Source organism: Ursus maritimus, unplaced genomic scaffold (assembly GCF_017311325.1).
Source record: "Ursus maritimus isolate PB19 unplaced genomic scaffold, ASM1731132v1 scaffold_23, whole genome shotgun sequence".
NCBI lineage: Eukaryota > Metazoa > Chordata > Mammalia > Carnivora > Ursidae > Ursus > Ursus maritimus.
The window spans coordinates 35,183,915-35,287,955 of record NW_024424786.1 but is presented as its reverse complement, the minus strand read 5'-3'; the positions used below and the strand labels follow the sequence as shown (position 1 = coordinate 35,287,955).

At 41.5% G+C, this 104,041-nt stretch overlaps 3 protein-coding genes and 1 long non-coding RNA gene across 4 annotated transcripts; 2 read left to right on the top strand and 2 right to left on the bottom strand.

Moving 5' to 3' along the window:
• Nucleotides 1-13,023: 13,023 nt before the first annotated feature.
• FAM111B (FAM111 trypsin like peptidase B) lies at nt 13,024-21,082 on the bottom strand. Its single transcript, XM_008694170.2, has 3 exons — nt 20,967-21,082; nt 19,062-19,228; nt 13,024-15,427 (listed from the first exon to the last, which is right to left on the bottom strand). The coding sequence occupies exons 2-3, from the start codon at nt 19,140-19,142 to the stop codon at nt 13,301-13,303; spliced, it is 2,208 nt and encodes a 735-aa protein (XP_008692392.1). The 5' UTR covers nt 19,143-19,228; nt 20,967-21,082; the 3' UTR covers nt 13,024-13,300.
• Nucleotides 21,083-26,047: 4,965 nt separating this feature from the next.
• On the bottom strand, nt 26,048-102,491 carry LOC103666141. The gene is made up of 7 exons (XR_569447.2): nt 102,391-102,491; nt 101,775-101,913; nt 83,692-83,806; nt 81,629-81,833; nt 73,207-73,382; nt 69,778-69,892; nt 26,048-26,250 (listed from the first exon to the last, which is right to left on the bottom strand). It is a non-coding gene; the product is annotated as an uncharacterized LOC103666141 (long non-coding RNA).
• Nucleotides 51,696-61,372, top strand: LOC103666138 (glycine N-phenylacetyltransferase-like). Its single transcript, XM_008694168.2, has 5 exons — nt 51,696-51,853; nt 54,437-54,544; nt 57,441-57,567; nt 58,661-58,832; nt 60,710-61,372. Exons 1-5 carry the CDS (start codon nt 51,776-51,778, stop codon nt 61,110-61,112), a joined length of 888 nt encoding a protein of 295 aa, XP_008692390.1. The 5' UTR covers nt 51,696-51,775; the 3' UTR covers nt 61,113-61,372.
• Nucleotides 81,695-98,950, top strand: LOC103666140 (glycine N-acyltransferase). Its single transcript, XM_008694169.2, has 5 exons — nt 81,695-81,790; nt 85,412-85,519; nt 96,277-96,403; nt 97,760-97,931; nt 98,366-98,950. The coding sequence occupies exons 1-5, from the start codon at nt 81,713-81,715 to the stop codon at nt 98,766-98,768; spliced, it is 888 nt and encodes a 295-aa protein (XP_008692391.1). The 5' UTR covers nt 81,695-81,712; the 3' UTR covers nt 98,769-98,950.
• Nucleotides 102,492-104,041: the final 1,550 nt, after the last annotated feature.

Sequence of the window (104,041 nt, the reverse complement as noted above, 5' to 3'; positions counted from 1 at the left end):
GGGGGGGGGGGGGGCGGAGCGGGAGGCGGGACACAGGCCGCGAGCCACCGAGGCTGCTTCTGGCCTGCGCGGGAACCCGCCGAGGAAGTGGGTGGATGGAAACGCGGCTTCCGGGTGCCAGGCTGTCCCCTCCTGGAGATCGTGTTGAAGGTGAAGGGGGACCGCTAGCCAGGCGTCTGCAGCCTGTCACCAGCTCCCGAGCCCTGGAGGCGCTGCGGGTGGGTGGGGAGGGGGGACTTGCGCGACTCTGGCGTTCCCAGCAGATGGGACAGGTCCCATGACAATGAAGATCGGAAAGAAGCCGAGAATGGAGGTGGAGTGAACGACGTTGTCATGAATCGATTCTCCAAACGTCCACCAATACAGGCAGAAGTTTACAATCCTGACGAAGAAAACAGTAGGGACTCCAGGAATAAGAATCTCGGAGCTGACACTCGAGTAGGATCGGGCTTGCAGACAGCCTGCTGTTTAAGGATCTGCAACAAGGGCAGATGTGCACGCATTCGATACTGTATTGAAAAGAGCCACGGTTACAACCGTGACCCAGTTTCTGCAATTGACAGAGGAATATATGATGTGTGTAGAGTGACAGTGTGTTGGTAACTACAATATATGTGATAATTTGGGGGGAACCGGACTTAACGTGCATACAATACTCCCAAAGTAACTACAGTTACTGCTTCCTCTTCTGTGAATTCTCTGGGGTTTGGGAAGAGTAAACTTTAAAAAGGCAAAAAACAAACAGAAAACCCCAAATTGTATGAAAATTTCACCACTCACTATCATTTTCTGAATTATTAGAAGTTTGTATGCTCCTGAGAGTAGTGCGTGCAGAGATCACCAAAGAATTAACTTTGGCTGACCCTTTCTTTCTTTCTTTCTTTCTTTCTTTCTTTCTTTCTTTCTTTCTTTCTTTCTTCATTGTAGATTCTGAAGCAGTAAAAAATTTCAGTGACAAGCAAGAGGTGGTAAAAATACTGGGGTTGAAACTGCCCAGCCATCTGAGCTATCTGGTTTGGAAGAGCTATCCTGGTGATTTCCCAACATTGACCAGCAACCTCCTTGTCCATTATTCCAGCTGACTTGTTAGCATTTGATAGACTTTTGAAGATATTGTCTGGAAATTAGGAACCGATCTCAACTATGAAGAAGAGTGAAGTTGTCCTTTTTTGGTGTTGTTGAAGCCTCTGCCTGTGCAAATACCGTGGAGTCAGAAGACCTATGACAGACTAAATCTAAATGTCTGGTCCACTGAGAATGTATTTATGCAGGTGTGAAGCATTTTCTGTGTCTTTTTCTCTTTCCCTCCCCTCTTTCTTTCCTACCCTCCCCCCCTTTTTTTTTGGTCTTTTGTGCATTTCAGTGTATAAACAAAATAGTGACTTAGTAGACAATAGACTTAACACTTCCCAAAGATGAATGTTAAGAATTCAACATTTTGGGGGCGCCTGGGTGGCTCAGTCATTAAGCGTCTGCCTTCTGCTCAGGGCGTGATCCCAGCGTTCTGGGATCGAGCCCCATATCAGGCTCCTCTGCTGGGAGCCTGCTTATTCCTCTCCCACTCCCCCTGCTTGTGTTCCCTCTCTCGCTGGATGTCTCTAATCCAACATTTTGTTTCTATGAAATATTTGTGCACAAGAAGATAGTGAAAAGTTAAAATATGTTCTTATCTATGCATCTATGAGACATCTGTGCAACTACACCTAGTACGTAGCAAGATATCTATCACTTTTTTTTACATCTTTCTATAATTTTGAATAATTTTAATAATCCTTATTTTTAAAATATTTTTGGCTTTGGTAAGTTATGTGTTGGCTTCTTGGGGAAAGGGAATAAAATGACAAATATTTCCTAAACCTTAAATATATTCACAATAAAATATATTTTGCCTTAAGGTAATAGGAAAATAAACTTTTTAAAAGGTTTTTATTTATTTATTTGACAGAGAGAGAGCATGAGCACAAGCAGGGGAGCAGCTGGCAGAAGGAAAGGGAGAAAAAGGCCTCCTGCAGAGCAAGGAGCCCTACAGGGGTGGGGGGTGGGGGGTGGGGGGCTCAATCCTAGGACCCTGGGATCATGACCTGAGCCTAAGGCAGATGCTTAACCCCCTGAGCCACCCAGGTGCCCCGAAAACAAACTTTTTTGGATGAAAGATTACTGTCACACTTTTCCCTTCATAACCCCTACATCTTTTGTTATTGTTTTTTCCTCCAAATTTCAGACAAAATGAAGTTGTAATTTCAAAGTTACAATATAGAGCTAGTGAGAGCTAAACCAAATACAATCACATTCTCAAGGCTAGAAACCAGAAAGTTTTTAAAAGCAATTCGACCATTAAACTTATTTGTGAAATCTTCCTCTTTTTTTCTTTTGTCTGCTAAAGACCAGAGTTCTTATAATTACCAGGAAACTCCTAAAAAAAAAAAAAATAGATACATTCCTTATAAATGCTTAATCAAACAGGCTATTTCCTCACTCCCAGATTAGGTCTACAGAGGACAATTCTTTCCCATAATTAGCTGCCAAAAGTGTTTTCTTCCATACTTAATTTGTAGCTAGTAGTAGTTGAGGAAGGGGCAGTTGGGGGGGGTTCCTTGATGGGAAGAGATGAATTTTTACATGCAAGGTCAAATATAAAGGTAACAGTATGGAATGAGTTTTCTTCTGTATTCATATACCCCATTTTATTTCTTGCCTCTTGCTTTTATGTGTTTTTTGGCGGGGGGGGGGCTTTTATGTTGTGAAACAGTTAAGACCAAATGGACTTAACCCAGTTATCATTGTCATAAATAATTCCTGTGTTTGTTATTCTGCTACAGAAATTCGCCCTGTTATATTCAAAGCTTAAACTACTTTCTGACATTTAGGAAAACATAAAAATAACTCTATCATGACTTTTCATAGGTTTATATGACACTGTGGTCTATAAACACTAACTTTAATAAATTGCTCATATATTCTATGACTAATTTTCTTATGGGAAACAGATATCAACAATAATATGCGTGGGTATAATTATGCTGTGGTAACTGGTCTATTTGGAGAATGTTTACTGCGACTCCTGAATGTGAAATCCTTGCTAGAAAATCTTAATTAGATAATGTTCCTATAAGACACCACATAAGGGGCGCCTGGGTGGTTCAGTCGTTAAGCGGCTGCCTTCAGCTCGGGGAGTGATTCCAGGGTCCTGGGATCCCTACTGGGCTCCCTACTGGAAGCCTGCTTCTTCCTCTCCCACTCCCCATGATTGTGTTCCCTCTCTCGCTGGCTGTCTCTGTCTCTGTCAAATAAATAATAAATAATAAATAAATAAAATCTTTTTAAAAAATCACATAAAACATGTAAAAGTATAACCTCATCTGCAGGGGTTTTTTGGTTTTGTTTGTTTTTTTTTAGAGAGAGAATACAAGAGATTGTGGGGGAAGGGCAGGAGAGGGAGATACAGAATCTTAAGCAGGCTCCAAGCCCAGCACGGAGCCAAGAGGGGCTTGACCTCTGACCCTGAGATCATGACCTGAGCAGAATCCAAAAGTTTGATGCCTAATGGACTGAGTCACCCAGGCGCCCCCTTAGTTTTTGCTGTTAATTTTTTTTGCAAGGCCTTCTTGTAGGAAAAGATTATATCAAACGTGAAGATGCCTTGTTTTCCATTTTTACTACAGAATTTTAAAAGCCATGCCTCCTCTGTAAAACACAAACAAAACCCAAAAAAGTAAATAAAAATTCCAGGTTCATCATACTTGATATAAGTTTCCTTTTTGGCTGCCTGTTATAATTAATTCTTAATTGTCAAAAGCACTGTAAATAAATACCTGTTTTATAAACCAAGATATGTGATCAAATTAAAATAAATTGGTGGTGGTGTACATAGTAATTTATAAATAGAGAGAGGGGTGTGGGATTCCTTGGCAAAGGCCAGCCAGGCTTTTTGCTTTTTTTATCTGTGGGTGGAAGGAGTCAAGAGGCATAGAGGCAAATAAGATCTGCTGGGGGACTGCTCTGAGAGCCTTCTCTCTGCTTGACACATGCACGTGCCTGCTTCAGTCAATACTCTCAATAACCCTGTGGGAAGGTGTGTGGTCATCTGCCCTGATGGACTAATCAAAGGTTTAGCAAGTTCTTGCCCAGAAACATTTTTGCCAGGATTTGAACTCCCATCTGAAACTCAGGCTAAACTCTATTGAAAGAGTTCTATGGTTGCCTTTAATATTTAACAGCGAAAGGCACAGCAGCTCACCTCTTCCTACATATTTTTTTTCATTTATGCAATCCTTTCTTCAACATATAAATGCGCAGTTAAAATTTACAAGAGCCAGTGCTGGATTCTACAAAGCATAAATTTATTCTATAAAGGGTAAAGACAAGTCCTGCCCTTAGGAAGGAGGAAGAGGTACACACATAATAGGATTTCCACCATGGTTTCATTCATTTAAAACACATGTTGGTTCCTGATTCCAGATAATGTCCTGGACATTTGGGATACAGAATTGAATGAATATGTTGCTCACATTCATGGACCCTGAGCAGTTTAATTCAATCTAGTTCTAAGCACAGTACTTTTCCAGGACACACTATACACGTTCGCTGTTTACAGTTTAATAAAGCTTTATGTAATGTGGACTTAGAACACATTTATTTTGATTTTCTGGGAAGGAGGGAAACCCTAATTCTGTTTCTCCGATTTGGGAAAGTCTGGAGAACTGGAAGAACCAGATGACGAGCGTGAGAAATTGTTCTGAAATCTCCACCCTTCTCTACATACACACCTTTAGCCCTGTGACTTGGCAGTTCCTCCCACCTCATTAATGTCAGCCTTGGCCGCCCGATTTTGCTTTAGACAGTGGAATGTGCACAGAGGGAAAACTTGCTGAGCTTGGCCTTGGGTGCCACTGGTTCTTTCTGTTTGCCCCGTGTTGGCTTCCACCATCACCAGGTAAAGAACACGCTGCTGCTAGTAGTACCTCGTAATACGGCGAGCTGCAGGGAGGCAGTGCATGGAATGAGTGTCCAAATATACCAGGCACAAATATTCCATAAATGACAGGCGCTGTCATTGTTACTTCTTTTATGACTATCATATTATTCTGTCCGGTGCGTACCTTTCTACAAGGCTGTGCACTAGGTCAAAAGTTGCACATGATTTCTAGGTTTGGGGAAATATTGCCAAATTACTAATACGGAAAGGACGTACCAAATTACTCTTCCACCAGCAGGACGAGGTGATGTTCATTTCATCTTGAGGTCAAAAGTGTTGAGCGACCTGGATTTCTAAATTCAGAGTCAGATCGTAAGACTCCCGATCCGCCCGAGATCGGGAGGGCAAAACACCCCTGGAGATAACGCCCTCACGGGGGTGGGGTGGGGGTGGGGGGTTGTGCTTAGACTCTCAGGAGGGTGCCTGCACCGCCCTGAAGGCAGAGACTCCAAGGAGGAGGCTGCCTGCAGGCGGGGCTCATCCTCTCTCGGGGAAGAGCTGGATCCGCCGCGGCCTGCGCAGTCGTGGCCAGAGGCCAGAGCGCCTCGCCTTCTGTCCTTCCTCCTACCGAGCCTCGCGGAACCCGCCGCGGGTCATTCCAGGTGCACCAGCAGCTCCCGACCTGGCTGGGCAGGGCTGAGCCCCAAGGATGGACGTTCCCTAACCACCTTCCCCAGTCCCCCCTCCTGAGACTCGCACTTTCAAGGCGCGCTTCCTGGCGGGGACCTTCCTTTGCACCTTGCAAAACTGGACGGGTAGGGTGGCAACCTTCATTCACCGCTTACCGCCCGTTGGGGTTGTGCTTGACACACTGGAGTCTTACTTAATCCTCACATCCACCGCTTCGGCAGTGGGTGTGACTTTGTCTCCATTTCACAGTTTAGGAACCGGGTAAATTTGCTAGGGGCCACCTAAGCAGTTGGAGGGAAAGAGGCATGTACGGTAGGATTTTAGTCTTAGAGCCTTAAAGCCTTTTAAGGACCCTGCAGAGAGACTTTGGGCCCCTCTCAGTTCCTTCATTTGCAAATCAAAGAGGTTGGCCTAGATGAGTGATTCCCCAACGTTAGTGTCTGTAAGAAATATTTAGGGCGGTCTTTTAAAAATGCGGATTATCGGGGCGCCTGGGTGGCTCAGTCGGTGAAGCGTCTGCCTTTAGCTCAGGTCAAGATCTCCCGGTCCTGGGATCGAGCCCAGAATCAGGCTTCCTGCTCAGCAGGGAGTGTTTCTCTCTCTCTCTCTCTCTCTCCCCCTCCCTCCTCCTCCCACCGCTCCTTCTCTCTCTCTCTCTCAAATAAATAAAATCTTTAAAAAATAATAAAAATGCAGATTCTTGAAGCCAACCCAACATGTTATAGTTCAACAGATCCGGGGTGAGGCTCCGTAAGCTGCATCTTTAAAAAATCACCCTGGTGAGAGACTCGGCTTAGAAGATCCTTAAAGTCAATTGTTCATTAACAGGCACCGCACACTCTGGCGGTGTGGTCCGCACATCACATATTTTCAATCACAACACCTCTGCGAAATGGGCATCATTTTTATTCCCCCATTTTGCGGGGGAGAAAGCTGGCCCCACGGCGTCAGGCTTTAGGATCTGCTTCCCTTCCATTGCTCAATGGGTTTCCGAGACCCCACCCCAACTCCGCACGTCCCCACCTCAGTTCTTCCCTGCCCCACTGTCCCCTCGTCCCGCCGCCCCCACCTGTCCCTCCAGGATCCTCTCGCGGCTCCCGCGGGGGCCCGAGACCCGCGCGAGCAGCCCTCTTCTTGGAAAGTCCCTGCGGAGGAAGCCAAGTCCCTCAGAATCCCGCCCAGCGAGGGCATTTCTTCACCGCGAGCGGACTCCGGGCGCCGCCTGTAGGTGGCGCAAGAGGATGAGCCTGAAAGCAAGGAGGAGGGGCGGAGCCAGGGCGAGGATTGACATCCTTCCTGCTCAATAGCAGCACAGTAGGGAAGCTTGCCCCGCCCTCCGTTCCCTGGGGCTGAAGTCTGCTTTTCCTTCGCTGTGGGCTGGACAAGCCGGAGGTGTTAGCAGAGGGCTGAGAAGCTGCGGAGCTGGGCGTGTTCTCTCTCAAGCGCTCCTCCTAGATCCAGCTGTTGGCCTAAAGGTGCCAGAGCCGAGGTTGGCTTGGCCTTCGGGGGCTGCCTCGCTGCCTCTTCAGTTGAGCATTGATCGACTTCACCTTGAGGGGAGTCAAGTGCCCTTTTCTCCATCATTCATGATGCCCTGGATTTATTGTAAACATGTAAACGGATTCTTGGCGTAGGGCTAAGTAGTCTATTTTTTATTAACTGAGCCGCCAGGTATTTCCGGCCCTGAAAAGGAGAGAGCAGGCAGGATTTTAAAACATATTTTGTTATATATTTTTCTTTTGCTAATCAAGATACAACATGTTAGGAAGTTTAATTCCTCAACCTTGGGTTTCTTCCCTGGCCTTTTTATAGCAGCAACAACAGCAATTCCCCAACATACGGTATTCCCCGGATCGCAACCGCTTTATGTCTCCAGAAGCCTACCAGTTAATTTATGTATCCATCCTTTCCTCCCTCACTGGCAGCTGGGGAAGTGGTTGGACAATATGTTGAGACTGACCGGAAGAATCACTAGTCAGATTTCATTTTGAGGCTTTGGAGGTTTTTTTTTTAGTTCGACTTTAACTGTATAACTGACCTTCACAATCAAGAAGGAAAAAAAAAAAAAAAAAGGCCAAAGCCAATGTTCCATGAAGGTGGGATTCTCAAGTCATCTCAGCATGGAGGTGTGGACCAGCCACCGATTTTCTCTTCTTGGCTGCCCTTTGCAGGGTTGGATGAAGCCTGTGAGGACCCAGCAGCAGAGACAGAAGGGCTGGAGGAACCAACCCTTGGGGCCTCATCTTTAGCTGATTTGTGTTGTTCCAGGACAAGTATCTATTGGGGTAGAAGTCCCATGAATACACTACAGGATAGCCTTTACTCACCTCTCATTGATTTGCAGTTCTTCTAAGAACTATAAAAGAATTATAAATAGATATAAAAGAATTCTTTTAAAAAATATATTCGCTCTTTTTGGAGTTACTAGAACTTTATGTGTGTGTTAAAGAATAGTGTTAAGTACTGGGGATTCAAAAAAGAATGTAACATTGTCCTAATCATCAGATAAGTTACAATCTAGTAGGTGAAAAAGGTAAAAAGAGTGTTACAACTCGTGTGCTGTGATCCAGAAATGAGGAAAGGGAGTGGTGGCATGGAGAGGGCTTCAGGGATGCCAGCACGGGGGTGGCGACCCTTGAGCTCTAGATCCCAAAGTCAGATGTGCTTGTTGTGGCAAAGTCCCAGGGTCTATGCATCTGACTCCTGCACGTCCCAGTGATAAGCTTTACCGAAAATTTCGGTGGAAAACACATCTTATCATAAGTACTTAGAACCACCTCTTATCTGGGCAACTCGTTGGACCCATTTTGGTTCAAAGGGATGAGGCAGGATCATAGCCTCCCAGGATTGGCCCTGAGAGAGGCAGGCTTCCTCTGCATGCTATTTAAAAACATAAGTTTGAGGATCTGAGTCTCCCAATTAGGAGCTTTGGGGAAAATTTTCCGGTGAACATTTAATTGCAGCCACAGGAGCAGATGATCTGAAATCCTTACGTGTGTGATGCAGCAGGAGGAGTCCCGGGCTCCCGGGATTTGACAAGAGGGTGCACAGCTTTGTGGACACGTCTAAAGGTATCCTTCTGGTTACAGTTATACCTGGCCTTTTGTTGCATAATTCCTTCTTTCAATTTCAGTAAATACCAAACAGGAAACGTCAGCCCCCTTGGTGGTCTGGTAGAGAAAGGATGAGTCAAATGCTGAGAGTAGAACTTAACTCCCCATTATTTAGATAATAATTAAGAAAGAAGGCCTGTTGCTCAAATAAACATGTTGGGCCCTTCAACGGCGTGTAAGTAAATACTCATAATACATTTCTCATGTTAGTACTGGATAGAAGAATATGGCCTTCTTCTCATCAAGTCACATCTTGGCCATCTTTCTTAATCTATGTCACCAATACAAGTCCCTTTCCTTCTCTTTAAAAGTCTAAGATTTCATTTTTACATAGTAAATTTTGTCTTGTGGAAAAAATATGAGACTAAAGCACGATACAACCTTCCTTCAAAGAGCCTTTGCAATTCGTTCTAGGAGGTGGCTGGGCAGGCGTCACTAGTAATCCCCGATCACCTTAACCGAATTTGGACTGAGGTGATTTCAAACTGACTTGTATCTCCGTGAAGGCTGAACTATTTCTGGAACATTCTTATTTATGGGTGCAACACTTTGCATTCAAAATCCCGTGTTTACCAGAACCCCTACTACTTGATAGGCCTTAAGCTCTAACTCTTGTGCTTTCTCGGCTTCATGATTCTCTTCAAATGTCTGGTCAGCTACTCAGCCTCTCAGTCATCTCCTCCAGAATTGGCAGGTGCCCCTAAGGTAAGATCAGCACTAACTACAGAGCTGACCCCTCTGGGCTTCCCCCCCCACTGGGATACCGGCTCTGTACTTCTAGCTGCTTTGGTAGACCCTTGATGACTTCACATAGGGGTTTCCTATTTTAAGTCTAGACCTTCTGGTTGTTCAGTGTGCCTGTGTGTGTGTGTGTGTGTGTGTGTGTGTAGGGTGGGAGAGCTGGTCTGAAATATCTATCTCATCATTACCAGAACTCTGAGATAGATTTTATGTTACTAAATTCCGATGGCAGTTGCATTCACAAATTTCCCTGTCCTGTTTGTGAAATTTAAGACATTCATTTACAAAGGGTATGTTTCTCAGGATTGGAGTTATGGTATTTGGGAGGCTTCTAAGATATGGAAAATATCAACCCCTAAACTTGAATGACACATTCTCTTCGCTGCTTCTCTTTTGCCTTCTGGTAGGAGGAAGAGGACATTTCCCTCATGCTCTATGCCTCACTGGAGAGGTCCTGCTACCATATGTATTAGGGTTCTTCAGAGACACAGAATCCATAAACACATATAAAACAATATAATTTAACTTATTAAAGGTAATTGATTCATGTGATTATGGATGCTGGAAAGTTCCAAGATCTGCAGGGTGAGTCAGCAAACTGGACTCCCAGCAGAGCCGGTGGTGAAGTTCTAGTTTGAGTCTGAAGGTCTGAGAACCAAGCAGGCGTGAGACCCAAAAAGAGCCAATGTTTCAGTTTTAAGTACAAAGGCAGGAAAAAGTCAATGTCCCAGTTCAAAGACAGCCATACAGGAAGCATACCTTGTTACTTGGGGGTCTTTCAAATAAATCTGTTCTATTCGGGCTTTCAACTGATTGGATGAGGCCCACGCACATCAGGGAGAACAAACTGCTTTATTCAGTCTATCAATTTAAATGTTAATCACATCCAAAAACACCCTCACAGAAACACCTAGAATAATATTTGACCGAGTATCTGGTCACCTTGTGGCTGAGTCAAGCTGACACATAACATTCTGATTTGAATGTTCCAGAAGATAAACGAAAACCAACAGCCAATCTATCAGCTCACCGTGGAAGATGCTTCGGATTGCTCCTAGAGGTTAGGGAAAGCTACAGCCTGACTGAAATTATCATTAAACTTCCGTAAGCATGTAGACTGCACTGTATATTTTCTTAAAAATGCTGCTTAACTTTTTGATTGCAGTAGTAGAGACTCCAGTGTATGTACTTGTCAGAATTCATCGGCTTGTATACCAAAAAGGATGTATTTTACTAGACATAAATCCTAAATTAATACAACTAGACTTTACGAAGCAAAAGAAACAGCCACAAAAAACAATGGGCAGAAAAGAACGCAAAGTCTGAGGTTTTGAAGGACAAAGGTCAAGGCAATTCCAGCTGCCAGGGGCAGTGACCCACAGCGGCGGTGAGCAAACCTAGAACCGTGCTCCGTGCCTGAGTGGGGCATCCTGGCACTTCCTCCACACCAGAATCTGATCACTGCTACGGGACAGTAACAGTTGTATTTTCCATTCTCTTTTCTGAATTGAAATTTTACTTTACGTGGTTGGGTTTGGGCCCTACTCCACTACGGTCTGTTGGGTGTGTGAGCAGGGTGAAGGGGAACCGGCAGATCCGTCTCTGCGTGACAAGGAGCTGCCCCCAGACGTGATGGAGAGACACGCCCGTCACCCGGAATTCTGGACTATCTTCGGGAGTGGGTAAGTATGCTGCGTAAGTGGGAAGAGTGTATACAGGTACCAGAGGGGCTAGATGAGTGGGTTGACAGAACCGGTTCATCCAAAATCCGTTTTCCCTTTATTCCAAAGCAACAGAACTTAGGCTGGGCATTTGGTCATCCAGAATAAACACTCCACTCCACAGCCTGATTGCCAGTTAAGTGAGCCACGTAACCAAGTGGAGACGATGGGTACCAGCAGCTGGGATATATGCAGTTTCTAGATGGTGTTCTTAAGACGAAGAGGTATACGCCCCTTTTGCATATTTTCCTTTCACTCCTGGCTGTGGGGTCGGTGTTGGCTGGAGGGTCAGTAGTCATCTTGGACCTGATAGAAAACCTAACACCATGACAGCTGGAACTCCCACAACGGGAGAGCTGTATCTTTAGACTACTACGTGAGAAATAACTTCACGCTATTTTCTTTTGAAATTCAGTAGTTGTTCCTGTATCTTTCTAATACACATACAGATCTAGAGTTTCTGAACCAACAATTTCTGAGTGAGATTTATGGCTTTTGCACAACTGAGAGGCTATTCCACATTTGGACAATCCAATCCACCACCGGTTGGTAAGGAGGGTGTATCAGAGATCTGTGCAGGTAAAAGAGATTGAAGTGAAGGGATTAATTGCTAGAACATTTTTTAAAAGATTTATTTACTTATTTGTGTGGGTGGGGTGGGACAGAGGGAGAGTCTTTCAAACAGACTCCACGCTGAGTGCAGAGCCTGACGTGGGCTCAATCCCCCCGACCCATGAGATCATGACCCAAGCCTTGGAAGCCAAGAGTCCGATGCTTAACCCAATGAGCCACCCAGGCGTCCCTAGAACAGCTTGAGAATAACAAAAGCAGTGGGAGGGATTCAAACGGCCAACACTGGAATGGAGTCGAGAACACATCTTCTCGGTTGCAAACCAGGAATCAGGCAGGCGGATGAGGGAGCTGTTAGAAATGCCTCTCCACATATCACAGTAAATGAGCAGACACTGCAATATGGATTTTGGCTGCTGCTACTGCTTGCAACCACTCCTCGATGCACAAGAAGCTGAGGTCTAGACACACTTACCGGGGCCAACACTACTCTCTCTAGACACTCATTCTTCTACGACATTGTTGGCCAGAAGAAAAGACGATGATCTCCATCTAATTTCTATCTTCCAATAAGAGGCAAGCGCATCTGGGGCGCCTGGGTGGCACAGCGGTTAAGCGTCTGCCTTCGGCTCAGGGCGTGATCCCGGCGTTATGGGATCGAGCCCCACGTCAGGCTCTTCCGCTATGAGCCTGCTTCTTCCTCTCCCACTCCCCCTGCTTGTGTTCCCTCTCTCGCTGGCTGTCTCTATCTATGTCGAATAAATAAATCAAAAATCTTTAAAAAAAAAAAAAAAGAGGCAAGCGCATCTATTTTAAGGAATCTGATTTACAATCCTAGTTGCAAATTAGAGATGTTATTTATTTTCTTCAATTTTTATTTAAATTCTAGCTAACATGTAGTATAATATCGTTTTCAGGAGTAGTCTAGTGATCCATCACATACATGCAACACCCCGTGCTCAACAAGACAAGTGCCCTCCTCCATAGTCATTGCCCATCGAGCCCACCCCCCCACCCACTTCCAGTTTATTCTCTATCCTGAAAGTCTCTTATGGTTTGTTTCCCTCTCTCTTCTTCCCACTCCCTTTCCCATATGTCCATCTGCTTTGTTTCTTAAATTCCACATGAACAAAATCATGGTATTTGTCTTTCTCTGACTTAGTCTGCTTAGCATAATACACTTTAGCTCCATCCACATTGTTGCAAAGGGCGAGAGTTCATTCCTTTTGATGGCTGAGTAATATTCCATTGTGTATATATACCACATCTTCTTTATCCATTCATCAGCTGATGGACATTTGGGCTTTTTCCATAGTCTGGCTGTTGTTGATAATGCTGCTATAAACGTCAGGGTATATGTGACACTTGCTTCGTAGGGAGCCTGCTTCTCCCTCTGCCCCCCCGCTCCCCCTGCTAGCACTCTCTCTCTCTCTGACAAATAATTACATAAAATATTTTCAACAAATAAAAAGAATATTCATTATACGTTAAGGAAACAGCCCCAAATACTCTAAATTATTGGCATATTTTCTAGAATAAAACATTTTTTTCTATTGTTCCATGGGTAAAATCTGATGAGATTGAAATGACAACTCCTGTTTGTTATTGTCTTTGTTATGGTTCTCGTTTGTCTCTTCCATTAAGAATTTACACAACCTCTCATTTTTCTGTTCAACATCACGAAGAATTGAATACATAGAATAGCCATATTCAATAAGGGCATGGACTGTATCTCCACGTTTATAAAAATGCCCAATGGTGTGCACAGCAACCAATTCGCCAGATGTATTAAACACTGGGGAGCCCGAGGACCCACTGGAAAAGCAGGTATCATAGCTAAGTGTATCAGTGCTCCAAACTTCTGGTAGGAAACTTCTTTGGGTGAACATGGAGAAAGCATTATAAGGGGCAGCTTGGGGTCCTACCATCGCATCTTGGTGTTGTTCTGGGTACCTCTCTAACCGCTGATTTAGAGGAATCACAGCACAGCCATCTATCTTCTTGACCTGGCCTTCTGGGTGACCAATTATATAAATCAAACCACTAGACGGTTGAGAGGAAACTCGTCCAAACAGGCCCGGAGGAAATCCATCTCCATTTTTGCTTAGCTTTAAAATGGCATAATCTAGAGGTCCATCAGACACTTCAAACCATGGCTCAATGTCATACCAATCAACACTGATAGGGCAGAACCTTTTATAAGCAAAAGATACCTTTGCACATTTGCTTATTATACCTGGCCACAAACTTGGATCTGTGCCTTCCCCCACCATAAGTTGTATTACATGTAGACAGGTGAAAATATAACCATGATTGAAGACAAAGCAAGTACCAGTCCCTGTGTTTCCATTATTGTCCCATACCAAGAACCCAACGGACTTACTAAGATGAATAAGATCTTCACAGGTTGCAACTGAAGTAGAATTTTCCGTCACTTTTCCAAAATACTTTTTATATACGTTGAATTGTTGAAACGGCGTCAGTTTGGTTCTCTTCTGTTCATCCTGAAAATACTTTCTCATCCAAAGTGCCTCCTGATTAAAATTTGGATATTGATCCATTATGCCTTTGTCCAACATTCGGCAATTCTTTAGCCAGAGGTTAACTGCCGTCCTCGGGATAGCCTGATTCATAACATGCTGCATAGCCACATGGGGCCTTTGCCTACGTCTTGAGTTGTTCCCCCAGTGTTTTCTGTTGAGTCTATTACGGTAATAACTCTTAATTCTGGAAATTGTACGTCGTTTTTTACCTGCAATATCATGCCCCAGACTCTGAGGTGGGACCGTTTTTTCTCTGTTGGACTCTGCCTCTTCAGTCTCCCCATCGGTCTCTGGTTCGTGTTCTTTGATCTCAGACTGTGTCTGATCCCTGGGATTGATTTCATCAGGGGCATTTTCACTCTCCTGTTTACTTTTTTTAGGGCCATCTTTCCTGACCCGTTTCTTAAAAATGTCCATTTCTAAGGTTTTTCCAGATACTTCGTCCACCAGGGACTGTTTTCCATGAATTTTCTGATGATCTTCCATTACTCTCCATTCAAATTCGTCAAGGTCAGAACGAAATCGGCCATCCTTGCTTAGAGCTTCTTTGATAGTCTCACCCTTTAAGGCATAGATACAAAGTGTACTTCCTCTTTCATGAAGTTCCTTCATCTTGAGAATCTTCTTCACATTCTTTCCAACAGAAACAACGTGAAAAAGAACACATTCCATGTTTGGGTTTTCACACTGCCGAAACATCGGATCGGTTTCCTGGTTACTCTTTTTTTGACCAAGTGTTATTTTAAAATGGGAATGTTTAGGTAGGCACTTGAGAGGCATTCCTAAATTTACATATCCGCCTATTGTTTTTTCTTCATAAACAAGGATGTTCTTATTAAAATGATTCTCCATCCTTTCCCTGAAGTTGTCATTAGCTCTCAGGGCTGAGTCGATACTCTCGGTGAGTTTACCATGTGCTGTAAACACACTGCGGTCTGATTTCTTGGAGCTTTCACTCAAGCTAAAAGTAAAAGAACATTTTTTACCGGTGCTCAAGTCTGGGTTCTGAATTTCCACAGATGCTTCATGCTTGACTTCACTTTTAAGCTTAAGGGGCCTGTTCCACTCTTTACTGTCAGACAGAGAATGAGCAGCAGGACACGTGCCAGGACACGTCTGCCTCATGACAGTATCCTTAAAAAAGGAAAGATTAAAAACTTCATAAGAATCACCTTTAATAATAATGTTTCATGTTTTTCTAATGATAAAACTAATAGATACTGTGAAGAAGCACTGGATAATAACATGGATAATGAATAATGGAGAAAAAAATACCAATCATTATTTCATCAGCAGAGAGAACCATTCTACATGCTGTTTTATTTGTTTCTATGATTTTACCTGTGGATACAAATCTCATGTTCTTTAAATTGTGCTCTGCAGCGTGAATTTACTCTTCACTAAGCAATCTGCCATTGACTGACATGTCATGACATACTTTTATTTAATGCCATACATGCCATTAAATAACCTCTGAAAACACAATTTGAGGGGCCTCAGGATACGTCACTGTACAATTATTTCTAATTCATTCTTCTGTTACTGGATACTTAGACTGTTTCCAACTTCTTACCACTCTGAATACGACAAACACTTCTATACGCACGGCATTTTGTCTCAACACCTGAATACTTCCCTAGGCCAGATTCTAAGCTGTAGAAATACTGAGCTGTGTTTCACAACATCTATGCTGCCCAACTGCTTTCCAGAGAAACTGCACCAATTCCTCCCACTCCTTCTCCCCTTGCTGCCCAAAGAGGCCAACCATACGGCTGACTCCTCCAAAGGATTTCAATACTACTATTTTAAATGTCTGCCAATTGATAGCTGAAATGCCATTTAATTTGACTGTTTAAAAAATCTGCATTACTTACTAGCAAAGCTGGAGTTATGTAATGCACCTCTCGGACAGTTGAAACGTCACCTTTCAAAAAATTCCCATTAAGTTTAATTTCTGTTTAATTTCTATTTAATTTCTGTTCTCTACATGTTTCAACAGCACCAAGGAAGTACATGATATGCTAAAATGATGGATAAATCCCAGGATCAGATAGATAGATATACACGTAAATACATATGGTCATATACCCATAAATATACATACTCAAAAACATATACACATAGAACCATTTGGCAATAGCCCGGGGAAAAGTATGGATAATCTGAAGGCAACAGGAATGCAAATCAAGGACACATGTGAAAACCATGACACCACAGGATTCGGCAACACTTGGGCGGGAATTCTTGTGGAGTCTCCAGTCTTGGACCTGGTCTATAGGAACAGAGGAATAAAGCTGGGGACAGGGGGCCTTGGTTTATTTCGGAGGCCAGCGCAATTGAAGGAGCTCTGGTTTTAGGCACAGTGAGCTTCTTCCTCCCACGGTGCTTTCCTTCTCCTTTGCATTTGCAGCTACGACTCATTGTCCAAATCGCAGCAATGTCCTCTCATTCGAGTTCCAGATATTAATGCTGTGTTGGCTCTTTGACATCTCCCCCTGGATACATCAGAGGCATTTCACCCTCAACTCTTTCCAAACTGAAGCCGTAAAGCTTACTCCCAATCTCTCCCTTCTTCCTGGGTTTCCTGAGTCTGTTAACGGCGTCACCATCCACTCAACCCCCCACGCTAGCACTCCGTGGGTCACACTCAGCTTCTTCCTGTATTTTCACTCTTACATCCCATTTAGAAAAACTGGAAATTTATGTTACATGCAAATGCAGTATATGACATCCCCCCATAAGCATCTCTGTATCTACCTCCCAGGTTAAGAAATGGCATATTACAATTTATAAGAAGCTCCTCTTTTATATATCTCTCTCATTTCCATAGACAAACACTCATCCTGAATTTGTTTTAAACCAATTCTGACTTTACAGTTCTTTAGGGACATACACATATGTTGTTGAAATAGAAGTACCACACCGTATGGTTGTGCCTCGTTTTGATTTTATGGAAAGGCATCTGATTAAGTATGTTCTGTGATTTCTTTCACTACATCTCTGAGATTGATTCTAACTGATGGAGTCCTACATTCACTTCCACAGTTAAAGAGAATCCATTGAAACAATTAACTGTTTATGCACATCTTAGTCGTTTCCAAGTTTTTTTCTACAAAACACAGTGGTTCCGTCCTGCTGTGAATATCCTTGAATGTTTCCTGGTGCACGTGTGCAAGAATGTGACTCAGCAGGAGGAGTGGGACTGCTCCAATTTGGAGATCTCTGAATACTTCCCTTTATTACATACGGCCATATTATTTACAGAATGGTTGTACCACCTTGCATTTCCACCAGTGGGACATCTACATCCTCATCCGATGTTAGTACTGCCCAACTGTCGATGTTTGCCAGTCTTGTGGGTGTGAAATGGCATCTTAATTAACTAGTTTAATTACTAATGGGGGTTGAACCCCTTTTCGTGCTTCTGCCTGTTCATGTCTCTTGCCCATTTTTCTATGTGACTATTTTCCTTTTGATTATTGAAAATCCTTTCTATATTCCAGACACAAGTTGTTTATTTATTATATGTGTTAAACATATTCTCGGAGTCTGTGGCTTGCTTTTTCATTCTCCTCAGGCAACATTCAACATAAGAAATCCTTAGTTTTCTGTTGTCACGTTTATTAATCATTCTATGTCATAAGATTAACTTTCATAGAATTATTCTATTTTTTTCTAAAAAGTGTAAAGTCTTGCTTTTCCTATTTTATTTTTATTGAAATAAAACCTACTGTAATCTTCTCTCAAACTATCTTCCCAGCATTATTAGCCTTCCACATTCTTGAATTCTTCCATACCATCAAGTCTAGCTATACTGCTCCCAGATATGTTTTCATGTGTATACGACTTGACTCACACTATTTCCTCATGCTGGACACACTTCCCTGGTGAAATTCTATTCATCCTGTAAGATCTTTCTCAGATGATACTGCCTAAATTTTCTTGAGTGTGAATGAAGCATTCTCCTCTCTGCACTCCAAAACACTTGTTTGTATCTTGAGTCAGTAGTATCATTTTGCATATTTTGTGTTGGTCAAAAACCGACTCTGAAGTCTGACTGCTTGGATTCAAATTCTCACCCTCAAGTTCATCATTTTTGCAACTTGCAGAAAGGTGGGTTCAGTTTCTTCATTTTTATTTTATTTAATTAATTAATTAATTAATTTATTTTTTAAAGATTTTATTTATTTGAGAGAGAGAGAGAAAGCCAGCGAGAGAGGGAACACAAGCAGGCGGAGTGGGAGAGGAAGAAGCAGGCTCCCAGTGGAGCAGGGAGCCCAATGCGGGGCTCGATCCAGAACGCCAGGATCACGCCCTGAGTCGAAGGCAGACACTTAACGACGGAGCCACCCAGGCGCCCCAGTTTCTTCATTTTTAAAACAGGGATGATAGCAATATCTTTTGTTTTATTAAATGTTGAATGAGCTGATACACAGGAAGTTGCAAGAAGAAATTCAGGTCCACACTAATTTCTCAATAAGCAGTAACTGTATTATTTTGGCCTCTCTGTCCTTCTGATATCAAGCGTCTACAGTGTTTGTTAGTCACCTTGTTGTCTAACAAGGCACGCTGTGCACTGCTAATTCATACACTATCATTTGGTTTTGCACAAGCACTTACAGATGTGATCTCCCAAATATACTTTTCACAACACAGAGGAAGGGTTTATAGCTGCCACTGTTTATGAGCTTATCCCCTTCCAGGATCCTAATGCCACTACGGTTAGAGTATGCCGCTCTAGCCAAGAGTTGCTAAAAAGGAGACATACCTTCGAATCTTCAGGTCTGCTACTCTGGCCATTTTCTGTATCAGCGAATGACTTGTTCTCTTCAGGTTTCATGGGATTCATGATGACTTCTAAGAAACTATGACTCACTTCTGCTAGTGGCCAAGTCAGAGAAACAAGGATTGGATTTGCTCTCCCACTTGCAATGACTAAAGACAAAGGAAAGACAAGGTACATGAAACAACTTTCAAACCCCAGGCCCCAGGGACTGCAGAACAGTGATCTCCCATCCCTCAGAGACAGAAATCTAATGAGGTAATCCCTATGAACCTCTAGCTTTCCGCCTGGGGAGTGTTTCCAGGCCATATCTCAGGGAAGGGAAACAGCAGAGCCTGGCAGTTTCCTTGAGTTGAGAAGACAAGCTCAGGGTCATGGGGGCCTAAGTGGCTGGAGTTTGTGGGGCAGACTACTAGAGAGAAGAGAGCTACAGCTACACACAGAATCGGAGATCTGCAGTGGGTACCCCTTGAAATCTCAGCCAAATAGTGGTCAGTCCGTACATGTGAGGAAGATACTGGAAGCCCTCGGAAGAACCACCTAAAGGAAAAAGTGGAACAATTCTGAGGCTCACACAGGCCTGAGAATAGTTTCTGCTCCCAAAAGTCAAACTAGGTTTTCCTCACCACCTATGAGGTATCAGGAAGAGTATTCAGCAAGGTATTGTCTCCATAGTGGGGCAAAAGTAGCCCCAGACTGAAGACTGCTCTTGTCCACCTTAGGAAGTTGAATGGCGACACTTTGCCAGGATCAAACTGTTTCCAACTCATGTCACCGGGCACTAGAGCAAAGCTTAAGAATATCAATGAGCATTTAAACATCTCTGGCACCCCAAAATGTGGAATTAACAAAGCTGGATGTCCAGTACAAAATCACCAGGCATGAAAAGCAGAGGAAAACAGGACCGCTAATGAAGAAAGAAACTGAGGAATAGAAACAGATCCAGAAGGGACACAGCTGACAGAACTAGTAACAAACAAAACCAGTTATTACCTTGGCTCTCTGGCCAAATATAACAGGGACCAGATTGAGCCTCCACACTGAAAACAAAACAAGACAAAATGGGCAAAAGGTATGTAACAGTGATTTGCAAGGAGCTGGCTAGCCATCATGCACATAAGGACAGTGACCAATAAGGCCCCCCCTGTGATGACTGCAGCTGACTGCTTGAGAGATCCCAGGCCAGGCTGCAAGCGGGGCAGCAAAGCAGAGCCAGCAGGAATCCCTGAGTTGAAGAGACAGACAGATGGAAGTGGCAGTGGTCCCAGGACACAGAAGGGAATGACCTCCCTAGACAGACAACTCCGGATACATGAGGAGGGATCCACTCAGGAATTCAGGGGAGAATTTAGCAGAGCAGCAATGGAAGAAAGTACCTAAGGCCAGGAAAGAACCACCCCAAAACGTTAAATCCTCTCCCTACACCCTCCTAGGGATGTGGGGTTCCTCATTTGCAAATGAAGGTGTTTGGTGTGGACCAAACTTTTATTGTTCCTGTGAGTTACCCCCTCTGGGCATGTTAAAAAAGAAGATACCGGATCCCATACTCAAAGATCATGATTCAGTGACTCTGGGCTGCAGTTATGATATTTGACCCCCCCTCCCCCGAACACGCCCGCCCTCCGCACCCCCCAATACCGCCCCCTCCTGATGCCCAGGAACACAACAGGGTAGCTGAAACAGCTTCCCAGCTGATCTCCAAGCGTCTTTCTAGGAGTTAAAGTGTTGATCTTTGAAGCTGCGGGGCGGGAAGGGGGTTCCCACAATGGGAGGCTGTTTATCCCTTACCCCCAAAACTTCTTGGCTCAGGACCAAGGTCCTTTGCCTAGTGCTCTCGACGACCACCCCCCAAGAGCTCCACGTCCGACTGAGGACCAGAGCACCACTCACAGATGCGTCGACTGTGTCCACGGCGCCGGTGACCGCTGCCCCGGGATTCGCAAGAGCTCAGAACACGGTGCTCGCCAAGCTCTCCGCGGGAATGCTTCCCTCGCGAAAGTGGAAGTGAGCGCTTCCCGGGCTCTTCGCCGCGTCACCGGGCGGCGAGGGGGCGGTGTCTGCCCTCATTGGCCAGGAACACAGCCACTTCAGGAACCGATTGGCCGAGTCCGGCCACCGACGGGGCGGGCGGTAGAGGCTGGGCGTGGACCCCGTCGCGCGAGTTGGCAGGTCCCGAGGCGGGGGGAGGATTCCCGGAATTGGCGCCCGCGCGCGCGAGCCGCCTTACGATGCGGTTGGGTGCCTCCCGCGCACGCACTCCCCACCCTGTCCCGGGGCCAGCATCTCGTCCGGGACAATCTCCTCTCGCTCTCCCGCCTCAGTGCAGCTGCCGTCGGGCGGGGAGCTGAGCGAGCGCAGGCGGGAGTGGGAGGAGCAGGTGATTTCCGCTCTCGCCCCGCGGACTCCGCTGGGTGGGCGTTGCGCACCTGCGTCTGGAGCTGCGGGGCTAACATTCGGCCTGCGGGTGGGCGGTGGTTCGAGGAGCGTCCCCGGCGGGACCGGACGGCCGCTGCAGGGCTGGCTCGCACTGGGCAGAAGCCCCGCCAGAACCTTCCAGTGTTCAGACGGCGTCTCACCGGCTTCCAGCGGACAAAAGGGCCCAAAGGGGGCATCGAGGTTCTTAGGGTCCGGTCGGTCTCCTGGCACTCGGCGCCCCCGGCAAATGAACCAGCCACACCGAGAGGCTAATGCACACACTTAGGCCAAAGCAAGAAGCCCAGAGATCCGAACGTCTCCCAAAATCCGCCCTACCCCCTGGACTCGCGCGGGGAGCCTTATTTTATCAAGGACCTCTTAGAAGGAAATCCGCCCAGCGGGGGCCTAGGGGCCTGCGGGCATTTCGGGCTCTGGAGCCAGGGGTGGTTGATTACTTTAGCTCAGCCCCTATTCGCAGCAGGGCGGTGTTTCCTAGTTGACTTTTTGGGTCTCGTTATTTTCGTCACCCCTGGAGTTTGTTTGGCTCTTGCACCCATTTTACAGATTAGGAAACAAGATAGTTTGCCTAAGACCATGGGACTAGTTGGGGGTGCACTGGAGTTTAACCTTAGATTGTCATAGCTTCTTGCAGGGAGACCTTGGGCAAGTTCACTCCCTTCTTGGAGGTCTTGATTCCCTTTTTGTAACTTCAACCGCTCTGCCCCTTTGTGATTCCCCTTCCATTCCTGTCCCAATTTATCACTTGGGTAGCTTTAAAAACCGCGGAAGCTCAGAACAGTTCTTCGCAAAGTTTATATGATGCATCCGAATCCTCTGGTCAGCTTCTGAAAACAGATTTCTGCACTCCCTCTGTGGAGATGCTGACTCACTAACTTGCATTTCTCAAGAGACGACGCCAGCACCGCTGGGGCCATAAAGCCAACTGTTAATTTCACTGACCAAAATGTCCTCTGAGTATTTGCAAATAGTAACTAGTTTCATCCTCTAACAACCATAGGAGGCAGCTACCATTATCCCCATTTCAAAGGAAATTGTGGCCGTAGCTGTTAGCAAAGCCAGGATTAAGACCCAAGCAGGCACGCGGGGTGTTCTTAGCCCCCTACCATTGCTTGTCTGTTTTCTTCGCATCAGCTTCCAGGACCCGAGCACACCCCAGCACTCTTTGGCCCCGTGCTCCCCTCCAGGCCTGCTCCCCGCAGCCCTCCCTTTTCCCTGTGTGACCCTCCCTATGCGCCCGCGGGCTCTCGTACAGGCAGCTCCTGGGGAGGGGGTCAGCGCAGGAAGTCCCCATGCAGGCGAACGGAGACCCCAAGAATGGAGCCCAATTGCCAACACCAGCGGATGGATACTCGCTCTCGGTAAGTGTTCTCCACCAAAGCTGGAGTTCCGAGCACGGCCTGCAGAGGGCGCCAGAGAACGAGCCTGATGGGAAGGGGAGGGAAAAGGAGTTGGGGAAGCGGGTGAGGATTGACACTCATTGGCGCCAAAGGCAGCGTGCTGTTGGTTTGCCCACTCTTTCATTCTCTACCGTCCAAGAGCCTTCCACCTCTTTAGGGGGCTGCACTTGTGGCACGAAATGGAGAGGTGGGAGGGGCCTATGCCGCGTCAGATGCTCCCTGAAAGTAATGTGTCTGTCCAAGGTTGCTTTAGCTCAGGCTGGCTCAACCCTCCTTTTCCAACTTGCCTTAGTCTTAGTTAACTAAGGCCCACTTCACCGGTCTCTGGGTCCATCACTCTGGGTCCTTGGAGGTTTTGTGAAAGGCTTCGAGGGGGCAAAGCCAGCATGATACCTGTCATTGCCTTAGCAGCTAAGTATTTCTTTTTCTTTAATATTTTTTATTATGTTATGTTAGTTACCATACAGTACATCCTTAGTTTTTGATGTAAAGTTCCATGATTCATTATTTGCGTATAACACCCCGTGCACCATGCAATACGTGCCCTCCTTAATACCCATCACAGGCCTATCCCAATCCCCCACCCCTCTCCCCTCTGAAGCCCCTCAGTTTGTTTCCCAGAGTCCACAGTCTCTCATGGTTCATTCCCCCTTCTGTTTACCCCCGCTTCATTCTTCCCTTCCTTCTCCTACCAATCTTCCCGCTATTTCTTATGTTCCATAAATGAGTGAAACCATATGATAATTGTCTTTCTCTGCTTGACTTATTTCACTTAGCATTATCTCCTCCAGTCCAGTCCATGTTCCTGCAAATGTTGGGTAGGGTAATCGTTCTTTCTGATGGCTGTAATATTCCATTGTATATATGGACCACATCTTCTTAATCCATTCGTCTGTTGGAGGGCATCTCGGCTCCTTCCACAATTTAGCTATTGTGGACAATGCTGCTATGAACATTGGGGTGCATATGGCCCTTCTCTTCAGTACGTCAGTATCTTTGGGGTAAATACCCAATAGTGCAATTGCTGGGTCATAGGGTAGCTCTATTTTTAACTTTTTTAGGGACCTCCACACTGTTTTCCAAAGTGGCTGTACCAACTAGCAGTTGAGTCTTTCTGGGTGCTGACCATGGGGAGCAGAGTGGAAAGTGTCCACTAAACATTGGGCAGTGTAATTTGAAATTGTCCAGAGCATTGCCTCATTTCATCTTTCTACTTAATTCATTTCCTATTTCACAGATTAGGAAACAAGGTAAGTAAATCGCCTAAGGGTGGTCCTTGAAATGATATTCACTCCTGTCAGATGCCAAAGCCAAAGTCCTTTATTGTGCCAAGGCTGCCTGTGTAGCGTTTCAGTGCATGCGGGTTGGGTGAAACATGTCTCCGCACGGATTCATCCGTCTGTCTGTCCATTCACCTATTCCTTTATTAGGGACTCATCTGCAAGGCATGGGTCTAGTTGCTATTGAAAATACAGAAGCATAGGGACTCTGCTCTAAAGTAAAGGAGAAAAAGATGGACGCAGGAGATCAAAAAGATAGACACAGCGTATAGATAGATACCTTTTGTTCCAGATAATATGATGGAAAAAAAAATCTACCCTGGACTTTAAGATTTTTGCCTTAGGCTGTAGTAATGTCTGAACTTTCAATTTCCCACTGGTGTCATTGTTAGCAAGTTGAGCCCTCACCCCATATATACTTATTTACATTATATATTTTAATAATTAATAGATTAAATGTTAGGCACATGTAACTTTTCATGTTTAGATAAAAATATAAATGGAGGTTCAAATAGTTTCTTCATTCACCCCAGTGGACCATCTTGGGCACTTCCTGCAGGGCTTCCTCGGTCCAGATCTGTGCCCGGCTCTCTTCCTTCCTTCTTCAGAACAACCCCAGGTTTTCAGGGTGGCCTTCCCTGACCACTTCCTACTGAATATGCCCCCCTCTCCTGGTCGTCTTCCTTCTCCTCATCCTGCTTTATTGTTCATATTCTGTATCTCACGCTATAATAAAAATGGTCATTTTCCATTGGCTTGGTTTTGCCTCCTCACATCAGTATCTAGCTCAGAGAGGGGCAAAGGGGAGTCCCACTGTGGGAGGAAAGCAACAGAGCCGAAGGGCGGGAAGAGGAAGGGGAAAGCCCCGGGCTGAAGTGGGAGAACCGAGAATATGGGGGACAGCTTTTTTGTGCCTCCCTTGTCTCCTCCATTCTTGCAATCCTCAGGGCCAGGGCACCCAACCCTTTCCTCTGGCCCACTTAGCTTCAGTCTCTTCCTCTTCTCTCCCACTTTTCAGCCCCTATCCCTCAGGAAAGAAAGGTAAATGTCCCATACCCAGATCCGTCCAGGAACTCAGCTACAGTTCAGAGAAAGACTCTGCTCTGGTCTCTCACAGCATCTTCTCTCTGAAGGTGCTTGTGGGGTTGTACCAGCTTTCTGGGCCAGGAGCCAGGAGATCTAATCTCGGAGCCTGGATTTGCCCCGGAAAGAAAGGTTGAACAGAATGGTTGAACAGCCTGTCCTCACTCTAGCTGACCCACTTCCTATACTGGCGCCAAGGACACCCGAGAGTTGACCTTGATTGACTTCTTACCCAAACGATGGTCTGAACAAACGATACATGAATCTTGTGAGTTTACCACTTCCGGCATAATTTAAGGAGAACATCGCGAGAAACCTACACGGGGTGTAGAGGTTATTATATGATTCATAATCAGTGGGAATGCGTCATACATCCAGAAAGAGCTAGCATAACACGCTGGGTAAAAGGAGATTGCAGAATACATACGAGCGCTCTGTGACATCAGCAGCCCTTGCTGGGACTGGGCCTGCGATCTGCACCAGGGTCACGGCAGCACTCCCGAGGAGGACGGATGTGCTCTGCGGCTCTGGCCAGTCCTACATCATTTTATAAACACAACGCTGGCTTCAGCCCTGTGTTATCTTGTGCTGTTGCTTGTTCATCAGTCTGAAACCCCCCATGGCTAGGCATCCACTTCTTTTTTTTTTTTTTTTAAAGATTTTATTTATTTATTTGACAGAGATAGAGACAGCCAGCGAGAGAGGGAACACAAGCAGGGGGAGTGGGAGAGGAAGAAGCAGGCCCACAGCGGAGAAGCCTGATGTGGGGCTCCATCCCATAACGCCGGGATCACGCCCTGAGCCGAAGGCAGACGCTTAACCGCTGTGCCACCCAGGCGCCCCTAGGCATCCACTTCTTACTGGCTGCGTTTCCTTGAACTAGTCACCCGCTTTCTCTGAGCCTCAGGTTCATCAAGTGTTAGATGGAGGACACAGAATGTCATCAGCCTCAAACGTGGGGTCGCAGGGTGTCAGTCCCTTGAGGATTAGAGAAAGATATTTGTGGCTTTGGAAGACTTCAGAAATCACATCCCTAACATACTCACCTGTAGAAAATACTGGACGAAGAACGCTAATCACAGGGCAAGTAAATAGGAACACCGACCTCAGACAGGAGCAGATAACAAGGAGAGGAAACAGCAATGAGCAAAAAGGTCTGGCCAATTTTATGTATCTGGTTATATCTCAATGACCACGGTAGACTCTCTGGAAATGACTGACAGCAAGGGAGAGCCTGCCACACCTGGTCTGAACCACCGGGGTTGTGCTCCCGGCCCGCAGGGCTGGAGGAGGGCGGGTCTGATCTAGGCCATCTACTCACTCCTCTCGATGTGAGGAGGGAGAAGGACAGGGAATGAATCTTTAGAAAGACATCGTCTTGTTGGGGTGCATGGGGAAGCAGAGGGAGAAGAGCTGGCGCTTTGTCTCCTATAGTAGGAGAGAAATTTGTGTTCATTTATGAATACTAGGAAAAGTATTACCGACCAATGCAAAGTTAATCAGGAAATATGATGGAGAAGTGAATTAAGTTTCCTGAGTGGATTTTTCACCTTTGAAAAACGTTATCTTTTCAATAGCTGTAGGGTATACTTTGTAAAAGTTAAAAAAAAATATAGAAGGGAAATCAATTAATTTTCACCCCATTCTCTAAACACTGTAACTTCCCAGATATAACCCACACCAACACAAGCAGAAGAACCCATTTTCAACATATTTCCTCAGTCATGAAGCCGTTCGGTGTTCGTGCGTAAGAAGATTGTCTGATCAGGCCTGAAATGAAAAGTTTATCTGGGACACGCTTCTCACGGATCGCTCGTAGGAGGTCTGTGAGGTTGCTCGAAAAGGGGTTCACAAGAGTCCTACAGCAGGACTTTGGGGCACAGGGAGATAAAGATCTGGACTAAACACAGAAGAGATCAGGAAGAAAGGACATAGCCAAAGTGTGTGTGTGCTTGTGTCAGGGAGCAGGGACCCATGGGGAGCCTGTAGGCTGCTGGTGCAGTGCCACAGTCCCCAGAGGCGGTGCAGGCCCTTGGAAAGACAAACTGTTCCCAAGGGTTGGTGCCCTTACTGGTTTTTAAATATTTTTATTCTCACACTGGGTATCACTGTTAAATTTTTATCATCTCACCCCTGGGCATACTGGCTACTCTTCCCATGGTTGACAAGGCCAGGCTTGGTGGCCAAGGGCTTTTGCTGGCCTGTCCCTAAGTGTTCCCTGTGAGAAGAGGAGCGCCTTCAGGTAAGGAAGGGAGGGAGATATGGTCCCTCCTCACTTACTGCCTCTCCTCTGTACCCGAAGATGGCACAGCAAGTTTCCCTGCAGAGACAGACCACTGGGATCAACTGTCGGGCTGCCCCGACTCCTGAATTCAGGCCTCATTGAAGGTAGAAGAAAATACTGCTTGCTGTGTCAAGGGAGGATTCATACGCAAACCCAAGATTTCCCAGGGTCTGCGTCCCCGGGAAAGTAGGGTCGGCCCAGGTTCATGGGATGCCAAGGGCAACTGTGGGCGGCCGGTATGAAGGCGCTGATACAACGTGAGCCCTGGGTCTGCCTTGAGAAGGAGTGAAGAGAGTCCCAGGTGGAGCGGGGATCAAGGCGGTAAGCCAAGCTGCAGGTGTCTGTCTCCTTCACACCAATAACTATATGAAATAATGGGGAAAATAAAAGAAACGAAATCAGAATATATCTGCAACAGGAAAGCAAAAGGAAAGGAAAAAGCACTATCAGTTGGCCTGAAATTTTGAGCAGAGAGATGAACCTGGAGGAAACCCCAGGTCCTCACACGTGAGGGGGCAGACCGCTGCGGAGACAGGAACTGTATAAAACCTTCACGTTTGGGGATGGGGAACAAAGAAGCGGGTGGGCGGTGGCCTAGGATATGCCTTCACTGGGCCCATCCCATCAAGCCCTGTCTCTCCTCCATCCTCAAGCCCCTGCTGGTCCCCAGCAGCAGGGCGGTGGTGACGTTTACCCACAGGCTGACGTGGTGAGTGCGGGCGCTCAGGCTAGAGATGCAGACTGGCCTGGTAGGGAGCTGAGGCTCACAAGGAGGGAGCAGGTGCCTCTAGACACAGAACAAGTAACCAGCACTGCCCTGCGGAAGCACACCTCTCCCCTGCATCGTCCCTGCTAGAGGGGAGATAGGTGGGAGGAATGGGGTAGTTGGGTGATGGGCATTAAGGAGGGCACGTAATGTGATGAGCTCTGTTATACACAACTGATGAATTACTGAACTTTATATCTGAAACTGATGATGTACTGTATGTTGGCTAATTGAATTTAAATTAAGAAAAAGAAAGAAAGAAAAAAAGAGATTCCCCCTCTGCTCTCTCTCTAAAATAAATAAATTCTTCAAAAAATTAAAAAATTAAAAATCAGTCATAATTTCATGCCAATTGGATTAACTTTTAATATTGAGAAGAACATGGGAATCCGGCTAGGTGGGTGTGTTTCAAAATAAACTGTATTGTCTCACAGTCTTACCAATTTTTGTCAGGTGGGTGTACCACAGCACTTTTTTTTTTTTAAGATTTTATTTATTTATTTGACAGAGAGAGAGAGACAGCCAGCGAGAGGGGGGACACAAGCAGGGGGAGCAGAGAGGAAGAAGCAGGCTCCCAGCAGGGAGCCCAATGTGGGGCTCGATCCCAGGACTCTGGGATCACGCCCTGAGCCGAAGGCAGATGCCTAACTACTGAGCCACCCAGGCGCCCCAACTGAGCCACCCAGGCGCCCCTACCACGGCACTTTTATACATTCACTTCTTTATCTCTTGACTCACTTGTTGAAAACTGGCCTTGTTCAAAGCAATGGAGATGTGAAATCATGGGTCTGATGCCCTCGTTCCATTGCTCCGATACACACCATAAATACAAAATTATCAAAATGAAAACAAATACGTAACCATGGGCCATCCGTAGTTATTTAGCACACCACGCACTGAAGAAACTGGGCCACGGAATTTACTAAGCTGGGTGTTAGTCCTCAAAGCCAGCCTGTCAGGAAGCCAGGAGACCAAAAGCACATCCCTAGGGAAAGAGCCAAGAAAGATGTGGGGAGTGCCGGGCCCAGCCTGCCTCCCTGGTCCCCTCAAGCTGGGGTTGGTTCATTGCCGTCTGCATTCCAGGCCCAACCTGGTGTGCAAGGGCAGCTTGACCTGGATTAAATTATTATTATTTGGGGACCCACGTTCTGTACCTACAATAAAGCCGGCTGACCGTGAAGCATCAGTTCATGGACTAGAAGTCCAGAGAAGTTCAGAGGCTTTAGGCCAAAAACAGATGTCGGTTTGCCCATGAGCTTAGTCACTTTCTCCTTGTGCGACCTCAGCCAGTACCAGTGGTGATATTTACAAGCATGTGGTATAGACGAAGTTTTTGATATACGGTATCTCATTTAAACTTTGTCATTCTATGAAGAAGTTACTTGTATTATCTTCCTTTTACAGAAGATGAAATGGAGGCTCAGAAAAATCCATGCCGGTGGTCGCAGACCTAGTAAAATCGGCAGTCCTTCAAACTTGAATTCGGGTCACGCTAGCCAAAGCCAAAGAGCGTGCTTTAACACATGGTCTCCTGCAGCCACACGATTTCCTCTCCCTCCCTCAGCATAGCTTTCTCCTCTCGAAACTGGAGATATTAAGGCTCACTTGACAAGGTTATCCTGAGGATGTCATCCACGATCAGGGCTAGTGCCTCCACAGAGTGGACACGAGTCATTACGACTGTCCCTGTTTCCTGAGAGGCAGATTTTAGGAGTGGACTTCTGCCCAGTATTTGTTTCTAAGTCACTTGTCTCACAAGGCAGGAAACAACAAATGTTGGAGACGATGTGGAGAAAGGGGATCCCTCTTACATTGTTGGTGGGAATGCAAGTTGGTACAGTTCATGGTGCTAGGAATACAGGATTGCACTCTGTGGACAACCACTTATGTCTGCCCCCCTCAGCTCCTAGGAATCTGCAGATTTACCCCTTTCTTGATGCACTCAGTACTTCTACAGAGTCCTGGACAGGATCTTAGATGAAACTCAGACCAGCACACTATCTCTCTTCCCCTCTCCTCTGCCACATCTTGAGTCAAGATGAAGTGGTGATCACTGGTGAGGACTTCAAAAGCAAATCAAAGAACAAGGGCTATGATCAGAAAGAACGATTACCCAACATTTGCAGCAACATGGACGGAACTGGAGGAGATTATGCTAAGTGAAAGAAGTTAAGCAGAGAAAGACAATTATCATATGGTTTCACTCATTTATGGAACATAAGAAGTAGGAAGATCGGTAGGAGAAGGAAGGGAAGAATGAAGGGGGGGGTAAACAGAAGGGGGAATGAACCATGAGAGACTATGGACGCTGGGAAACAAACTGAGGGCTTCAGAGGGGAGGCAGGTGGGGGATTGGGATAGGCCAGTGATGGGTATTAAGGAGGGCACATATTGCATGGTGCACGGGGTGTTATGCACAAGTAATGAATCATCGAACATTGCATCAAAAACTGGGGATGTACTGTATGGTGACTAATACAACGAAATAAAAAAAAAAAAAAAAGAGACTGGCCTTGTCTCAGCCCCTGTCACTGACTCCTGCCACCTCAGTCAGTGCTGAATTTGCATCAGGTCAGAGGTGTCCTCCCAGTACTGGTCTTCTCCTCCTCCTCCTCACATCCTTCCCTTGGCCTGATGAGTGCTATGCTGTGACAGACAGGGTGGGGATGTGGCGCTCATCCAAGGTACCAGGCACTGAGAGAGTGCCTTTAACGCACCTCAACTTCTCTCTGACCCTGCAAGCAACCATGGTGAGTCTGAACCGGATTGGCTGCTCAGGCCCTTTGAAGCTGACCAGTCCCACCCATCCTGCTCTGTGTGCTTAACCTGTTTCTAAGGCCGGATAATGACCATCTGACACTCAGGGCAGGCGTTCACCCGAACCTCCAAGTCGAAGGGGTTTCCACGGCTGATGTGATCAACAGAGCCATACAGCTAGAGGAGCAGAAGGGACTAGGAGAGGTTGGGAAGGTTGCACTGGCCTCCTCAGACATAGGGGCCTGGATGTGATGAGCAAGGGAGACACAGAGGCCAGGAGAGGGGACTGGGATCAAGTCAGTGACAGGAGAGATGAGCCGTGTCTCTAGGACCATAGCGATGGAAGTGAAGTTACCAGCAAGCAGTGGAAAAATTCACAGGCATCCTCATGATAATGAATAGCCAGTGTGCACCAACTGGACATCGGCGAGGCTGTTAGCACTTACGTCCTAGGGACCGTAGTGCTCATTACAACCAAAGACGAAGGTGCTGATTTTATTGCCATGTCACAGATGAAGAGAGCAAGGTGCAGGAAGGGAAGGGAGCACACCCAAAGCCACACAGCTAGAAAGTGGCCAACTTAGAATGCATAGCCATTCGATCTGGCCCCAAAACCTATGCCCTTAGCCGTCACCCTCCACTGCCTCCCCATGTGAATGGTAAAACCTGCAGAATGAGCCACGTGGCCTCCCTCCGAGAAGCCGTGGCCGTTCTAGACGTGCCTCTCCCTCCGTCTTCTTTGCAGCTCCAAACCTCTGCAGAAAGGCAGGGGGTAGGACCAGAATCAGGAGCCTGCTCCTGTCGTATCCTCAATGCTCCACTTCAACGCCCGGACCGCCCGCTACTCCCTCCCTTTCAGGGTTCAGGGATGCTTCCGGCAAGGATTTGTATGAGGTCAGCAGCTTCTGGGAATCATGCAGCAGAAGCACTTTGCAGGGTGCTTCAGTCCGAGCTCTTCAAGGAGAAACTCCGACAAGGTAAGTGAGGGAGAGTGTTCCAGGTAGTGAAGGGATTGCAAACTGCGCTTCACACACACTCACCACGTAATTTGCACGAGGCTGTGATCTTCCTCATTCTGAAGACACCAAAGCTCAGAGGTACCGAGTAACTTCCTTACGTTCATCCAGAAATGAGAGGAAGAGGCGAATTCTGAGACTATGTATGAATGACTCTGAAACCCATACTCTTCCCCCCAGAATGGAATGAACATTAAAAGTGATCATTAAACATTCTGGGAGGTTCCCAAATACCCACAATGGAACTCTCCAGCACTCCCATAACCCCTTTCCTATAGCTTGCTTGCCAGATGTCTAACAAGTTTTCTTTTATCGGGAACAGAAAATGTCAGCCCTCCAAGGGCAGTTAAGAAAGGAAAACTTAGAGCAGGGTTAGCAAACATTTTCTGAAAGGTCCATCTCATAAATATTTTATTCCTACTGACCATTTCAGTACTTGCCTGCTTCTTCACAATATTTGAAATACAGGGAGAAATGTTAACCCATATCCATGAGGTTCAGTTGAAATGACATTCACAATTGCCGAAAATGTGCCAAGAATTTAACAGTTCCTTGGAGAAGGCCATCAGCAGAACTGACGGTGGTTCACGGCTCAGGATGGGTTCAAACTTTGCCTCCTACTTCGTTGCCCAATTGTTTAACCAATTAGAGTCTCAAAATGCTTTCTAATCAGTAAGCTGGAAATTAGCGTGCAGATTTTTCAGAGGCATGGAATTACACAAGGCCATGCACGTAAAATGCTTAGCATTATGCCTGACACAAAGGAACTAACGATCATAGGTTAGGATGTTATACTAATTATATCATCAACACACCAGGTTATAGAGTTAGCAGCTATGTTCAGGGATGTGAAGAATAATGAAAAAATGTGAGAAACTTGAGTTAATTAACATTAAGAGAAAGAAGCCTGATCAGATATGTAAAGCAGTCATTAGCCAATTAGCTAATACAGACGTTTAAAATTTTTTTATATCCAGTTTCAGTCTTGGTAGTTTATAGGTTTCCAGGAAGGCATCCATTTCTTCCAGGTTGTCTAATTTATTGGCATAAAGCTGTTGATAAAAGTTTCTAATGATCCTTCCTATTTCATTGGTGTTGGTTGTAACCTCTCCCTTTTCATTCATAATTTTGTTAATTTGGGTCCTTTCTCTATTCTTTTGAATGTCTTGCCACTGGCTTATCGATCTTATTTATTCTTTCAAAAAACCAGCTTCTACTTCTGTTGATCGGCTCTACTGTGCTCCTGGTTTCTAATTCATTGATCTCTGCTCTAATCTTGATCAACTGCTTTCTCGTGCATGGATTAGGCCTATTCTTCTGTTCCTGTTTCAGCTTCTTGAGGTGAGAGTATAAAAATTGCAGTTTAGATTTTTCTATTCTTTTGATTGAGGCTGGATGGCTATGTATTTTCCCCGTAGGACTGCCTTTGCAGTGTCCCATAGATTTGGACCATTGTGTTTTCATTCTCATTGGTCTCCATAAATTGTTTAAATTGATTTTTGATTTCCTGGTTTATCAAATCATTCTTGAGCAGGATGGTTCTTAGTTTCCAAGTGTTTGAGTTTCTTCCAAATTTTTCCTTGTGATTGAGTTCCAGTTTCAAAGAATCGTGGTCTGAGAATATGCAGGGAATAATCGCAGTCTTTTGGAATTGGTTGAGACCTGTTTTGTGACGCAGCATATGGTCTATTCTGAAGAACGTTCCATGTGCATTCGAAAGGAATGAGTATTCTTTTGTTCTGCTGTAGTGTTCTATATATATCTATGAGGTCCATCTGGTCTAGTATATCATTCAAAGCTCTTGTTTCTTTGTAGATTTTCTGCTTAGGCGATCTGTCTATTTCTGATAGTGGGATGTTGAGGTCCCCTACTGTTAACGTATTTTTATCTATATGTCTCTTTATTCTGGTTAAGAGTTGGCTTGTGTATCTTGCTGCTCCCCTGTTGGGGGCATAGATATTTATACTTGTCATATCCACCTGTTGGATACATCCTTTAAGAATAATATAGTGCCTTCTGTATCTCTAACTACAGTCTTTAGTTTAAAATTCAATCTGTCTGATATGAGAATTGCTACCCCAGCTTTCTTTTGAGATCCATTGGCATGAAAAATGGTTTTACATCCCTTCACTTTCAGTCTGGATGTATCTTTAGGCTCAAAATGAGTCTCTTGTAGACAGCAAATGGATGGGTCATGTCTTTTTATCCAATCTGCAACCCTGTGGCGTTTATGGGAGCATTTAGGCCATTCACATTGAGAGTGATTATTGAGAGATATGATTTTAATGATGTCATGTTGCCTGTAAAATCTTTGTTTCTATAGACTGTAAATTTCTGTTCTGTATCACTCTTGGGGCCTTTTTACTTTTATAGAACCGCCCTTAATATCTCCTGTAGGGCTGGTTTCGTGGTTATGAAGTTGGTCAGTGACTGGCAATTCTGGAAGTTCCTTATCTCTCCATCAATTCTGAATGACAGCCTTGCTGGATAAAGAATCCTTGGCTGCATGTTGTTCTCTGAAAGAGCTTTAAAAATGCCCCCCCAACCCTTTTTCTCATTCCAGGTCTGTGTAGACAGGTCTGACGTAATCCTAATATTTTTGCCTTTGTATGTGAGAAATTTCTTTGCCCTGGCCGCTTTCAATACCGTATCCTTGGATCTAATATTTGCAAATTGCACTATGACATGACGTGGTGTATAGTTTGTCGTGGTTGAACTTGGGAGGGGTCCTCTCTGCCTCTTGGACACGAATGCTTGTTTCCTTTGCTAGATTAGGGAAGTTTTCAGCTACAATTTGTTCAAATATCTCTTCTAGACCTCTCTCTTTCTCCACCCCCTCAGGGATGCCGATGATTCTGACATTGGAACGTTTCATTGAGTCAGTAATCTCCTGTAACCTACATTCTTGAGATTGGATGTTTTTGAGCCAAGTTTCTGTTTTAGCTTTCTCTTCTACCATCCCATCCTCCCATTCACTAATTTGTTCTTCTGCCGCATTTACCCTGGCTGTCAGAGCATCTAGTTTTGACTGCATTTGATTCACAGCATTTTTAATTTCTGCCAGATTTGCTCTCATTTCCACCCTTAGAGATTGTATATTCTCGTTAATATTTTCGTTAATATTTTTTTTCAAGCCTACACATCATCTTGACCATTGTTACTATGAACTCCATTTCTGATAACTACCAAGACTGAAACAGGAAGAAACTGATTTTTAAACAGACCAATTAATTATGAAGAGATTGAAGCAGTGATCAAAAACCTCCCGAAAAACAAGACTCCAGGGCCTGACAGACTCCCCGGGGAATTCTACCAAACATTCAAAGAAGAAATAATACATATTCTCCTGAAGCTGTTTCAAAAAATAGAAACAGAGGGAAAACTACCAAACTCATTCTATGAGGCCAGTATTACCTTGATCCCCAAACCAGGCAAAGACCCCACCAAAAAGGAGAATTATAGACCGATATTCCTGATGAATATGGACGCCAAAATTCTCAACAAGATTCTAGCTAATAGGATCCAACAGTACATTAAAAGGATTATCCATCACAACCAAGTGGGATTCATCCCTGGGATGCAAGGGTGGTTTAACATTCGTAAATCTATCAGTGTGATACATCATATCAACAAGAAAAGAGTCAAGAACCATATGATCCTCTCAATAGATGCAGAAAAAGCATTTGACAAAACACAGCATCCTTTCCTGATTAAAACACTTCAGAGTATAGGGATAGAGGGCACATTCCTCAATTTCATAAAAACTATCTATGAAAAGCCTACAGCAAATATCATTCTCAATGGGGAAAAGCTGGAAGCCTTTCCCTTAAGATCAGGAACATGACAAGGATGCCCACTCTCACCATTATTATTCAACATAGTACTAGAAGTCCTTGCAACAGCAATCAGACAACAAAAAGGGATAAAAGGTATCCAAATCGGCAAAGAAGAAGTCAAACTGTCTCTCTTCGCAGATGACATGATACTCTATATGGAAAGCCCAAAAGAATCCACCCCCAAACTACTAGAAGTTATAGAGCAATTCAGTAATGTGGCGGGATACAAAATCAATGCTCAGAGATCAGTTGCATTTCTATACACGAATGATGAGACTGAAGAAAGAGAAATTAGGGAATCCATTCCATTTACAATAGCACCAAAAATCATACGTTATCTTGAATAAACTTAATCAGAGACGTAAAGGGTCTATATTCTAGAAATTACAAATCACTCTTGAAAGACATTGAAGAAGACACAAAAAGATGGAAAAATATTCCATGCTCATGGATCGGAAGAATTAACATAGTTAAAATGTCTATGCTACCCAGAGCAACCTACACTTTCAATGCCATCCCGATCAAAATACCAATGACATTTTTCATAGAACTGGAACAAACAGCCCTTAAATTTGTGTGGAACCAGAAAAGGCCCCAATGCCAAGGAATTGTTGAAAAGGAGAAACAAAGCTGGGGCATCACGCTTGCGGATTTCAAGCTATACTACAAAGCTGTGATCACAAAGACAGCATGGTACTGGCACAAAAACAGACACATGACCAATGGAACAGAATAGAGAACCCAGAAATGGACCTCGGCTCTTTGGGCAACTAATCTTTGACAAAGAGGGAAAACATCCAGTGGAAAAAAAGACAATTTCTTTCAATAAATGGTGATGGGAAAGTGGACAGCTACATGCAAAAGAATGAAACGACCACTCTCACACCATACACAAAATAAACTCCAAATGGATGAAAGACCTCGATGTGAGACAGGAGTCCATCAAAATCCTGAGGAGAACATAGGCAGCAACCTCTATGACATCCAGCCACAGACAACTTTTTTCATGACACACATCTCCAAAGGCAATGAAACAAAAAGAAAAAATGAACTTGTGGACTTCATCCAAGATAAAAGCTTCTGCACAGCCAAGGAAACAGTCAAAAAACTAAGAGGCAGCCACGGAATGGGAGAAGATACGTTTGAATGACACTACAGATAAAAGACTGGTATCCAACATCTACAAAACTCTCAAACCTGCATAGACAAGAAACTAATAAACAAATCATAAAATGGGCAGAAGATATGAACAGACACTTTTCCAATGAAGACATACAAATGCAACAGCACATGAAAAAATGTTCAAAATCATTAGCCATCAGGAAATTCAAATCAAAACCACACTGAGATACCACTACACCTGTTAGAATGGCAAAAATTGACAAGGCAGGAAACATCAATTGTTGAAGAGGATGTGGAGAAAGGGGATCCCTCTTACATTGTTGGTGGGAATGCAAGTTGGTACAGCCACTCTGGAAAACAGTGTGGAGGTTCCTTATAAAGTTAAAAATTCAGCTACCCTATGATCCAACAATTGCACTGCTGGGTATTTACCCCAAAGCTACAGATTTCAGCTACCCTATGATCCAACAATTGCACTGCTGGGTATTTACCCCAAAGCTACAGATGTAGTGAAAAGAAGGGACAGATGCACTCCAATGTCCACAGTAACCAAACTGTGGAAGGACCTGAGATGCCCTTCAACAGACGAATGAATAAAGAAGATGTTGTTCATATATACAATGGACTATTACTCAGCCATCAGAAAGGATGAATACCGATCATTTGCATCAACATGAATGGAACTGGTGGGGAATATGCTAAGTGAAATAAGTCAAGCAGAGAACGACAATTATCATATGGTTTCACTTTTATGGAACATAAAAATAGGAAGATTGTAGGAGAAGAAAGGGAAGAAGAAGGGGTTAATCAGAAGGGAATGAAGCATGAGAGACTTGGACTCTGAGAGAAACCACTAGGGAGGCTTCAGAGGGAGGGGGTGGGGGAATGGGATAGGCTGGTGATGGGTATTAAGGAGGGCACAAAATCCATGGTGCACTGGGTGTTATACGCAAGTAATGAATCATGGAACTTTACATAAAAAACTAGGGATGTACTGTATGGTTACTAACATAATATAATAAAAAAATATTATTAAAAAATATATTTGAGTCTCTGCTTTCAATCCTTTGGGGTATATACCTAGGAGTAGAATTGCTGGATAATGCGGTAATTCTATGTTAAAGTTTTTAAGGAGCCACCATACTGTTTTGCACAGTGGCTATGCCATTTGAGACTCCTACCAGCAATGGCCAGGGTTGCAGGCTTGCCCATTCTCCCCAACATCTTCTTTCCGTAGTTTGATTTCAGCCATCCCAACAGGTGGAAAGTGGGATCTCATAGTGGTTTTGATTTGCAGTTCCCTAACGACAGTGATGTGGAGCAGCTTCTCATGTGCTTATTGGCCTTTTGCATATCTTTTGGAGAAACGTCTATTCCAATCATTCGCCCATTTTAAAATTGTTGTTGTTGCTGCTGTTATTGAAATAGGAAAAATTCTTTATATAGTCTGAATACTAATCCCTCAGCTGATATATGATTTGAAAATATTTTCTCCCATTTTGGGGTTGTGTTTTTCACTCTCTTGATAGTGCCCTTTAATGCACAAATGCTTTAAATTTTGATGAAGTCCATTTTTTTCTAGTTTTTCTTTTGTTGTCCATGCTTTTGCTGTCAAATCTAAAAAAACATCACCAAACCATGTCACACAGATTTCCTCCTATGTTTTCTTCTACGAGCTTTATAGTTGTAGGTCTTACATTTACATCTTTGATCTATTTTTTAAGCTACATTTTTTGTGTGAGTGGTCTTGGCACTGTTGTTGAAAATCAATTGACCATGGGGCACCTGAATGGTGTAGTCAGTTAAGCATCTGACTTTTGGTTTCGGCTCAGGTCATGATCTCAGGGTTGTGAGATCGAGCCCTGCATCGGGTTCTGATCTCAGTGTGGAGTCTGCTTGAGATTCTCTCTCCCTCTCCCTCTGCCCCTGCCACTTATTATCTCTCTCTCCCTTTCAAATAAATAAATAAACCTTGAAAAAGAAAGAAAGAAAATCAATTGACCATATATGTGGAGGGTTCATTCTGGGCCCTCTATTCCATTCCATTCCATTGGTCTATATGTCTGTCCTGATGCCAGTATGACACTGTTTTGATTATTTTGTAACTTTGTGGTAAATTCTGAAATCAGGAAGTATGAGTCTACCTACTTTGTTCTTTTTCAAGAACATCTTTGTTCTGTTTTAGCTATTTGGGGTTCCTTGAGGTTCCCATGAATATTCCCATGGGTTTTTCTCTTTCTGCAAAAGCATCTTCGGGATTTTGATAGGAGTTGCATTGTATCTATATATTGTTGTAGGTAATATTGCAATCTCAGCAAATTTCTCGTCCAGTCTGTGAACATGGGGTGTCTTCTCATTTATTTAGATTTCCTTTAATTTCTTTCAGCAATGTTTTGTAATTTTCATTGCACAAGTCTTTCACTTGCTTGGTTAACTTTATTCCTGTTATTCTTTTTGATGCTATTCTTAATGGATCTGAGCTTTGTCCCACACTCTTCATGTGTCAAGAGTGAATCTGAGCTTATGATTTTATATTCTAGACCATGACAATTAGACCGCAACTGACCTTCCTGGTTTTATTTTGTACCATGTCCTTTATCCACTTGGTGCACCAAGGCAACTCTTCTTACTATACACCGTATGTCTTACAAACCCAGGAAACCAAAGAGCACGAAGGAGCAAGAGTCTTCCCACCCCTTTTAACTGGTAAAATCTTATTCACCATTCCAGGTCACCATTCTCCTACTGTCAGAATTCAGGTCCCAAGGTGTGAATATTTCTAGATGACACATGACTACAATGAAGATCCCCCAGACTATACTCTGAGTTAGTGTAATTTGTTGAAAGAGCAGTTTACCCCATATACTAAGATATCAGGAGATAAACTTTCAATGACAAAACCCAAAGTTAACAAGAAAAGTGAAAATAAGAAACGATCGAAGGTTTCTCAATATATAGTTAACCAAACAACGTTTATAGATTTAAGCATGTCCTAAAGATAGAAAATAGCTTGTAAACTAAACCAGCCATCTAAAGCACTAGTGTTTGTGATACAGAGATAAAGTTGTGCATAGTTTCCTTAAGAATTTATAGTCCACTGAGGAACAAAAATAAATTTGAAAAAGGCATTAGTAAACATGACTCTCACACAGTAATCACTGAGAAGACTATACATAAGAGCAGTTGTAATAACTATATAGGTAAAAAGCTAAATATATAATAACTTGTACCTGGTATCTAAGCAAAATATGCATGCATATAGACAAGGACTTGGAAGGAATAAATGAACACGAAAATTGTCTTGGGGTGACGGTAACATGGCTTTCAGAATTTCCTTTAATAAAATTGGTATAATCTTATTTTTGTACAAGGTGGAAAAAGCATGTAAGATGCTGTAACTATATTTAAAAATCAGGATTACCAAAACAGAAAAAAATCTGATTTTCCTTTTCGTCATTATAACTTTATCCAATTGAGTCTCTTTCCTGCTACAAAATTATCAAAATTCTAGACCAGATAACAGTTGACAATTCAGCAAACTGGAGCCACTCTCAAAAGCCAGCCGCTTTCCTGACCTTCTACATTCAGCATAACGAGTACAAGTGGAAACTCAGGAGTCCAAATGCCTGGGTCAGATTCCAGGTCCCCCAGTTACTAGCCACCATTCACTTCTTGAGTGTCAAGTTCTTCATACATGGGAATTGTGGTATGTATACATAACCTGCAGCCCCACTATCTAGAGATAGCTACTGCTGACACTGTAATGTATGTATCTCCAATGTTACTTTCTATGATTGACACCTTAGTTATAACGGTATACTTATCAAGATAGAAGAGAGATACACTTTATTTACACGTTTCAGTTTTTTTTTTTTTTTGTAGCCTTGTTTTGTGTTGGTGTCAGCCTATCAATCACCAATATTGTGGTCGGAATGGCCCTCGTAGTTCCTATTATGATTGCAAAACGCCCTCACAGTAACCATTAGGGTACTTTTAAAAAAATAGAGTTTTATTACTCACAAGACCTGGGAATTACACAGCACACTGGATGCCCTCACAGTAACCATTAGGGTACTTTTAAAAAAATAGAGTTTTATTACTCACAAGACCTGGGAATTACACAGCACACTGGGGGCTACACAGTGAGGTCAAGGTGAGAGAGCACACAGGGGCCTAGGGTTCTGTTTTCATTGAGTTTAAGGGTTGGGGGCTTGAGATTTCATGGGCTCACTCTTCACTGGTGAATTTATAATGGAAGAGCAGGAATTGGCACAGGCAGAGAAAAGGCAAATGACACAAATGGTCAGTTATCAAAATCAACCAAGATCTCTAAAACAAAGGAAACTTGGTGAGGGGGAATGGCTTGGCTTTTAATCCAGTTGTGTGGTTGACAGTGTGTTTATTCACAGTAGCCTTCTTTCAAGGGGATGCCTCCTTGAAAGGGGTGCCTCAGCACTCAAAACTTAGGTCAGCCACTTGCACTACAAAAAAAAAAAAAAAGAAAAGAAAAAAAACCCGAACACACATACACACACACACACACACACAGACACACACACACACACACACACACACACAACCAAAAAAATAGAAGGGGGAATGAACCATGAGAGACTATGGACTCTGGGAAACAAACTGAGGGCTTCAGAGGGGAGGGGGGTGGGGGACAGGGATAGGCTGGTGATGGGTATTAAGGAGGGCACGAATTGCATGGTGCACTGGGTGTTATACGCAAGTAATGAATCATGGAACATTACATCGAAAACTAGGGATGTACTGTATGGTGACTAACATAATATAATAAAAAATTATTATAAAAAATAAAAGTGGCTCTTCAGAAATAAAATAAAATAAAATAAATTTGAAATAATAAAACAAAACAAACAAACAAACAAAAAACAACTGTCAGGGCTTATAACACAGGCCTGAATATTCAGAGTACGGTATATGGGAATTCTAGTTTTAATTTTTTGAGGAACTTCCATACTGTTTTCCATAGAGACTGCACCAATATGCATCCTCACCAACAGCAAATGAGGGTTTCACTCTCTCCACATCCTCGCCAACACTTATTTCTTGCCTTTTTGACACTAGCCATTCTGACTGGTGTGAGGTCAGATCTCATTCTGGTTGTGCTTTGCATGTCGCTGATGATTAGAGATGTTGACTATCTTTCATGTTTTGTTGGCCCTTTAACAATATTAGTTCTTCTAGTCCATGAGCATGGAATTACTTTTTATTTGTTTGTGTTGGCTTCAGTTTGTTTCATCAATGTTTTATCGTTTTCAGAAGACAGGTCTTTCACTTCCTTGGTTAAGTTTATTCCTACATATTTTATTCTTTTTGACGTTTATCAACAATTTAGAGGTATTTTGATGTCCTGACATTTGCTAAGACTATTCAAAGTATTAGGGAATATAGTGTGAAAACAAGGCTGTGAGGCATAGGAAAGGTGAGCAGAATGGTGCTTTTTTTTTTTTTAACCTGCTGTCCTCTTACCAAACTAACTCTGCAGACTCCGTTTCCACCACCCCACCACTCCTGCCCCATTGCACCCCAGGCTCACACCTGCAGATATTCACTCGTGGCTCTGCCTCTAGACGCAACCACCAGGATGCCTTGTGCCTATGGGCAATCATCCCAGTGACTTTCTTCAGGAAGAAAGGAAGAAGTTGGTAATACCACTAAGCTCTTGGTTTGGATGGGAAGAAAGAGATAAGGTGAGTGAATGTTGCTGACCACTGGGCCATCTTTAGCCTTATATATGAGCCAAAAACTCCTGGTTTTAACTATTGCTTTGTATTGCGACTCTACCAAGGCTGGGTGGAGGAGACTCACAGGGAAAGGGGGATGAAGCAGCCTCTGGTCCAAGTTCCTTTTGGTTTACTTACTCATCTCCCAGAAATACTGAACCCTGAACACTGTGGACCTCAATGCATTTATTCTAAACTAGCTTGATCTGAAAAATATTATTTTAAAAAAAAGATTTTATTCATTCATTTATTTATTTGAGAGACAGAGAAAGAGCCCACAAGCAGTGGGAAGGACAGAGGGAATCTTAAGCAGAATCTCAGGCAGACTCCGTGTTGAGCTCAGAACCCTACCCCAGGCTTAATCTCACAACCCTGAAATCATGACCTGAGGCAAAATCATGAGTTGGACAATTAACCGACTGAGCCCCCCAAGCGCCCCAAAAATATTCTTGAATATCAGGGCTGTCTTAAAGTTTTGGCAATTCACTTTCAATAGTTGAACAAACAAAATCTCTCAATATTTACCTCTTTTTACCTTTTTGTTGTCTTTCTGGGAATTCTGGCTTCCACATCAGTGAGGAAGCTGGCAGTTAATGTGGTCTCAAACAGCTGGTGGCAATCAGACCGCACAAAAACGATGTTTATTTCCATTTCATTGGAGGCCTTGGCAAAGGTTTTGGGGCCTGAGGCTCTGGAACCAGACTATCTAGATCTGAGGTGTGGCTCAGCGATTTCCATCATGTGCGATCTTGAGTAAGCTTCTTAATCTCTCTGTATATTTATGTAGTCCTCTATAAAATGTGGAGATTAGTGATGCTTCACCTCATAGGTGAGGTCAATAAAACAGTATGTTCATTAGTTAGAGTATGCCTAGTAGGGTCGCCGGGGTGGCTCAGCTGGTGAAGTGTCTGACTCTTGATTATAGTTCAGGGCATTTCTCAGGGTTGTGGGATCGAGCCCCGCATCGGGTTCTGCACTGAGCATGGAGTCTGCTTGAGATTCTCTCTCTCCCCCTCTACCTCTTGTCCTTTTTTTGTTTTGTTTTTACAACATACGCACATACTTTACTGCAACTCTTTTCATTCAGCAATAGGTTATGTAAACCTTTCATGCAAGCTCATACAGGCACCTTTCATTCATTTTGGCCGTTGCATAGATTTCTATAAGAGGGAGATGCAGTTCTGTATTGCCATTTTAGCACACTTTCAATTTATCTCCAGTACTTCCTAATAATTGCAAGCAATGTCTTCATAAACAGATCATCGCACAAGCTGTATAAATATTTCTGAAAGAGGAGTCCTGTAATTGAAATAGTTAGGTAATAGAATATGTATGTTATGGAAGATAATCCCAAATTGGATTTTAAGACTTTGATGAATTTAATATGTGAGGGAATAACGTATGAAATAACAAACATGGGGCGCCTGGGTGGCGCAGTCGTTAAAGCGTCTGCCTTCAGCTCAGGGCGTGATCCTGGCGTTCCGGGATCGAGTCCCACATCGGGCTCCTCCGCTGGGAGCCTGCTTCTTCCTCTCCCACTCCCCCTGCTGTGTTCCCTCTCTCGCTAGCTGTCTCTCTGTCACATAAATAAATAAAAAATCTTTAAAAAAAAAAAAAGAAATAACAAACATGTCCATCAGTAGGAACACAGGTGGATTCGTTATTGTATAATCCACACATTGGAATAATATGCAGCCGTTAACAAGAAAGAAGCAGCTCTGTAGGAACTAATATGGAAGGAATTCCAAAATGTATTGCTAGGTGAAAAAGAACAACAAATAAAATAGAATAACACATACATATATATATATATGTGTGTGTGTGTATAACATATATATATGTTATTATATATGTTAGATATATGTCATATATATATTTTAGATTATACATATATATTTATTTATTTATTTATTCTAAATTTACCAAGTACCTCTGGCAGGTTATATAAATAAGTTGCATCGTAGGTTTCCATGTGCCTATAGAGAAGGTTATAACTGGAAAATAGGGGAGCAAAGAAAAAATAAAGAATTATTTTCCATTAATATCCGGTGACCTTGAAACTGACCAATTCTGGAAAACTCCTCCTCCCTGGGGAGAAGTGAAACTTCTTTGGGTTCTTTCACCTGTCCCAACCTCCTCTACCCACAGAGGATGTGATGCTGATTTTGCACATGAGAAGACTCAGTCACAGGTAACTTATCAAGAGACAGAATCAGGATTAAGCCCTAATTGTTACCACCAAAAAATCCAATACTCTTTTGCCTATATTGGTGCTTCTTAAATTGCATTTTTGGCACTTCCTTAGAGGCCTGTGGTGATGGGCTTTAGGTGGTGATGGGCTTTAGGACACACGAAGATCAACATGGCTCTCATCTTCCTGTGACACACATTGTATTGAAATATCTATTAAAAGAAATATTATCTTATGTATTTAGATATTTTGTGGAGTAGAATTCAAAATCCACATGTTTCATACATGCATTCTCAAACAAAATTCAGGCAAACAAAATCCAGGACTACTCTGGTCTATCTATATCCTTGCTCTCTTAAGACACATGCTTATTTTCTTCCTCAGGATATATGACTAGACTTTTTTGAGATGTACTATATTGTATGATGCTCACTTTCTGCTACGAAATGTGTCATAAAGCACATAGAGTTATCGCCCTCTTAATTATGTGGGAACATTTTGAAGCAGACAAAGAACTAGTAGTTTTTTGTCCATTGATTTCTTCTTCTAGGCTGTGGGATCCTCAAGGAAAGGGTTAGTGTCTTATTTTCTGCAATCCTGGTGTTTTGTAAATGTTGGCTGAAGAAATGCACTATTCTTTTGTTGACAGGAAAGGAAGCTTTCAGAACATCTTCTTGGATCTCCCATGCGGGGCTTGTGAATGAGCAGTGGGACTTTGGAAATAATGGAAGGAGCTTGAAATATGTTGAATGCTGCCTCCAGAATTTTCCAGGATTTGGTGTGCTGGGTCCAGAGGGGGACCCTATCTCTTGGATTGTGAAGGAACAGTCTTGTGAGATGAGAATGGGTTACACTGTCCCCAAATACCGAGACCACGGCTACATGAAGAAAATAGGTTTTCACATTATAAAGTATTTCATTCAGAAAAAAATGCCATTTTATTTCCATGCGTCAAAAGATAAAACCTTCAGGCACTGAGAAGTGTGGGGTTTAAGGCTGCTCCTTGTGGCTGGCATCAGTGGAAATGCACTCCTAGAAAATACTGTTGATTAGCGCCATTGTCCATTTCAAGCCTTTCTTATCAGTGAAAAAAGTACCATTCAAACACAAACTTATAATTTATATTAGCACAAAAACATCCAATTATTTGGGGTCCATGCATTACTTAACCCACACTTGTATAATAGTTTTGTCCTCCTCCATATTACAGAAAAATGGAAGCTTTTGGTGTTATGTTTTGCCTTTATGATGACAGACCCTCAGAATTAAAATCGTCCAATGTCAATCATTAGTGCCAGGACAAACCTTTCAAAGCAACATTTTCCTCTTTGAAGTCTTCTTTCATGAAAGAATCCTGCTTTTCCATGCTTCTGTGCTTGAAAATAAAAAGACTGATTTGAAGAGTGTCTTCTCCCCTTCCTCGGACAAAATTTTCCAAAGGACCTCTCAAAAGCCCTCTGCCTTTGATCCTGGGTGCCGTCTCAAGAGTTTTGAGATACGCTACTGAATTAAATTATGTGGCCATCAGTGAAAGTTTGGTTTTCTGATTAGCTTTTTTCCCCTAAGATTTATTTATTTATTTGAGAGAGACAGAGGGAGCATGAGCCGAGGGGGAGGGGCAGGGGCAGAGGGAGAGGGAGAGAGAAAGACGATACTGCGCTGAGTGTGGAGCCCAACACGGGGCTCCATTTCATGACCCTGGGATCAGGACCTTCGCTGAAACTAAGAGTTGGCTGCTCAACCAACTGCGCCACCTAGGGGCCCCCAAATAAGTAATTTCTTTATTTACAGTTAAAAACTCTGATTCTAATAAAAAATTATTATAAAAAAAACCCCACTCTGATTCTAAAAGTCAAACCTTAACAAGAGCTGGCTGTCTCTTCTTGTTGGTGCTTGTGAAGGAGGAAGGAAGGAAAAGAGGTATTTTTTGTAGAGGTCCACCTGCATTCCTGTGCTCAGCCAGCTGATTTCACAGTCCAGACTGAGGTGCTGAATAATGGAAGGACCTTTAAGACCAGAAAACAGCTGAGCCTTCTGGAAAAAGAGCCTCAGAGGGCATGCTGCCAACATACCAGTATTTCGGAGCCGCCCCTCTGAACGTGGGATCCTGAGGGAGGGACTGAATTTCATACAGTGCTGCCAGAAGTGTGTGCGGGTGGTGTATTTCATCTTCTAGAACAGCCTGCAGCCTCTGGTCTTTACTTGGGGATCTCTGCAGAGACTGAGTAAGATTGACAGCTTTGCAGGTGAGAACAAAGGAGAATCGTTGCTCTGGGACCCCTCGTCTCCTATTGCTTTCCCCACTGAAGTAGAATGAATCAAAATGCTACTGTTGGGTGTGGATAAGAGTTTCTGAACTCATTTGGGTTGAGAATTATGCCAGGAAAAAAGAAGCTCTTCCATTTCAGAAGCCTGTATCCGTTCACCTACTGTGTATAGGGCAATACCCTAGTTCTGTGAGAAATTCTTGACAGGATAAAGCCAGGCTCTTGTTCTGAACCGATGAAGAGATGTGAGGAGATTTGAGAGCCAGGGTTTGGTAGAGGGGAGACAATCCAACAGCCTCTAGAAGGAATATGCTGGTTTCGGTGACATATAACACAATTTACAGACGTACTATGTAAACATTATCTTATTTCTTCCTCTAGTAACATTCTGAGGTAGTCAGATTTTTTTCCTTGGATAAATGATGACCAGGGAAATTAAGTGCACTGCTTAAGACTGCAAAGGTAGATTCTAGTAAGAGGACTACAATACAGACAAGATTAATTGTAAATGTAAAACCATAAAAAATGTAACTTAAAGAAGTCTTAGCTGTAACACTCTTATGATATTTGGTATTTCCTTCTATATTTTCATATTTTTAAAATTTTACTTAAATTAAATTAACATACAGTATATTATTAGTTTCAGAGGTAGAGTTTCGTGATTCATCAGTTGCATATAACACCCAGTGCTCATTATATCATGTGCTCTCCTTAGCGCCCATCACCCAGTTACCCCACCCCCACTCACCTCCCCTCTATATTTAAGAGTCTCTTATGGTTGTCTCCCTCTCCGATTTAGGCTTATTTTACTTTTCCCTCCCTTCCCCTAGGATCCTCTGTTTTGTTTCTTAAATTCCACATATGAGTGAAATCATATAACTGTCTTTCTGATTGACTTATTTGCTTAGCATAATACCGTCTAGTTCCATCCACGCCATTGCAAGTAGTAAGACTTCATTCTTTTTGATGGTGGAGTATATATACATATATATACCTCATCTTCTTTATCCATTCATCTGTGAATGGACGTCTGGGCTCTTTCCATAGTTTGGCTATTGTGGACATTGCTGCTATCATATTTATGTGATTCATATAAATATGTACACAAAAAGACTTTACATATCTGATTAGAATTTATGTATTGTCATTTTCTGCCTTTTTTGTGTTCATCTTAAGACTCCATATAGCAGCTATATATCATAGCTTTCATGTTAAGGGGTTTTAGAGCTGTAAAATAATAATAGTTCATTATTTATGTAAATTGAGATTGTGCCTCGTACTTCTCTGTAAGTTAGTATTGCTTTACAAAATTGTTCGTAGAGCATTTTTCATTTGAATTTTCTTTGGATAAATTCCAAGTATTGGAATGGTTTCATCAAAGGTTTCAAAGTGTCCTTATAGGGCTTTGTCCATTATCAATGCAGGCAACCACCAAAATGTGCCGGCTCCCTTGAATCCTCTATCTCAGTCAAATGCATTTACTGAACATCATATTTGTGTTTTTAGTGTGTGTGTGTGTGTGTGCATGTGTGTGCGTGTGTGTGCGTGTGCGTGTGTGTGTTGAAGGTTGTCCCAGATGTACTGGGCAGTACATCAATATTACATCCCCGGTAATCTAGCATCAGATTCAACTCGGCTTCTTATTGTCATGTGGCCTTTTTGTGAGATGCTCCTAGATGATGTCAGATTAATCTTCAGAAATATTATACTTCTACTGTCTTGATGCTGCCCAAGATACGGCCTCTGGTCTGAGGCCTTTTTCAAGTTCCATGCCCAGCACACAGTAGGCTTTCTAGAGGTACCTGTTGAATGAATGAGTCTTTGCCCTTGGTAAGTGGAGTGCCTAAATAGACAGTTATGTTGATGTAAATACTTCATAAACTCAATCATTCAACAGACATTTATTGAGTCTTTACGGTGTGTCAGATGGTATAAAAACACCATGGAAAACAGTATGTGGGTTCCTCAAAAAATTCAAACTAGAACTACCATACGATCCAGCAAACCCACTTCCGGATGTGTGTGTATATATACATATGAAGGTGATGATGTCACAATCTCAGAGATATCTGGGGGCGCCTGCGTGGCTCAGTCAGCTAAGCCTCTGCCTTACACTCAGGTCATGATCCCAGCGTCCTGGGCTTGAGTCCCACAAGGGGCTCCCTGCTCAGCGGGGAGCCTGCTTCTCCCTCTGTCTGCCGCCCCCCACCCCCGCCACTTGTGCTCTCTCTGACAAATAAAAAAATCTTTAAAAAAGAAAGAGATCTCTGTACCTACATGTTTACTGCAGCATTATAGACAATAACTAAGACATGGAAACAGCCTAAGTGTCCACAAATGGATGAATGGATACAGAAGTTGTGGTATATATACACAATGGACTATTATCCAGGCATGAGAAAGAAGGAAATCTTGCCATTTGTAACAACATGGATGGACCGTGAGGGCATTATGCCAAGTGAAATAGGTCAGAGAAAGACAAATACTGTATGATCTCACTTATGTACAGAATCTTAAAAAGCCAAACTGTAAGGAATAGAGAGTAAAATACTGGTTGCCAGGGACTGGGAGTTTGAGGTAATGGGGAAATGGTGGTCAACATACAAACTTCCAGTTACAAGATAAACAAGTTCCAGGGATCTAATGTACAGCATGGTGATGATAATTAATAATATAATACTTGAAAGCTGCTAAGAGAATAGATCTTAAATGTTCTCACAACAACAAAAAAAAGAGGTAACTATGTGACGTGATGGAGATGTTAACTAACATTACTGCGCCAACCATTTCACAACAGATCTGTGTATCAATCACATTGCACGCATTAAACTTACACAATGTTCGTTTCAATTACATCTCAGTAAAGCTGGGGGCGAAAAAGAAAAAAAAATACAACCACTGCCTTAAGTGGGTCTGGTCAAGATTCTCCCCTCAAATCATGAAGAGAATTCCAGGTTAAGTGAAGGGACTGGTTCACTGGCAAGGATCCAAATAACTGATAAGAACCTGGGGAAAAGGGAGCACATATGAAAAAATCGAAACATTAATCTATCCAAGAATTTCCCACCATGTTAAAACTGAAGCTCACAGGGATGGAAATCTTGTCAGTTCTTGCTGACTCTGACCTTGGTAGATCGGGTGCCCTGTAGAGGACAGGCTCCTTCATTAGGGGGCTAAACACCCTGGTTCAGATGACAGAGAAGCTGAAGGCAAACCCAGGGGACAGTGAAGCACTTGCCTGCCCAGCCATGGCCTCATATCATGAAGTTAGCAACTAAATGTCCGCTGCTTCAACTCTGTCCCCCAAATCTCCCCTAGGAACCTCTCATATGGCCCAATCTAGCTGCAACCATGCAAGGAAGGGAATTCCAGGAAAGGTAGCTCAGCCTAGCTGGGGTGATGCCTTACAGAGCCACGCCAGTGAGCTCTCAATCAAGATTTATCGAGTGATCGAATAAGTGACTGGATGAATAGATCAATTTCAACAGGAAGAACCCTAAGGCCATATGATCTCAAACAACTGAGAGGTCAGCCAGAGAAGAGTCTGTTTTTTAGAGAGGAGTAAGCAAAGCTCATGGAGTGTTTTTCTGCATGCCAATGATGGCTCAGGCTGCGGGAGGCTCAAAGTCCAGAGTCCTGTGTGGAGGAGAGAAGATTAATTAAAGTTTAGACAACTGTTCTGATGGAACAGTGAGGATAAAAAGTCAAGCTAATCATTTATGAACAGTAAACAGGGCTGGAAAATCCAATGTGGGGAAGTGCGCTGTAGAAGGGGCAGGACCAATACAGCTCAGAGAATGTTTTACCCAAGTTTAGCCTATTCTTAGTGGGGGGTGTTAAGAAGGGGTTATATGTTGACTCAGTCTAGAGAAAGAAGAGAAACTTATTTATTTATTATTTTTTTAATGTTTTTTTATTATGTTAGTCACCATACAGTACATCCCTGGTTTTTGATGTAAAGTTCGATGATTCATTAATTTAACCAACATTTGGTTAACAAGCAGTTTGTTTGATATATCAGTGGGTGACTCACAGCTCAGCTAATCATTTCTAAGGCAGAGATTGGGAATTTGGAGGGTTGGTGCCTGGCCTTGTCATAGGTAAGCAAGCGGGGCATCCATGAGTCTTATTAAGGCAGGTGGGAGGAAGGAAGTTTCCTTGCAGTAAGCCCTTCCAGGAACACAAAGTAGATGGAAGGATTTCTTAGTACAACCTTAATTATTGGTATGCTGGGTGTTATAAAAATTAAAATAAAAATTTCATAAAGATTTTTAAAAGTTTAGAAAATACTAAAAAGTAGTTTTGGAAGGATGCACCTGTGGTTTCTGCCAGTCTTATTCTTCCTAGGAGTTAGTGAGGAGTTCGGTGAATGGGGCACCAATAAAACAGCAAGAATGAAGGCCTGACCATTACCTAGAACCGTCTGTTGTGTCTGTTTTGTGTCTTTGTATGTTTTCCATCGCATCTCATTCCTTGATATTTCTTGATCCTCTCTTTAGGTGAAAACCAAGATGTTCCACCTACAAGGCCCACAAGTGCTGCAGATGCTAGAGAAATCCTTGAGGAAGAGCCTCCCAGAGTCCTTAAAGGTGACAGAACATTCTTAGGGGAGCACAAAAGGACTAGCAACTGCTATGAAAGAAGTAGGAAGGAGAACAAGGTTTCTCTGAGCACCTACTCTGTGCCAGGCACTCACGGGTCTTACATCTCATTTAGCTTACATCACCTTACTGGAAGGCAAGTCTGTTATGTCCATGTAACCAAAGAGGAGATTCAAGCTCAGTTTTAAGACTTGACCAAGATCACACCACTAGTGAGTGTGTGAATTAATGTGTGAATTAAATCCACTATGATCTTTGCTGTGTGATGATCCAAAAACACCTCTTTGTGCCATTCCAAGAATTATATTATGTAACACTGGAGGCTTTCCCAGAACTGCACAGTTGACTGAACTAACATTAATGTTTAACTTATTCTTTCTTAACAATTGAGTGCCTGACAAAAGTTAACCATTATGATTCTTGTTTGAAATTAATGATAGGCCAGTTTCTATTTTGTCAAACCCCAAAGCTTATGTGGGGTTTGGGATGAGATATAGGATGAGATAGAAATTTTGTTTTAGAAACAGATCAATGATCTTGCATATAAAGAGGAGGTTTTTTTTTTTTTTTTTGATGGGGCAATAATATATGTTGCAAAGGGACTAGAATACTACTAGGGATAAAGAGTGCCATTGCATTTTAATAAAAGTATCAATTCACCACAAAGACATTAAAAATGCTGAAATGTATACACCTAACAACAGAGGTTCAAAGGACATGGGACAAAAATCAATAGAACTGAAAGAACAAATAAATAAACCCATGCGTGTAATTAAAGATTTTTAACACTCCTCTCTGAGTAATTTATAGAATAGACAGAAAACCTATAACATATATAGAAGACCTGAAAAATACTATGAACCAACTTAATTGACATTTACAGAGTACATCCCTCAACAGTAGCAGAATACACATTCTTTCCAAATGCACATGGAATGTGTACAAAGATAGACCACATTTTTAAGACTTTTTAAAGAACTGAAATCCTAACAAGTGTGTCCTTCAACAATATATTAAACTTTAAAAAACCCTGAAAGGTATCTAGAAAAACACCCAAATTTTAGAAATATATGACTCATTTCTAAATAAACCACACTTCAAAATCATAAGGAAAATTAGAAAATATTTGAGTTGAGTAAAGACAAAAGCACAACATATCAAAAGTTTTGGGATACAGCTAAAGCAGTGATAAATGGGAAATATATAGCAGTAAGTGCTTTACTGAAAAAAAATAGTGGTTTCAATCAGTGCTTTAAGTTTCCATCTGAAAAATTAGAAAAAGAAGAATAAATTAACTCCAAAGCAAATAGAATTAAGAGAATGTTAAATGATAAGAGCAGAAACCAATGAATTTGAGAGGAGAAAACCAATTAAGAAAATGATCAATCTGGCTCATTGAAAAGATCAATAATGTTGATAAACTTCTGATTCAGAAATGCATAGAGAAGACACAAATAAAACTAGGAATGAATCAGGGGACATTAATACCAACCCCATAAACATTATAAAGATAATAAAGACATACCATTATCAACACTGTGCCCATAGATCTCACAATTTATGTTCTGTGAAAAATACAAATTACCTGTCAACAGTCACTGAAGAAGAAAAATAGAACCGAAATCATCCTGTATCCATTGCAGAAACTGATTTCATAATTTAAAACTTTCCAACAAAGAAAATACCATTGCTCAGATGGCTTTCATGACGATTTCTACCACACGTGTAAGGAAGAAATAATATCAATTCTCTGCAAACTCTTGCAGAATAGATCAGAGGAGGAAACACTAGCCAACGCATTTCATGAGTCCAGAATTACCCTAATATGAAAACCAGAAGTGGATTTTATTTAAAAAAAAAAAGAGAAAGAACTAGAGAACAATATTCCTCACGAACATAGATGCAAAAATCCTCAACAAAATACTATCAAGTGAAATCCATCAATATATCAATAGGATAATACATTATAACCAAGGGGAATTTATCTTGAGAATGAAGGCAGGTTCAACATTCAAAGATCAATCAGTGTATTTCACTGTATCAACAGATTAAAGAAAAAAGCCAGATGATCTCTTAATAGATGCAGAAGAAAAATCAAACTGGAGTTCTTTCCTATGATGGATATTATGCAGTCATTAAAAATGATTATATTTGTGTTTGTTGACATGGAAATATACCCTTGGTATTGTGTGTGTGTGTGTGTGTGTGTGTGTGTGTGCGCGCTAAACTAATATATATTAGGTAATTTCATTGCTTAAAAATTGTATGTGTATTTGTCAATAAATGAAATAAAATGGAAAGATATAACCTAAGCTCGACGAAGTGATAGTGGATGATTTTTAACTAATTAATTTATCTGGATGTTTAACTGTATTCATAAATGTTCTTATGGTTTGACCCCCAAATCTATTCTATTTGGAGTAATAAAGTGGAATCTGAAGGTGATTTGAACCACATGCCCTATCACTTACTGACTTGATTTTATAGAAATAATCCTTGTCCTGATCAAACAAGGCACTTTACCATCCTTTTCTAATAAGCTGACCCCCTATCTTTCTTGGGATGCCACAGGTGTATGGAACCATCTTCCACATGAACCAGGGAAACCCATTTAAGTTAAAGGCCCTGGTGGACAAGTGGCCTGACTTTACAACAGTGGTTATCCGCCCTCAGGAGGAGGTAAGGTGCCAGATGTGGAATGAGTACACTTTTGTGTTCTTATTTGCTCTGTGCCTACCATGCACCTGGCAATGTGGTAGACCTAGGGGATATAGAAATGAATTGTATGATGGTGAGCAAGGCGCTGTCCTCAAGAAGTCCACAGCCTGGAGGAAAAGATAGATAAGTGAATAAATTACAACATGGAGTGAAAACATATACATACAACATATAAGCACATACAACATACAAGATACAAGCAGTACTGTCCAAGAGATGATGAAAACGAAAGATGTCAGGGCATGCAAATAGAGGACCAGAGGGCCTTCTAGGTAGGCATTTCACCAAGACTGGATTTTGAAGATAAATAGGATTTTAGCACACTGACAAGAATAGAGAGTACATTCTAAACAGAAAAAAATAAAAATATGTAGAGGTAAATATGAAGAATGTTAAGAAAATATAAAGAACAAGTTGCAATGCCTGTATTTGGGAATATATTTTCAGTTCCAAATTTAAAGATCACTCAAACTAAGTGCTTAATACATTTCAAATACAAATATGTTACAAGCATATTGGAAAACATAAAGTAAAAATTTATGCATGCAAAATATATGTATATATAAAAATATATATGTATATATTATATACATATATATAATATATATACATATATTTTACTATTATGTTATGTTAGTCACCATACAGTACATCATTAGTTTTTGATGTAGTGTTCCATGATTCATTGTTTGCTTATAACACCCAGTGTTCCATGCAGTATGTGCCCTCCTTACTACCCATCACCGGGCTAGCCCATACCCCACCTCTCCCCTCTAAAACCCTCAGTTTGTTTCCGGTGTCCATAGTCTCTCATGGTTCATCTCCCCCTCTGTTTCCCCCCTTCATTTTTCCCTTCTTTCTCCTAATGATCTCCCTGCTATCTTTTGGAATAAATTTTGTGTTTCAATTTTTTGAGGAATGCAAATAACTTTTTAAAATAATAGTGAATTGTGGTTTACATTTTAAAGACATCATGTGTCTAATAAGGGGTTAATATCCAAAATATATGAAGAACTTATACAACTCAACACCAAAAAAACAAATAACCCAATTAAAAAATAGGCAGAGGACCTGAAAAGACATTTATCCAAAGAAGACATACAGATGGCCAACAGACACATGAAAAGATGCTCAATATCACTAATTATCAGGGAAATGCAAATCAAAACCACATGAGATATCACTTTATATCTATCAGAATGGCTCAAATGAAAGACACAAGAAGTAAATGTTCGTGAGGATGTGGAACAAAAGGAACCCTTGTACATGGTTGGGAATGTATATTAGTGCAGTCTTTATGGAAAACAGTATGGAAGTTCCTCAAAAACTTAAAAATTAAATGACCATATGATCCAATAATTTCACTATTGGGTATTTACCCAAAGTAAGTGAAAATACTAATTTGAAAAGATATATGCACCCCTATGTTTATTGCAGGAATATTACAATAACCGAGATATGGAAGCAATCCAAGTGTCCATCGATACATGAATGGATAAAGAATATGATTTATATATGTATAAACATAACTTTATATATAAAATATATAAGTATAATTATTTATATATTATATATAATGGAAAATTACTCAGCCATAAAAAAGAATGAAATCTTGTCATTTACAACAATGTGGATGGACTTAGAGGGTATAATGTTAAATGAAATCAGTCAGAGAAAGACAAAATATGATTTCACTCATATGTGGAATTTAAGAAACAAAACAAATGAACAAAGAAAAAAGAGACAAACAAAAACCAGACTCTTAAATACAGAAAAAAAACTGGTGGTTGCCAGAGGGGAGGGAGGTGGGGGGATGGGTGAAGTAGGTGAAGGGGTTTAAGGGTACTTTTATCGTGATGAACACTGAGTAATGTATAGAATTGTTGAATCATTTTATTGCATACCTGAAACTAATATAACGCTGTATATTCATTATACTTAAAAAAAATTTAAAAATTTTTAAAAAGGAAAAATAAAAATATCATGTGTCTTTATTTCATCAGCTATATCATATATAAGTGAAAAATTCTAATACAAGGTTACCTGTGTCAATTTCAACATCGTTATGTTTATAATTCATTTGTTCTGAGACTCTTTTTTTTGAGACTCTTTTAAATAGAGTAAGATTTACTCTTGCAATGGAAGCTTGCCTTTGATAGAAATACTTTCTTTCTCCTGAGGATTACAGAATTACAGAAGAATGTTTTCTTTTTTTTTCTTTTTTTATAATAATATTTTTTTTATTATGTTATGTTAGTCACCATACAGTACATCCCTGGTTTTTGATGTAAAGTTCGATGATTCATTAGTTGCGTATAACACCCAGTGCACCATGCAATACGTGCCCTCCTTACTACCCATCACCGGTCTATCCCATTCCCCCACACCCCCCTCCCCTCTGAAGCCCTCAGTTTGTTTCTCAGAGTCCACAGTCTCTAATGCTAAGTGAAATAAGTCAAGCAGAGAAAGACAACTATCATATGGTTTCCCTCATCTATGGAACATAAGAACTAGGAGGATCGGTAGGAGAAGAAAGGGATAAAGAAAGGGGGATAACCAGAGGGGGGAGTGAAGCAGAAGAATGTTTTCTAAACCAGTGCGTATTTGGTTGATTTGAAATTGTAACACAGCACATAAATACCTAGTTCAGCAAGTTTTTCTTAACCATAAATTGAGTGATTAAATCCCTGACTTGCTTTCATGATGTAAATGATTCAGGAATAATGATAGTACATCAAGAAAAATATCAGTATTTATAAGTTTATAAAAAAGCACAGTATAATGAAATACTAAAGACAAGTATTCCAATCACTGGGTATAATCATTTTGATTTATTCCACATTACCTAACCAAACAGGAAATGACCGATGATTTTGATCACTATACCAACACCTACCAAATCTATTCTAAGAATCCCCCAAACTGTCAAGAATTCCTTGGTTCATCAGGTGTCATCAACTGGAAACAACATCTGCAGATCCAAAGTAAGTAAGGGATCTGGGAAGTGTGCTGGCTTCTGTGACTGTTCATGGCTACTCCTGCAGGGTCCCTTTTCACCCTGAGAACATTCCCCTACAGCCTTTGTAGGGGTAGGAAGCTCCACCAAACCCCACTCAGCTAGATGCTCTTTTTTTGCATCACCGGCTACCACCTCCGCAGTGGAACAGAATTCAAACATTGCAAACTAGGGACTTGACACAGGGAACTGTGAATAATGGAATTTCTTGTTAGCTGAGGATTCATGACATATTTTTGCAGACATATTCAGGGTCCCTTGGGTGATTAGGTGTGAGAGTAGAGCTCCCTCCCCCTCAGGCCTTCCATTCCTAGGATAAGAATGACAGTTCCTTGTGCCAGAGAGCGCCTCCAGGTCACAAGAACAACTACCATCGTTGTGAGCATGCCCTCCAGAGTCAGATTCTCTAGGGTGGCATACTTGCTCTGCCTGTTACTTGCTCTGTGATTTGAGCAAGTGATGTAACTTATCTATTATTCAGTTTCCTCATATCTAAAAAATGAGGGTAGGAAAAGTACCTAAAACATAGGGTCAGTGGAAGAATTAAATGTGGTATTAGACCAATACCTGGGCATGAAGTATGTGCACATTCAAGGTTGGCTACTATTTTTATTTTTATTTTTTTATTTTATTTTATTTTATTTTTAAAGACTTTATTTATTTATTCGACAGAGATAGAGACAGCCAGCGAGAGAGGGAACACAAGCAGGGGGAGTGGGAGAGGAAGAAGCAGGCTCATAGCGGAGGAGCCTGATGTGGGGCTCGATCCCACAACGCCGGGATCACGCCCTGAGCCGAAGGCAGACGCTCAACCGCTGTGCCACCCAGGTGCCCCATGGCTACTATTTTTAAAATACCATTTCTCCATTGATTTCACAGTGATATAGTCAGGATTTCTAGTATTATCTGCTTGCATAAGAGAATGACTTGGGCATGGTCACATGGTTAATGGCAACACCAGAAGCAACACTGCCTGACTTTAAATTCTGCATATTTCCACTAGGAAGCGTCTGTCGCCTCTATATGGGCAATTATTTCTCACCTTACTTTACCCTCTCTAGGTTCACAGTCCAGCCTGAACGAAGTGATACAAAACCTTGCAGCTGCTGAATTGGTCAAGGTCAAGCAAGAACAAGGCATTCTGTATATGTTGCCCAAGACAGCAAGTAAACTGCTCCCTTCCTTGCCGGAGGCAAATAACTTGCCTCTGAAATCTGGCAGACGCAAAGTCATGTAAGTTTGAAAAAAGATGCTCTGAATTTGTCTTATCTTTCTGTGTGGAAGAGGCCTCCCAACTTCTTTCCCTATGTTCCCTCTCGCCTCCCTACAAACCATTTCCTGGGTGATCCTTCTGGACGTGGATTATGTCAATTCATCCACTTAAAAGCCATCCGTGTTTCTCAGCTCCCATGCCCATTACAGACATTTGGGGTCCTACGAGACCTGCAATCCACCACCTCTTGGACTTCGTCTTGTCCCTCTTGCTTACTCTCACCAGCCACTTTGGCTTTTTTTCTGTGACTTGATTTCATACACTCACACATGCCTTTGGACCACTGCATTTGTTCTTTACCTAAAACGTCCTTCCCTCTGATCTTTGCATTTCTGCTGCTTTCTTGCCATTCATTTTCTCAAATGTCATTTCCTTCGACAGCTCTCCTCAGAGTAACCTAAAACCACCCCTTCCCGTAATTCTTCATCACAAAATCCAATTTTTGTTTTCCTCAGTGCACTTATCACTATCCAAAATCAGCTTATTTGTGTATTTATTGACCTACTTTTTGTTTGATTCTTCCTTGTAACAATTCAAACTCTACAAGAGCGGGAGATAGTCTTTATGTTGTTCACCAAGTTTTCAGTAGCCAGAACAGAACACAAAGTAGATATTTCATAAATATGCAATGAATTTACTTCTCAGAGCAAAACTTCTCCAGTAAAAAGAATTTAAGCATATTATATATTTCCCTCCACTGATGCCTGAATAGAATTAAAACTGATACAGGGCTGTGATATGGAGATGTCCAATCCTGCGGCCCTGTGGTGTAAAAATGCCTGGAAAAGCCGTATTCACACTGTACTGCCCCTTACCTCTGAAAGACACCTCCAAATCTATAATCTTGTTTGATTTCTTTTTCTTTTCTTTTTTTCCCAATTTTTATTTCTTTTATTCTGAAAAGAGTAAAATGAGTTAAATAATTTACTGTTTATCTGTCTAGGCTTGGACAGTCAACAACAGCACACACTTCAATTTTTGGTATATTTGCATAACTGTAAATATTTTAGGAATTTTTTTCTTAAGCTCTCTCTTTTTTTTAAATAATAATTTTTATTATGTTATGTTAGTTTGATTTCTTGCCCATCCCACAAGATAGACAAGGTAGGAGACATTATCCCCATTTTCCTGATGGAAAACAGGTCCAGCTGATGAAACAGCTTGTTCGGGTAACCTGGATGGTTAAGGGCACAACTGGGGCTCATGTCTACATCTCCTGCTTCCCCATTGTGGGCTCTTCCCAGGACACCTCCCGAAGCCCTTGTACAGCACTGCAGCAGCCTTCAGACAAGCGTTCTGTAAGGCGGGGGCTGCCTGCACTCCACACCACGGTCTCTCCCTGGACTTCAGCTCTCCCACAGTGGCCAAGGAGCCTCTGACACCAACATACAGAGCTTCCAGGATGACAGGATTCCAAGTTCTGGCTTTATAGCTTGCTAGCATATGCTTTGAGGCACTTGCTTATTTTCTGCTTACCTGTTCTTATGTGTAGAACAGGGATGTTATCAATCCTCCCATCTTAAGTGCAGAATCACAGCAATGTTGACAAAAATAATGCTTCATTTTAGTGTAATTCTTATTTTGTGTGTGGCACAAGTCCTACGTACTTATCATGTGATAGCTCTGATATTATTTAACAGAGGTGCTACTAATATCACCACTGTGTTAATATCTCCATTTTATAAGAACATTATGAATTCGGGCAGTCTGGCTGCAGAATCTATGCCTTTACCGTGCTCCAATTTGCATTGTCTGAAGACAATTTTGGGGAAAACAAATATAATACTCCACAGTATGTGTGATATTATGGGGTGTTCTTTTCCTTTGTTCTCAACAGCAACGAAGAGATGTTTAAACTCTCCTCCATGGATGTGACCCACGCTGCCTTGGTGAATAAATTCTGGCATTTCGGCGGCAATGAGAGGAGCCAGAGATTCATCGAGCGCTGTATCCGGACCTTCCCCACCTTCTGCCTGCTGGGGCCCGAGGGGACCCTTGTGTCCTGGAGCCTGATGGACCAGACAGGCGAGATTCGGATGGGGGGTACTCTGCCTGAGTACCGGGCCAAGGGTCTCATCTCCTATCTCATGGATGTTCACAGCCATGCTCTGGTCAAACTTGACTACCCTACCTATTACCATACATTGGAAACCAACAAAATCATACAGAAAATGAGTCACAGTCTGAATCATATCACCATGCCCTGTAACTGGAACCAGTGGCACTGTGTGCCTCTGTGAAGCAGTCCTGAACACAAGACAGTGTTGGGTGGGCTGACGTGGCAGGCGGAGTGGATGGGTGGGCAGAGAGAGAAAGAATAAATTGTAATCAGCAGTAAAGTGCTGTGTGTTGTCTGGGCTCTGGGAAGCAGTACAAATGGTCAACAGAACCACCATGGTCCCTGCTCTCAAACTACTCATGGACTCCCCTTTGAGTCCAGCAGACCTGGCATGGCCAGACCTTCCTGTAGCGGACCCTGGTCTTGTTCAGTTTCCTACACTTCTGGATCTCAGTGACACACTATTCAGCTGCATTCTGCCCTAATGCTTCTCCTGGAACACCTATCTTACACGTAGAGTATCGCTAATACACATATCCTGACACTTTTGCCAAGATGTGGCATTATCTTAAAGGTAGTAAAATTTTCCTCTCTCTTTCCTTTACCTTCCATCTCCCCGCCCCCACCCTCAACTAGTTTCACTGAGGTATAATTGACAAATAAAATTATAATACATAAAGTATAAAATGTGGTGATATCTATCATCTATCTATCTATCTATCTATCTATCTATCTATCTATCTATCATCTATCTATCTATCTATCTATACATATACACACACATTGTGAAAGGCCTCCCACAACCAAGTTGATTAATACTTTCATTATTTCATATACTTACTTTTGTGTGTGGGAGACAGAACACTTAAGATCTAATCTCTTAGCAAATTTCAATGACACATTACAGAATTATCAACAATAATCACCATGCTATACATTAGGCCCTTAGCACTTAACTCAAGACTGAAAGTTTGAACCCTTTTTTTATTATAATAATATTTTTTTATTAATTATGTTAGTCACCATACAGTACATCCCTGGTTTTTGATGTAAAGTTCCGTGATTCATTACTTGCACATAACACCCAGTGCACCATGCAATACGTGCCCTCCTTACTACCCATCACCAGCCTATCCCATTTCCCCACCCCCCCTCCCCTCTGAAGCCCTCAGTTTGTTTCCCAGAGTCCATAGTCTCTCATGGTTCATTCACCAGCCTCTCCCTATGCTGTCCACATCCCAGCCCCTGGCAACCACCATTCTACTCTTTCTATGAGTTTGACTTTTTTTTTTTAAATTTTATTTTAAAGCTTCCACATGTGATACCATGTAGTATTGGTCTGTATCTGTCTGGCCCAATTTATTCTTTCTCTCTCTGCCCTCCAGACTCAACCATGTTGTCAAAAATGGCAGGATTTCCTTGCTATTTTATGGCTGAATAATAGTCCATTGTGTGTGTGTGTGTGTGTACACCACATCATCTCTATCCATTCATCTGTCCACGAGTTGGCTGTTGTGAACAATGCAGTGAAGATGGGAATGTAGAAATCTCTCCTAGACACTGATTTCATTTCCTTAAGATACATATACCCAGAGGTAGGATTGCTGAATAATATGGAAGTTCTATTTTTAATTTCTTGAAGAACCTCCACACTGTTTTCTACAGTGGCTGTCATGATTTACATTCCCACCAACAGTGCACAGGGTTCCCTTTCCTCCACATCCTTGCCGGCCTCGTTCTCTCCTGTCTTTTTGATAACACAAACTCTGACAGACGAGGGTAATATCTCACTGTGGTCTCGATTTGCCTATCCCGATGATAGTGATAAGCATCTTTTCATGCCCCTGTTGGCCATTTGTGTGTCTTCTTCAGAGAAATGTCTTTTCAGGTCCTCTGCTCATTTTTTGGTTGGATGGGGTTTTGTTTGGTTTTGCTCTTGAGCTATTGGAGTTCCTTATATATTTTGGAGATTCATCTCTCATTAGATATATAGTTTTCAAATATTTTCTCCCATTTCATACTATGCCTTTTTATTTCGTTGATAGTTTCCTTTGCTGTGCAGCAACTTTTTGGTTTGATGTAGTCCCACTTGTTAATTTTTGTTTTTATTGTGTTTGGTTTTAATCCAAAAAATTGTTACCAACACCAATGTCAAGGAGTTTTTCCCCTGAGTCTTCTTTTGGGAGTTTTATGGTTTCAGGTCTTATATGTATGTCTTTAATTCATTTTGAGTTGATTTTTGTGTATAGTGTAAGGTAGTTGTCCAGTTTCATTCTTTTTTGCGTGTGGATATCCAGTTTTCCCAACATCATATATTGAAAAGACTGTCTTTTATCTATTATATATTTCTGGAATTTTTCTTGAAAATTACCTGACCATATATACATGGGTTTATATCTGGGCTCTCTATTCTGTTCCAGTAATCTACGTGTCTGCTTTTATGCCAATATTATAATGTTTTGATTATTATAGTTTTGATTATTTGATTATTATAATGTTTTGATTATTTGTAACGTAGTAAGAAGTCAGGAAGTATAATGTCTCCTACTTTGTTCTTCTTTTCCAGCATCTTTTTGACTGTTTGGGGTCTTCTGTGGTTCCATACAAATTTTAGGATTGTTTTTTCTATTTCTATTGGAATTTTGATAAGGATTGCGTTGATAAAGATTGCTTTTGGTAGAATATACCTCTGCACAATATTAATTTCTTCAGTCCATGAACACAGAATCCTTTTCCATTTATGTGTGTCTTCTTAAATTTCTTTCATTAATGTTTTATAGTTTTCAGGGTACAGATCAGTGACCTCCTTGTTTAAAACTATTCCTAAGCATTTTACTCTTTTGGTTGTTATTATAAATGGGACTTTCTTAATTTCTCTTTCTGATAATCCTTTGTTAGAGTCTAGAAATGCAACTCATTTTTTTATCCTGATTTTGTATTCTGGAACTCCACTGACTTGTTTCTTAGTTTTTGTAGGTTTTTTTGTTTTGTTTTGTTTTGTTTTTTTGGTGGAATCTTCAGGGTTTTCTATACATAAGATAATGTCACCAGTAGACACAATTTCACTTCTTCCTTTCTTACCTGGATGTCTTTTATCTCTTTTCCCAACCTGCAGTGCTACATTGAAGATAAGTAGCAAGAGGAGACATCTCTGTCTTTTTCCTAATCTTAGAGGAAAAGTGTTCAGCTTTTCACCATTTAGTATGAAGTTAGCTGTGGGCTAATATACAGAGATAAAATCCACTTCCTCATGGTGTATGATTCTTCTAATGTGTTGTTGAATGTGGCTTGCTAGTATTTTGTTGAGAATTCTTGCCTCTATGTTCATTAGAGACACTGATCTTTCGTTTTCTTGTTGTGTCCTTGTCTAACTTTGGTATCAGGGTAATGCCGGCCATATAAAATGAGTTTGGAAGTGTACCCTCCTCTTTAATTTTTTCAAAGCGTTTGAGAAAGGTTTGCATTAATTCTTTTTTAAATGTTTGGTAGAATTTCCCCATGAAGTCCTCTGGTTCTGAGCTTTTCTTTGTTGGGTGTTTTTGATTATTCAGCTTTCTTACTAGTAATTGGTTTAATCAGATTTTATACTTCTTTATAATTTAGTTTTTATAGGTTGCATGTTTCTAAGAATTTATCAATCTCTTCTGGGTTATCCAATTTTTGGTTAATAATTGTTAATAGTGGTCTCTTATGATTCTTCTCATTTTTGTGTCATCATTCGTAATCTCTCTTCTTTCATGTCTGGTCTTATTCATTTGAGTCTTTTCTCTTTTTTTCTTAGTTGGTCTAACTAAAGGTTAATCAATTTTGTTTATCCTTTAAAAAAACTCTGAGTCTCATTTATCTTTTCTATTATTTTTCTAGTCTCTATTTTACTTATTTATGCTCTGGTAGTTATTTTCTTCTTTTTACTACTTTTGTGCTTATTTCTTCTTTTTTTAGTTTTTTGAGGTGTGAGATTAGATTGTTTGAGATCTTTCTTTTCTCTTAAGAATTCATCATCATAGACTTTTCTCTTTGAATTGCTTTTGCTGCATTGTATATGTTTTAGTATATAGTGTCCTTTTTCACGATTCTGAAAATTTTTTTAATTAAAAAATTTTTTTGAATCACTGTTGTTCAGGAACATATTGTTTAATCTCTACATATTTGTGTATTTTCCAGTTTTTGTCTTTGTTATTGATTTTTAGTTGTATGCCACTGTGGTCACAAAAGATGCTGGGTATGATTCCAATCTTTTAAAATTTGTTAAGACTTGTTTTGTGGTCTAATATATAACCTATCCTGGAGAATGTTCCATGTGCCCTTAAGAAAAAAAAGTGTATTCAACTGCTGTATGATGGAATATGTGTATGTTATCTGTTAGGTCCATTTGGTCTAATATGTAGCTCCAATCCAATGTTTCTTTACTGATTATCTGCCTGGGTGATCTATTCATTGTAGAAAGTGGAATATTGAAGTCCCTTTCTATTATTTTTATTGTTTTCTATCTCTCCCTTCAGCTCTGTCAATATCTGCTTTATATATTTAGGCATTCCATTGTTTGGTACATATATATTTTTAAGTATCATATTCTTTGAATAAATTGACATGTTAATCATTATATAATGACCTTCTTTCTTTCTTACTATAGTTTTGACTTAAAGTCTATTTGGTCTGATATAAGTATAGCTACTCCTACTCTTTTTGTTTCCATTTGTACTGAATATCTTTCAACTTGAAGAAATTCCTTTCAACATTTGTTATAAGGCTGCTCTGGTAGTAATGAAATCCTTCGGCTTTTGTTTGTCTGGGAAAATCTATCTCCCTTCCAGGTCTGAAGGACACTTTCATGGGTAAAGCATTTCTCGGCTGACAGTTGTTTTTCTTTCAGCACTTTGACTATATCATTCCATTCCCTTCAAGCGTTCAAGGTTTCTGCTTAAAAAAATCTGCTTATACTCTTATGAGGGTTTTCTTGTATGTAAAAAGTCACTTGTCTTTTGCTGTGTTTAAAATTTTTTGTCTTTTTTTTTTAAGATTTTTTTTATTTATTAATTTCACAGAGAGAGAAAGAACACGAGCAGGAGGAGCAGGAGAGAGAGGAGCAGGAGAGAGAGGAGCAGGCTCCCCGCTGAGCAGGGAGGCTGATGTGGGACTCGATCCCAGGTCCCCGGGATCATGACCTGAGCGAAGGCAGGTACTTCACCGCTGAGCCACCCAGGCGCTCTTGTCTTTACTTTTTAACAATTAAATTATAATGTGCCTTGGTGTGGGTCTCTTTGGATTATTATTATTATTATTATTATTATTATTGTTATTATTATGGTTCTCTTTGGGTTTCCTGGATTTTAGTGTCTGTTTCTTTCCCTAGGTTTGGGTCTTTAGCCATTTTTTAAAACACATTTCTGCACTATTCTCTCTCTTTCCCCTTCTGTGACACCTATAATAGGTATATTGGTCCACTTACTTGAGTTCCATAAATTGGTTAAGCTATTTTCACTCTTTTTAGTTATTTTTTTAAATTTTTGCCTCTGATTAGATGATTTCTATTGACCTATCTTTGAGTTTTCTGATCCTTTTCTCCATCTGATCTTGTCTGCTGTTGATCTGCTTTATTGCATTTTTCTGTTTAGTTATTGTGAATTGTTTGGGACTTTCAAAATATATTCTGTCTTTTTGTTGAAATGCTCACTTTGTTCATGCACTGCTCTCCTCAGCTTGGTGAGCATCTTCATGACCATTATTTGGAACTCTCTGTCAGGTAAATTACCTATCTATGTTTCATTAAGACTGGTTTCTAAAGATTTATGTTGGTTGTTTGTTTGTTTGGAACATATTCCTCTGTTCTTTATTTTCCTTGACTCTCTGTGCTGGTTTTGGCACATTAGATAAAACAGCCACGTCTCCCAGTCTTGCCAGACTTGCCTCATGTAGGTAATAATCTTTGTCAATAAACTTGACCTGAACCTTTATTTTCCTCAAGGCTCTGTTTTTGCACTGTCTTTGGTCTTTGTGGTTCCCAGGAGATTAGGGTGTGTCAAGATCTGCTAGTGTCCCAACAGCATGGAAATTTCCCACATGTCTGTTTAGGCTCCCAGAGAGCTATTATTTGCCAGCCCCTTCAGCTTCCAATGCAAGCTAATTAGAAGCCCAACCTCCAGGCAGCACCTGGGAAAGTCAAGATATTCGATATACAATCTAGCCCTATCAGGGAGAAACTGGGAGCTGGGTGTTTTTGCCTACTTACTCTGTGCTAAGTCAGAGGGGAGAGTCTCTGGGAATGCTTTTGTGCCTATTTAGAGCGAACTCTTTATTTTGTGTGTTCCTGGGGGATTCATGAATGCTGAACCTCACTGGCTCCCGAAACTAGGTAATTTAGAAATCAGTCCCCCAAATGGCAGCCTTAGAAGATGAGCTGCTAAAAAAAAAAAAAAAAAAAAAAAAAAAAAAAAAAAAAAAAAGGTAGAGAGAAGATAATGAGGTGCTAGATTTGTAGACAAACTCCTTTCAGGAAGAAACTGGAGACTGTTTTATTACTGCAGTTATATGAGGAGAGAAAGCAGAAGATGTACCACTAGCTCTTTTAGGTTCTGGGAATATCCCAGTGAGTTCCCACATGTGGGCTGATTGGAAGCCAGAACCTAAGGCAGCAGCTGAGAAAGTATACAGTCAAATCCTTTCCAGGGACAAACTGGGAGGTGGCATTTTGCCTGCTCCTTCTGTGCTGAGCCCTGAAGGAATTGCTGGGGGAAAAAAATGCTCATGAACCCATTTAAAAACTGCTTCTTTGTTTGATGTGGCCCTGTGAGATTCATGTATGCCAAGCCACAATGGCTCTCAGAGCAAGGTGATTTGGGGGCCCATCCCTTGGGTGGCAACCTTAAAAACTAGGCACTAGATGTGTGGTCCAACCCTTTGCTTCTCAGGAAGAAACTGGGAGTTGGGGGTTCCCTCCTGTTGTAAGGTGCTGTGCTGGGGTGGGGTTTATGGCAAGCATATCTTAGCCCTTCTTATCCATTTCAATGTGGCTCTTTTCTCATTCACCTCATGTGTAGAAGTTGCTCTGAAAGTTTCTGGATTTCTCTCAGAGGGAACTGCCCCCTCTGAGTGTGTCCCTGGGAGGAGACAAAGTCAAGAGCCTCCCATTCCACCATCCTGGTGCCATCACTCCTGACCCCCTTTTATTTAGTGACCAAAGTGTGTTCTATCTCTTCAGTAGGTGTTGTGAAGTGAATCTTTCACCAGTAGCCCTTTGATCTCTGTTTAATAACCATGTTAACATATTATGCACATGAATATAGGACATCAGGTATATATGCTCCTCAGAAAGACTGACTAGTGGTAGCATTTTCCTCACAGAAACCCCAAGAAAGTGAGAACAGTGTTATCTTTCTTGAAATGGGTCCATTTCCATCCTGATAATCACCCTGCTATAAACAAATGTTGTGTTTGATTGTGGAAGTTAAACTAGAGGGTCCATCAGTTGGAAGACATTGAGAGGGGATAGTGGGGACACACACTGTCTATAGGTCAATAGATAAATAGATGAATCTTTAGATATTTGTAAATATGCTTCTAGGTCTGTCTCTGTGTGTGTGTGTGTGTGTGTGTGTGTGTGTGTGTGTGTTTATAGATCAATATATAAAGAGATCAATATATATCAAATGACAAATATTCAATTATACTAATATATCACATTTACACGACCTTTACTTAATATGGAATACTAAAGTTCCTTTTCTTTCTTTCTTTTATTCCTTTCTCCTTTTTTTAAAAAAAAAAATTTCCTTGAGGGAAATTCCAGGGATTGGAAGTAGTGCTGTCAAAATGAGCAAAGATTCTCCTGCCTTTTTATATGAATGTCTCATGCCCTTTCTATGTGCTAATAGCACAAAACAGATGTGTCGAATTCTCCACAATTTTCTCATTTCAACAATAGAATAGATATTAACTGATCACCTACTGTGTGCCAGGGACTATTCTAGGAATTTGGACACATACTGAATGAAACATAGATCCCTTGAAGAGCTTACATTCTCGTAATCACCTATTAATATAAAACAAAACCCATCAATAATATTACATAAACACTGAGGATGGGGCAGTGTAGTGTAGTGATTAGTACACCCTGTGGAGCTGGACTCTCTGAATGAAAATCCAGATCTGTCTTTTGTCAGCTCTATAATGTGGGGGAAATTATTTAAGATCTCTGTGTCACAGAATTGTCATTCCTAAAATGAGGGAAAACGACAGTTCCCAAATTACAGGTGTATTGCACAAATCAAATGAATGAAAAAAATATAAGCAAACAACTTAGGAAAACGTCTGGCACATATTAAGCACTCCAAAAACATAAGTTGTAATTTTTGGTATTAAGCACCAGGATAGGTGCGATATGGACTGAAGACTATCATTACAAGATGGGGGGCGGGGTGGTCAGGGAATGGTTAGCAAATTGGGTGGGACCAAGCTATAAGATGTCCAGAGTATAATTTACAAATTGGATTCGAAATAATTGGGTGTCAATTTAGCATGTACCACATATATATGTTTAGTAGTCCTTGTGTCAGAAATGTCAGTGGCAGGAAAAGGAAATATCCATTTTTATTGGCTTGAGTCCCAGTATGGACACCAGTTGGATTACTAGGCAGACACAAATTACCCCTTTGCACGATTCCCATTAAACATGCTGACTATTGAAAGCAGAATTGGTTCACAGCAAAGGAAAGAATATTTTCAGCTAGTATATGTAATAACACAGAAAGACATAAACCTTCGAATTCCAAGAAATGCCTGGCAAGGACATTCACCAGAGTTATTTGAAATTCTACTTGAAGCATCATTTTCTCCAGAGTGCCACCTACCTTTCTGTCCTCTGTGGCCCCATATTCAGAATCACATCTTCTCTCGCCACCACTCAGCAACAGCACAGTTGCTGCATTTCTCATCTTGTGCCATTTTTAAGGCATCCCAAGGTCCCTGAAATTAACATCGACATTAACCAATTCTGCAATCTTGGTCCTATTAACAAACATTAGAGCTGGCTAGATGTTCCGCGGTGAGAGGCTATGTGTCCTAGCCTGTCCTTAAATATTAGAAACCTCTGAGAACCAAACTGGGGGCTCAAGTTTTCTTTCTTCCTTCTTCCTCTCATTTATGATGCCTGCAGCTATAATAGAGAATATTGTGTTTTATATCCTTTTTCTGGACCCACTATCCAGCTGAATCCAGATACCCAAAGATACTGTTGTGGGAAGGCATGAAAAAACAAGAGACTCAGAATTTAAAACTTTGTAGTATGACTGAATTGCCAGAAAGAAGGGAAGAGCTCTCCATGCCAAGGCTGTAGACCACCACAGCCTATTTTCTTAACACACCAAAGTAACAAGCCATCAAGCTCAGGTCCCTCTCTAAGACATCCCTGTGGTCAGCAAGGGAGGAGGGATACTGTGTCACTGAAGTAGTTATAGGAGACCTCATGACACTCAGAGAAAAAGATTCCTCATGATACCAGTTGGAAAGACAGGATTCCATGTCACGCATGAAATTGAGACACATAGGGATGCTGTATTCATAAGTTACCTAACTTTACAAAGGGTATTTAAAAGTAATGTTAAGTTCTTCCTCAATTTTACTGAGTCCTTTTTCTTTAACCATGACATGCAGCACCGTTTTATTATAGAGGTTGGTTTCCTTATAATATTCCCTCTGTAGATATATAACCGACACATTTATTCTTCTGTATTATTCATTAGGCTATACTATGGCTTTGTGGAGATGGTCTTGCTTACCATCACTGTAGAACACATTCCAGGGAGGGGCGCCTGGGTGGCTCAATCGTTAGGTGTCTGCCTTCGGCTCAGGTCATGATCCCAGACTCCTGGGATAAAGGCCCGCATCGGACTCCCTGCTCGGCGGGAAGCCTGCTTCTCCCTCTCACAGTCGCCTTGCTTGTGTTCCCTCTCTCGCTGTCTCTCTCTGTCAAAAAATAAATAAAATCTTAAAAAATCTTACTCATTTATTTCTGGCTAAAAAAATAATATGTGCCCTTCACAAATATTTAAGTGTATATTATTGTACCTTATTGTTATCTGTAAGCACAATATTGTACAGCAGAATTCTAGAACTTTCTCATCTTGCATAACAGACACATTATATTCATTCAACAGCAGCTTATCATTTTTCTATTTCCCCAGCTCCCGGTAACCACCACTCTACCTTCTACTTCTATGAGTTTGATTATTTTAGACAGTTCATGAGTGGACTCATGCAGTATTTGTCTTTCTGTGATTGGCTTTCCCTTACCATAATGTCCTTAAAGTTTATCCATATAGTACTTCCTTCTTTTTTTTTTTTTAAGATTTTATTTATTTATTTGTCAGAGAGAGAGCACACAAGCAGGGGGCAAGGAGCAGAGGGAGAGCAGGTTCCCTGCTGAGCAAGGAGCCCAATGCAGGGCTCGATCCCAGGACCCTGAGATCATGACCTGAGTTGAAGGCAGACGCTTAACCTACTGAGCCACCCAGGCGTCCCTACTTCCTTCTCTTTAAAGGCTGAATTATATTCTGTTTTATGTATATAACACTGTTTCTTTATCCATTCTTTATCCGTTTTCTTTACCTGTCAGTCGATACTTAGGTTGCTTCCACATGTAGGCTGTGAATAATGCTGCAGTGAACACGGAATGCGATAGCTATTCAAAATCTTGTTTTCGATTCCTTTGACTATATACCCAGAAGTGAGATTGCTGGATTATATGGTAGTCCTATTTTTAATTTTTAGAGGAACAGTTCACATGGTTTTTCATAGCATATATGTTGCACTTACTAATATTAATGACCTAGATAGAGTCAGTCTTTATTTTAGATACCCCAAGCTATTACTAGTAGAATTAATTTACAGAATTATAGGATACAACAACTGTAAAAACCCAATTAATAGCCATACCTCCAACTGATGCTTCTAAATTGAATTTTGATCAAGAATATTCTAATATGCCAGAAAGAATATTCTAATATACAATGGAATATTACTGAGCCACAAAAAAGAACAAAGTCTTGCCATTTGCAACAACACGGATGGAGCTAGAGAGTACTATGCTAAGTGAAGTAAGTCAGAGAAAGACAAATACCATATGATTTCACTCATATGTGGAATTTAAGAAACAAATCAACATAGGGGAAAAAAAGAGAGAGGCAAACCAAGAAACAGACTCTGAACAATAGAGAACAAACTGATGGCTACCAGGTAGGAAGGGGATGGGGGATGGGTTAAATAGGTGATGGGGATTAAGGAGGGCACTTGTGATGAGCACCGGGTGTTACATGTAAGTGCTGAATCACTAAAGTGTATACCTGGAACTAATATTATACTGTATGTCAACTAACTGGGATTAAATACAAATTTAAGAAAAATATTCCAACAAAAATTATCTTAAAATAATTATAATTAGGGACGCCTGGATGGCTCAGTTGATTAAGTGGCCAACTCCTGGTTTTGGCTCATGTCATGATCTCATGGGTGGTGATATCAAGCCCCAAGTCAGGCTCTGTGCTCAGCGAGAAGTCGGCTTGACGATTCTCTCCCTCCGCCCCTTCCCCAACTCGTTCTCTCTCTCTCTCTCTCCAATAAATAAATAAGTCTTCAAAAAAATAAAATAACTATTAATAAATATCTAGGATAGGGTTGCTACAATTCTACTTATGTAAATACCATTACTTGATTTAATCATATGAATCAGTTCAATCTCAAAATATATTTCCCTTTGTCAATTTTCTTTTTTTTTAAAGATTCTATTTATTTATTTATTTATTTATTTATTTATTTATTTAAAGAGGGCGAGAACAGGGGAAGGGGCAGAGGGAGAGGGAGAGAGAATCTCCAGAAGACTCCATGCTGAGTGTGGAGCCTCTATCCCACGACCCTGAGGTATCAACTTGAGCCAAAACCAAGTGTCAGTTGCTTAACCGACCGAGCCACCCAGACACTCCTCCCTTTGTCAATTTTCCATAACGTTTTCTTTCTATAGATAATAAAAGTCAAATAACAAAGACACTCAACATTTGAAACCATGAATAATTCCTAAAAAAGAAATAAGAAGTTGGACATTTGGGTATAGAAAAAGCTGGGGATGGAATAATAGGATATCACACTAACCTTTTTGATAATGCACCTTTTACAAGCAACATTTAAGCGAAATACATGTTCTTGTGCTGAAAGAGGAGGTGGAAATATTATTCATGGATGTACCTGAGACTGTCTGTCATGTCAAAACCCAGAGAAAATAAACTTACAGCTCCACTAAAGTTGATTACTCTCTTGAGGAGTGTCTGGCTTCTTTGCACTCATGGGACTCTGGTTTTTCTGTGCCGATCAATGATAAAGACTCCTTGTCCTCTGGAGATCTTAGGCCATTCCAACTGTTCAACTGTCCAGTATTCTTAGTGGACTACTTCTCCTTACAAAGAACCTGAAGAGAAAAAAATCTTCCTGCATCACAAGTGCATATTATAACTGGTGGAATGGATCCTTGATAATGGGTGATCTTACCCATAGAAGACAAACATGTTGGATGGTTATATTATATTTATCCTTCAATTTAGCTGGCAAAATAAATAACTCAGACCATAACACAGACCCCACCAAAAGAATCAATTAAAACTTCATAGTCCAACTAGTTATGAGTAAATGAATAGCTTTGGATTTTTTATTTTTTGCCATTGCTAACCCTTCATGTAGTTTCTAGACCAAAAGTAAGGTATAACAATGCATATCTTAATTAAGAAAAGATCATCTTAATTCTGCTTTTGACTAGGATTTAAAGAGCACTGGCCTCACCCTAATGATGAGAAAGAGCTGGATAAAAACTACAAAATCATAATTTTTTGGAACTCACTAGAAAACTGAGGGCACAGGACAACCAAGTAGGCTGAATACCAAGAGAGTTAAGAAATGACACACAGATGGTCTTACCTGTGTCAGAGCACAAGAAGAATAAGGTGGCTTCCATACCAACAGGTAGGAAATTAGTTAGAATTTTATTAAGTTGCTAAAGATTGAATGTGAGCTAGTGTGACAGTAGGAAGCACCTGGAGCCCCAGACACAAGAGTCCTACCTACTCACAGATTCTTCTCCATAGGCCTTCTCCAGGTGCTAACATTAGTCATCAGGGAAATTCAAATCAAAACCACATTGAGATACTACCTTACGCCAGTTAGAATGGCAAAAATTGACAAGGCAGGAAACAACAAATGTTAGAGAGGATGTGGAGAAAGGGGATCCCTCCTACACTGTTGGTGGGAAAGCGAGTTGATACAGCCACTGTGGAAAACAGTGTGGAGGTCCCTTAAAAAGTTAAAAATTGAGCTACCCTATGATCCAGCAATTGCACTATTGGGTATTTACCTCAAAGATACAGACGTAGTGAAGAGAAGGGCCATATGCACCCCAATGTTCATAGCGGCATTGTCCACAATAGCTAAACGTGGAAGGAGCTGAGACGCCCTTCAACAGATGACTGGATTAAGAAGATGTATACAATGGAACTCAGCCATCAAAAAGAACGATTTCTCAACATTTGCTGCAACGTGGACAGGACTGGAGGAGATAATGCTAAGTGAAATAAGTCAAGCAGAGAAAGACAATTATCATATGGTTTCACTCATACATGGAACATAAGAAGTAGGAAGATCGGTAGGAGAAGAAAGGGAAGAAGAAAGGGGAGGGTGAACAGAAGGGGGAATGAACCACGAGAGACCATGGATTCTGGGAAACAAACTGAGGGCTTCAGAGGGGAGTGGGGTGGGGGAATGGGATAGCTGGGTGTTATACGCAAGTAATGAATCATGGAACTTTACATCAAAAACTAGGGATGTACTGTATGGTGACTAACATAATATAATAAAAAATATTATTATTAAAAATAAATAAATAAATAAATAAATAAATAAATAAATAAAGGCTGGGGACAGGGTGAAGACCAGAAAGTGCCTTCCTTGGTTTTGCAGGGAATGTCTCTGTGAAGAAAGCATACAGTGCAACCCCCTATCTGTCCTCTCTTCTCCTCCATAGCAAAACTCCTAAACTGCTGGAAGAGGGGTAACAACTCCTGCCACCCACAAGGCATAAGCAAAAACCCACTGTTGCTGGAGAAGAGTGAAATAAATAAAAGCCCACTACTCCTGGAAAGGGACAGGAAATCGTCCTGGGCCCAGGATCCTATTTCAAAATTAGTAAATGTATGCTACCACTGGGGGAGTGGTAGGAAATACTCTTCCATGCAATTCCTGCCATAAAGACAAGGCTGAGGTTGGCTGCCATGAGGAGGAGGGACAGGCATGAGGAAGCTCCCCTCTCAGGCATATAGGCATAGAGGTCCTGCTTAAGACTGGAGGCCTAATCAGGACAAGAGAGAATGTGCCCTGCTCCCACACCATCAGCCTGAAAAGCACCAAGTAACAAGCTTTTTCTCTCAGATACTAAGTATGGCCACTTTCTTCAACAAGTGTTCAAGAAATATGGGCTTCGGAAAATCTTTCTTACTTTCATAGTTTAGGGCTCTTTATCTCCAGCATAGGAAGGAAAACAGTTTGGAACAAGCCTGGTCTTGTCTCACCTCTGGCCAGGTCTCTGGCCTGTCCAACAGAAACATCGGATTTCCACTCCAAAATCAGCTCTTGCAAAGACAAGTGATTTGCTCTGATCACTTCAATTGTGATCAAGGCATATGCTGGCAATTGTCTGCCTGGCCTTATCTTGATAACATTTTATTACGTATTTATTTTGGAGGAGGAGGAGTTCCAGACTGAGGCAAGCTTCAACCGACACAGTGATGTGGATGTGCACACAAGGTCTATGGGATAAACTCATCAGAAAAGTCCAAAATGGGTTTTGGGGATTTAATGAATTAAGTGATTTTAGTAAGAGTTTTTTGGAGGAAAGGTACACACATTTCCTCAGTAGAACAACATGGAAACTTTTAAAGAAATTTTTCTCTCTGTCATTTCATGAATATGAGCCTTATGGAAAAGGACTACACCTAGAACACCAGAAAAGAATTAATTTCACTAAATATCTTACATGCATAATGCATTGTATTCAATTATTCTTTCTTTATTTAACAAAACATGTATATATGCTTACCACGTATCAGGAACTTCTTTAAGCAATTATTGTCTAAGCCATTATAATTATGTATATCTAAATGAAGAGAAGACATCATCTCATTTCTGCTCATATGTAGGGTTTAGAAAACTAGAAAAAGTTTTCTTGTTGTTCCCGCACCAATGATAAGAAAAGGCTGGATAAACTACAAATCATACATCTTCTGGAACTCATTAAGGCAGGCACAGAGAAACCCATCAGCCTGAATTCCAATTAAGGAAGGGCCCCTCTTCAGTAAGAAAGGACTCACTTATGGCACAGCAGGGGAAGAGCTTAATATTTCCTCAAAACCCTGCAGAGTAAGTGCCATTATTTACTCCTCTTTCTCGATACAAGAACAGAAGCACGGAAAGAGGAAATGATTTGTCCCAGGTCATAGAGTAGGAAAGTGGTGCAGTCAGGATCTCGACCCTGTTGGTTTGGCCCCATCATCCTCCCTCTGAGCCACTATGCGATGGTGCTTCTTCCATCAGTGCCTGGACCTGCACCCAGCACTCAGAGGAACAAAAATAGAACTAATGCCACTGCTCCTGAACCTTTCTCCTTATATCTCATCCCAAAGTGTGTGAGATTTATAACGGTTATTTCATATAACGGAGCAAGGATAATAACCACACAGAGTCAAGGAAGAGCATGAAAAATGCTTGGTTACCTGATACCACAACATTTTTGTCATCCAGGGAAACCACCCAGAGAGATTGAGAGACTAGTTTAAGATACGGGTTAGGAGACCCAAATCCTGACTGACTGCTGTTAAGGCTGAAGGAGACAGAGGCTTACGGGTCTGGTTTCTGGGGCTGGGGTACAGGGGACACTACTCTTGTTATGGTCAGCCTTTGTGAGATGTGGACTCCATGGGGACCAAGGCGTCCCCTGTGCTGATAGGGACAGAGCAGTTTCAGTGGCCTTTAGCCTTGGAGAAAGAGTAAGGCATGATTCTAATGACTTCAGCCTTAGGAGATAAAATTGAGAATTAGCAATCTAGGAATCAAGACTCCTGGAAAGGAAAGAGAGAAATATGTGCAGACCTGTGCTCCGCTGGTCCACAGCCTGAAGGAGCATGCAAACTTTTCAACTTTCTCTCTCGACACTAGCCGCTTCTGTCCCTGCTCCTTGCATGGGAAGGACTCTTCTTCCTGTCATAATGAAACCAACCACTAACCCAGCGAACAAGGATAAGGGTGATGAGGACAAGGCCCTAGAGAGCGTCAAATTTCCCTCCTTGGTTGTTTTACACAGAGGAGCTGAGACTCAAAATCTTTTCCATGAGCCATCCTTTCTTTCCTGAGAATGGTAGAGCAAGTGCTAACGTTGGGGTGGTGGCACTTCAGAGTGAAAAGGCTCTGGGCTCAAATTCTATCTGATTCAGCCACACTGAGCCTCAGTGTCCTCCTCCATACTAGTGAGGCTAAGAAGTGCCCGCATTGAGTCATTGGGATGTTTAACCACAGCTTCAAAATGGGAAGGGTAGAGGGCACAGCTCATCCTTAAAAAGGATGCACTCCATGCAAATAATTTTCGTGTCTTCACACGTGTAAGAAAAGAGACCAGATGCTGCAAATCAGACCTCCTCCCTATCTTTCCTGTTGCGCCTTGCTCGTATCGCAGGTACTTGAGAATGCGAAGGAGAGGTTAAAGGTGTGGCTTACACAACATGCCTCTCCTTCTGGTACCTGGTCTTTCGGTACCACAGGGCTTTAGGATTGCAGAGTCATAGCAGGGCTGGTGGGGGCAAAGAGCAACCTGGTGATTTGGAAAAAGAAGCTCAGGTGGTACACTGCTGGCCTCGCAGATAGTTCCCTTAACAAGAGTCCCTGAGAAGAAGGGCTGGATTTCACAAGAGCTGACACCAGATTTTTTTTGCTAACGTGCAAGGCCCACTAAATGAGCCTGTGCTCAGTAATTTCTGGAGGAGACAAACCTAAACGCAGTCTGCAAGACCCTACCGAACCGACTGCATCAGAAGGAAATTTCATCGTCTAGGAGTCTGCTCCTCTTCATTTGCTCCTGGGGACACCGGCAAGGATTGGTGTGGAGACAGCGAGACAGCTTTCCAGGTGGTGACTCATACTAAAATAGATATATATAAAATCTCCATTGCTTTAAGACATCATCTCCACTTAAGGGAGACAAATCAAAATGTGATCAAAATACGATGGCAGACATATCTAAGGAAAGGGAATAACTTAAGAAACATGTATCTGGCACTTAGTTTGTGAGGAGTAACTTGTTCGGTAATATGAAAAATTCTTGCAGGTCGCTGATCTGAACTAATGAATGAGGAGAGATTTGGACACTTTCTGGAAGCACGGGGTGAATGGAGCCCTTAATGTGTGGGGACTGCACCTGTTATCGTATTTAATCCTTCTGGTTATATTACAAGGGAGGTCGTTTTTCCCTGCATGTGACTCATAAGAAGACTGCTGCACTCACACTCAGAAAAGAAAGAAGGAGGTGACTACGAGCCTGCCTTGTTTGCCTGAGTGTCACTGTCGTGTTTTGCAGATACTGTGTTTTTTCAAATCGAAGGTTTGTGGTGACCCCACATCAAGCAAGTCTATGGGCACCATTTTCCAACAGTATTTGCTTCCTTTGTGTCTCTGTGTCACACTTTCGTAATTCTTATACTATTTCAAACTTTCGCATTATCATTGTATTTGTTATGGTGCTCTGTGATCAGTGATCTTTGGTGTTGCATTTGTAATTCTTTGGAGATGCCACGAACTGGGCACATACAAGATGGTGAACTCCATCACTAAATGTTGTGTGTGTGCTGACTGCCCTTCCGATGTCTCTTTCTCCTTGGGCTTCCCTATTCCCTGAGACACAACAATATTGAAATGAGGACAGTTAACCATACAATGAATGACCTGTAAGTGTTCAGGTGAAAGGAAGAGTCGTACGTCTCCCACTGCGAATCAAAAGCTAGAAATGAAAAAACAAAACAACAACAACAACAAAAAACAAAAGCTAGAAATGACTAAGCTTAGGGAGGAAGGCAGGCCAAAAGCCAAGACAGGCTGAAAGCCCAAGGTGGTTTCCCCTTACACAGTTCAGCAACGAGCCAAAGACTGTAGGAGATTGCTCTTTCCCAAAGATTTCCAGAACTCTCTCTCATTCTCCCTTTCCCTCTCTCGTTTTCTCTCTTTCTCATTCTCTCTCTCTCCCCATCCTCCTGCTTTCTCTCTTTCTGAAGCTCCACGCTGGCCTCTATCTCTGTATGCTCAAGTCAGTGCGAGTGCAGTGGTTTGGTCAGGCTCCATTTCCCTGACCTGTAGCCTTCAAACAAGCTGATACAATCATAAAACTCACATTTTTTCTTTCCCTTTAATCGGAAATGGTAGTTCTGCACTGTGCAATGTTGTTTCATTTGCTGTTTAGTTTTTTGGGTTTTTTTTTCAAGTATTTGATCTTTTTTTAAAAGATTGTATATATGTATTTAGCAGAGAGAGAGAGAGAGGGCACGCAAGCAGAGGGAGTGGCAGAGGGAGAGGGAGAAGCAGGCTCCCTGCTGAGCAGGACTCTGGGATCAGGACCTGAGCTGAGGACAGATGCTTAACCAACTGAGCCACCCAGGTGCCCCTCATTTGCTGTTTAGTTTTGTCTTTTTTTTTTTTTTTTCCAGGGGAGAAGGTAAATCCAGATCCTGTTACCCTAGCTGGGCCAGCAGCAGAAGCCTCCTCCCTGCTGTCCTAAAGTGACAAAGTTACCCAGTTCCGACCTGGAGCACGGCATCTCACTCACAGCCGGGTTTAATACAACATCTCAGAACACTTCTTCGGTGTCTTCACTTAGAAGTGACTTTGTCCTCCTCCAAAGATCATAGTTCCAAAGTAGAATGCTGTAACACAGACTCTTTTCTCCTTTTCCATGTGGTTGGGATTTTATAGAACATTTTGGCAATCCCAATTTCACGCAGTGGGTCAACTATGTAAAGCTGCTGTATTTATTCTAGCTCGTAATCAGTACAATATGCACCAGAGGTGCAAGAGGGAGGCTTCGAGATGGAGTAAGGCTTTAGAAAAGGGTGAAAATACCAGTTTGGAATGCAGCCTGGAAATTATTTTTTAAAGATTTTATTTATTTATTTGACAGAGAGAGGGAGGATGCAAGTAGGCAGAGGGAGAGGGAGATGCAGGCTCCCCACTGAGCAGGGAGCCCAATGTGGGGCTCGATCCCAGGACCCCAGGATCAGGATCCAAGCCAAAGGCAGACATTTAATGGACTGAGCTACCCAGGTGCCCCTAGTCTGGAAATTTTTTTTAAAAAAGATTAATCGTTTATATTTAGACCATGTCCAAATACCCACATTAAAAAGACTGCAGCAAAATACCGTGCAATATACAGCACTTTAACTCAGGTGGGGAGAAGGAGGAGGAGGAAGAAGAGGAGAGGACAGAAAAGGATGGGAAGGAAGAAGAGAGGGAGGAGGAGGAGTGGTAGTAGTAATAAAATACCATGTTCAGTGCTGACTATATGACAGATAGTCTCCTAAGCCCTTATTGACTCATTTAATGTATTAACTCATTTAGCTCCCACAAGCATTCTATAAATTAAATAGCACTATTATCCCATCTCCTTTTTTTTTTTTTTTTTTAAGATTTTACTCTTTGAGAGAGAGAGAGTAAACGAGCAGGGATAGAGGGAGAGGAAGAGAGAGAAGCAGACCCCCTGCTGAGCAGGGAACCAACACAGGGCTGGATCCCAGACCCTGGGATCATGACCCAATCCAAAGCAGACACTTAACCGACTAAGCCATCCACGTGCCCCTCCCCCATCTCCTTTTGAAGTTGTGAAAATCAATAAGAGGAACCCTTTAGAATGGACTCAGGAAGCCATCAGAGGGAGCTGTGGCCATACCACTCTTCCTTGCACACAGTACAGACCCAACAGAAAGTGACCTCCCTCTAAGTCCATCTTACTCTAGCTCCTACCTTACCAGGGAGCTGGAAGAAAGCAACAGCCCTCCCCTCAGCAACAGCCCAGCCAATGAGAAGTGGTCACAACTCAGCCAATAAAAAGCCTCTATCCTTGAAACCCTTCCTTTCCTCCAATGGGCCTTTTGTTTAGAACAGCCTTCCCAACTTCTCTCATCCTTCTATGAAAGAGNGTTTCTGCCCTTTGTTCTCCAGACTTGCCTACAATTTTCCATAGCTTTCTTATCCTTGATTGCAATTCCTTGCTATTCCCAAGTAGCCATTTTTGATGGTAAAATAACTGGCAGTTTTATTTTTGAGGTTAACAGAGGAAACCAAGGCCCGGAAAGAGTAAGTAACTTCCCCAGTGTTACACAACTTTTTACTGGTGGAGTCAGGAGAATCACTAATGGCAAATGAATTTCAAAAGATGTTATATATACTTAAAAATGTGCTTGCTAATCTAAAGTGAAACTGATAGCTGGACTACACTGAAGTGTAAGAAAGTGAACTAAAAACATGCAGAAAGCACCTCCCTTCCTTTCTACCAGTATCATCCTTCCTTGGAGTTGGTGAAAACTTTAGTGAAGATAAAGAGACACTGAAGGGGGACCTGGCCATTGGAAGACAACTTACTACTCATTTTTCTGAATCGCCTCCAGCTTCTTCTCATTGCTGGCTGTTTCTTGGTTCTCCCTCTAGGCTAAAGTATCTTCCACAATGTTCCCATTACAAGGTGTCCAGATGCTGCAGACACTGGAGAAATCCCTGAGGAAGAGCCTTCCTGAATCCTTAAAGGTGACAGTGAAAAATTCTGGGGGGAGTAAGGAATAGAAATTTTCTGTGAAACAAGAAAAGAGATTAACATTTATTGAACATCTGGTCTGTGCCAGGTGCTAGTGGTGTTTTCTCTTACTGAGCTTGCACTACCTTTCTACAACATATTTGCTATTATGTCTGTGTCACTGATGAGAAGACAGAGCTCAGTTAGGTGATTTACCTAATATCACATAAACAGTAAGTTCAATGCTATGTTATGAACATAGGTATGCTTGGAACCTAACTGCCTTTTGCTTTGTGCTCTGTGATTACAAAATGGTTCCCTTACTCCTTTCCAAGGAAAAAAAAAAAAGGAAAACATTTTGTAATAACACTGGAATTTTGTCCAGAGTTTTCCTCCAAGGTTCACTGGGACTACAGTTAATGTTTAAATTATTCTCCTGAAAAGAACACTTCCCAGGTGAGAGGTTAACCATCAAGACCTCTGAAAGTCAAAAGAGGTCAATTCCTATTTTGACTTAAATTTCCCAATTTCTCTGAACTGACTGCACACCAGGCTATTTTGTGACTGACTCCCAGTATCTCCCTTAACCTAGTACAACTGCTCAGAAATCTCAGGATTAAATAAGATGTACATATAAATACCTACATCCAGAACTGTGCAAGAGTACCTCTAATGACATGCTCGGGTACTTGCTTGTGTTTCTCTTTAGCACCAAAGGGACAGGGTGCATGTACCAGTGGAACCAAAATACAACCATGTGTCTTTGTGTATTGTGTATGTGTGTTTAGATGACAATTGTTTTCCCTGAAAAAAGAAATTTCTGTAGACATAGAAATTGGATTTTTACTGTTTTATAGACACTCCTATAAGATGCATACATTTGAGATAAGATAAATGCATTTGTCTCCCTCACTCCCTCACAGGTCTGTTACTCCCTTCTTTCAGTATTAAGGAGTAAAATATTAGCATTATTTTATTTGGAGATCACCTGGCATAGTTTTTAATTATTAGAAACAGACTAATGAAACGTTGCCCTATTCTCTAATTACTACGAAAAAAATAACTTCGAGCCACAGCTAATCCTTGAACAACATGGGTCTGAATTATTTGAGTTCACTTATATGTGGATTTTTTTCAATAAATACAGTACACTACAGCAAATGTATTTTCTCTTCCTTGAAATTTTATTAATAACATTTTCTTCTAACTTATTTTACTGTAACAATACAATATGTAACATATAAAATACGTCTTAATCGACTGTTCATATCATCAGTAGGGCTTCTGGCCAATTGTAGGTTATTCATAGTTAAGTTTTGGGGGAATCAAAAGTTATATGCAGATTTTCCACTGTGCGGGGAATCAGTACCCCCAGCCCCCCATGTTGTTCAAGGGCCAACTGTGATCCAAAACTAAAGTCACCCACTTTGGTAGACTCCCACTAACATTAATCTCTATTACTTAATCTTTAACTCTTTTCCCTTGGTTATCCTTAAGATCCAGGCAATCTTGCAGAGAGACAGTCAATTTTGGGGGAGGAGGTTGCATTAGTTAGACACTCTACGAACAGTTGCCTAAGATATGTTTATGGTGAGTAGCTATTTTATAAATTCTTCAGGTCACAAGTTTTTCTTCATGCTTTAGTGCAGAATGTTGTCATTTAAATTTCTCTTTACCCCTTCTGTTAATTAGACCCCAAATATTTTGAGAAAACTCTTGGTGTATCCCAAGTGTCCTTTCTTGGAACATCTCTGTGGTAGGATAAGGTGGCTCTCTTTGTGCCTTAATTTCCATTCAGGATTAGCATTCTCCTTCCATTGCATATTAAAGATACACGTTTCCTCCTAATTGAAATCTAGAATATTTGTATGCCAGGTCCTTTTAATGGATGTATGACCTAAAACTCAAAACTTACTTGCATCTCAGTTGAGAAGAAGTCCAGCCATTCTTCTCAGTGTTAGATATTAAACACACGGTAGTGCTTGTGTCAGCTCCAGCCGAGTCACCTTAGAGGAGCTGCCTGGTACGTTCTGAGTTCAGCAGGAAAAAAGAAAAAAACATTTTTAATTATTTAGGCCATGGGAATAACAGAGTAACAGTTCCACATGTTTTCAGATCCCATCATGGATAATATTGTAGTGCAAATCCACTTTACAGGCCCCAAAAGCAAATGTGTTAAAAGATAATGTCTATATTTTGCCAAACTATACTGAATTTCTTTATCAAGACTCCACTTATGGTTGAAAGCAAAATAAATTTAGATAAACTCAGTCAACTGAGATTTTTTTTAAGAGTTATTTATTTATTTATTTGAGAGCTAGAAAGAGAGAGAGAGGGAGGGAGCATGCACAAGCAGGGGCAGGAACAGAAGGAGAGGGAGAGAGAGAGAGAGAAGCAGACTCCCCACTGAGTGCGGAGCCTGATGAGGGCTTGATCCCATGACCCTAAGATCATGACCTGAGCCAAAACGAAGAGTGGGGTACTTAACCAACTGAGCCACCCAGGCGCCCCTCAACTGAGTTTTTTTCCCTTCTCTTTCTCCCTGGCGTAACATCAATAGTTTATGTGGGCTGGAGAGCAGGGGGGAAAGATATTGGCATGGTCCTTGGTCATCATCCATCGTGGTGGAAATTATTAAAGTATATACCATCTTTTTGACCTTGGGCCATTGGCATGTTTCCATGCTGGTATCTGCAGAGTCTTCATATTAACAGTTGCCATGAGGCCCACGCTGGTATCCACTGCTGCATTCCCCAGTCCCCAAACCACAAAAATGCAAATGTTCACAGCCTCGATCTCATTCATTCTCTCCTCCTCCTCCCTCTCTCTCAACAGCCCATATAACACGATGAGGGTGGGGATCCAAGACTGGACCCCAAGCCACGGGACTGCGCAGCCCATTCTCTTGAGCACTTTGCTATAGGCTCTGCTTGTTAGTGGAAGCTCATTGAATCTTTCCAGAGAATAATGTGGTCATTTATGTTAAGGAGTTTTAAACACGTGCATAATCTTTGAGCCAGCACTACTCTTCTGGATATTCTAAGAAAATAGGTGCCCGTGCAAAGATTTCTGTGCAAGCATGTTCTATGAAGAATGATTTGTCAAAGTGAAAAGATGGAAATGGCTAAAATTGCCACCAATAGGCAAATAAATTGAACTGTGATCATCCATACAGTGGAATCCTATGCAGCCATTATAAAATAATTGAAAAATTTTCTGTTTATGAAGAGATAAATATGACCACAGTGCATTCAGTGGGGGAAACACGAGGCATCAGATTATTTTATGTTTGCAAACTTGTGTATCTCTATGTGTATGAATAGGAGAGTCTTGGAAGAGATCATTTTAAATCCTAAAATGAAGAGTGGTATTCTTAAAATCATCATATTTTATCTGTCCAAACATTTTCCTGTATGCATGTGTGATTCAGATTGGATGGGGAAGAAAAAGCTCTCCTCATTAGAGAGGCAAAAATGTAGTACATGGAGATTGTTTGACCTAGATGCCCTACTTGGCCTTATTCCAACATAAAATTCCATGATTTCATAGAAATCATCCTTGTCCTGATCAAACAAGGCACTTTACCATCTCTTCCTAACGAGCCAACCCTCTCTCCCTTACTTGGAATGCTGCAGGTGTATGGGACTGTCTTCCACATGAACCAGGGAAATCCATTCAAGCTGAAGGCCCTGGTGGACAAGTGGCCTGATTTTACAACAGTGGTTATCCGCCCTCAGAAGGAGGTAAGGTGCCACATGTGGAATGAATATGCCTCTGTGTTCATTTTTACTGTGTGTCTGCCATGCACCTGGCAGTGTGGCAGCCCCAGGGGATACAGAAATGAATTGTGTGATGGTGAGCAAGTCCTGTCCTCAGGGAGCTCATAGTCTGGAAATAAAAATCGATAAGCAAATAAAACAACAGAGTGTGAAGTGTGCAAGAACAGAAGATATACAACAAGAAATAGCCCAGGTAAAAGCTGATTCAATGATGAAGGTTGGAGATGGAAGTTACAGGATAAGGTCAGAGACGCTTCCTAATGAGAGGTTTCATCTGCACTGGATTTTGTGCAAATTTTGTAGATAGTGGTAGGCTGACAAGAAAAAGAGGCCATTTGAACCAGAGAAGAAACCAAGGGCCAAGACAGGAAGGTGTGAGACAGCACTATGCGTTAGAACGATTATAAAAAAGTAAACTTATAAAACTACAATTTCCATATGCATTTTGGGGAAATATTTAAAGATTTATTTATTTTTGTTTTAGAGAGAGAGAAAGCATAAGTGGGGTGAGGAGCCGAGGGAGAAGGAGAGAATCTCAAGCAGAGCGTGGAGCCTGATGCAGGGCTAGCTCTCACAAGCCTGAGATCATGACCTGAGCCAAAACCAAGAGTTGGACACTTAACCAACTGCACCACCCAGGTGCCCACATTTTGGGGAAACACTTAAAAACTAGAGAAACTAAACAGTTAATACATTTCAGACAAAAATTCCTAAGCTTATTTTTAAACACCCAGTAAAATTATAAATTTATAAAAATACAAATATTGTATCTTTCATAGAAATGAGATTATTTGAAAACCACTAAATTAAATAATATATAAAGAAATCTGTATTAGTAATAAAAACTGAACTGAAATAAAATTATTTGATCTTTTATGTTAAATGTGATCTTAAGGAACAAAATGTATTAGCGGGTATCCTTGCTGACTTGTCAGTGTGTTTTGGGGCAACATTTTCCGATTATTTTTTAAGAAGCTTTCTTATTCTGCACTGAGCTGTGGTAATACTTTCTGTGCCTCCTTCCTCCCAATAATCTCATCTGTTATTGGAAGGAGTTAGGGAGACCCTAAGTTTGTCTCGTCCCTCGAATACAAGTAGATAGTTATCAAATCATTCTAAACACCCAAGAAACAATCAGAGATCTGAAAAAACAAATGCAAGTCTACACATAGAAAAGCGACCACCGTTTGGAAGGTAAGAGGTACAGAGACTTGAATCTGGGGTGATATAACTGAGGATACGGAGGCAGGGAGGCAGCCGGCTTCAGGAGGCTACTGCGAAGTATTCTAAGCAGTGAAATGCAGAACTGGAACTTTGAGCAGTCGGCTACAGTGGGGGATGTGCCTGGCTTAACGGTGCTCTGGTGGCGAAGCAGCTCAGGTGGTGAATCAGGGCAGAATCCCAGGTGTGACAGAGTGGTCTCAGGATCCCCAGGGTGGCAAGAAGGAAGGGTGGTGCCCAAGTGTGGCAGGCAGAGTTTCCAGGTGTAGGAACGGGGAAGACAGCTGAGAAGACAGCTGAGAACAGTGATTGGAGGTGCTGGCTTTGTGCTCTATGTTGCTGTAAACTGCAGACAGCTGCGCGGTCGTGTGACAGCTTTCTTGGGAACAGGTCCAGCAAAAGGCAGAAGCATACTGAGACCCTCCGTGGGAGGAACAGCGCAGGTCCCCACCACGGGAGTCCTAAAATTGTGGAGTTTGGAGACTCAGTTGTGTTTGTGAGATGAAAATGCTTGGACACATGTAGGGTGAACACAGAGTTCTGATGAAAACCAAGTAGACAAAAGTGATTGATTGCTTTTCTCTGAGGGCTCAATGAAGAGGGGGGGCCGAGAATTTTCAGCTCCAGGGCTAGAGAGCCGGGCAGGGCCATTTTCATCAACCCCCCTCAGGGCTGAAAGTCTTCAGGGAGTAAAACAGCGCCACCTAGTGGAGTTGGAGTCGCTTACACGGAGCCCTGCCCCTGTGCGCTTGGAGGTGCATTTCCACTAGGACAAGTCCATCTGAGAATCAGCACAACTGGTGCCTCCCCCAGAAAACCAGCACGAACAACTCCTCACACCAAGTTTACTGATCACAGAGGCTGCAAAGCTTCAGCCCTTGGGGAAAACAGTATATAGCATTCTTTGTATTTTTATTCTTTAAGTCTTTTAGTATTATTTTTTCAGTTATTTTCTTAGTTTTTCAATTTTTTATTTTTATATATTTTATATCTATTTTTCATTTTTTGTTTCCTTTCATTGTATTGTATTTTATATATATACATATATTTAATGTATATATGTATATACACATTATTCATATTTCACTGTTTTTATATATATATACATTATATATATTTCATTGTATTATATTTTATATATATGTATATGTATGTGTATCTCTCTCTTTCTTCCCTTCCTTCCTTATTTTGGGATATATAGTTCTTTTTAACAAGCAGACCAAAACACACCCAGGATCTAGGGGTTCTTTTCCTTGTTGTTGTTTCTTTCTTTTTTTCTTTTCTGGACAAAATGATAAGACAGAAAAATTCACCCCAAAACAAAGAATAAGAGGTAGTACTCACAGCCAGGGATTTAATCAATACAGATATAAGTAAGATGTCTGAACTAGAATTTAAAACAATGATTATAAAGATACTACCTAGGCTTGAAAAAAAGCATAGAAGACACTAGAGAATCCCTTCTGTAGAGATAAAAGAACTAAAATCTAGTCAGGCCAAAATTAAAACTGCTATTACTGAGATACAGACCCAAGTGGAGGCCATAAAAACAAGTATGAATGAAGCAGAAGAGAGAATCAGTGATACAGAAGAAGAAATAATGGAAAATAAGGAAGCTGAAAAGAAGAGGGAAAGAAAACTATTAGATAATGAAGGTAGACTTAGGGAACTCAACAATTTCATAGAACAAAATATCTGTATTATAGGAGTCCCAGAAGAAGAAGAGTGGGGAAAAGGGGTAGAAGGTTAATTTGAAAAAATTATAGCTAAGAACTTTCCTAATCTGGGAAAGGAAACAGGCATCGAAGTCCAAGAGGCACAGAGAACTCCTCTCCAAATCAACAAAAATAGGCCAACACCTCAACATACTATAGCAAAACTTGCAAATCACAAAAATAAAGAGAAAGTCCTGAAAGCAGTTGGGGACAAGAGGTCCTTAACCTACAAGGGTAGATATATAAGGCTGGCAGGAGACCTGTCCACAGACACCTGGCAAGCCAGAAAGGACTGGCATGATAAATCCAATGTGCTAAATGGGAAAAATATGCAGCCAAGAATACTTTATCCAGCAAGGCTGTCATTCAGAATAGAAGGAGAGATAGAGTTTCCAAGACAAACAAAAACTAAAGGAATTCATGAACACTAAACTAGCCCTGAAAGGAATATTTAAAGGAACCCTCTGAGCGCAAAGAGACACCAAAAGTAACAAAGACTAGAAAGGAACAGAGACAATCTACAGAAATGTTGACTTTACAGGTAATACAATGGCACTAAATTCATATCTTTCAATAATTACTCTGAATGTAAATGGACTAAATGCTGCGATCAAAAGACAGAGAGTATCAGAATGTTTAAAAAAACAAGACCCCTGAAACAAACAATCCTAAAATGTGTATGGAACCAGAAAAGACCCTGAATAGCCAGAGGAATGTTAAAAAAGAAAACGAAAACTGGAGGCATCCCAATTCCGGACTTCAAGCTATATTACAAAGCTGTAACCATCAAGACAGACTGGTACTGGCACAAAAACAGACACATAGATCAATGGAACAGAATAGAAAACCCAGAAATTAATCCTCACCTCTGTGGTCAACTAATCTTCAGCAAAGCAGGAAAGACTATCCATTGGAAAACATATAGTCTCTTCAAAAAAATGGTGTTGGGAAAATTAGTCATATGGAGAAGAATGAAACTGGACCAATTTCTTACACCATACACAAAAATAAACTTAAAATGGATGAAAGACCTAAATTTGAGACAGGAATCCATCAAAATCCTAGAGGAGAACACAGGCAGCAACCTCTTTGTCCAGCAACTTCTTGCTAGACACGTCTCCAAAGGCAAGAGAAACAAAAGCACAAATGCACTATTGGAACTTCTTCCAGGATAGAAAGCTTTTACACAGCAAAGGAAACAAACAACAAAACTAAAAGGCAACCTACAGAATGGGAGAAGATATTCACAAATGACATGTCTGATAATGGGCTAGTATCCAAACTCTATAAAGAACTTACCAACTCAACACCTAAAAAACAAAAAAATCCAATCAAGAAATGGGCAGAAGACATGAACAGACATTTCTCCCCAGAAGACATACAAATGGCCAACAGACACATGAAATATCTCAATATCACTCAATATCACTTGGCATCAATACAAATCAAAACCACAATGAGACACCACCTCACACCAGTCAGAATGGCTAAAATTAATAATGAAGGAAACAAAAAGTGTTGGTGAGGATGTGGAGAAAGGGGAACCTGTCGGGTTTGGCGGGCAAACTCCGAGAGGCAAATGAAAAGATGATTCCAGACACCTTAGTGGGAGAAAGGAGAGGCCTGGGGACCAAACACTGTAGTGGTGAAAGGTCCTGAGCCAAGCTTTGTCTCCACTTTTATTGGGGTCTTAGCAATACATCAGGAGCAAGCAAAGCAAGGAGGAAAGTGTCAGGATAATTTAATATAATAACAATGGTCAGGATAATAATATATGGGGCAGCATGTGATAAGGGTGAGGAGGCAAGAAGTCCGTGAAGTATGTGACTACCACAGGTGCCTGTTTTTCTTCAAAAATTAAGCATTTACTCTCTAGATGAGAACCTTGAGCCACAGTAAGAATCTGGCCATTTCAGTCAAGAAACTTCCAAGGAGGCCCAGCATTCTAGGCACTCCTCCTTCCTTTGCTTCTCAATTAGTGTCATCCAGGGAGGCATATAAAAGTCAGATTTTGTCTATCCAGGCACTGTGAATTCCCACAGGAACCCTCTTATACTTTTGGAGGGAATGCAAACTGGTGCAGCTGCTCTGGAAAACAGTATGGAGTTTCCTCAAAAAGTTACAAATAGAGCTACCCTGCCACTCCGAATCTATGCAAAGACCCCAGATATCCATGGACAGGTGAATGGATAAAGAAGATGTCGTATATATGTATATACAATGGAATATTTCTCAGTCATCAAAAAGAATGAAATCTTACCATTTGCAATGACATGGATGGAACTAGAGAATATTACACTAAGCGAAATAAGTCAGAGAAAGACAAATACCATAAGATTTCACTCATGTGTGGAATTTAAAAATAAAACAATGAACATAGTTTCCCTATGGGAGGGGGAAGGGAAAAAAAGATAAAAACAGAGGAAGCAAACCACAAGAGACTCTTAACAATAGGGAACAAACTGAGTGTAGCTGCAGGGGAAGGGAGTGAAGTGATGGGGTAACGGAGTGATGGGCATTAAGGAGGGTGCTTGATGTATTGAGCACTTCTTGCTATATGCATCTGATGAATCACTAAATTCCACCTCTGAAACTAATAATACACTACATGTTATCCAAGTTGAATTAAAGTAAAAAAAAATTTTTTTTAAAGATTTTATTTATTTATTTGACAGAGATAGAAACAGCCAGCGAGAGAGGGAACAAAAGCAGGGGGAGTGGGAGAGGAAGAAGCAGGCTCCCAGCGGAGGAGCCTGATGTGGGGCTCGATCCCATAACGCCGGGATCACGCCCTGAGCCGAAAGCAGGCGCTTAACCGCTGTGCCACCCAGGAGCCCCAGTAAAAAAAAATTTTTTAAATAATAATTAAAAAAATAAAAAATAGAAAGCAAGTCTAAAAAATAATAATCTCATCTGTTATTTAATAATTTGAGATGATTTTCCTAAATAAGTGGTTTCTGTCTTTTTGGAACTACATTTTGTCTAACTCTAGCATCGTTTTAAGAAAGCATTTCTAATTTTTCACCTTCTTTGGCTTCATTAAGTATAGATGGAGATTTTATTTTTATTTCTTTTATAATGATTTTTTTATTATATTATGTTAGTTACCATACAGTACATCCCTAGTTTTTGATGTAAAGTTCCATGATTCATTACTTGTGTATAACACCCAGTGCACCATGCAATACGTGCCCTCCTTACTACCCATCACCAGCCTATCCCATTCCCCCACCCCCTCCCCTCTGAAGCCCTCAGTTTGTTTCCCAGAGTCCATAGTCTCTCATGGTTCATTCCCCCTTCTGTTTACCACCCCTTTCTTCTTCCCTTCCTTCTCCTACCGATCTTCCTACTTCTTATGTTCCATATATGAGTGAAACCATATGATAATTGTCTTTCTCTGCTTGACTTATTTCGCTTAGCATAATCTCCTCCAGTCCCGTCCATGTTGCTGCAAATGTTGAGAAATCATTCTTTTTGATGGCTGAGTAATATTCCACTGTATATATGGACCACATCTTCTTAATCCAGTCATCTGTTGAAGGGCATCTCGGCTCCTTCCACAATTGAGCTATTGCAGACAATGCTGCTGTGAACATTGGGGTGCATATGGCCCTCTCTTCACTACATCTGTATCTTTGAGGTAAATACCCAGTAGTGCAATGGCTGGATCATAGGGTAGCTCAATTTTTAACTTTTCAAGGGACCTCCACACTGTTTTCCAAAGTGGCTGTATCAACTCGCTTTCCCACCAACAGTGTAGGAGGGATCCGCTTTCTCCACATCCTCTCCAACATTTATTGTTTCCTGCGTTGTCAATTTTTGCCATTCTAACTGGTGTAAGGTGGTATCTCAATGTGGTTTTGATTTGAATTTCCCTGATGGCTAATGATTTTGAACATCTTTTCATGTGTCTGTTAGCCATTTGTATGTCTTCATTGGAAAAGTATCTGTTCATATCTTCTGCCCTTTTTTTTGGTTTGATTATTTGTTTCCTATGTATTGAGTTTGAGAAGTTCTTTGTAGATCTTGGATACTAATCTTTTATCTGTAGTGTCATTTGCAAATATCTTCTCCCATTCTGTGGGCTGCCTCTAAGTTTTTTTGACTGATTCCTTGGCTGTGCAGAAGCTTTTTATCTTGATGAAGTCCCACAAGTTCATTTTTTCTTTTGTTTCTCTTGCCTTTGGAGATGTGTCATGACAAAAGTTGCTGTGGCCGATGTCAAAGAGGTTGCAGCCTTGTTCTCCTCTAGGATTTTGATGGATTCCTGTCTCACATCGAGGTCTTTCATCCATTTGGAATTTAAGTTTCATTCCAGGCAAAGACCCCGTCAAAAAGGAGAATTATAGACTGATATCCCTTATGAATATGGACAACAAAATTCTCAACAAGATCCTAGCTAATAGGATCCAACAATACATTAAAAGGATTATCCATCATAACCAAGTGGGATTCATCCCTGGGATGCAAGGGTGGTTCAACATTCGCAAATAGATCAGTGTGATAGATCGTAACAACAAGAAAAGAGTCAAGAACCATATGATCCTCTCAATTGATGCAGAGAAAGCATTTGACAAAATACAGCATCCTTTCCTGATTAAAACCCTTCAGAGTGTAGGGATAGAGGGTACATTCCTCAATTTCATAAAAACCATCTATGAAAAGCCTACAGTGAATATCATTCTTAACGGGGAAAAGCCAAAAGCCTTTCCCGTAAGATCAGGAACACGACAAGGATGCCCGCTCTCGCCATTATTATTCAACATAGTACTAGAAGTCCTTGCAATAGCAATCAGACAACAAAAAGGGATAAAAGGTATCCAAATTGGCAAAGAAGAAGTCAAACTGTCTCTCTTTGCAGATGACATGATACTCTATATGGAAAACCCAAAAGACTCCACCCCCAAACTAATAGATGGAGATTTTAATCCAGAATTAGCTATACCCAAATTTAATACTGTCACATTCATAAATGGTGTGTTCTGCAAGTATTTGAACTGTAGTAAAATTTATTCTTGCAACAGACCCTTTTCCTTATACTTGTTTTCCTCTTCTTCCCATTGAGAATAAGAGAAGTATTTAAGAATGCTTTCTAATAATTGTCTTTAATTTGAAATTTTAATGCAATATGTGGGTAGAGAATACTGTTGTTATACAATTGTCTATCATAAATTGAATACTGACTCTCTTGATCTCATTATTTAAATGATTTAGGAATAATTGTAATGCACCAATAAAAATACCAATATTTTAGTACTTTACAATATCACAGTATATCTCACATTTTGGTCCTTAGTACATTTGGAGTGTATTTTGTGTATGGTGTAAGAAAGTGGTCCAGTTTCATTCTTTTCCATGTAGCTATCCAGTTTCCCCAACACCATATATTGAAGAGACTGTCTTTTTTCCTTTGGATATTCTTTCCTGCTTTGTCTGTCATAGAATAATGGACTGTATAAACAGGAGTTTATTTCTGTCTCTCTATTCCGTTTCATGACCTGTGTATTTATTTTTGTGCCAATATCATACTGTTTTGATTACTATAGCTTTGTAATATATCTTGAAATCTGGAATTGTGATATCTCCATTTTTACTTTTCTTTCTCAAGATTGCTTTTGCTATCCAGGGTCTTTGTAGTTCCATACAAATTTTAGTATTATTTGTTCTAGCTCTGTGAAAAATGCTGTTGGTATTTTTTTTTTTTAAGATTCTATTTATGTATCTGAAAGAGAGAGAGAGAGCACAAGCAGAAGGAGAGGTAGAGACAGAGAGAGAGGCAGGCTCCCCGCTGAGCAAGGAGCCCGACACGGGACTTGATCCCAGGACCCCGGGATCATGACCTGAGCCTAAGACAGATGCTTAATTATCTGAGCCACCCAGGTCCCCCAAACGCCGTTGGTATTTTGATTGGGATTGCACTGAATCTGTAGTTTGGGTAGTATGGAAATTTTGATAATATTAATTCTTCCACCCCATGAGTATGGAATATCTTTCCCTTTGTTTGTGTCATCTTCAATTTCTTTCATCGGTGTTTTGTAGTTTTCAGAGTACAGGCCTTTCAGTTTGTAGGTTAAGTTTATTCCTACGTATTTTATTCTTGCTGATGCAATTGTAAATGGAATTGTTTTCTTAATTTTTTTATTACTTCATTATGAATGTATAGAAACAACCAATTTCTGTGTATTAATTTTGTATCCTGCAACTATACTGAATTTATTTATTACTTTTAAAAGTTTTTGAATGAAGTCTTAGGGTTTTCTATGTGTAGTATCACGTCATCTGCAGATAGTGACAGTTTAACTTCTTTAACAATTTGGATGAATTTTATTTATTTCTTTTTCTGGTTGGATTGCTGTGGTTAGGACTTCTAGTACTGTGCTGAATAAAAGTGGCAAGAGTGGGAGCATCTGGGTGGCATAGTTGGTTAAGTGTCTGACTCTTGGTTTCAGCTCAGGATGAGATCCTGTGGTCATGGGATCCAGCCCTGCATCTGGCTCAGTGCTCAGTGTGGAGTCTTTGAGATTCTCTTTCCCTCTCCTTCCGCCCCTCCCACTCATGAGCTCTCTCTCTCTGAAATAACTAGATAAATCTTTAGGAAAAAAAGTGGCAAGAGTGGACATCCTTGTCTTCCTCCTGGCCTTAGAGAAAAGTTCTCAGTTCTTCACCATAAGGACTTAATATCCATAATCCATAAAGAACTTACACAACTCAACACCAAAAAACAAATAATCCAATTTAAAAATGGGCAGAGGACCTGAATTAGATACTTTTCTGAAGAAGATATACACATGACCTACAGACACATGAAAAAATGCTCAACATCACTCATCATCAGGGAAACACAAATCAAAACCACAATGAGATATTACCTTACAGCTGTCAGAATGGCTACAATAAAAAGGTAAGAAATAATAAGCATTGGCACAGATGTGGAGAAAAAGGACCTTCATGCACTGTTGGTGGGAATGTAAATTGGTACAGCCACTGTGGAAAACAGTAAGGACGTTCCTCAAAAAACTAAAAATAGAAATACCATATGATCCAATAATTGCACTACTGGGTATTTACCCAAAGAAAAGGAAAACACAAATTTGAAAAGATATATGTACCCCTATATTTGTAGCAGCATTATTTATAATACCCAAGATATGACAGCAACCCAAGTGTCCATCCATAGAAGAATCTTTTTTTACCCAATCTTTTTATCACACACACACAAAAAAGATTTCGTGTTTGTAGAGTATTACTCAGGCATAAAAAGAATGAGATCTTGCCACTTGTGAAACATGAATGGACGTAGAGGGTATAATGCTAAGTGAAATAAGTCAGACAGAGAAAGACAGATACCATATGATTTCCCTCATAAGTGAAATCTAAAAAACAAAAAAACAAACAAAAATCAGAAACAAACCCATAAATACAGAGAACAAACAGATGGTTCCCGGAGAAGAGGGTGGAGGCATGGGCAAAACGAGTGAAGGGGAGAGGGAGGTACGGGCTTCCTGTTATGGATGAATAAGTCATGCGGATAAAAGGTACAGCATAGGGAATACAGTCAGTGGTGGTGTAATAGTGATGTATAGTGAGAGACAGTAGTGATACTTGTGAGCATAGCATAAAGTATAGACTTGCTGGATCATGATATTGTATACCTGAAACTAATGTAATGTTGTGTGTCAACCATACTTTAATTTTAAAAACTCACAATATAGTGGAAACTAGAAAAAAGTATTGCCATCATGAACTATAAAGAATGTTTTATTCCCCTTTTCCCAATGACAATAGGAGATGATAGATGATTTCGATCACTACACCAATACTTACCAAATCTACTCCAGCGACCTCAAGAACTGTCAGGAATTCCTTGGCTCACCAGAAGTCATCAACTGGGAACAGCATTTGCAGATCCAAAGTAAGAGAAATGGGATGTGTGCAGACTCACTTCTCTGTCCTGAACAATTTTCCCTATGAGTCATATCTCCTACACCCCAAGCTCCAGACCCTCAGCCTGCTGCCCAATCTTTTAACTCACTCATAAAGGGAGAAAAAATACCCTCAAATCTTGCAAAGAATGGGTTTTATAGGGAACCATAATATAATTTCTTGATAGCTAAGGATTTGTGGCATATTTTGCAGACATATCCAGGATCCCTTTGAGGGACTGGGTACCAAAGCAGAGCTTCCCCTAGGGCCTTCCGTTCCTGGAAAAAGAATGACAACTGGTGCCATAAAGCACCCCAGATCATGGAGGACAACTGTCATGGTTGTGGACATGCCCCCAGAGTCAGACTGCCTAGAATGGCATCTGCCTGTTACTTGCTATGTGATTCTAGTCACATGACTTAACCTGAGACCATGACTTTCATATGCAAAAATGAGGATAGTAATAGTTTCTAGAACACAGGGGCATTGAAAAGATTGAATGAAATCTTGAATAAGAATTTCTTACTACGATACCTGGATGGGTCTGTTAACTTTTGCTGTGTAACAAACCTCATAATTCTATGAATCAACAGTTTGGGCTGGGCTCTGCAAGGCAGTCCTGTTGGTCTCACTTGGGTTTACTCATGCAGTTGCAGTCCGTTGGCGGGTGGACTAAGGGTCGACTGCTGCAGCATGGCCTCAGGCACGTGTCTGAATGATGGTTCTGGCTGTCAGTGTTGGCTGCTGTGGTGGTGGCATGTTAGGAGCACATGACCTCGGCAGGCTAGCCTAGGCCTATTCATATGGTATTGGTTTCAAGATCATCGAGATCACAAGGCGAGGGCTAGCCCCAGTGTTCGAGCATTTTTAAGTTTTTCCCCCTACATCAAATTTATCTTTCCCCACTGGCAAAAGCAAATCATATGGCCAAGGTCAGATGCGGTGCAGGAAAGGACTACTCTAGGGAATGGATACGAGGAGACATGGGTGAATGTAGGCCATTAGGGCAGCAATCTACTACACTGAGAACATAGTAAGTGCACGATGGATACTGGCTACTCTTTTTCTAAAACACTGCTCTCCTTTCATTATCAAAAGTACATGATCATGAAGTCCAGAAAACTAGGTTCCAGTCTTGCTTTGCCACTAATGGCTTAATGAATTTCTGGGCCCGTTTTCACTTACGTGAAATGGGGAAGATTGCACAAATCCTGACATGACTCCAGTCACACGGCAGCAGCACTGAGCCTAGGTGCTCTGTAAATCCCAGACACTTCCCACTCCACTGGAGCACTGCTACGCAGAAGGTACTTAAATCACTGTCTCTCCTTGTAATCCCATCTAGGTTCACAGCCCAGCCTGAATGAGGTGATAGAAAATGTGGCAGCCACTAAATCCGTCCAAGTCAAGCAAACACAGTGCTTTCTCTATATGATGGTTAATGAAGTGAAGAAACTGGTTCCTTCCCTGCTGGACGGAAAGAAGTTGTCACCCAGTGAGGGCAAACCCAACACCATGTGAGTTTGATACAAGTCATTCCACACTACTCACAACTCCCACCACTGACCTAGCCTCCCGCTTTCTCTCCCTGCTTCCACGCTGGCCCATCTGCAATCAGTCTTCTTCAATGCAGCAAGGGTCTTTTTTTTTTTTTTTTTAAAGGTGTAATTCAGACCATGTTCCTTCTCTGCTTAAAATACTCCACCATTTCCTTTCTCATCTGGAATATGTCAGACTTCTGCCTACTTCTTTGACCAATCCTGCCCTTCCTGCACAGTCACTCCAACAACGGTGGCCTTTTTCTGTCCTTCTGTCACCGCAAGCTCACCTATACTAGGGGACTTTGCATCCGCTATTTCCCCTGCCAACTCTGTCTCTCGAGACAATAGAGGTAACAACAGACACAAAGCTCCATACTCATGGATTTTGCTTTTCTCCTGGCCCTCCATAGCAACCAAGAGATGTTTAAACTCTCCTCTCTGGACGTCACCCATGCTCCCTTGGTGAATAAATTCTGGCATTTCGGTGGCAATGACAGGAGCCAGAGATTCATCGAGCGCTGCATCCGGACCTTCCCCACCTTCTGCCTGCTGGGGCCTGAAGGGACCCCTGTGTCCTGGGACCTGATGGACCAGACAGGCGAGATGCGGATGGCGGGGACCATGCCTGAGTACCGGGACCAAGGCCTTATCTCTCACGTCATCTATTTCCAGACCCAGGCTTTAGACAAACTCGGCTTCCCCCTGTATTCTCACACAGACAAGAATAACAAAATTATGCAGAAGATGTGTTACAAACTGAATTACATCCCCATGCCCTGTGACTGGAACCAGTGGCACTGCGTACCTCTGTGAAGCAGCCCTGCACACAAGACAGAGGATGGGCCTGGGCCGACAGAGGGAAAGAAGAAACTGTAATTGTAACCACCGCTGAAGGAATAGCACTACTGGGGCTCTGGGGAAGCAGCATGATTGGTTGACAAGACCACCCCGGTCCCTGCACACAAATCGCATATGGGCTTCTTTAGACTTATCAGTCTGAGGCAGCCCCAGGTATTCCTGCAGTGGCCCCCACATAACTTAGCCCCCACAGTCCGGGGATCTCTGTGACCTTGCTTGATCAGCTACATGTCGCTCCAAATCGCTTCTCCTGGAATCCCTAGGACATGGATTAGTAGAGCCTTGACACATTTTCCAGGGAGGGGTAGTATTTTCTGGACAATATGATTTATTCCTCTTCCTTTCTATGGCTGTTTCCTTAGTGGTCAGCAAGTGTATTCTGCTCAGTAGGTTTGTAGAGATGATCTGTTCCTCTGATTGCTGCCCCAGAAGTACATTAAATATATATAAATATATGTAAGATGTTAGGTTAAACATAGTCACATGATATAGCAGGGAGAATTAATAAGAAAAAGACATAGGTTAGCCTGTCCCCTCCTCACTCCCACACTTTCCTAAACCCACCTGAACCCCCCAAAATAAAGAGATTTTGTGTTTCACTGCATACGTTGAAATGAAGTGGTTCATGATGGGGAGAGCACGGGTGAGTTTACGGAGAGAGTGAAGCGGGAGCAACCAGGCAGTGGATATTTACTGAGAAGAGACAGAAGATGATAGGGAGGGTATGGACACGTACTGCCCCACTTGCCCTCAGCCCGTTATTTCAGGATGCCTGAATTCTATGAAGTTCGTGGGAGAATCTGATTGGGAGTGTGGCAGGGTATTCTTCCTGGTAGGGATAGGTGAACTGGGAGGCTTCCTTTGCCACAGCAAATCACCTGGATTAAGAAACTGTTTCCTTCTGGTCCACCTCAGCCTGGCATTAGGCTATGCAATTGGGGATGAAATGTTCCACCCACCTACCCACACAGAAGTGGACTGACGTTTAATTTCTTGGCCAGTCAGTGTTTTTCAACCTTGGCCCAGCGGAGATTTTACACTGGACAGTTCTCTGTTGTGGGGTAGGGAGTGTCCTGTGCATTTGTAGAATGCTTAGCAGGACCCCCGGCCTCTACCCACTGATGACAGTAGCATCCTCCATCCCAGTTATGACAACTAAAAACGTCTCCAGATATTGATAAGTGTGTGCTGCAGGCAAAGTCACCTGTAACTGAGAGCCAGCGGTCTAGAGAAAGGATTCTCAAACTTGAGCCTGCATCAGAATCACAGGCTGTGATTTAACTGTCAGGCCTGTTAAAACACAGACTGTGGAGCCTAACTCCTAGATTTCGGATTCCACAGATTTTGGGTAGAGTCCCAGCATTTACATTTCCAACAAGTTTCCGGGTGATCCTGATGCTGCTGGTCCACGAACCAGGCTTTGAGAACCACTGGTTTAGAGAAATAATAGAACATATTATGTCCTAGAGCCATAGATGAAAATTCATATTGCACACTACTTAGGTATACTGTTTTATTTCTGTAGGTATAATGTAAATATACATTCTAATTGATCATATTAGTTCATTATTAAGGAGGGCACATGTCACAATGAGCGCTGGGTGTTACACGCAAACAATGAATCATGGAACACTACATCAAAAACTAATGATGTACTGTATGATGACTAACATAACATAGTAGAAAAAAATAAAAATAAATAAATACCTAAAGCTTCTAAAAACATCATCATTAAACAGTGCAATAAGCAGACACCAAACTACACTTTCACTACTTCCCCATAAAACCTGCTCACTAGAGAATGATTTTTTAATAAAGGAAAAGAATATCCTCAGCTATTGAATGCTGTTCCATGGAAAAACACAGACCTTTGGGTGCTAAGAGTTGCCCAGCATGACCATTTACCTGGGCTGTTGGAAATCTGACCTGAAGGATCTATTGTAGTCAGGCTTCTGGTATGGAATGAGTAAGTCATGAGAATAAAAGGTGCAGCACAGGGAATATTGTCAATGATGCTGTAATAGTCTTGTGTGGTGACAGATGGTAGCTATACTTGTGGTGAGGATAGCATAAGGTATAGAGATGTTGAGTCACTATTTCGTATACCTAAAAGTAATGTAACATGGTGTGTCAACTCTACTCAATTAAAAAAAAATGAAAAAATAAAAACAGGTGATTCTGGAAAAAGAAATCTAAAAAAGACTGCCCTGGGGTATAAGGCAGTCTCACTGGAAGAGGCTCTATCAGGTTTTCCTGATAGCCAATACAGTTGTAAGCTTACACAAAGACTTAACCCCAGATGATAAGAATTGGAAGAGTTAACCTATTAAAAGTTATAAAATGCAGTTTTTCCAGGGAACCTCTGAAAGCAGATAGTACATAGAAGATGACTGCCTTGAAAACAAGCAAAACAAAAACAAAACCAGAAATCCAGATAAATTTCTGAGCTTCCACTAAAGACCACAGAAACAAGATTCTACTAATTGTCCCATTTTCCTTCACATGTTTATGTCCTTTCTTGTTTTGATTTTTTATTTTTATTTTTTTAAAGATTTAATTTAATTTATTTATTTGACAGAGAGAGAGAGACAGCCAGCGAGAGAGGGAACACAAGCTGGGGGAGTGGGAGAAGAAGCAGCAGGTTCCCAGCAGAGGAGCCTGATGTGGGGCTCGATCCCAGGACTCTGGGATCACACCCTGAGCCGAAGGCAGATGCTTAACGACTGCGCCACCCAGGTGCCCCAAGGTTCAAAATTCTCAGACATAGAAAGAAGTAAAGATGGTACCGTACTGTTATGTTACTCTTAACAAACAATTATATTCTTTTCGTACAATATATAGAAGAAGGAAATGTCCTTGTGCTGTAAAGATGGACATATAAATATTCCTGAGAATCAGAACTGCTTGTTCATAGTAAAACAAGATATGCAAAACCCACAGCATTAGCAAATTTAAACATACCTCATGAAAGTCTCTTGTCTTCTTATCCTCTGAGGGAATCACATTCTTTTTTGCCAAGCCAGGACTGTGGGAATCTCAGTTAGGCCATTCTAGTGTATCTCTCCCCAATCCCTCAGTGGACTATGCATCCTTTCCAAGTCTGAAAATGTCAAGTACACATGGAATTACACCTGCCAGTGGATGAGACACCTCTTGAGAACTGGAACTGGACAGCCCGAGGTGGTCATCTATGATCGTGCTTCCAATTATCTCTCATAACAAATAACACACATCAAGCCATATAGCAAGATCAAACTAGTTTATGAACTTTAGTCCACAGAGTTAGGGGTAATAGAATCGCCTTGGATTTTCTTTGGCCAACTGGTGGAAATCTGTGCCATTGCCAACACACTGGATTAACACGAAAGGTGAGTTCGAACAATCTAGTCTAAGATAAATAAAATCCTACCTGACTTCAAAGTGTTTCTTCCTCGCCTAAGTTAGTTCCCTTTTGAGATGGAGACAACTTCCAATACTTTTTATCTGTTTTAACATGCTTTTGCTTTTCTTGAATACCAGGAATCTCAAATTAAGGCAAAGGTTTATCTAACTTTGTGACTTAAGCATTTCCACTTACATATAATGAGCTGGTTAGGAAGAGTCGCCTTGAGTCAACACAGACGAGGAATCTGATGAGGAGGTTTAACAGGAAAAGCACACACAGTTATCTGGACTGTGTACGACTGTGCTGCAGGACAATATATCGTCTCTTTTTGACATTCTTCTTTTCATTGCATCATTTTTCTCTTCATTAGCATGATCATATCAAAAGGGGCTAGATCTACAACCACCGGGAGAAGTATTTCACTCAGTGTTTTGAGAGATACATTTACATATACAACCTATTCCACATTAGGGTAATTTTGTTTTGTTTTGTTTCACTTAAGAAACACTAATATATATTTTATATTTGTCAGGAACTTGCCTAACCACTTCACAAATGTTAGAGTGTTTAATTTAAAAAAAAAAACTAGTAATAGTGGGTAGTATTATTAACCCCACCTACAGAAGAGGAAACAAAAGCACAGAGAGATTAGATAACTGGCCAAAGACACACAGCTTGTAAATGGTAGCCTCAGGATCCAAACCCTGAGGCACAACCAGAACTCCGAACTTGCAGAACCAGTTCCCTGAACCTTGACCCAGAGGGAGGAACTGAATGCTTCTGGTTCCTATGCCAGCTAATAGAAACTTATTTCCACCTCCAACTTCAGGTCTACATTAAAAGCTTCAACTTAGTGATTTTTTAGAAAATGTATTGGGACTTCAACAAGATAAAAAGATTCTGCACTGCAAAGGAAACAGTCAACAAAATTAAAGGCAACCTACGGAATGGGAGAAGATACTTGCAAATGACATATCAGATAAAGGCTAGTATTCAAGATCTATAAAGGACGTATCAAACTCAACACCTAAAAAAACCAAATAATCCAGTCAAACAATGGGCAGAAGACATGAACAGACACTTCTCCACAGAATATATACAAATGGCCAACAGATACATGAAAAAATGCTTTATATCACTCGGCATCAGGGAAATACAAATCAATACCACAATGAGATACCACCCCACACCAGTCAGAATGACTAAAATTAACAAGACAGGAAACAACAAATGTTGGTGAGGATGTGGAGAAAGGGAAACCCTTTCACACTGTTGGCGGGAATGCAAGCTGGTACAGCCACTCTGGAAAACAGTATGGAGGTTCCTCAAGATGTTAAAAATAGAGCTACCCTATGACCCAACAATTGCACTACCAGGTATTTACCCCAAAGATACAGATATAGTGAAAAGAAGGGGCACCTGCACCCCAATGTTCATAGCAGCAATGTCCACAATACCCAAACTGTGTGGAAAGAGCCAAGAAGTCCATGGACAGATGAATGGATAGAGAAGATGTGGTATATATGTAAAATGGAATATTGGCCATCAGAAAGGATGAATACTTACATTTACATCAACATGGGTGGAACTGGAGGGTATTATGCTGAGCGAAATAAGTCAATGGGAGAAAAACAATTATCATATGGTTTCACTCATGTGTGCAATTAATTTTTTGAATAATAATTAATATATATTTAATTATGTTATGTTAGTCACCATACAGTACATCCTTAGTTTTTGATGTAATGTTCCATGATTCATTATTTGCGTATAACACCTAGTACACCATGCAATACGTGCCCTCCTTAATACCCATCACCGGACTATCCCATCCCCCCCCCCC

Coding starts and splice junctions, on each gene's coding strand:
- FAM111B (XM_008694170.2), bottom strand. CDS start 19,142: ATGAATCCCATGAAACCTGAAGAGAACAAGTCATTCGCTGATACAGAA. Junction 15,428..19,061: donor GCAGACCTGAAGATTCGAAG/GTATGTCTCCTT, acceptor TCCTTTTTTAAG/GATACTGTCATGAGGCAGAC.
- LOC103666140 (XM_008694169.2), top strand. CDS start 81,713: ATGTTCCCATTACAAGGTGTCCAGATGCTGCAGACACTGGAGAAATCC. Junction 81,791..85,411: donor GCCTTCCTGAATCCTTAAAG/GTGACAGTGAAA, acceptor GGAATGCTGCAG/GTGTATGGGACTGTCTTCCA. Junction 97,932..98,365: donor GAGGGCAAACCCAACACCAT/GTGAGTTTGATA, acceptor GGCCCTCCATAG/CAACCAAGAGATGTTTAAAC.
- LOC103666138 (XM_008694168.2), top strand. CDS start 51,776: ATGTTCCACCTACAAGGCCCACAAGTGCTGCAGATGCTAGAGAAATCC. Junction 51,854..54,436: donor GCCTCCCAGAGTCCTTAAAG/GTGACAGAACAT, acceptor GGGATGCCACAG/GTGTATGGAACCATCTTCCA. Junction 58,833..60,709: donor TCTGGCAGACGCAAAGTCAT/GTAAGTTTGAAA, acceptor TGTTCTCAACAG/CAACGAAGAGATGTTTAAAC.